The sequence below is a fragment of the Hylobates moloch genome, unplaced genomic scaffold (assembly GCF_009828535.3).
Source record: "Hylobates moloch isolate HMO894 unplaced genomic scaffold, HMol_V3 SCAFFOLD_13, whole genome shotgun sequence".
NCBI lineage: Eukaryota > Metazoa > Chordata > Mammalia > Primates > Hylobatidae > Hylobates > Hylobates moloch.
The window spans coordinates 75,599,151-75,743,329 of NW_026652288.1; the positions used below are offsets into that span (position 1 = coordinate 75,599,151).

Here is a 144,179-nt window from a genome sequence, read left to right on the forward strand (position 1 = left end):
AGATATTATCCAACTGCTAAGGAATGCTTTTAGTTCAACTATAATTTTTAACTACTTATTTCTTTTTGTTTTGAACTATGTTTGTGGGTCATGATGATAAATTAGGAACTATTAGGCAAAAATACTTACTAATTTATATGTTGTTTTAGAGGAAGAAGTATATTTCCTTTCCAACATCTGTACATGCTTGAGTGTTTTTTTTTCTTTTTGAATAAGTGATTCTGCTTTAATTATAATTTTAAAAGATTTCTACCACTATGTATATTTATCCAAATGTTTATGTAATCATCACATGTAGCCACACTATTTTAAATACGAATCAGATTATATCCTTCCTTTGTTTCCCGTTACGGCTGGAATAAATATATTCTCATATTTACAGCCCCAAATGCCTTACCTGAAATGGCTTATGCTTGCCTTAAACACACTGGCTTTTTCAGTACTAAACACCACATACTTGTTCTCATCTCAAGGCTTCCACTGTTCCAGGCTGCTCCAGGATTATTGCATGGTTACCTTCTTCCAGTTATTTATTTATTTCTTGGTTCAAATGCCCTATTGTCCTGATGGCTGGAATTGGATATAAACACCATGTTATCTTCCATTTTCTCCAACTCTTCATTGCCTATCTGTTCTTTTTCACCCAATAGCTAAGGAACAAAACATATTTGTTCAAGCAAGATTCCTGGGACCATGAGCTTGACATTTCAGGCTAAAATGGGGTATTTTACAACATAAAAAGGAAGAAAACAATGGACGAAACTTAAATTTTGATGAAAAGAGGAAAATTTAAAAATAATATGCAGTCACTAAACATGAAAATTTTAAGGAAACTGAAAAATAATTATCATATAGTAAATAAAATACAGAACACAATAGGTTGTTCATAGTTCCTGTGCACAAGATATAAAAAGAAAAACTCTATCTACATGTCATTTACCTATCATCTGTCTACAATTTGATTAAAATAAAAATATATTAAAAAATCGTGATTGTCTCCAGATGAAAGAATTATAGCAGCACCTACTTTTATCAATTTCTATTGTAATGAGCATGCAATACATTGAATATAAAAATTTTAGACTCCCAAAATATATTACAAATCAAAACAGTTTATGTATCTGTCAATCTGTCAAACAAATTTGCATATATATATATAGTTAAGTTAAATATTTAACTTTTCCTTCCAGAATTTTTTCATATGCATGAAATTCAATTGTTATATACATAATATTTGGAGTTTTTCTTCGCTTAAGGTCTCAAGATCTTTAAATATTACTTATATTTTTAAAAATGTTTATAACTCTTATTTAAGATTGATTTTATTTGTTCATATTCTCACAATGAATTCTCAGGAGTGGTATTGCTATGTCAAAGATTATGTAAAGTTTAAGGCCATCCATAAATGGATCTCAATTGGATATTTATCTTTCCCAATGACTTCATGCCCTCTTCCTACTTCAATTTCTACCCAGTTTTCACTTGTCATCAGGTTGATTAATATCTTAACAATCTCTTCTTTCTACAACATTGTGTAAGTACTCTCTTGTATGAAAAATTCAAAAGTTTCATTTATTAATTGAGAGATAGTATATGGTGTTTTGCTTCGTCCTTAACGCCATATTTTGTGTAGCATATCAATTACATTTTATTGAAATGTGTAGAGTTTCCTTGGAAAATGAATTTCTAGACAATATTTTTTAATATCTTCAAATTTATCCTATATTTTTACCCACCATCTTCAATTTATCATCTGTTAATTGTAACTGAAATGTATTAATTATTTTTATATTGCTTTCTGGTGACTATTCAAAATCAGTCTATTGTTTTTCTGCTTCATAATTTATATAAAAGGAATTTTTATATAAATTAACAATTGAGCTTGGAGAGTTCTGTACTTGATCGTTTCTTGGTTTGTATATATCCTTTAAATTTTTTTTTTTTGCTAAAATTATCAAAAGTTACTATCATACGTTAATAGATGCATTCCTTTGATGTTTAATGAATTTCTATGTGCCATTCACTGTTTGCTTTGACCTCATTATAGTCTTTATTTACTACTTGTTTCTACTTCAGTTTTTAATAGATATGGAATTGAACCTTTATTTTTCCTTTACATTTTCAGTTCACCTTCTTCCAGAATACTCAATTTTATTTCTCTTTTCTTTAGAAAATAATTATTATATCCTATGTGAATCTTTCCTTCTCTTTTTGTTTGTATTCAGGATACATAAACCATAATCACTATGTATTATGGTATTAGTGATACGGTATTATGCTATTATGGTAAGAGTATTAAACTTCTTATGTCAATCTATTTATAAATATTTATAAATGTCAACATTTTAGGACCCTCACAAACAATATATATTTCTTCTAGAAATAACAGTTTTAAACTTGTAGAAAAGTGAAGAATAGAATTTGTAAATATTTATAGATGAGTGTGTGAATTACTGCTTCCAAGGTAAATTAAAAATCCATTTATTTGGTAAATGTCCTCTAATATATAGTTCCTTATTATCATGATTTAGACTGTATCATGTCTATTCAATGCATTCATTTCTCAGAGGGCTAGTTCTTCAAACTCCAATTCCGAGTTTGAGGAACTAGGTATATAGAGATTAATGCAACCATATTCCATGTGTTTATAACCAGTTTCTAAACTCCTGGCTAGTTTTCTGCTTGTAATTTCAATATATATATACAAATTAGAAATAAAATTTAATCTTATACTCTTGCCCAGACATCCCATGAGGAGATCTACAAGGTCAGACCTTTTCCCATGGTCCACCTGTAAGTAATTTCAATAGCAGAGATGCTCATGTGCACAGAGAAACACATGAACTTTCTGAATATTAAACAATACACAGCTTTATGTGGCTATGGAACAGAATAGCTGGACCTGATTGTCCCTGAACAATGCTGTTATATTATAGAAAAAATAAAATATAAAGACCATGTATATTTTGTTTTCAGTAACAATATGGTCATATTTATCGACCAGTATTTTATTACCAAATCCCAAGGAATGTTTCAGTTTGTTAGAATATCTAAACTAATGTGACTCTATGATGTTGATAAATATTTTTTTTTGCTCAGTAACAAACATAACTTAAAAGTGCAATTTTATAAAGTACTTTAAATACTTTAAAATTATTTTATTAACATTTATTTATTTGTATATTTTTTTCTAAATTTAGAAAAAGTTGGTCATAGATGGAAGTAATATTAGCTTTTCCTAATGAGAGATTGAGGGTTGCTGGTTTGGAAATATGCTCCTTAGAAGAGAGAGAGGGAGAGGGAGAGAGAAAAGGTGGGAAAATAATCCATGGTTAAATTACCCTAGAAACAAACACACATTAGAGGTAGAGCTAGAAGACAGCACAATCAAACTTCTCTTTCAGAAATCCTGAAAATGTTTGAAAGTTTACTCTTTTAAAATAGATTCTTCCTTTGTTACAAAAGAAGCACTATTGGAAATATATGTGTATGCCCAGTGAATATGACTCTTCATATATATCATATTGTAACAAATTTCCAAAACAACATGCAGAGTCAGAGTGAAATTATTGTTTTTATTTCTCAGGGAATCATCTGAGTCTAACAGATGAAATGCATTATCTAATATTCAATGGTAATGAAGAATAATAGATTTTAATTCAAAATATATTAGTAGTTTGCTATGTAACTCAGAAATATGAAGGCTTAATCTTTTATTTTTAAAAATAGAAAGTAGTATATTTAATAAAATATGCTTATACTATATTGTGAAATAATTATTTCAATCATGATATAATTGTAGCCATAGAAAATCATAATTATAGGGTTTGTCATATATGACTGTGAAAATAATTTGGGTAATCTTGGAAATAAAATAAGATGTTTCAGAAAATGGGGTACCTTGCCTCCTGAAAAATGTATACAACTAAAATCTGAGAATAAGTAAAATTTAAGAAGGAGACTGTACCAATACTTTAATAATTATATTTTTTGAGACAATAGTTTCACTGAAGATGTTATAGAAAATAAATTTTATAAACAAACAAGTTTGGAAATCACTGTGTAAACTAATTTGTGTAGACTTCAATGTTTCAGAATTTCACAGTACATTTTGTATTAATTAAATTTTTAATCTTCATAAAGAGGTTTATACATAAAATTTCTTACATTTTTTGCAGGATCATCTCCTGAGATAAGTATTTTGACTAACCATTGTTTATAATTTTTGTAGCTATATTAGACTAGACAATTGTTCTTGTGTTTTAGGATCAAAAGTTAAAGAACTATCACATTTTATTACAGAATAAGAAAACAAAAAATGATCTTTTTGTCTTAAATATTTTAACAAATTAATTATATGTACCTAATTTAGTATTGTATAATATTTTATTGCAAATAAGAATGACATAAGCAATAATTAGAAATTACTTTTATTGTAAAACCTGATCATAGCAGATACACCCCAAAAGATAACAATTTTGATTCTGAATCATTTTCAATATTAATGACTAATCTAATTATTAGTGTTTTAACATAACATGGCAGTTCATTCAGTACTATTGAAATTTTATCATAAATATCTCTGTTCTATATTTCTTTTAAGCATTTGCCGTGTTAAGTACAAAATCAACTTTCTCAAACATTGCTAATATATGAATATTCACGATATTAATATAAATAAACATAAGCAAATTAATATTAGCAATATTAATCTAAAACAAATAGCCTAGTCCAAAAAGAAAATGAAGCTTTCTTCTGGACATTTCAGTTCCTTTTTTTCCTTTTCCTTCATTATAATTTCTTTACATTTTTCTCTTCTTCTGATGTAGATGAACATTACAGTACAAATGCTGTATTTATATTGAGATACATTAACTGCACAGAATGTAAAAGAAGGTGTTAACCATTAGGACTAGCTATAAAATAGGTCTAATTTGAAGTTAAGTTATTTATGCATTTTTGCAGGTCTCTTACTGTTAATGAAATTAAGTCATTTTTTGAATTTCTCTTGGCTTATTATGAACTTGATAAAGATGAGCAGAATGGTTTTGTATAGAAACTGCTCATGTGGAGTTTGAAAATGCTAATTCTCAGAGAAGCTGGTGATACAGTTTAGACTCTACTGAATCTTTTGGCTTTCAGTCCACTTTCTTCTCCACCTCATCATTTCATTATTGAAGTTGGATAAAATACTTGACTTTTCTATTTACTGTGCCTCTCTAATTTTTTTTTCCTCATTTCAACTTGTGATTGTTTACTCCCTTTGACTTTAGACAATGACTCTGTTTCTTCATATCATCTATAACGATCTCGAAAGGTCCTTCTATTCTCCCAAGTCCTAAATATTGAAGTTTCCAAGTTCTATTCTTAGATCATTGTTGTTCTATTCTATTCAGAGTTTGTTTCATTAACAAGTATAATTTTAACCAGTATCCTGGGTAAAAAGTTGGCTTTTAAGCCAAAAATAGCTGGGTTTGAATATTTAACTTCACTTCTAGCTATGTGACTGGACAAGATGCTTGATTACCTTCTACCTAATCCTCTCCTTCCTTGCATATCGATGAAAAAAATTAAAGGAAGCTTGCTAATTGTAGTAATTGTCTGCTAAACTATCTGTCCAGCAACTTCTCTTCTATATATGACATTTCCCCCCATTTCCCCACTTCATCATCTCAGTATCTCAGTTGAAAGTATCAACACCTTCCCAGTTACAAAAGTCATATAAGAAAATTACATGAGTATTTGTCTAGCCAGCTCTTCTCCAGACAGAACAAAGACTCCATTGCTGATCCCTCTGATGCGCGGCTTCTGGCAATTGATCATTGCTCTGCAATTCTTTACACTACTGAAACTCTCATTTCTGCAAAGCAAAAATGTAAGGCAACTATGTCAAAACAGTTTCTAAAAATTCAAAACATACAGATATTAATCTCAGAGCTAGCAGACTCTAATCTCAAGCATAATTACAAATTGTTTGATAGTTTATAGTGCTAAAATTTAAATGCAAATTTTTCAAATATTTAGTAAAGAGAAATATTCTTACGGTAATTCAGAGAAGTGAATATGTGTAGCCACAAGTTAGTGCTGCCTTTTTTAACTATCTAAGCTGCCCAACAGTCTCACAAGCTCAGAAAAATGATTTTTATCAAGTCAGCAAGAGCAGCTTTATCTTTCTCAGGCAATCTGAAAAGTAAGAGTTATAGCCTTCTTTAAATAATTCAAAGGAATTCCTTGAAATTCAAGTCAGAAGTGCAAATATAAAAATCTGAAATGAGATGTCATAAAGCTTTTCATTTGCATTCTTGGCTTGGACAATTCATGAACGACTAGGTTCGTCTATGGCATTGTAATTTACAACTTTGCAGTGGCACAAATTTTAATCATACACATGATGGAAGTCACATGGAGGGGAGGCATTTATTTGGGATGTGATCACAGCTTGCTACACAGCATCAAGAGTTCAGCGCAGTTTCCCTCAACTTCATTTGTGTCTGCTCCTTTAATAACGTTAATGTGGGTCTGAAAGAGCTCACCTAAATTTTTCATTTATAGTTTGTTTGTATAGAATTTGGAACTTGGAAACTCAGGAAGAGGCTTATAAATTTTCAGTTTCTAGAAAGATAAGAATTAAATAAACCTGTCTCCAAAAATAAACAAATATTCTAACCAGATCATTACAACACGATAATTTCAGATGAAGCTGTAGTGTGGTAACTCTTATAAATAGAAGACTATATATTGTTATATAATAATATTAGTTATAAAATATATAAGAAAAACAGAAATAAGGGTATAAAAGCTTTTGGAATATTTTTCTCTGGCCTTAGCACTGAAAATTAAATACTCTATCAAAAACAGTTTTTGGTGTTTCTCAATATATACAAATATTGAGATCTCCAGAATGGTGTTCATCAAATATAAATAACAGTCATTTCTAGGTGATGTAATTTTGGGTGACTTAAAATATTTTCCTTTTTATAATTATTTTATTTGATTTGAAAATGGCAATGCACTGTATTTTATTTAAATTATAGACAATTGCATATGAATTTGGTTCTAATATCTTTAAAGTATTATACTAGACATTCTAAAGATGATTAATTTTTATGATGTGTTTTTATCATACTCTAACCACAATAGCAAGCCCAGGTTTCAAGTCAATTACATTTAACAATGTTTCTTGACTGGGATTTGAGCAGGAAGAAAATGCCCTTCATGAATTATTTTTTTCTATTTCTATAACATCCCCTCTCAAGATATAGCTAGATTTATAATGTAATCACAGCCTTGCTTCACACCATGTATTTTATATCCAGTTTTCATCTTTTGATAGATAAATTAATGTATATAATCAGAAAATATTTATTAAGTTTAAATTTATCATTATTGTTGTTATTTCTATCTTTCTTTTCTTTTTTTTGTTTTTCAGAGGCAGGGTCATACTCTGTGGCCCAGGCTGGAGGGCAGTGACACGATCATGTTTCACTGCAGCCTTGAACTCTGGGACTCAAGTGATCCTTCTACTTCAGCCCCTCGAATAACTGGGGCTACAGGCACATGCCACCATGCCTGGCTAACTTTTTTTTTTTTTTAATTTTTTGCAGAGACAGTGTCTTGCTGTGTTGCCTAGGTTAGTCTCAAACACCTGGGCTTAAGTGATCCTCCTGCTTCAGCCTCCCATAATGCTAGGATTACAGGTATGAACCTCTGTGCCTGGCCTTATTATTTGTGATAATTATTCCTAATAATAACAGTGACTTCAATTTATTTATAATTTATGCACCAGCTTTGTATTACCTCACAGGTGTGTCTACATTTTATGACTGAGGAATGTAATGATTATAGGATTCAGTCATTTGGCAAACGTACTCAAATAATAAGTGTTATAATAATCAGGATTTAAGACAAGGCCTACTTGACTCTTGCATGTGTTACTATTTTAATAGTATCTTCTGAAATGGAAATGAAATAGTTAAGCTATGTTAATCTTTTTCTGTGTATTAGACTTTATTTCAGTGAATAATTTCCTTTAATCCATACAAATATACATGGTAGATAGTATTATTGTCAAGTTTTTACAGATAAAAGTCATTACATAATGTGCTGAAAGTCAAACAACTAGTATTTCCAATAAAGCTTGTTGATATCCAACTACCCACTCCTTCAGGGCTCTCACCACAAGACCATTAGGATGGAAAACACTTCCTTGATTTTCTTACCAAAGAGCTTCCATTAGAAGAGATTATGTTTTATACAGACTTGGAATAGAAATCGCTATTCTGTATAGAAAACTATGGGCAGGTGTATGGATGTATTCAGACATTAGACATAGAGTTTTGCTTGCAGTAATAGAGTCTTTTTCTGAAACAATTACAGACTTAATTCTAGATATATATTATTAGTGCTTCTCGTCTGAAATATTACATAAAATTTAAAAGTTCTGTATGCCAAAATGACAATAACAATCACCGCAAAAAAATTCTAAGTGTAATTTCAGGTTATACTTTAAAAATCAATGTATTCATTTTCTATTGATGCTGTAATAACATATCACAAACTTAATAGCTTAAAATGCCACAAATGTTATAGTTCTGAACATCGGAAGTCAGTAATGTCACACCAGTAAAATCCAGGTGTTGGTGGAGCTGCATTCTTTCTGGAGTGTCTATGGGAAATTTTTTTTTTTTTATTTTTCCAACTTCTAGAAGCTCCACATATTTTTTGACTTTTCCATTTTTCATCTTCAAAGCCAAAAATGGACACTTGCATTAATTTGATACAGACCGTCTTCTGCTTTCTACTTCCACTTATAAGAAACTCTGTGATTAGGACTTAAGACTTCATGGGTAATTCAAAATAATCTACTCTCCTCAAAGTCACTTGATTAGAAACTTTAATTTCATCTGTAACCTTAATTCTCCTTTGCTATGTAACTTAATATACTCATAGGTTCTAGGGATTAGGGTATTAACATCTTTAGAAGGCCATTATTCTGCCCAATACAATTGAATATTATAGTAGACCAAAGATTAATTAAGGTTTCAGATTAACAATCTTTAACTTGGGGACTATGACTACTGTGGTCTTGTGTTTGAGCAAATATACCCAATTTGTTTAGAGAAATAATGTATTTGCTGTAGTAGTTGTTGTGGTAGTAGTAATTGTGATGACAACTGTGTCAGTGTTTGGTATTTATTGGGATTTCAGTATTATTTTGAATACAGAATTAAGTATTCAGTTTCCAGAGTTTCACTTTTGCAACATAGTTTCTAACAAGGAAAATGTTGTCCTTTTAAGGAAAAGTCTATTTTAAAAGTTAACAATATTTGGAGATAAGACACATTCTGAATCCCATTTTAAAGCAATTTACACCTATTAGAATGTGTTGAACTGAAAAAGCGAGCATCCAAATTTGTAGTGCATCAAATGAAAATGTTTCCTGTATCTTGATATTTCAAAGCTGAAAATGCTGCTCTGATCAACTAAATTTTACCACATATATGGCTAATTAAATGCAGAAATCCATCAGTGGCAGGGTATCTAATACTGATTTCTGTTTCACCTGTAAGATACATCATTTAAACTAAATAGAAACTAGGAAATGGAGTGCCCCAAGAATGTCTATAAAATTAATAACCATTCTACTAAGGAAATTATTTTCTCTTCTGCCACTCCCAATCCATGCAAGCACATGTCTCGGCATGAGACGAGAGTACTTGTAGCCTAGTACTTGAGATTCTAATCTCTGCTCTGCCACTTTCTCATTGCCTGAATTTAACAGTCAGTTTCCTTATCTTTAAAATAGAGGTAAAAGTATGGACTTTCTGTCATCAGGCGAATTAAATTACATGAATTAATCATCACAAGTATGTATCGAGGGCTTACTCATTGATAGGTAATTCTTCTATGTGTGAAGGATACGGAAGTGAGCAAATAAAACAGATTCATTGTCTCAACAACCTTGAATTCTTAGAGTGGGAGATGGGTAACCTACCAATGTGTAATTAAAGTGTGTAGTGTATCTTATGGTAATATGTGCTAAGGAGGAACCATGGAAGGGGAATAGGGAGTGCAAAGGTGTGGTCAATGATTACCTCATTGAGAAGGAGACATGTGGCAAAGACCTGAAGAAAATGAGGGAGCTAAACATGCTGTCACCTGGAGAACAAGATGTGTTAAAGGGGAGTGAATATGCAAACATCTGAAGTGGAAAGAAGCATGTCATTTCTGAGAACACAAAGTAGACAAGCATAATTGAAGCAAGGAGAGGTAAAGGGAGAGTGGCAGAGGTAAATGTGAAGAAGTGGATTTGCACCAGGGCAGAAAGGCCCTGGGGCTCATATTAAAACATTCCTTTTGCCCTAAAAGCAAAGGGAAGCCATTGATAGGTAACCATGGTGGTGATATCATTGTATTTGTGTTTTTATTATAAAGCCCTTCAATTTATTTAAAGAGAATAGATGGAGAAGAAGCAAAAATTGAGGAAATTGAGGAAGACAGAATAATTTGTGGTCTTCTATTGTGATGCTCTAGATGAACCATAACAATGGCTCATACAATAATGATGGCAGAATAGATGAAGAATAGGAGATGAAGTCAAGAGAATTTAGGACCTAGAACCAACAAGATGTGGTGACACATTAGATCAGGACAAACTACTGTTGAAGCTAACCCCCAAAACTTTGTCATGAACTGCTGGGTGAATGGCAGTGTTATATTCCAAAATAAAAAGAAAGGGTGAGGAGCTAGTATGGCAATTAAAATTGAATTGGAAAGGTGAGCAAGATCGTGAGTTCAGTTTTTTTAATGTTTACATTTAAGGCACTTGTGAGACGTCCAAAGAATTCCTGTAAAAAAATGAGATGAATGCATGAGTGTGAAGACACAATAGGGATATGGGTTGGTGCTTAAACTTGTTGAAATTTAAGGTAACAGCACCCAGAGAATCAGTGTCATTGGGATTAACCAGGCTTCATCCTGGACGAAACATTTGAAAAGTTGAAGATCTGGGCATGTACTGACTGCAGAGCCAGAATGTTTTGTCTCAGATTAGGAGATGGAGAAATAAAGATCTGTTACAGGGAAAAGAATCAGAGAGCTTTTGGAAAATGTGAAATGCCTCTAAGTTCAAGTTACATATTTCTGCTCTCAACTATTCTGCATTGATTTCTGAGATAATCTTACTTCCAAATTCTTAGGATTTGGCTTATAACCTCTGAGTATTGCTAGTAAGTTTCACATCTTAACTAAATAAATGACATAAAATTTAAGGGTAAACATCATTAAATCTTATGCTTCTAAATCATTATTTTCCAAAAGAATTATCATATACTGTTATTGTGACATTTTTGCATATTTTATTATACTTGTGTATTTCAAGTGTAAATTTCACCTAAGTGAGCTATCATTTTTCCCTAACTTACTAATAAGAAATATAATAACAGTTGCATTTGCATTCTTGGTTTGGACAATTCATGAACGACTAAGTTGGTCTATGGCATCATAATTTACAACTTTGCGGTGGCACAAACTCTGCAGTGATAATGAGATTAAGTACAGTAATATATGTTTTATCTTATGGTTAATCTATTTTATTGTCTCATTTTTTAAAGTAAAATGATGCTAGCAAGTGGTTATTACATACTGTTAATATTCATATCAAAATAAAACCAATATTAATATCTATAATAAACAGAAAGTTACATCAAAGAATCTTACAATGTATTTTAATACTAAAGTGACATGAAAGATCATGAATAAAATATCATGTCATGGGTTAAAATCTTAACCAGACAGATGGCAGAAACATAAGTGACAAATAAAATTTGGAAAGCTCTAGGTGGTTAAGGGAATAATTATGAGATCAAAGAACTAATAATGTCAAGTTCTACATGATATGTCAAGTTAAAGGAAATGTATTACAGCTATCCAGAGAATTTTTAGTATTGTTGAAATACCTAAGAATGTGACAAAGAGATATGAGAACAGACACGTAAGAGAAGGAAAAAAAATTCATTAAAGAATATATTTTGGACAATTTCTCCAAATTTTAATTGGACCTGAAATATAAAGTACTATTTAATTTAAAAAATACACTTTGAAATAAAACAATAAACGTTAAGAAAAAAATGTGAACAAGCAACTGCAAACTGTAGTACTTGTTAAAGGTGAGATACTACCCATAATCTTAAGAGAGATTTTGAAACATTTCGTTTATTGATTACTTTGTCACTTCCTTCAGTCTCTAGGATCTCAGTTGTATCTAGAAAAATAAAGCACACAATGGGCTAATAAAGTATTTTATTTCCCTTATGGTTATACAACTTATAAGAAATTTGAAACTTATATTCATTAAAATTGTAATTGCCCAAAGAAAGAAGCACCTCACTCTGCTCTGTAAGCTTTCAGAATGCTAAAAAGATGACTCTCAACATTCCCCACCTTGTTGAACCAAAATATCTCCGAGAGAGAGTTCTTCTCTCACCCCTTTGATGTAAGTAAAAGATCATATCATCAGGTAGGCTAAGTTAGACGCATTTTATTCCTAGAAGAGACCACTAATTATACTAATTCGTTTGCCCCTCCCTTATTTTCAATTTCGCCTCACCTACCATGACATTTTCAAATCTGTGCAAAAAGGAAAAAAAAAGCAATTTTCTCATTATACTTATTATTTATTCTATTTTTTCTAAGATATTTCCCAGACAACCATTATTTATACTAATGTCAAATAAAAATTTGCCATTGGGATGACCTAACAACAGATTTAATTTCATAGTGTAAATGGGGAAAATTAGAGAAAACAGAAATGTGCACAATTTTTACATAGCTCAGGTTTAACTTCCACATAACTGCCCCTTTATTTTTATATTTTAATGTTGTTCTAATATATTTAACCTCAAATTATATGGATAGATGATTGATAGATACATAGAGCATAAATTAATTTTCCAAGAAATATCTTGCTTAATATATATAAGATGATTTTTCTAAATATGAGCCCGAGTGAAATTAGTACAGTGGAGGAAAGGAAGACCTTAAGTGCCAACAATGTGGCAAAAGACAGAAAGGTGAAGCCAAACGGAAAGAATATAAAACTCACAGGTCTTCCATTAATTTTCCCCTCCTTGTATGTGCCATTCCACCATGGAGAGAGTCTGTTCCTTCAACCCCATCTCCGTGAAATGATTAGTTTGTAACTGTTCTTCTAGTTGAATCATTTCTTGACTCTTGTAGCTCTGAGTTTCCACAGAAGAAGTCCAAGCAACTCAAAATGTAGAGCGAGAACATGAGGATAAAATCTAAGACAACAAATGTAAGTAAAGACAATCTATTTCCAGCCAATTCAGTCTTCAAATTGCTCCAGTGCCAACCTACATCTGACTGGCACCATATGACACATCCCCATGCAAGGTGATGGAACCATGGAAGATAAAATTGTTTTACACCACAAAGTCTGAGAATGAGATATTTTGATACAGGTATGCAATGTGAAATAACCACATCCAGGATAAATGGTGTATTCATCACCTGAAACATTTATCATTTGTGTTATAAACAATCAAATTCTACTCTATTAGTTATTTTCAAATATATAATAAATTATTATTGACAGTCATTCTGTTGTGCTATCAAATAGTAGATATTATCTATTTTTTCTAACTATTTATTTTTACTCATTAACTATCCCCACTTCCCCTCGACCACCCGCCTACCACCCTTCCCAGTCTTGGTAACCATGGTTTCTCTCTAGACTTCCAGAAGTTCAATCATTTTAATTTTCAGCTCCCCAAATAAGTGAAAATATGTGAAGTTTGTCCTTCTGTGCCTGGTGTATTTCACTTCATATAATGTTATTCAATTCCATCCGTGTTGTTTCAAATGATAGGATCTCATTCTTTTTTATGGCTAAGTAATACTCCATTATGTATGTGTACCACGTGTTCTGTATTTATTCATCTGTTGATGGACATATGGCTTGCTTCCAAATCTTGGCTACTGTGAATAGTGCTGCAATAAACATGGGAATGCAGATATGTCTTTGATTTGTTTTCTTTTGGGTATATACCTAGCAGTAGGATTGTTGAATTATACGAGAGTTCTATTTTTAGTTTTTTGAAGAAACTTTATATTGTTCTCCATACTGGCTGTACTAATTTACATTTACATGAATAGTGTAAGAAGGTTTCCCTTTTTTCACAACTTCACCAACATTTGTTATTTTCTGTCTTACTGGGATGAGATGATATCTCATTGTGGTTTGGATTTGCATTGCTTTGATGATCAGTGATGTTGAACACACTTTCATATGCCTGTTTGCCATTTGTATGCCTTCTGAGAAATGTCTATTCAGGTCTTTTACTCATTTTCATCAGATTATTAGATTTTTCCCTATTGTTTGAGATTCTTATACAACCTTGTTATTAATCCCTTGTCAAATGGATAGTGTGCAAATATTTTGTCCCATTCTATGAATTATCTCTTTGTTGATTGTTTGCTGTGCAGAATCTTTCTAACTTGACGTGGTCCCATTTGTCTATTTTTTATTTTGATTGCCTGTGATTGTGGGATATTGCTCAAGAAATCTATGCCCAAAGTCCTAGGGAATTTCCCCAATTTTTTCTTTTAGTAGTTTTATTATTTCAGGTATTAGATTTATGTCTGTAATTCAGTTTGATTCAATTTTTTATGAATGAGATTATGTCTTTTGCAGGAACATGGATGGAGCTAGAGGCTATTATACTTAGCAAACTAATGCAGGAACAGAAAATCTAGCACCACGTGTTCTCACTTATAAGTGGGAGCTAAATGATGAGAACTCATGAATACAAATAAGGGAATGACAGACACTGAGGCCATCTTGAGGGTGGAGGGTGGAAGGAGGGAGGAGATGAGAGAATGATAAAAAATAACTATTGGGTACTAAGCTTAATATCTGGATGATGAAATAATCTATTCAACAAACCCCCATGACATGAGGTTACCTATATAACAAACCTGCACATGTACCACTGAACCTAAAATGAAAGTTAAAAAAAGAAAATACGTTGAATGAGAATAAAGGCAAAATATAGAATTATGCTTATGGGAGTCTATTACAGCTATGATTAGAAGGAAATTGATACCTGTAAATATCTATATTATTTTTAAGAAAAGAAGAAATACTTTAAATAAATTATCTAACATTCCATCTTATTATGTTAAAAAAGGAGAGAAAAGCTAACCTCAAAGCATACCAAAATAAAGAGATAATAAAGAGTGGAATGTAAGTGGAATAAAGAGTAAGAATGGAGAAAAATGTTTTGAAAAAATTAAACAGCTGCTTCTTTGAAATTTCAAAAAGTTAACGAATCTATAGCTAGATTGACCAAGAAAGAAATAGAGAAGACTCAAATTGGTACCAGTGGAAGATATATGAGTTACTACAAGTTATTGGCGGCCTATCCTTTCAAATCCGTAACTTCAGTCTTGCCTCCGCAGAAGAAATAATTCAAGTGAGGGGCATAAAGCAGAAAAAGAGACTGAGGAAAGTTCCAGAGCAGAAATAGAAGTTTATTTTAAAAGGCCTTAGAACAGAAAAGAAAGAAAGGTGTGCTTGGAAGAGACCTAAGTTGGCACGTGAATGTTAAAGAGAGAAGGTCAAGTGCCCTGTTTAACTGTGATCCTAGGACTTTTATGAGCTCGCCTCTTTCCCATGATTCTTTCCTCAGGAGGGGCTTTCCGCATGCTTTGGAATTGAGCAAAGCCTTCCTTACCCTTTGGAACTGAGCATGTGCATCATGTTTAGAGAGTTATATAAATCCCCATCTGAGGCTTTCTTCCCTTTTCTGGTGAAGTGTGCCACCAGAAGATCATACTTTACTATTCTTGTCTCTTAACATGCGTGCCCAGGAAGTTGCTTCTTCCTGAGATCTGCATTCAATTAACATTTTGATGTTAACAGGTGTGGACCATCAGGAAATTGCCTCTCCCTGGCACTGCCAAATTATTTTCAGAGAGGTAATTTGATAATTGCCGAACCATCACCTGACATTCTAGTGGGTTGGGAGGGAGCTCTTTCCTGCCCTGCTCATGCCTGACTACCTGTAACAAAATTACTAAACTCAAGAAGGAAAAAGAGGGCATAACTACTGACAGTATAGCAAGAAAATAATTAAAAGGAAATACTAAGAACAACTATTTCTCCACTATTTGCCAACCTCTCGATAACCTAGATGAAACGGATAATTTTCTAGAAAGACAAAAGTGACAAAAGCTGACACAAAAAGAAAAAGAAAATCGGAGTAGACCTCATATTAGTACATTCTCATGCTGCTATTACAGACATAACTGAGATTGGGTAATTTACAAAGGAAAGAAATTTAATTGAGTCGCAGTTCAGCATGGCTTGGGAGGCCTCAGGAAACTTACAGTCATGGTGAAAGGGGATGCAAACACATCCTTCTTCACATGGTGGCAGAAAGAAATGCCAAGAAAAAGGGGAACAAGCCCCTTATAAAACCATCAAATCTCATGAGAACTCACTCACTATCATGTAGCAGCAGCATGGAAGTAACTGCTCCCATGATTCAATTACCTCTCACTGGGTCCATCCCATGACACATCGGGATTGTGGGAACTACAAGTCAAGATGAGATTTGGGTGGGTACACAGCCAAACCACAACAGACCTATAAGCTGTACCAAGTAAGAAGTAAGATAGTAATAAAAATGTTACCCTCAAAAAAAAGCTCAGGCCTAGATAGTTTCATTGGTGAGTTCTACCAAACATTTGAACAAATAATACCAAATCTGCTATCATTTGTGTATTTTTCCATTGCAAACTCATATTGCAATTTAATTCCCGATATAGCAGTATTGAAGTAGGACCTTTAAGAGGTGATTTGATCATGAAGGCAGAGCTCTCAGAATAGATTAACCTATTTATCGAGTAATGGATTAATGGGTTATCATGGGTGTGAGACTTGTGGCTTGGTAAGCAGAAGAGAGACAGGAGCTAGCATGCTTAGTCCTCTTCCCACGTGATGCTCTGTGCTACCTCAAAACTTCAGAGTCCCCACCAGAAAGGAGACTCTTAACAATATGCCACTCATTGATCTTGGAGTTGTCTGCCTCCACAAATGGAAGAAGTAAATTTATTTTCTTTATAAATTACATAGTTTTAGATATTCTGTTATAAACCATGACTAATTTGGGTTTCTCCCAGGAATACGATTGTTTAGCCTCCAATAAACAACCAATGTAGTACACCATATTAATAGAATAAAGAACAGAAACCATATGATAATCTGAGCAGATACAGAAAATGCACTCGAGAAAAATCTCTTAAACTTTTATGGAAAAATACTCAATAAATTAGGAAAAGAAGGGAAATTTGTCAACCTGATAAAGGGCATCTACAAAACAAAACAAATGCTAATAATTATCATACTTAATAATGAAAGTCTGAATATTTTTCCCTTCACAGGAGGAATAAGGCAATGATATATGTTCTTACCACTTCTATCAATATTGGAATGAAGTAAAATTATCTCTATTTGCCGATGTCATAATCTTTTTTGTAGAAAACTGTATTACTTCCAAGAAAACTGTTGTAACTAATAATATACAAAAGTCAATTGTATTCATATACACTAGCAGTACATAATCTGAAAATGAAATTAAAAGACAATTTATTTTACAGCAGTATTAAAGTGAATAAAATACCTTAGACTAAAATTAACAAAAATAAATTGAAGATTTATATACTGAAAACTACAAAACATTGTTGAAAGAAGTTTAACACTTTTAAATAAGTTGAAATCCATCTTACGTTTATGGACGGGAATGCCTAATATTGTTAAGATGGCAGTACTCCCGCTACTGAGCTAAAGATCAACACATATTCTATCAAATCCCACCTACTACTTTTATAGAATTTTACAAGTTGATTCTCAAATTCATAAAAAAATCAAGAGACACAGAATAGGCAAAACTGTTTTGAAAAAGACCAGAATTGGAGGACTTGTACTTGCTGATTTCAAAACTTAACCACAATGCCAGAGTAATCAAAATAATGTGGTACTATCATAAAGCTGGACATACTGTTCCATTGAATAGAATTGAGAGTTATTAAATAGACACATTAATTTATGGTCAATTGATATTTAAAATTGTGTTTATAATTCACACATAATAATTGTACATGTTTATGGAGTACAGAGAGATATTTCAATACATATATACGTTGTATAGTGATCCAATCAGGATAGTTAGCATGTTCATCACCTCAAACTTTTATTTCTTTGTGGTGGTAACTTTCAAGATCTTCTTTTCTAGCAACCTTGAAACATGCAGTTGATTATTATTGGCTGTATTCACTCTACTACCTGATAGCACACTAGAACTTATTCTTCCTATCTAACTGTAAGTTTGTACCTGTTGACCTATCTCCCTTCATACCCCCTTCATTTCTGTCATTCCTAGCCTCTGATACCCACTATGGTACTCTTCATTTTTATGAGATAAGCTTATTTTTGTATTCTCTTAATAAGTGAGATTATCGAGTATTTGTCTTTCTCTGCCTGGTTTATTTTACTTAACATTATGTCCTCCAGGTTCATTCATGTTTTCACAAATGACAGGATTTCATTCTTTTTCATAGCTGAATCATATTCAGTTGCATATATATACCATCTTTTCTTATCCATTCATCCATTATGGCCATATAGGTTGATTCATTCTCTTGGCTATTTTGAATAGTGATGCCATAAACAAAGGGGTACAGATATCTTTTCGACACACTGATTTCAATTTTTTTGGACAACCAGTAGTGAAATTGCCAAATCATTTTGTAGTTCTACTTTTAGTTTTTTAAGGACCTTCCACATTGTTTTCCATAACTGCTATACTAATTTATATTCCCACCAACAACGTAAAATGTCCCTTTATTCTGTATCCTTGCCAGGATTAGTTATTTTTTGTCTTTTTTGTAACAGGCATTCTAACTCAGGTGAGATGATATCTCCTTGTGGTTTTCATTTGCATTTTCCTGATGATTAGTAATGTTGGACATTTTGTGATATATCTGCTGGCCATTTGTATGTATTCTTTTAAGAAATGTGTATTCAGGCCTTTTGCTCATTTGTAAATTGGATTATTTGTTGTTTTGGTATTGAATTGTTGGAATTCCTTGTATATTTTGGATGTGGACCTATTGTCAGATGCATAGTTTGCAAATATTTTCCCTCATTTTAGGGAATATCTTTTCAGTTTACTGATTGCTTTCTCTGCTATAAAGATAATTTTTAGTTTGATATAATTATATTTGTCTCTTTTTGCTCCTGTTGGCTGTGCTTTGAAGGTTCTATCCAAAATTTCTCACTCAGACCAATGTCATAAAGTGTTTTTCCTATGTTTCCTTCAAGTAGTTTCATAGTTTAACTCTTTAAGTGTTTAATTATTTGGAGTTCATTTTTATGTATGCTGAGAGATATGAATCTGGTTTTATTCTTCTGCCTGTGGATAGCCAGTGTTCCCACCACTATTTATTGAAGAGACTGTCTTTTCCTCTATGTGTGTTCTTGGCACCTTTGCCAAAAATCAGTTGGCTCTAAATGCACAAATTTATTTCCACACTCTATTCTGGTCCATTGGTCTGTGTTTATTTTTTTTTTAATGTCAGTACCATGCTATTTTGGTTACTACAGCATTGTAGTATATTTTGAAGTCAGGTAGTGTAATGCCTCTAGCTTTATTCTTTTTGCACAAGATTGCTTTGGTTATTGTGGGTCAATTGTGGTTCAATACAATTTTTAGGAATGCTTTATCTATTTCTGTGAAGAAAGCTACTGGTATTTTGATAGAGATTGCATCAAATCTGTAGATCACTTTGGGTAGTATGAATATTTTAACTTATTTTTGTATTCAATTTATAAGCATGGGATATCTTTCCACTTATTTGTGCTTCCTCAATTTTTTTCATCAATGTTTTCTAGTGTTTCTTATACATATTTTCTCCTGCTTGAGCAAACTTATTCCCAGAGGTTTTTTGTTGTTGGTGGTGGTGTGATTTTTATGTGTGTGTGTGTGACTATTGTAAATGGGATTGTTTTCTTTTTTCAGATAGTTCACTATTGGCATATAGATATTCTACTAAATTTTGCATGTTGATTTTGTATCCTGCACCTTAGTGCTCTTATAAAAAGAGACATGAGAGAGTTTGCTTCCTGTCTCTCTGCCATATGAGGATACACAAAGATAATTGTCTGTAAGCCATAGAGACTGCCACCATCAGCACTGGATCTGCTAATGCCTTGATATCAGGCATCCCAGCTTTCAGAACTGTAATAAATAAATGTTTGCTGTTTAAGCCACCCAGTCTATGATAAATTGTTATAGCAGTGCAAGCTAAGACAATTTCCATTAGGAAAATAAAGACAAAATGCACATTTTATACACTTACATTTTTTATTCTCTTTTGCTAATTAAATGTACATACTAAGAAATAATTAAATCTTGAGATAATTGTTGTTACATATCTTAAATCTGCTAAACGTTGAGAAAAATATAGTATATAATTTATAATTATATAAAATTTTATTTAATTTAAAAATCACATGTTTAAATTATATCTTAGCTATTTACATACATGTTTAGTAACTAGTTTACAATTGTAGCTGATACTTAACGAGGATAAATAAGGCTATTCAAATTTTGTTAAATATGCCTTAAAATTGAATCCAAGTCACATTACTATAATAAAATTAGCATTATCATTGATGTACGCCATGAAATAGCTTTTCAATGTTATGAAAGCTATACTTTGTAGAGTACAAGAACCAAGTGAAGAGGGAAAGTTGTAAGTGCTGTGAAACTTAAATCCTGGTGTTTTTTCCCATTGACAACTAAAATTGATGGTGATCTTCATGACCAGTTGATTTCTATTGGTTCTTCTAGAGTAATATTGTGCATGGTCAGATCAATATCTAATATCTAAAAAAGTAAAATGATAATTAGTTGTTTAATCGGAACATTTTTCTTATTTTAATGAATGCTATTTCAAAAAAGTTTTCTAATAAATAGTATATACCTTTATTTTCTTTTATATCTTGAGAAATTTTTACTCTCAGAAAGTTTGCAACCATTTCAGCAACAATTTCACCCAACCTATCCATTTTACCTAAGGTTAAAATAAATCTCAGAAAGGTGAAGTTGCTGTCAAAAGATACTGAAAAACCCAAAACTCTCAGCCAATTTTATTGATTTCTATGACTTTACTCTTTTCACATAATGTCAAAATATCGAGTTATTTATAACTGCACTGCATGAATCTCAATGCATCCCTTTGTCAAGTATTATCCAGTCATTTTCAGCCAAAGTTTAGATTTAAAAGTGTTATTTTACCTCAATCAAAAAAGATTTTATGATGCTTCATTTATTGCCAATGATTCAATTTTGCATGTGTTACTTTATTTCACTGGAGATAATCTGAAGTAGACTCTAGAGAGATTATTATCTCTGTCATGGAGATTATTAAGTTGCTGTAGTCAAATGATCTTCTGTCGTAGTTTCACGATATGAGGATTTCAGGAGACTTTACCATTGCTGCTTTTTGTCCAATGAACTGACAAGATTTTCTGTGCTTTAGCTCAGAAAGTTTGGATTCAGTCATCAAATACGCAGAGAAGGGGAGGTGAATCCTTTACTGCCTACCACATACCAGGCCCTTTCATAAAGGCTTTATAAAATTTAATCTTCCTTAAAGCACAGCACATTTGGATTGATTTACCACATTTGATAAATTAATTTAAAAAGTAATAGTTAAATAATTGAGTATTCGTTAGACAGGTTTAAAACAGATCCATCTTATAACAAAACCTAAACTAGTTTTTTAACTTAAATGTAGAAAGCAAAAATACACCACATAGATTTTAATACTTTTTACAAAAGTTAGCTGGACATAATTGTTACTAGAAAAATGTTTTTACAATTATATTGCTAGAGCAATTAAATAATCTCTTGCATATATTAAAGGACAAGGAGGGTGGAGAAAGAAATTGACCATCTTCTCTTCCTTTCCTATGTGTCTATGAAGGCTTGGAAAACTAATTGCTCATAAATATTGAGTTTACTTAAATGCACTTAGAAGGAACTGCCCAGAGTTGTTAGTTAAAGTAAATGTATATTTCTTCATCACTGAGGTAATGAAACACTGTCAAATATTTGTTCTCAACACTTAAAATTCTTTGTGAATGTTTTTAAAGAGAACAGAAAAAAATGATTTTTAATGGTTTGTTTTTATGCCACATATTTGATAAAATCGACCTTGAAATAACACACCCAAATATTAAAATATCTTATTTGGCATTGTTTATTTACTTTATTTTTACCATAAAAGTTGTGAGCTTAATTTTCACCATTGTAATAGCAAATAAAAGACAAGATATTATTTAAGCCAAACCATCTTTTCTTTATCTGATTGAACATTGAACTGTGCAAAAAAAAATGATTTCTAATTGTGATTGATAACTATTGAGTAGTTATTCTGGGGAATTAATTTCCTTCTTTGGAGACCTAATTTCTTTGTCAGCTACATAAGACTACTGGACTAAATCAGGTATTCTGGAATTTTATAAACCAGTCAAATTTTAAAAATAAAAATATGAATGTAAGGCACTAAGATATTAACTTTTATTTTAGCGAGGAAGGACATTAAATATGTCAAAGTTGGGAAATTATATTTTATATTTCCCATCCTTGATATAGTTTTAAGAAAAATAGCAAGTTGTAGTGCAAAAGGAGTAGGGAAAGCATAGTTCCATATTAAAGGGAAACCCCACTTGTCAACAAAACAGCAGTAGCAGTAGGATATGGAAAGACAGTTCTGTTTAATCTGACATCCTCTTACACCAGGACCTAGCAGTGTCCAAATATATATATATATATATATATACACACAAATTTACACAGTTTTAGTAGTGCATAAGTAGGCTTAAACTTAAAATGATCACCTAAAACAGTTAGCCGTTTTCTAGAACATGTGTTTGAAATTCACCTTTGCAAGCCATAAATTCACAGAATGTAGAACTGGAAGGAGCTTAAGGGATTGATCATTTACTTGCATTTTTTTTATTCAATTGGATAGAATAATAGGCCTAAAATTTTTTGTTCAAAGTAAAGAGCTAAATACTGGCAGCAATGATGCTTTAACACAAGAGTCCTGACTCCTTGTGTAGTATCTGTATCATATGTATCACACTCCTGTATTAATGGGTGCTGACAGTTTTATTAAGTTTGCAAGAATTTTCAAATACATTTTCAAGACATAGTCAATGTGTAAATGCAGATATCTTATTTTTAAAAAGTATTTTCTGAGGCACTTTATCATACAGGGATAACAGTTATTTAAAGTTTTAATTTAATTTTGCTTTGATTGTATCATAATAAGAATAAAATAGATGTCATTAGATTGATTCGTATGACAGTTTACTAAGGATAATAATAAGGAAATAAATATGGAGGCCTAATGAAAAGGAATATATGAAGAATGTCATAATTGACTCATAATTATGTTTCTTACGGATGAGGGATATAAGAAGTCCATGTAGATGTTTTAAATACGTACGCTTTTGAAAAATATTTTCTTACATTACTTACCGTCTTGGTAGTTTCATTAAAAGGAAGCGAATTTTTATTTCCGTTATACGTTAGAGTAACTGCGTTGACAGTAGTATTTCCTTTCCCCCATACATGAACGTACCCAAGCCTCGTTTCACTTTTATTTATGTAACCTCTTTTCAATATAGTGCTTGTTAAGGTGGTCTATAAATAAAGAAAAAGGAATAACATAAACACTTTATTTGCAAAAGCAATTAAGTCTTTAAAAATATGTCTGTTAACCAAAAATGTATTTCATAGTACAATAAATTGTTTGTGTATTTGATATAAGGTATTTTATATAATAAACATGAATAAAACTTCAAATATTCTTCCTTTTTTCCTATGTATCTATTTATTGAGACAGGGTCTCCCTCTGCCACCCAGGCTCACAAAGTTTGGATTCAGTCATCAAATATGCAAGAGAAGGGGAGGCGAATCCGTTACTGCCAGGCTGGAGTGCAATGGTGCAGTCATGGCTCACTGCCATCTCGAACTCCTAGATTCCAGCAACCCTCTAGCCTCAGCCTCCTATGTAGCTGGGACTACAGTTGCATTCCACCATACCTGGCTAATGTTTTTATAGAGATAGGGTCCCATTATGTTGTCCAGACAGGTCTTGAACCCCTGGCCTCAAGCAATCCTCCCATGTCAGCCTCCCGATGAACTAGGATTACAGGCATGAGCCACCCCACCCAGCTGTGAACTTCAAATATTCCTTAACAGAATTGCATATAAATAATCTTACATACCTGATTTAAATTAAATTGTACAGATAAATATAGGTCTCTTTCATAGGTGTCTGTAGACCGAGAAAAAAATGTGATATATTTTTATTTCCAAAGAAGAACCATAGTAAATACCTGTATACTTTGCTTTTCTTTCCCAGTATAAAAAGTAGCAAATAGTATCAAGATGTACCTATTTTTTCTCTAAGCCTATTTAACTAATTCAGATACAATCCAAGGAGCCTTGGAAATGAAGGATGAGTCACCAGGTAAGGTCCTAAGAGGACAAGCTAGGTGGCGTATGTGTGTGTAGGGGTAATGATAAAGTAGTAACAGGTTGAAAATCATTTTCACACACAACACTGGGAAGGTGGCAAGAAGTGCACAAGTAGTGCAAGAATAAACAGAATTCAGTGATGATAGCAATCGACACTTACTTGCCACCTTAGTGACTGACAAAATAATATAAAGGAAAAAAGAACATGGTAGCAACACATTCTAGTGTCATTTGAAAAAACAAATTCAATAGTTAGAGATTGTTACAGGTCAACTAAAATTAAACTGGCAAAATATAGGTTTATAGCCACCTCTTTAAGGTATAATCATTATTTTTTAGTTTTTATTTTTTTGAGACAAAGTCTGGCTCTATTGTCCTGGCTGAAGTGCAGTGACACAATCATGGTTCACTACAGCCTGGACCTCCTGGGCTCAAGCAATCCTCCCACCTCAGCCTCCTGAGTGGCTGGGACTGAGGTCATGTGCTACCATGCCTGGCTTTTTAATTTTTTTATTTTTGTAGAGGCAAGTTCTCCCTATGTTTCCCAGGTTTGTCTTGAACTCCTAGACTCAAATGATCCTTCTGCCTTAGCCTTCCAAAGAACTGAGATTACAGTCATGAGCCACCATCACCAGTTTAAAGTATAATCTTGCCATATTTAAAACCCATTTTAATGATCATCCTAGAGGTAAAACTCGTTAAGTTCTTACTATTTGCCAAATTCTAAATACTTTATCACTTTACTCTAAAAGATATTTTATTATTATTCCCACTGTATAGAAGAGTAAAGTGAGTTTTAAAGCAGTTAAACAAATTGCCAAAAGTAAAAAAACAAAAAAGCTAATTACTGTCAAGGTCTGGAATCAAGCCCAGTTTTCCTTGACTTCTAACATTGTGTTTTTACATAAAAAAACAAATAAGCATACATAAGATAGAAAGAGCAAAGTAGAGACAAATAAAAGAAGTATTGGGGTAACATTGAAAAAGCAATATATTTTTATTCCCTTCTCTACTTATACATATCAGGGCTGTATTCATTAACCCACTAAAATTAATTTGCTATTGATTTTACCTATACTAAAATGGATATTCTGCCTAAGACTTTTTTGTGTATACTAATATGTATGGCTAATTTAATATGTATTACAAGACATATTAATGTCAGTATTCCTTAACCATTTTAGTTCTTATTTTCAAATATACAATTACAACTTAAGTTTTCATGAACAATCTTTTAAGTATAGAATTCTGAGTTAAAAAAGCAAAAGTGACAGCTGTTATGAAGATATGGGTAGCTTTGTTGTTTTTAATAAGAGGAAGAAAGATCTCACATATGATCTTGGTCAAGGACACATATATAACTATTTCATTAAGATAAGTAGAAAAATTAACATTTTACTAAGCTATAACTTTATTAATCAAGAATGGTTAAAATTTACTTAATGTTAACAAGTTTTAGGAGAAGTTCATTTTGATTTACCTTTAATTATTTCAAGATAATATGTTACCACATTATAATATATCACAAAATTTGAACATATTTGTTTAAAAGAAAGACATCATTTCAGATTGGATGCCCATCAACCAGATTGTTGTGTTTGCTGTGAGAGAAAACCTCTTTGGAGATTCTGATCTAACAAATCCAGAGAATAAGTTTTTGCTATATATGGTTTTTGCTGTTAACTCAGGAAATTTCAAGGGACTATTTAAAAATATCTATACTAAATTATACCAAATATACTGATATTGTGAAACATAACAAAATAAGTAGATCCAATTGGCAAAAAAACAATTTTTTATACTTGCATGAGGAGATCATAGAGAAATATTTGGATTACGCTCAGGCACTTTCCAGTGATTACAAAAAGTCTGCCATGAAACTTGCATAGGGTAAAGTCCACACCAAATGTTTTCATCGATGCTGTAGTTGGATAGGAGGAGCTGGAGAAAATTCTAAGAGAAGCTTTGTCTACCTAACTGATGAAATGAATTAACTTAATTTGTTAATTATGAGATTCAAAGATCCCAAGTTGCATACTTAAACTCTACACCCCTGGGAAATTGTAGGTAAATTTCCTGCTGGACACAAAGGGAAAGGCTGAAAACTTCATAGACCCTCAGTCATTGCGGTAATGAAGGTCAGAGCTCTAAAAGCAAAGGACTAACTTGTGTTGATATCTTCATTTTCTAAGTCACAAAATGTTAAAAAGATGGATTTATTTTTCCCAAGAGTCTTGCTCTCTAGCATATAATTCTTATATCAACTTTATTACACTTATTTACTAACGGATTATCTCTTACGGTTGCAGAATATTAACTATGATGTACCTTAAAGATAAAAGATGCATGTCTTTGCTATTAAAGAAAAAACTATTATCTTCGGATAAGTTATTTAAATTGCGGAGAACTGTCAACTTCACACAGATGTCAGTTTTTATGATTAAAAGTTTGTGTCAAGAAAACGTTGAGAACGCTCATCTAGTAGTACTGACACTATTAAATGGCAGTCAGTAAACCTATCCTCTATCAGTGTTTACATACAGTATAAAAATATCCTATGGGAGATTTCTGAGTTTCTCCTAAAATTAATGAAACTTGAATGAGTCCTATAATCTGCATTCTTAGCAAGCTGTCCCAGGTGTTTCTGATAACAATTGTTAATGGACTTCACATGGCTAGTTTAGAAGTTTAGTGTGGTCTTGAGGAACAGTTGTGAATGGAATAAGCCTAGATCTAAATTAAAATATATCTCCTCATGTAAAAAAAATGCTAAAAACTAATAACAAAAACAAGCAAACAAGCAAAAAGGGTAGATATAAAAACACAGAAACCAAATTTACTTGAGATTGGTTTCTGGACTACCTCCTTGTTGTAGAGGCACCACTTGTACATTTTGGGGGCTCAAAAAGTGATTTCTCAAAATAAAAGTCCCAGAAGCAACACTGGAAGCAAAGTTTCTCTCTGACCTCCTGCCCTCCTGTCTCTTGCTCCTTATTCTCTAGTTATAGAAACTAGAATTCCTTTTCCCAAAGGCGAGTCACAGAAACTAGAGCCCTTTTCCCCAAAAGCTAGCTATAAAGCCTAGAAATGTTACTCTCTTTTCCTGCTTTTCTGTGTAACAGCTGGCCATGAAGAAGTTAACAACCTCCTTCCAGAGGAGTCTTACCCCATACCTGAGAGGAAGAAATGCTACAATTAATAGGCCAACAAGAATCTGGACAGGCCTTGCTAGATTTCCTCACTCAATCTATTTCCATTAGCTTATACCCTTTTTGTCCAATCACATTTCTACATGGCAGTTCCTGTTTCATTGAACCTAGGAATAAAGCCTGAGAGCATTCTCTGTATCTTTGGGCCTTTATTCTGAAGGTTCCTGTTTTACATAAAACTATGATTACACATGTTTGTTATGCTTTTCTCTTGTTAACTTGTGTTTTGTTATAGAGGTGTTGGCTGTGACCCTTATGATAAATGAGGAAAAGTATCACCCCTTTTTGTCCCTATAGCATCAATATTTTGCACATATAAAAATGTGGTTATTCAGTTAAGTTAACTTTATATATATGCCAAGTGTCTATTATGTGAATAGCACTGTGCTAGCTTCTGGAAGTACAAAGATAATAGATACATAATTCTGCCCACACAAATTTCTTACCTAGACACTTACCATAGGCATTGACTATATTTAGGATAAGAGAAGTCTTTAAATGTTTTTGACATTGTTTATCTATTTAAGTTGATTCAGTGAATTTAGTAAAATCTTTTAGCCTTGAATAATATTAATAGCTTTGTACTCAGCTTCCAAAGAACAATAATAGATAACATAAAAGTAATGTGATAGAATATGTCATCAATTAAATTTATCTACTAAATCGAGCACTCACCTATACTCTCTCCATCATCCCAAAACAGAGAACCCTGTGCCATCTGATTATCATCTGCAGCAACAATGAGCTTCATGTATTTTTGTCGACTATAAGAAAGAAAGATATAATTTTACCCATGTCTGTAGAATAGCATATGTCTAGTTATGATATGACATCCACATAAGGATCTATAGGAACCCAAGCATTAAGGAGTGTGCAAACTGACTTAGACTAAGAAAATTAAAGCATTTCCATTTTTCTAAATTAGTTAACAGGAATGATATAAAACAATAAAATTCTTCATATTTAGGCCGGGCGTGGTGGCTCACACCTGTAATCCCAGCATTTTGGGAGGCCCAAGGCGGGTGGATCATGAGGTCAGGAGTTTGAGACCATCCTACCCAACATGGTGAAACTCCATCTCTACTAAAGTACCAAAAATTAGCCGGGCGTGGTGGCAGATACCTGTAGTCCCAGCCACTTGGGAGGCTAAGGCAGGGCAACTGCTTGAACCCGGGAGGTGGAGGTTCCAGTGAGCCAAGATTGCGCCACTGCACTCCAGCCTGGTGACAGAGCAAGACTCCATAAAAAAAAAAAAAAAAATTCTTCATATTTAATAGGAAATATCATGCATGTCTTTTGATCTCAAGATTTCATGTAATGTAACAAATCAGAAGTGGCCTCATTGAAAGTAATTAAAACCACATTAATTTTATTCATATATTTACTCATGCTTCTCTTGGGTAATCCTGTCATTAACCATTAAACATGAAACAATTTTAATAGCATTTTTAAATCTTTTATGACTTAAGCCTTCCTCACATTTCCACACATAAATCACGGAGTTATCACTGGTTATAATTAATAAGAATGTATAAAGTAGCCTCCAAGTTCTAAGTTCTATCTTTGTAATAGAGAATACCTTTCAATCATGTTCCTGCATAGGGCTATTTGTGAACTAAATGCTTGCTTCCATGTTAAATCTCCAGCAATCTTTGAGAAGCAACTTGATTTGGCAGCCTCATATTGTTTGAAATAATTTACCAGGCCAATTGTTTTAGCTGTCTGCCTTTTCTAATCACAAATGTTGAAGAATGTATAGCCATGGAAGTCTCCTAAAATTTCCAGAATCTCTAGAGTTCAAATCTCCACAGTAATTAGATATTTTCCAGTGAAATATATTAACATACCTTACCATGAATATGTATATGAATTTCAGTTCACAGTCACTGGGGTTTAAATATAATTTAGAGACATCAAAAATATGACTTAACCTGCAATTTCCCAACATATACTAAAACTTGTGATTAGAAAGAGTTTTACAACTCTTTCATGTCCTTTGCAGGGACATGGATGAAACTGGAAAACATCATTCTCAGTAAACTATCACAAGGACAAAAACCCAAACACTGCATGTTCTCACTCATAGGTGGGAATTGAACAATGAGAACTCATGGACACAGGAAGGGGAACATCACACTCCGGGGACTGTTGTGGGGTGGGCGGAGGGGAGAGGGACAGCATTAGGAGATATACCTAATGCGAAATGACGAGTTAATGGGTGCAGCACACCAACATGGCACATGGATACATATGTAACTAACCTGCACATTGTGCACATGTACCCTAAAACCTAAAGTATAATAATAAAATAAAATAAAATAAAATAAAATAACATAAAATAAAATAAAGAAAGAAATGAGATACAACCCAGGTATCTCATGGAGGAAACTTAAATGCATATAACTAAGTAAAAAATGTTAAATTGAATGTTACATACTATATGATTCCAACTATATGACATTCTGGAAAATACAATATTATAGAGATAGTAAAATATCAGTGGTTGCCATGGGTGGAAAGAGTGATGAATAGGTGGCACACAAAGGATGTTTAGGGCAGTAAAACAATTCTAAATGACACCAGTGGTGGATGCGGGTCATCATACATTTGTTTAAACCCAGAGAATCTACAACATCAATGGTGAACCCTAATGTAAACTGTGGTCTTTGGGTGATAAGTGTTAGTGTAGGTTCAATGATTGTAACAAATGTGCTACTCTTATGGGGGGTGTTGAAAATGAGAGAGGCTATGCATGTGTGGGAGAGCAGGGGATAAATGGGAAATCTCTGGACCTACTCAATTTTGCTGTATAAAACTGCTCTAAAAAATAAGTCTTTGAAAAACAGGTTCATAAATATTTCATGTTTTCATAAAGTGATCTTCATAATACTAGATCTTCCACACGTCAGAAGCGGAAAAGTAGGGTAAAAATCTTGTTGAGGCAGCCATTCAAAATATAAGACATTAATTTGTCATTACTTCTGCATATTATAGACAGAGATAATAAAGTTTTCGTTTATATTTTTATCTGGGAAGCTTTCTTACTTTAAGAGGGAATATCCTGTTGGAAGACAGTTTTCCATGGGTCTCTTGCATTTTTATACGTCATAGGGAGAGGCATTGACAGCCTGTCTTCTGAGCTGTCTTTTCAGGGATGTTTTAAAAATGAATTGAGTTCATGTCCTTTGTAGGGACATGGATGAAGCTGGAAACCATCATTCTCAGCAAACTATCACAAGGACAAAAAACCAAACACCGCATGTTCTCACTCATAGGTGGGAATTGAACAATGAGAACACCTGGACACAGGAAGGGGAACATCACACACCGGGGCCTGTTGTGGGGTGGGGGAGGGGGGAGGGATAGCATTAGGAGATATACCTAATGTTAAATGACGAGTTAATGGGTGCAGCACACCAACATGGAACATGTATACATATGTAACTAACCTGCACGTTGTGCACATGTACCCTAAAACTTAAAGTATAGTAAAAAAAAAAAAAAAAAATGAATAGCATTGGACGGCAGGGTTTTTAAAAAAAATTCCTAATATTTCTTTTTACTATCCAATATGAAAAAGATAATATCTTTTTTTGAAGCAAATAATGGATAGATTTGTTTGTAGTCTTATTAAAGACAGGGTTTTCCTAAACTTGGGGTTCCTTATTTGTGACACAGACCTCTTACGTGTGCAACGTCTGCCTGGGTTGCTCCATGTCATCCCCATGGGACTTGGTGGAAAAGAAAACCTGATGCTAAGATAAAGTTCCTGTTTCTTGCTATGCCATAAACCACAAACAGTTTTGTCTCTGACCTGGCATTCATGGTACTGAGGCAGGCTAATGTACTAGCTTGGCGATGGGTTAAAATTTCAAACCCTTTCTATTTCTTAACAATGATAGCATGATGTATCTCAAAATTTAACCTGAGCTTTGTAAACAGTTCATTTACCTGTAAAATGTGTTTTGAGCTGGCTCTTGACATGGTAGGATGTGACCACCACGGACATGTAGGTTTATTGTCTCATAAGGAGCACTAAATGTTTGAAATTGTCCTCTGACACCAATATCTATGCCCTGGAAATGAAAGGGATGGAAAGAAGAACAGGTAGAGCAAGAAGTGGAATCATCAGCAACATTGGTACTTGAGGATATACATTTAAAAAAATCAAATGATACATTTTTAAATTAAAAAATTAACATTTATTCAGAAAATCTTACTTTGTTTCACTATAGTAACCATTTTACTACATATATATGTAGTAAATATATATAATATATATATATCTCATAACATGATGTTGTATACCTTAAATACACACAGTGAAATTTATTTTTAAAAAAGCATATCTTTAGAATCTGGTTAAATATAAGTCTTTATAATAGCTTTGAAAATCATTTATAGCATTGTTTTTGTGGTGCTCACATGCCTAAAGTGTGTGGATTTTTGAAAGGTCACAAAAGCTCTGCTTGACTTGCCATGTATATTATTCTTGGAAGGACTGCACTACCTTTAATGATCATTTTACATATCCAATAAAAGACAATTATCTTTTTGTGTGTAATGTGTAATTACCATGTTTATTTGCTAAAATAAATCAATGACTACATAACAAACTGTAGCAGAAGAAATTAACTCTCTTTCACTGTGGATTAATTCAATTCAGGTATAATTTACTAGACATATGTTACTTTCCACTCTTTTTAAGTGGAAAGTAAATCCAACATACCATTAATGAAAAGGCTAGGGCCAATTACCCATTTCTGTTTAGTCAATTCCCCAGAATTCCTTAAATACTTACTGTATGGTAGTTAAACCAGCGAGCATTGGGGACATAGGCATTTACAGTTTGAACATACTGGAATGTAAATAAATAGCCATTAGTTGTATATAAACCAAAGAAAATTTTGTAAACAAAAATATGTGGTAGAACTTACAGGTTCTAGTACTGGGGTAACCATAAATGCTGGACCCCATAAGAACTGCTTGAATATATCCCAGGTTGGTTTTTCATCAAAGAACCTTGACAAAATGATCACAAATAATTAAATTAAAACAAATAACTTTCTTCTGAATACCATAAAATCATTATTCAAATCACATTTTGTAGTATAGACTTTTGTGGATTAAAATAAAAACAAAACTGTAAAAAAATTAAAAAATATATCAGTTGGAATGTAATAGTACAATGCTCAGCAGTATAATACCTTATGAGTAGGCCGGGCGCAGTGGCTCACGCTTGTAATCCCAGCACTTTGGGAGGCCGAGGCGGGTGGATCACGAGGTCAGGAGATCGAGACCACGGTGAAACCCCGTCTCTACTAAAAATACAAAAAATTAGCCGGGCGTGGTGGCGGGCGCCTGTAGTCCCAGCTACTCGGAGAGGCTGAGGCAGGAGAATGGCGTGAACCCGGGAGGCAGAGCTTGCAGTGAGCCGAGATTGCGCCACTGCACTCCAGCCTGGGCGACAGAGCGAGACTCCGTCTCAAAAAAAAAAAAATAATAATAATAATAATAATAATACCTTATGAGTAAATCTAGACTATGACTAAATTTCCTGAGAAAACAGAGAATTGTTATGGACATGTAACATCAACTAAATGAGCAATTACTTTGGAAGGGAACTAATAGAGGTACAAATATTAACTTTGCCTAGTATATGATCAACAAATTAAAAAACATATTAAAAACACTGGAAGAAAATTGTGAGACATACTGTAAGAATTTTAATTCATTAATTTTAAAAAGAGTTTGCTTATCTTACTTAATAAACTCTCTAAATAGTAGATTTACATGTTCCTAAAGGCTCTGTAACATGTTAATGGATTTCTGAATTTGAGGTATAAATGGCTAGGCAAAACAAAGTTGTTTTTTGTTTGTTTGTTTTTTAATGATTTAAGAGCCACTACTAAATGTTCACATTTCTTCTCCAATTGAAATGAAAAAGAAAAGCTGATTCTTAAAATTTGTTTGTTCTTTTGTTGTGGTTTTGTTTTGCCTTATTAAAAGCTGAGATTAATGATGAATTGGAAAGATGGGCTTACTCCTCCATAAACTCACGAAAGTAGAAACCCAGGTATTCTCAATAGAACAACAGTCTATATAGTTAATAATAATATTTCTGACTAGTGATTCAGCCCAGAGCTGATACTCCATTATCCTGGGAAGCAAATAGGAATAACAAAAAGGGGTAAAGTCTGTAAATAAAAAGGAGATCAATAAAATGTTATCAGAAATAAAGAAGGGATTATGGTAGATGATAAATTAATAAAGGAACCAGAACATAATTTGAATCCAGAAAGAATCTTTTGTTGTTGTTTTAGGAAAACTGGATTGCTTATCCTATCATCAAAAGAGAAGGCATACCAATTTACTTCTTATTTTGGTAAATTTACTTTGGGTATTGTTTTAATTTGGGTAAATACTTGCCTCTTTTAAATGGGCTTATCAATAGTGAAATCTAACAAATAATCTCATTCAATTCCTCTGGTAATATAGGGTGCTCAAAAAGCTAAATATACTGTGATTATTCAGAGATTTTTTGTTTTTATGTTTGATTGCATGCTTTGCTTTTTGTAATATCTACAATAAAAATTTGGTTGTAATCAACTTAATAAAATGGGTGAAAATTTTTGCAAATACGCTCCATGAAATAGAAATTTTAAGATTTGGTCATATATAAGTTTGAGCTTTCTTTAAGAGGTGAATCCGAAACAAATTTATAAGGATAATGTTGAAACTGTTCCTGTGTATCTTATTGGGATACATCAAGGAAAAGGTGGAATAGTCTCCAGTAAGACATCTGTATATAGTAGATTTACATAACAGCAGTAAACCTTGATTAATTAAATCATGAGGGGCATTACTTATCTCCCTAGAAATGTTGAGAATACTCAATGTAAGCACACATACAAAGCATGTAGAACAATACCTAGTATACAGTAATTATTCTGAAATAGAATCATTACTTTTTAATAACTAATTAATGTGGTTCATTCTTTAATGGCTTATGCTAGTCTATTTATTAATGGACATATTTGTGTAAATGCTTTATTAATAAAAAGTGTATGCTAATATAACAATGGAAAAATTGCCAATCTAAAATATTTTATATTGCACTATAAGAGATGATTGGGTAAATTAAGTGAAAAGTATCTCTCTGTGATAAGAGAAAACAAACTTTGTACTTACTCATGCAAAAGGGGTCGGATAACAGTGCCACCATGAGCATGAATTTCATGCAGTTGTGTGTAGAAATAGGGCAATAAGGTGTATCTAATATTTAGAATATTCCTTGACATTTCAGCAAAAGTTTCATTCCAGGAAGCGGGATCTTGTCTCTGAAACAAAGCAAAATAACATAGTTATAAGCTTTGGTCCTTGTTTAAGTCATAATATTCATATCCATATTTGAAGAACTAAAAAGTAAGAAATGATACTAACTGATTGTCATGTGCCATGTACTTTCTTCCCAAAATCTTACACAATAATATTTCTATCACATGATAAAGAGAAAACGTACACAATGTTTTAATAAGAGAAATTCAAATTAAATCCATGGCTTGATTTAGTTTAAGTGAACATACCCAAAGAAAAGTTCGCATTTTAATGGATGACAAATATATTTTCAATTAGGTGATAGTCAGTGTTAGAATGATAAGTATAGGAGATAAATGAAATGATAGGCTATCCAAAGTAGATTGAAATAAACCCAGAGAAGCAGAGCAAATGATGGTGACCATGCACATTGTGGGTCCTCAGGAGAAATGAACAGATTATGGTACTAAAGAATACTAAAGAATACTAAAGAATACATAGTACAGATAGAAGAGAAGGCATAAAGTTGAATGACAGGAAATAATGTGCCTGAGTGTGCTCTGGAATGCACACTCCAGCTCAAAAGACAAAATTTTTAGTCTAAAATTTAGAATGGATGATTTAAAGTCTACAAAAAAGTTCTTGCACATATTAGTTAAAAAATAATAGGCAAGAAAAATTATTACTATTTTATATTTTGATTTGCACCAGGGGAATAAGCAAGGCTACCACAAAGCTCGAGGTAACATTTAAATGTTTTTCGTTGACATCAGCATGACTGGGGCCCTTTATAGTTGTGTCATATCGATGATGATTCCAATTTTTCTGTATTTTAGGAGTAAGAAAGTTTGAATGAAAATTTAGTGTCACAGCTGTTATATGCAGTATTAGAATACAGGAAATCTTGAAAGTAAAAACGGTCCAAGAACTGTTAAGCTGTATGTAATCCTATTGCTGGTATTTCCAAAGTTAAATAAGAAGAAAAAAGGCAAAGATCATATCTGTTGCTTATTGACCTCATTAATATGATTTTAGTTTTAACATGTTGATACACAAGCATCTAATTCTAAACCATACAATTCGAGTAAAACATTTCAATAGTTCATTTGTACCAACTCATATTTAAACTTAAGTAGAGCTTTCTATCCTCTAGATTTTTATTTAGAAATACTTCCTCAGTGTTTTCCTCCTTCTGCATTTGAATTTTCCTTAAAAACTCCAACCACATTACAATCATTGGGTATTTTACTTTGTTGCTCCCATGTGGAATTCTCCATACATTTATATTGGTTACTGTTCCCCATACCCATCTCTGCTCTAGTATTCCTTCATTTAATACCTTTCTGAGCACTTTTCCTAAAGCAGAATCTCTATAAAACTCCATCACTTTAGCTTATTCTATTTTCCCTTATAGACATTTATTTGTATCTGACCTATTACATATACAATGGTCTATTATTTATATCATTTTTTAGAATATGTTAATCATTTGAGCAAGGACTTCACAAATATGAAATAGTATACTCTCAATAATGAATCTCTGTCCAAGCTTTCATTGATTCATGCTCTACTTTCCCAATATTACAGCTTTCTAAATTGCATTATTGACAGCAAATTTTCCTGTTGAGATATTACTGTTTCATCAAGTTATGTCTCTATTGTCCAACTTTCAAATTCTTTCAAAACACTGTTCCATTCTGCCTACAATCTTTGTATTTCAGCATTTTCTAAAATAAATCCTACTCTCTATTTCTACCCAAGTTTCCAGTAGGGGGGGCCATATAGATTTCACAGCACATCATGAGCTCTGCCATTTACTTACTATAGGCAGAATACATCTTTAAAAGACCAGCTCTGTCTTCAATCTTTCCATCATGTGCATTTTGCTAATTTATCATTTTTCTGTATTTCTTCACTGAAAGCATCATGAAATTTAGTGCTTATTTAGATATTGGCTCTAACTGTTCATACTCTTCCATAATTTTTAGTAATGTCTCCCCAGTTACTCAAAAAAAGTTCCTCCAGACAATTTCCTCACTACTCCAAAATTATATATAACATCAATAAATATGCCAGCTAACCAAGCCATGTACACTAAAGTATAATGAAGCGTAGCCCAAGTAAGAAAATATTGAAAGTAAATGTAGTAATTACATACCCTAGTATTTGCAATGTTGTGATTCCTTGAGTATGGATAAAATGCTCCAAGTTGCATCCAGCGGGTACAGAGATGATATTCTGAGTTGTTGAAAAAACCACAGATGTCTGCTCCAGTCTAAAATATATTGCTATATTTAGTTAAATTTGAATAGTTTATGAATATTTTAAATTATGAAGATAAAAGGAATAAAACTACTTACATATGATATTCCAAAGAGACTAAATTCCATCATACCTGAAAAAATTAGAAAAAATATCTTAGTAAGTTATTATTTCATGTATTTTAATATTGCTTTTATTTCTATTTATGAAGTTCTGTTTTTAATAACCTCCAAACATGAAACATTTTTCAGATTATTAATATAATTATCTCATAATGCTTCTCATAATGCTCACACATTTTGACTTTGTAGAATTTATGATATTTACAAAACCAAGATACTATAAGCTTCCTTGACACTTGCAAGGTAACATATTCAGAGAACAAATATATTATAAACACATTATAGTGTGAGAAGAAAGTGGTGTCCACAGTTTCATTTTTGAAAATAAAGATACTATTTCTGCAGTTATTTAACTATAGGTCTCATTGAACTATAGTTTCAATTTGTTTCAGACTATCATTTGAAACAACTTGAATCATTCTTATTAAACAAATCCTCTAAGGAGTAATCAATTCTATAAAATAGAATGAATGTGATTTCTGAGCTTTTATTTTAAAGGAATATTTCTAAGAATTAATTGTTTTCCTTGAATTTATTTATCCATGGTGAACAAATTTTAAGACTAAACATAGAGCACAAAAGTATTGCCCTATTAAAATGATAATGTCTTATTTAGCACTTATTCAACTATTGTCACAAATTTCTTTCCAAATTTGGTTCGAAATGTTTCTTTTTTTTTTTAGCATCTATCAGTGATTTATATTCCCTAGAATCTAGGATCTTTTAAATTTCAGTTTCAGAAGTACATTTGCAGGTGTATTGCTTAGGTAACTTGCTTGTCACAGGGGTTTTGTGTACAGATTATTTTGTCACCCAGATAATAAGCATAGTACTTGACAGGTTGTTACTCAATCCTCACCCTCCTCCCACACTACAACTTCATATAGGCCCTGGTGTCTGTTGTTCCTTTCTTTGTGTCCATGTGTACACAGTGTTTAGCTCCCAGTTATAGGTGAGAACATGTGGTATTTTGTTTTCTGTTTCTCTGTTAGTTTGCTTAAGATAATGGCCTCCAGCTCTATCCATGTCCCTTCAAAGGCCGTGATCTCATTTTTTATGGCTGTATATATTCCTTGGTGTATATGTACCACATTTTCTTTTCTTTTTTTTTTTTTTTTTGAGACGGAGTCTTGCTCTGTCGCCCAGGCTGGAGTGCAGTGGCGCGCTCTCGGCTCACTGCAAGCTCCGCCTCCCAGGTTCACGCCATTCTCCTGCCTCAGCCTCTCCGAGTAGCTGGGACTACAGGCGCCGGCCACTACGCCCGGCTAATTTTTTTGTATTTTTAGTAGAGACGGGGTTTCACCGTGGTCTCGATCTCCTGACCTCGTGATCCGCCCGCCTCGGCCTCCCAAAGTGCTGGGATTACAAGCGTGAGCCACCGCGCCCGGCCCACATTTTCTTTATTCAGTCTACCATTCATGGGCATTTAGGCTGATTCTATGTCTTTGGTGAATAGTGAATTGGTGAATTCCATGTCTTTGGCGAAGAGTGTCTTTTGTGAATAGTGTTGTAATGAACCTTCTTGTGCATGTCTTCATGGTAGGATAATTTCTATTCCTCTGGGTATATAACCACTAATGGGATTTTTGGGTTGAATGGTCATTCTGTTTTTAGCTCTTTGAGGAATCATCATACTGTTTTTCACAATGGTTTAATTAATTTACACTACCAACAACAGTATATGTGTCAACTTTTCTCAACAATCTTGAAAGCATCTGTTATTTTTTGACTTTTTAATAATAGCCATGAAATCTAGAATTTCTACTCATTTCTCTTTATTAGCTCTAGATGTTATCTTTGCCAGCTCCTGCCCTTTTCAGCAAGGAAACTCAGGCCAATAACAATGACACTATTTCCTCAAAATAAACTAGTTGCAGATGATTAGTTTCTACACAGCAGCTTCAATCCAGCTTCCTGCCCACTGTCTTTTTCTGATGCTATATGTCATAAAGTATGATGTGAAGAACAAAATTCTGAGGACTTATAAATTTTATGACCTAGCACCAGCAAAAGTGAGTATCTAATAGAAAACAAAAAATAATAATAAATATGGTGACTTTCACTTACCAATGATCGATTTGTCCATGTTGTCCCATCGTGCATAGTTGTCTCCAAGCCAGTGTCCTCCCCATCGTCCACTAGTAGGATACGTGGAACGAGAAATTACAATCCCTCTTTTTCCGGTTGTCTTCTGCAATGCACTAATACAGTAGAGAAGTATTTTTGAGTTTTTACGTGAGATATTTTCTCCAAATATATCTACTTATGACTACTTTTGTAAAAAAAAATAGTGATTTGTGGTGCTTATATTGTCTGTTATTACAACTGGCTCTTGATAAGTTTGTCTTCTCTCATTAAATTATAAAATCTTCAGAAGCATAAAGGACATCTTTTTCCCTTTCGACATTTACCAGAGTGACATGCAGATATTAAGAGGCCTTTATATATTCCTTCAATGAATACAAGTTAAATCAACTATTAATTGAATGAAATCAACAAATTCATCACATTGAGCTTTTTATTTTACTTTAATGTATTTTTAATAAAGGCTTATACTCTAACTATTCATTGCCCCAACGCCTCTCAACCATAACATATCAACACTTAATGTACATATTACTGTGCAGACAATGCCTACTATCCTACTCTTTGCTTTAAAGGTTTAATTTGAAGAGAGCAAAGTATTCTTGGGTCTTAAAACTAAAAAGAATTGCTCAATTTCAAGTGTAGAATCTATTGGAAGTAAGATCTCAACAGAATGGGTTGTGTAAATGAAATCATATGATTTATTTCCCTTCTCAGTCTTTGGAGAATGAATTTAATGACATGCATGTTAAAATATGTTCTAGTTTTAGAAAAAAAAATTTATTTTTATATCATCTTTATCTATTTTCCTCTATCTCCCTTTCTTTTCCCTCTATCTTTCTCTCTGACTGAACACAGATTACATTATAAGAGTATTAATAACATTTTACTCTAATATTAGTTGGAAATAAAAATTTTATTTTTATATTACTCAAATAATTTGAATATGAATAAGAGCTGCAGAACTATCTTAGAAGAAGATACCACAAATACATAATTAGGCAGACTTCACTGGGCACTAACACATTATCAACAGTATTGAATCATTTCCTTGTTACAGCTAGATCCTATGTTTGTGTGTATATAAAGCTCCTTCCATGACACCTTGAGATTCCTAAAATGAAGCGCTATACTTTAATCTTCCTTGCATCCCTTATATCTAATGCAATGCTTGGCATGTAATAGCAGCTCAAGAAAGTTCAGAATTAACAAATGTCTCAAGTCAAAAGTACAGGAAACTAAAAATGTATTAAACAGACATAATATATTGAACCATCGCTTGCTAATAAAGGCAATATTGTGTTAGTTAACTTAAAATTTTCTACTTCTAAATTGTCACTCTTTTAAAAAACCAGTAAAAGAAAATGATCTTCACTGCTTTATTTTTTCATAACAAATATAAAAGAGCCATTTAGGAGTATTAATCTTTTAAATATATGTTACATATATTTTGTGAAATTTAATAAGAAATAAATATATAAATATGAAGAGTAATAATTGGTGATAATTCTATAAATCGATATGAAAATGTATTTTTGGGGTTTAGTTCATTTGGAAACAAAATTAGTTTAGTTTAATATAAAAATTATTTGCAAGGACAGGGTTGTAAAAAATTCTTCATGTGTTCACATGCAAGAAAATTATGTTTCTGGAGGATTTTTTTTTCTCTATTATATATTTTACACTTCAAAAAATTCTTTACTGATGCTTTAAATTAATAGCTGAATATATGCTTATCAGGTTGATAAGGATTCTACATAAAGTAGTTTCACACAATGGGTACAAAGTTACAGTTAGATAGGAAGAATAAATTTAGCAAGATGACCATAGATAATATATTGTATATTTCAGAATAGCTAAAAGAAAGAATTTTAAATCTTCTCACTACAAATAAATGATAAACATCTGAGAAGATAAATAAGCTAATTAGCCTTATTTGATCATTTCACACTGCATAATGTATGAAAACATCACAATGTACTCCATATTTACTATTATTAATTGTAAATTAAAATAAAACTATAAAATAAATGAAGTATTTTCATAATAATTTTCTCTTAAGGGAATTCTAACCTCTTATATAAGAGGAATCTCCTCCATAAACCCTCACACAGAATATGTATTTGACGACACTAAAGATAGAAAGTTCAAACACGGTAAATATATTCTAATTATTTCCAACAGTGTTTCAATCTTACAAATTGTACAGTCACAATTAACTTAGTTTAAGTTATTCTTGAGAAACACCTTTAAGCCAGAAGAGTTTGTTCTTTGTTACCACTTGACATTGGAGAGTTCAGCTTATAGGAAAGAGATATTTTTGTTGTGTGTTTATTATTGCCTACATGAGCATTTTCTTGAAATATATTTTAAAAATTAGAATATATCTTCAATCATTATAAAAAAGTTTTTTATAGAAGTAAAACCAGAAACTCTACATGTATATTACAAAAATGAAATCTGTGAAGAGAATACTAAATTTAAAAATTTAAAACATTTTTAGCCTTCCTACAATAAATTAATATCTTTATTTTAGTCATAGTTTCTAAAAGAAAATGTTAAATTAATTAATGTGACTATTATATTTAATTACTGATGAAATCAATTTATAAACATTTTCCAAACACTTCTATCTCATGATTGGACGATGTTCTCATGATTGGATGGTGTTAAATTATTTTAGCATATGGACTGGTGTATAGTAGAGGAAAGAAAGTTATTACAGAATTGTTATCCTCAATTTTATGAAAACAACTCTTTGAAAAATCAAAGATATTTTACTGAATTATTTTTGAAGGCAATATATTTAGTATTATATATTTAGTATTTATTAGAAATATAAATTTTCCCAAGTCACATTTCAAGTAGTCACCATTAGATCAGAAAATGTAATATCTGTTTTAATTTTGAAATTGGATAACAAGTATTTTGTAGGCTAAAATATTTTAATTATGTTTTAGTATATAAAAAATTAATGAAATTTGAAATTTCCTTTAGCAAGAAGACGATGTGAAATACTATATCATGGAAAGAGTTTTATAGATTCATATCTCAAATTTTATATTTTGATATAACAACTGTATCAATGTTCTATTCATCTATATCATTCAGAATCTCATGTCTGGAAGACATGCATTTACTATCTGGTCTGGAGACGAACAGCTGATTAATAGAAAGTTACAGCTATAGCTTAAGTAACTTCTAAATTAGTGAATGAGGTGAGGTATACTGTGTTTGTTTTTTCATAGACTAGTTTTTGTTTATTTAAAAAAAAATACAAGAGACTACTTCCTATAGTTTACAATGCCCCCACTTCAAAAAGGCACTCTTATTTTTCCAGAAAGTTACATTAAATATAATTTTCCAAGTTGCAGATTATCCCAGTTTATAAGAATATCTGCAAAAATAATTTATAACTATTGACTTTTTCCATTCTATTCTATGATTACAAAACTCTTGGGCACTTATTTAAAAATTATATATTAAAACACAACCTAAGCATTCAGAGGGAGTCAAAGATGTTTAATTTTCTAAGTCCTCTCTAATGAATAGTATGTACTAATCCCTAACATCTTTAAAGCTTTTGGTAAAAATGAAAATATAATATATGTGTAGTTACATAATCCTTGAATATTTGTGTGAAATTTGAACCCATAATCTGAAGTAGATTTTTAAATGTATTTCTTTCTACATTTGAAGAATAGGCTTTATTTCAGTACAACATTGAATTTTAAATTACAAGAGATGAGAGCAATTGAAGACTCAAAATTTTTTGTGCGGGATTTCTAAATGAAGCTTTTTTTATTTGCCATTGGTGACCATGATTCTTTGTGTAAAACTATCTGCAATTTCTCAACATGATTAAATCCCATTTCTGAACCCATGCAAGCTATTCTTTTGTTGGGTTTCTTGTTTGTTTCATGTTAAGTGAAAGAGCACAGTAGCAAGAAACAGCTAAATGTCAAATATGTGGCAGTTTGTAAGACAGAAAATAAGTCACTAAAAAACAAAATGCTACGGTCTGTATAACTTGAGAAAAAAACGTGTGTTTATAATTTGTTCAGTTTTCCTCAATGATAAACAGAAAGACTTTACTCTTCATAATTTGCTTAAATGTAACATGTACCTTATTTATAGTGTTCTTTTACATTTGTCAAGGTCTTTATACATGTAATTAATTATTTAATCTCTAAAATTTTCCGAGTTCAACAATTTTTTGTAACTGAAAAAATTAAAATATTAAGAAAGTATCTGAAACATATGAAAAATCTAAGACTGTATAAATTAGGCTACTTAATACTTAATCCAATTAATCTACTCAATTTAAGTAATGTCGTTGAAACTTGCACTGAAAAGTTTTATGAACGAGAGCAAAATTAGCACTAATAAGTATATGTATATTGATTTCATTTTCAAGGATATTCCATGGAAGATTGTGCTGACTTCCTCCTCATAATTTTACTTAAAAGTGGAAATGGACCTTACATATGCTTAAATATCTCTGCATATGGACTATTTGGAAATTTACCTGTATCTACCTTGAACTTATCAAAACAACTTTGATACCTGTGATTATAACAGGATAATGATGAATTTATTTAAATTTACTAAGCATCCACAATGTGTCAAGAATCATGTTTGACTCTGTAATGTGCTTCAGAATTATACTTATTTCCTGTCTTCCGTGAAGAGGAATATTTTTTTTCAATTTTTGTTAAGCTACATAATTTCAACTCAAAGCACATAATTTTTGCCAATAAGATCATCAGCCAACTTTCAATATTTTTGTTCTTTTTAATGTCTACAGTTTTAGTTAAAGTAAATTTAGCTGTGGATAATTATGCCCCAATACTGTGTTCCAGAAGGGTTAATCAAAAGAAACATTTGCCCCAGTGAAAAGGCATTGTTCAATGCCAGTTTGTTCACTCTTAAAATTACTTAGTGTTTTATTTTTGGATTTGGTGAACAAGTGAGTTTTTGGTCATACATTCATCTATTCTCAGTTGATTAAGAGTTAATTGCTCGAAATAAGATAAGTAGGTTTTACTAAGTGAGAAATTTTATCCATGCTCTTTACTTCAAAATGCTTTTTATTCTTTTATCAACTTCAGTTATTTGTTAGAACCGAGGTTTTCAACCCTGTATGGTCATTAGAACTGCCTGGAAAATTTTTAAATAGTCAGATGCTTAGGCTATAAAAGAGACCAATTAAATAATAATATATTTAAAAATCACAAGCCTCATGGTAATTGCAAATGAAAAAACATACAACAGATATACAAAATATAAAAAGCAAGAAATCAAATAACACCAGAGAAAAGGGAAATAAGAAGAAATGAAAGAGGAATGAGAAGACCATTAAACAACCAGAAAACAAATAACAAATGGTGGGAGTAAGTCCTTACTTATCAGTAATGAAATTGAATATAATTGGATTAAACACTGCAATCAAAAGACACAGAGTGTCTGAACAGATTAAAAATCAAGACTCGATGAAACAGTCAACAAAGTGAAAAGACAAACCACAGAATGGGAGAAAATATTTGCAAAATAATCATTTGACAAGGGATTAATGACCAGAATATATAAGGAGCTCAAACAACTCTATAGGAAAAACTTCTAATAATCTGATTTTAAAATGGGCAAAATATTTGAATAGGCATTTCTTAAAAGAAGACATACAAATGGCAATCAGGCGTTTGAAAAGGTGCTCAACATCACTGATCATCAGAGAAATGCAAATCACAACTACAATGAGATATCATCTCACCCTAGTTAAAATGGCTTTTATCCAAAAGAAGCCTGTAACAAATGCTGTTGAAGCTGTGGAGAAAAGGGAATGCTCTTTCACTGTTGGTAACAATGTAAATTCATACAACCACTATGAAGAGCAGTTTGAAGTTTCCCCCAAAACCAAAACCAGAGCCACTATATGATCCAGCAGTCCTGCTGCTGAATATGCATCCAAAAGAAAGCTATATCAAAATGGTATCTGCCCTCCCATATTTATTACAGCACTGTTCACAATAGCCAAGTTTGGAAGCAACTTTAGTGTCCATCAACAGATGATTAGATAAAGTAAATATGGTACATATATACAATGGAGTCTTATGCAGCTATAAAAAAGAAAAAAATCCTGTCATTTGCAATGACATGTAGGAAACTGGAAGTCATTAAATGTTAAATGAATTAAGTAAGACACAGACAGACAAACTTCATATGTTCTCACTTATTGTGGGTGCTAAAAATTTTAAAAAAGCAAAACATTGAATTCATGTATATAGACAGGAGAAGGATGGTTACCAGAAGCTAGGAAGGGTTGTGTGGGGGTGAGAGGAAAGCAAGTGTTATGGTTTGGCTTTGTGATCCCACCCAAATCTCATCAGGGATTGCAATCCCCACCTGTCAAGGGAGCGACCTGGTGGGAGGTGATTGCATCATGGGGGTGGTTTCCCCTATACTGTTCTTGTAATAGTGAGTTAGTTCTCATGAGAGCTGATGGTTTTAAAGTATGGCAGTTCTCCCATCACTATCTCTGTCTCCTAAAGTCATGTAAGATGCACCTTGCTTCCCCTTCACATTCTGCCATGATTGTATGTTTCCTGAGGACTCTCCAGCCATGCAGAACTGTGAGTCAATTCAACCTCTTTAAATTGCCCAGTCTTTAAATAAACATCTTTAAATTACCCAGTCTCAGGTAGTATCTTTATGGAAGAGTGAAAATAGACTAATACAGCAGGGATGGTTAATGGGTGCTATATATATAGTTAGAAAGAATGAATAATATATACGATTTGATAGCACAACAGGATGATAGTCAACAATAGTCAATAAGAGTTTAATTGTATACTTTAAAAAAAACCCTAAAAGTGTAATTGTATTGTTTGTAACACAAAGGATAAATCTTGAGGGGATAAATACTTCTGTTTTCTATGACGTGATTACTGTGTATTGCATGCTTGTATCAAAGTACCTCACTTACCCAATATATATACCCACCTACTATGTGCACATGACACTTAAAAAAAATCTAAAACCTAAAAAGAAAATCTCCAAGTGATTATAATGTGTAGTCAAAAGCCAGGGATCTACAACTGCAGTGTCTAATATGGTAGCCACTAATTATCTATTATTTCATATTTAATTATTGTATATTACTTACTTAAAATTAAATAACTTTAAAATTCCACTCCTGAGTCACACCAGACACATTGTTCCATGGCCATATATGGCTGGTGAGTACCACATTGGCACCCAGAATTATAGACAATTTCTATGTATTTATTTATTTTTTCAGATAGGTTCTTGTTTTGTTGCCCAGGCTGGAATGCAGTGGTAGGAGCACAGCTCACTGCAGCCTCAACCTCCTGGGCCCAAGTGATCCTCCCATCTCAGCATGCCAAAGTGTTGAGATTACAAGTATAAGCTACTGTGCCTGGCCAGAAGATTTCAATCATTGCAAAACTTGTATTGGAAAGTGCTAATAAAGAATTGATTTTCAGTGAATGGTCTGTATTCCATCATCACTGGCCTTACATAAAAGTTTGTTAAAAATGCAGATAATTAGTATGATCAATAATATTTGAGAAGTTCATTAAAAGTGCTCTAATTTACTAATAATGAATTTATTTATTTTATGTTTTTATTTTTATTTCGAAACAGAGTCTCGCCCTGTTGCTAGGCTGGAGTGCAATGGCACAATCTTGGCTCACTGCAACCTCTGCCGCCCAGGTCCAAGCTATTCTTGTGCCTCAGCCTCTCGAGTAGCTGGGACCACAGCTCTGCACCACCTCTCCTGGCTAATTTTTTGTATTTTTAGTAGAGATGGGGTTTCGCCATTTTGGCCAGGCTGATCTTGAACTCCTGGTCTCAAGTGATCCGCCCGCCTCAGCCTCCCAAAGTGCTGGGATTACAGGCGTGAGCCACTGTGCCTGGCCTGACAATGAATTTAAATAACAGATTTAGCCAAATGTTTGATGCTTTATGTCTTAATGATATCAAATTATATGTTATTAATTCATTTATTAATATTAATCCAATATTATTTATTGAGCACCTACAATTGACCAGGCACTATGCTAGGCACATAGAAACAAAATAAAAATGGTCTAGGATTCATTTTGGAATAGTATAAAAATTAGAATAATAACAATAAAGATATTTAGATAAATTAGATAGAAAGAAACACATTTTTTCTAAATGCTATGAAGGATGAAGTTACAGAGAACAATTGGGAAGTAAAGAGACGCAAGAGAAGATTGTCAGGACTGTTAAAATGATAGCATTAAATGTAAGATCCAAAGAATAAAAGAGTCGGAGAGGATAATTCAGAACATTGCTTACTCATGAGTAGGTTTCATTTGTGACCATCCATAGAGATTGTGAACATCGTAATGCAAAACTGATGTTCCATCACTAAGAATCTGCTCAGCTTCCATGCAAATTGTTCTGAAATGTAATCCATCGGTTCTTTTTGTGAGTTCTGGAAAGAATCAATGAAAATATATTAATATATTATATAGTGCCCTACAATGAAACGTGTAACTCATAATTATGTATTCCTTGACAAAGAAATTAATCAGTGTTTTATAAAACCTATGTATATTTTAACCATTTGTATACTTTGTGTGAGTTATCAACTTAAAATGGCCTGAAATTGCAACTGAATTACATGAATTAATAAAAACCTGAAAAATAAGTACACTCCTCAATGTCTACTCTTTCTAGTGCATATAGATGGAAAACACTGATTAGGGTTTTATTAAAAATTCACTTGGTATCATAAAGCCCAGGGTTTAAGGGCTAGGCAAATGTTATAACACTGTCTTTTGATCCACATTTTCTCAGTTTAAGATTTTTTTCCAGAGTTTTGCCATCACTTTATATGCTAATAGTTTGTGACGTTTTCTGCCTGCATAAGAGAATGATGATGAATATGAAATATCACATTCATCTTCATTTCCTTCTATGTCAAAGGTAAACAGAGAAGTGTTCGTATTCTTTCCCTTATCCTTAGTAAAGAAACACTTGTAAAAACTTCCTTTCAAAATAATTTTATTTTTTCTCTTAAAGAGTATTTAATATTTTTTGAATCTGGGAAAATTATTAAGCAAACCAAAATAACAACTTCAAACAAATTTAGAATTGTGTTAATGTAGATAAAATATATTCCTTGATTTTTTTTCTCAAAATAGTGTTAAATAATATTGGTAATGGGTCAAGGTGTGGTCCAGTGTGTGGGTGGGTAGTGAAAATTGGGTATGTGAATCCTATTCCCTACATTCTATATATATCAAACTGATTATATATATATATATATTCTATATATAGCTAACGATATATATCAGTTTATGTTATATACCTATTAATATATAATAATAACATGATAATATCAAAGGCATACCAACAATATTGTACCTGGGAAATAAGGTGGATAATTTAGTGTCTGATTTCTGCATTCATTAGTAGTTGTTCCATTTACAAAACTTGATGGCTCATTCATATCCTTAAAAAAAGATGACAGAAAAAGGTAAACAAAAAATAAATTTACAACGTATATTCTGAAAAGAGTTAGTTCAAAAAGTAAGTAGGTTAACATATTTGAACAATGTTATATATACTCACTATTCTAAACAAACAAAATTGTGAAACATCTCAATGATATTAGTTTATCTCATTGTTTGCTTTTTTCAATCAGTTTCCTTTTGAAAAATAAAATGTTCTATTTTCTCTGTATTACGCATTATACCCATAAAAATTGTTTATTTTCATATCTTTAAGACATAGCATTATAATAATATGTGCCCTATCATCTCCTTCCCCTCTACTCCTGCCCTGAGCCTGATATCAATTGCTTTTATTGCTAAAAGTATAAGATATATTAATAGTTTACAAATGCAGATAATTTCAAGAAGTATCTCTGTTGAGTACATATCTCAGAATCTCAGTAGTCATATTTAAAAGAATCATGATCTAAATAAATAAGTCAGCTACCATTTAAAATGGATTGCCTCCACCTGAAAAAGATAATTTTCTCTGGATCCAGGTGTCATTCTCAGGAATATACTTAAGAGAATCCCTTATAGTATACCAATTGATACATCTAATAAACATAGATGTTCCATGAACTTTTTAACAAAATATATGCTTTATACAATCTTATATCTACAAAGTTTCCACATAGTGACAACTGTATAAAGCTTTCTTCAATTTAAAAAATAAGTAAATTAATGCTTTACACTGGAAAAGTCAACAAAGTAAAAAATTTCACCTCCGGAAATTGAAATATATTACATAAAATTTTCTGTATTAAGCATTTACTTGTAGCAAAGTAAATTATTTTTATGCTATCTCAAAAAATATATTATTAAATATCTTACTACTAACATTTTAAGGTTACATCAAAAAAGAAACTTTAAAAGGCAATGTTACCAAATTTAAGAAATTTTTATTTCTCATACAAAGGACTAATGGTTATTTAAGCCTGAGACTTATTCCTATATTAAATAAAAGTGAAGTAAATATTTACAAGGATTTATTAATATATAGAATATTTTGCTTTTTGAATTTTGCAAATTGAAAAAGTCCAGGAAATAGCATCCATACACAAATTTAATTTTTAAAACTTAACTTTAGCAGTCGTTTGCATAGGAAAGTTCTGTGGGAGAAAAAAGTGGACTAGCTTTCAAATAAAATATTTTGTTGACATTATTTGAGCCAAGTACTAATTTTGCATAATCACTGCACAATAAATAACTTAAAACATAGATTGTTCAAAGCTTACTTACAATCCACAAACCATCAAACTTCATCTTTTCATTGTAAAAGTCCACAATTTCTCTGGCCCACCACTCTGCTGTGGAAGTCCTGAAGAAATCTGGGAAAGCTACATGAGCTCTGGAAGCCTGTAAAACCAAAATTTAGGCTCACATGTGGAAAGTCTTAAGAGAGATTATATACATACAAATCTGAATGTATCTGACAGATTCACAAGTCATGTATGACTGATAATGAAGGAAACTGACATCAACCTTAATTACATAAATGTGTGTGGTTTCTTCCTCAACACTTTAATAAAGTAAAGAGGGACATCGGTGGAGATAATAGAGCCATCTTGGAATCCTATGTGAATTATAAAAGAACAGTTCAGAACCCACAAAAGCATTATTTTTAGTGCTTCCTAGAGTAATGGGGAAGCTTTTTTTCTCTGTTACTGCAGAGCCCATACTTCAGGTTTACCTTTGTGAAGCACAATGAAAGAGCAAAGGGCCGTAGTATAAAGCCTATTTTTATATAGCTTTCTCAATTCCCAGAACCATCTCACCACCCTAATCAACTGCTTCTTTTTTTGTCTCTCACATCTAACCCTTCCCATCCCAGCAGAGAAGAGGTGTTTTATTCCAATCTCTACTAAGAATATTCCCTACTTGCCAGTCGAAACAAAGTTCCAGTGTCAGAGTAACCGTGCGTTAGCAAAAGATTGACCTGCAGCTAAGTTAATTGGGTATGTCTCAAAAAAATGACATGACAACCTGGATGCTTTTTTGGCACATGTTAAGATTCTGTTGTAACTGCCTTAACAGTCTTCTCCATGAACAGGATATCGGAGGACATAAAGAAAATGCAGAGAGTAGGGAATACAGAGATTTACAAAATACGTATGATGGATTTTTTTTTTTTTTTTTTTTTTTTAAGATAGAGTTTTGCTCTTGTTGCCCAGGGTGGAGTGCAATGGCACGACCTTGGCTGACTGCAACCTCTGTCTCCCAGGCTCAATGGATTCTCCTGCCTCAGCCTCCAGAGTAGGTGGGATTACAGATGCCCGCCACCACGCCCGGCTAATTTTTTGTATTTTTAGTAGAGACGGGGTTTCACCATGTTGGTCAGGCTTGTCTCAAACTCCTGACCTCAGGTGATCCACACGCCTCGGTCTCCCAAAGTGCTGGGATCACAGGCATGAGCCACCGCGCCTGGCCTATGATGAATATCTTTAAGAGTAGAAAGGGACTTAATTTTATCATCTTACCCATTAATTACATTTTACTCATAAGGACAGAAGGCTTGGTGGGATTATACTGAATATTTTCTATGCAAGAATCTCCCGTATGATAATTAATAACAAATGGTAGCACCAGATCTTTTTTATTAATTTTCATTTCTGCTCTTTACATAATTCATTTTTTAGTTTAACTTATTCTACTACGTAGCTGCTTCTATCCCTTAAATAAAATCATTGATTATATCCAGAAAATCAATCAGGTACATGTAATCCAACACTGTTGATACCTTTTGTGGAAGAGAATCCCAAGGGATTCTGCATAAGCCATTCTACATAAATTGACACTGTCCTCCAACACCTATATAAAAATCCATGCTTTTCTCTCTAATGGTACACAGTATTTCTCAAGAATAGTGGGTGGAACTCAAGTTGAAATAACACTTTCTTCCTCAATGACATAGTTCAGTAGGTTCAATTATTTGACTCCGTTTTAGAAGTAGTTTTGGTAAGTTTTAAGCTCCCGAACTTTTCACACTTCCCTAAACTTGTATAATTTAATGATTATAAATTCATCTGGCTAAAAGAAGGATCACCAACTCTTAGTTTTGTTGATATTTTCTATTTATTTTGTATTTTTCTTTTAATTTTTACTCCTCTAATCTTTATTTTCTTCCCTCTACTAACTTTAAGTTTATTCTTTTTCTCATTCATTGAGAGGTAATGTTAGGTTATTTATTTGAGATTTTTATTATTTTTAATATGGGTGTTTCTTGTTATACACTTCTCTCTTAGTATGGCTTTTGCTGCATCCCCGAAGTTTTGCTATGTTGTATTTGTATTTTTGTTTGTCTAAAGAAATTTTCTAATTCTCTTTTGATCTTTTCATTGTTCCACTGGCTGTTCAAAAGTGTGTTGTTTAATTTCCATGTATTTGTGAATTTACTTATTTCCCCTCTTTTTCTGATTTCTAGTTTAATTTCATTGTGGCTGGAAAAGATAAACGGTGTGTTTTCTATCTTCTCACACTTTTTAAGACTTGTCTTGTGACTTAACACGTGATTGCTCTTAGAAAATGTTCTATGGGCACTTGAGAAGAATGTATATATGGCTGCTTTTGGGTGGAAAGTTCTACTTATGTCTGTTAAGTCCATCTGGCCTATAGTGTTGTTATAAACTGCTGTTTCTTCGTTGATTTGCTCTCTGGTTGTTCTATTTATTATTGAAAGTGTGGTAACAAAGTCTTCAAATATTATTGCACTGCTGCTTCTCATTTCAGTTCTGTTAATGTTTGCTTTAAATATTTAGGTGCTTTCATGTTGGGAGAAAATATTTATAATCATTGTGTCTTCTTAATGAATTGGCCCTTTTGTCATTATATAATGACTTCTTTTGTCTTTTGTGACAGTCATTGACTTAAAATTTATTTTCTCTGATATAACTATAGCCACTCCTGTTCCCTTCTGGTTATCATTTGCATTTAATATCTCATTCATTCCTTTTGCTTTCATGAATGAATGTTTAGGATGTTATACTGAGTGAAATAAACCAGTAACAGAAAGACGAATGACATTTGATTCAACTTACATGAAGTATCTAAAACAGTTAAACTCATAAAAGCATAGGGTAGAATGGTAGTTGCCCAGGACTGTAAGTGGAAGAAAATAAGGGCTTGCTAAGAAATAGGCACAAAATCTCAATTATGCAAGGTAAATAAATTCTAGCGATCTGCAGCACAACATTGTCCCTATAGTTTACAATGATTTATTATATGAATAAACATTTATTAAGACGGTAGATCTAATGTTAAATGTTATTACTGTAATAATTTTTTGTTGTTGTTGTTTTGTTTTGTTTGAGATGGAGTCTCGCTCTGTCGCCCAGGCTGGAGTGCAGTGGCACGATCTAGGCTCACTGCAAGTTCCACCTCCTGGGTTAACACCATTCTCCTGCCTCAGCCTTCCGAGTAGCTGGGACTACAGGCTCCCACCACCATGCCTGGTTAATTTCTTTGTATTTTTAGTAGAGATGGAGTTTCACCATGTTAGCCAGGATGGTCTCAATCTCCTGAGCTCGTGATCCACCCACCTTGGCCTCCCAAAGTGCTGGGATTACAGGCATGAGCCACCGTGCCAGGCCATAATTTTTTAAATAAAAGAATGATTGCTTGGATTAAATAAAGCAAAATACAAAATTGCTTAATAGGCTAACCGATACTTTGTTATTTAGGAAAATTAGGTAAATTTGATCTAAATATGGTCTGATATAGATAAAATGGTCATCTATTTTTAAAGAAAAGCATTCAAATTTAGTTACTGATTAAAATAATCAAGTCTAAGTTTTGAATTTCTTTTCATTGTTTAGTTAGCCCATGTAAAACTTACATTAACAGCTTCATCTTCAGTTAGAGTTTTATCTATTGTTATGTTGGGCAAATCTGGCCAAACCTACAAGAGACAAGACGAGGAAAAGCCGATCAAAACATAGTCAGCATGATATGATTGCTATGTAAATGAAGTGTAATGGAGTATTAGGGGCATATTATTAACTCAAAGTCTTCAGATCTGTAATCCCTTCAAATATCATTATTATTGACACACATATCATTTGCAAACTATTCCCATTTTCCATGTTAGTCTACTCTTTAATATGGCAAATACAAAATAGCATTGTCAACCTTTACAGTAGTTAGTGATTTTGAAAATAATACATATAACCAAAAGGTTCTGGTCAAAAACTAATATGAAAAATATAAGTTAAATTTAATTTAATATAGTATGTTAGAACTATTTCTAGAATGACTCCAGGGTTAAAAACTAAAAACAATAAATCTTTTTGTTTGAAAGGAAGAAAAGATCTGACTGAATAATGTCATGCTGAGTCAAACATCCCAATGATTTTCGGAATTAGTACTAAATCCTCCTCTGCCTTCATCCCACCACTATTCCCAGCCTGACCTCATTGCCTACCAACATTTTTTTTCCTTCTACTCTGACCAGAAACACACGAAACAGAGATGAAATTCAGTTTGCTGAAAGCTCTGGAAATTTGGATCTATATTGTAGAAGTTAGAAAGTCATATATAAAAATATAAATAATCCATTAAAAAGGAATTATTTACAAGGGATTAGCTGATGGTAGAGAATAGTGCTCTAAAAGAAGGGGAGAAATGGTAGAAATCTGACAAAATGTGTAGAAATACAAAATGAGGAGAAAGTAGGAAGTTAAAAAAAAAACCTTCTGGATTAAGATGCCTCTCAAGTAGCTGGGGCTACAGGCATGCACCACCATGCCTAGCTAATTTTTAAATTTTTTGTAGATACAAAATCTCCCTATGTTGCTCAGGGTGATCTAGACCTCCTGGGCTCAAGCAATCCTCCTACCTCAGCCACTCAAACTGCAAGCACTACATGCATGTGCCACTGTGCCCAGCTCTGTCTATATTCTTCACTCAGCTTTCTCTAATGTTAACATGCTATATAACAATAGTGAACTTATCAAAACCAGGAAATTAATGTTGATACAATACAATCAACATTTATTGAACATGTTTGCATTTTGCAGATTTAATCACTAATGTCTTAATTTTTGCCCAAGATTCAAAAAGCCTCTCACATTTCATTTAATTGTATCTCTCATCATAGATTTTTTTTTATTTTTTTATTTTTTTGAGATGGAGTCTCGCTCTGTCCCCCAAGCTGGAGTTCAGTGGCTCGATCTCGGCTCACTGCAAGCTCCGCCTCCCGGGTTCATTCCATTCTCCTGCCTTAGCCTCCCGAGTAGCTGGGACCACAGGCACCCGCCACCAGGCCCGTCTTATTTTTTTGTATTTTTAGTAGACACTGGGTTTCACCGCGTTAGCCAGGATGGTCTCGATCTCCTGACCTCATGATCCGCCCACCTTGGCCTCCCAAAGTGCTGGGATTACAGGCGTGAGCCACCGCACCCGGCCCTCATCATAGATTTTTTGGAGGGTTTTATCATTGTTCATTCTAGTTTTTACTTTGAGATTTTTTTCTTGATTGCTTTATATAAAAGCCAAATCAAAATATTTTTGTAATATATTAATATATCAGGTCTGAATATACTTGCTTATATAAAATACAGTGAATTATACTTCATGATCTAAGTTTTAACTGTAAGTATAGCTGTCAAAACATGTTGTTGCTACTATTAACAATATGTTTGTAGGAGAAGTGAACATTTAAATAACTTGCAGTACAGAATAATGAATAGCCATCTTACTAATGGTAGTTTTATAATAAATTACAAGTGGTACCAATAAATATAATAAAATATATCTTAAAGATGAAACAAATCATATTTGGACATGTGACTTATATGAATTCTTTCTTTGTGTCTAATAATTTGGATTGAACCAAAGACAATACATTATTTTATTAGTTATTAAATCATTACATTTCTGTATAGCTCTCCTGAACATTTTTAACTTTTACTAATTAAATGGAAACTTTCATTGAAATATAATTTTTGTATTTATTCTATTTCAAGATATCGATTTAGTACCTTTGCCCAACAAATGTCAGGAAACTTTCATTGAAATATAATTTTTGTATTTATTCTATTTCAAGCTATCGATTTAGTACCTTTGCCCAACAAATGTCATTGGTGTTTGGCCATTTGACGAAGACATCATTCTGCTGTCCTCTTTCAAATGCAGGGTAAGTCTTTGTTTCATTTCCTGAAATTGCTGGATCCTAAAATTAAAATGAAATATAAACAAGGTACACAGGAAAAAAGCATAACAACTTGGACAGTGATTATGAAGCATAAGTTTTCGTTACTACATTATCATAATAATGTGCTCTCACATGAAATGACAAATGATATAAACATCAGTGTTCTAGCTAGATTACCTTCCAAATTTCTTAGAAGGAAATTCTAAGGACTCTTGGAAATGCATCAGCTATCATTTCAAGCAAGATTAGTAGAGGTTTTTATTTTGTTTTTATTTCTATGGTGAGATATCTGGCTACCTAGCTTACTTCCTATAAGATAGTGATAAAAAAATTATCCTCACTGAATCACCAATCTGAAGGCAAATTTTTAAATATGAGAAACATCAGAAGCAATCCCAGAGAATGAACTAATAATTGTATAAAAATAGAAAATCTACCATTACATTTTGATAACTCCCATAAATAGAGGCCAATTTGTAGCTTGGATGATAACCAGAAAACAGCTTGCCTTTAACTCAGCTTTGGTTTTAAATCTCTAGGGATATACCTAAATACAAACGTAGCTGATCACAACCCATGCAAATAAAATGAACTGCTAAAGGAAGAGAGTTTTAGATTTGTATTACCCAAAATTATATACTTTCTATTTTGAAATATTCCCCCCCCCTTATTTTAGGTGAATTAATGGAAACAAGAAATAAGACTCAGATAAACTCCAAGTACCGACCAGGATAATAATGTATCTCATTCCTTCTCCTCTTATTTTGTCAACAAACTGAGGAAGGTCCTGGAATGCTTCACCAATTGTAAAGTCTAGCTGCCTTTCCATGTAGTCAATGTCTGTGTACTGAACATCCTGAAATATACAAAAAATCATCACAGTAGGGAAAAAATACAAAATAGTAAGTGTATCATATTTTATCATACTTATAAAAGTAACAGCCATATGAAAATTTGAGTTCCTCCTCACTAGATCCTAAAAAGAATTAAGTGGTTTAGTGTTCAAGGAATAAAAGTAGCATGTAAAGATGTAAAGTATTCTAAGAACAACTTTCCGTAAATGTTCTGTTTTGTCAACGGTTCAGTTAGTCATTTTGATTTAGAGGTAAAAACTGTTCTAAATTGGTATATATTATGTGATCCTCAAAGGAAACAGAAAAACACTGAGCAGTAGGATTTATGATACTATGAAATTAGGTTAAATGACAAATAGGACTTTTGTACAGTATATACAGAAAGAGATGTTGCTGTTTCTGGGAGCTATACAGCAAATATTGGATAATTTCAAATAATTCTAATATTGGCAAAAGGAGTATTACCAATTACATCAATTACTATAATCTTGTTCTTGTAATATCCATCAAAGTCATTTTTAGGATAGCAGCCCTGCTTATATAAGCAAGAATTGCTTTAAGATAGGTAATTGCAAGTATGTTTAAACCAACAAATATTTGAATTATATCATGGAATATTCAATTTAAGCCTAAATACAAAATTTGTTAATTATTTTCTATTTTTTGACATTATCTCAATTTCTTCTTCTATGTGTTATAGAAAGTATGGTCAATAATGTATACCTCCTTTTAAATAATAAATTTCCACTTGCATGTTTCTGTATTGTCAACATATATAATTAATTTCCTATACTAGTTATTCAGGAACCCAATATTGGACCCTACTATAAATACCAATGTCTTATAATGAGGTTTTTCTGATTTTTCTTAGAATAAACTGTTATATATCAAGCCTTCTATATTTTAATGTTTAGGTGTTATCAGCAGCATCCCTAGGATCCCTTAATTTTGCTCAGAAATGAGGAAATTCAGAGATTGATCATTTCTGGATACTTTGGAATATTTAGCTTCCTGAATATTGAGTGAATCTGTATTATATATTACAACTATTATCTATTCCAGGGCAAAAAAAATTAGTTCCACCTCCAACTTGTTCTCTGGTTGATGATACAGATTTCTTATCTTATTGACGATACATATTTCTGTGAACTTTAACATGAAGAGAACATAGTGACTGCCTGTACAACCCGGAGTTTCTGAGGGGAAATCAAGTGCACAGTGACTTGTTTAGCACAACACAGCATGATAGAATTAGGGAGGGAAAAGGAAAAGGAATGGTATTTCTTCCTCTCCTTTATCAGTCTGACAAAGACACTGTATATAAATCTCATATCCAATACATAGGTGCTAGTAAAAAAAACTATGCATTATAACCAAATGCTTAAATTAATTTTAAAGTACACATGTTTAATTATTTCATTCTACTTTTACATATTCCATATTTAACATTGTTTTAAAATTGATATACATACATAGGGGATGTTAGCAGCCACCATAGCGTCATATAATTCCTCAACCTCTGAAGTATTTGCATATCCATAACGACATAATTGGAATCCCAAAGCCCAATAAGCTGGCATGACTGGATGGCCAATTACCTTTAAAAAAAAATTCATGTGTGAACTAGAGGATTACTTTATGCTATAAAAATTTTTAATTTTTTTAAAAGAAATATGCAATCATACTTCATGGTATTGCTTTGTTGCAACTTCTGGAGTTGGGCCCAAAAACATATAAAAATCCAAGATTCCTCCAACTGTACGGTAAGTTAGAGCAGGAGTTGGCTGGAATGTAACATCTGGAAATCCAAAATAAGATGCCATTTTTATTTATGTATACTAGTTTATGAAAAAGTCACATAAATAAGAGACATTCAGCAAATGATTGTTTTACCCATTGCATTGCTGTTGAGTAAGAAAACACCATGAGCATTGCCCTCCTCTTCCAGAGCCATGTAATAGGGATGAAATCCATAGGAATTAAGTTTGTACTGAAACATGAAAATTAAACACAATATATTTTAAGTAACAATAGCATGTGAATTTAATCAATGTTATTTTAAAATTTATTATATAATCGAGACTTGATATTTAAATTTCCCTGTTTTCCAACCTTAAACTACGCTTCAGTTAAAATAAATGTGCCCCCCTGGAAAATAATTGTTTAAATTTTTCCTGCTTTCGTGTAGTTTACAAATATGTTTCTATAATATTTGTATATTAATAGAAATTAATATACAAATATGTACATATTTGTATTAACATACAAATATGTAACAACTACAAATGCTTGCACATTAAATGATATAGAATACTATTGCCATTAGAGTAGTTTGGTTTATTTCCAAAGGTTATATGTTTAACTTATCTATAAATTGGTATTTTTTCCATAGTTAAATGTCCTAGAAATGATAAAAGTGATGAATACAATTAAACTGTCCAGAAAATATCTTGTTTATATATTTTATATTTATAAAACATTTAAAGTTTTATATTTATAAAATATTTAATTCATTGTTTCATACTGTAATCATAGTCAGATTTTATTAGATTATATACTTTTGATTCTTAATATATATAAAATTACCAGTGAAATAGATTTTATAGTAATTTATTTCTAGTAATATACAAAATTATTAGTGAAAGTAATTTTAGATATCAAGAATCAAAAGCATATTAGTCTAATAATATCTGTACAAATGCTGAAGGGATTTTAAGAAATCAGTTTTGGTAAAACGTATTCTTTCAAGTTAGTGTTAATAGAAAACAGCCTTCAATAACCTAAGTTTGGAGTATTATGATATAAATGCAAGCTGTTTGAGCACCTAACAATAAAAAATGCTTACAACAGTTCACAGACTTATAGTATGGTACTGAGTATATCCTTTTAAGTACACATCACATGTGAAAAATACAAATAGAATAATTTTTATTAAAATATATTTTTATGATATGTTTGGAATATTATAGATAATATCATTTGTTGTACAGTACATTAAATATTCATAAAATGTGTTGCATTAACAAGGCAAATCTTTGGAAAAAGTGTCATGAGTATATAAAAACACATTGTAAAGATGTAATTAGCAGTTTGGCCACATAAAATTACACAACTGCATCTGTGGGTTATAAAGGGAAAAAAGATCAAATCAGTACCTGAGAAGTAAAAAACAATCAAGGAAAACTTTAGGCAGTTATTTTCTAAAAGCTGGAGTAAAGGTAAACTTGACAGGGAATACAGAATCAGCATATTCTTTGTATGCATTTGAAACAGTTAAGGTATTGAGTCAAAGCCTGGCTTCTCACAGTAGTCAAGCAAATTGTTATCCATCCACTCCTCTACTTCCATCTGTAATTTATGGTGACTTTTTGGGTTTGTTTCTCAGAAAATTGCTATAGCTGCTCTGGAGATCTCTAGCTAATGCCTTTGTCATTACTTCAATCCTAAAGCACAGGCCTATAAAGAAGTGGCTTGGATTCTACTCATGGTCTTAGTTGCCTCGTGGAGTGGTCACATGTTGGTACCTACACCAGGGGGTTGGTCTCTTGTAAACATTCCCCAAGTATTCCAGTTCAGATCTCGCTTAAATGCTGTATGTTCCACTTCCCCAAAACCATATATATATTCTGATGGCAGGCGAGTCGATATTTGAATGAACTGGTCATTAAAAGCAAATCCAGGCAGCCAAGAATCCCAGCTGAAAACAAAATAAAATAAAGCTATGTCTGTCAAAATATATGCAAAGTAGTATCACAAATAATAATGGTAATTCTTTCTTAGATTATCTAAAAATCAATATTTTTTCTATATTCCTAATTATACCCAGGTACCAAATGGAAATAGATGATTAATCTAATACATTTTTTATTTTAGCTAAGTTAAGGAATATGTAAAATATGTTTCATATACTTACAAGAGAATCATAATATAAATAATATAATTGTACATGTTTTTCTTTAGACAAGTATTCCTTTTAAAAATAAAATTAATATAAAATCATAAATGACTTAGTAACGTGTGACCTAGAAATTAAAAGTTCTCAATTTTCCTGCTCCCTTGAGATAATCACAATACATTTTTTTCTACATATGGAATAAAAATAAATCAATATTATAATGAATTTTAAGTTTAACGGATATTCAAATGTTGAACTCTCTCCAATTACTACTCCCAATTGTGTTTCTCTTCCTTTATTTTATGTTCATAAAAATAGCTGTGTATGAAGAAATGTGTTACAAGAAACATATTATTATTCAACTCATTTGCAAGAAGAACATAAAGAGGAAGGAAAGTAACATTGGCAAGGAGAGGAAGCATAAGTATTACAAGTAATCTGGGCATATTTTAACTTTTTATATTTATTATTTTGGAAAACTAATCGAGAATAATGCTCGTTAAATGACAATAAATAATGCCCTTGCACCAGGATATTTTTATAAAATAACTTAGCTTCCCATGTTTTTGAACAAAAATATTGTCATAACAACAAAATTATTAAAATAATCCAGATATAGTTTTAGGTATTATTTGTACATATCTTGACAATACCAGAAAACAACCTGATAACATCATCTAAGGAATGGCATGGCAAACTTAAATTACATAAAAGTATATTTTAATATATTGTAGTTTATAGATCTTTTGAATAAAATAAAGACTACAATTTTAAAATTAAATGTATTCATTGTAACATAAAAATATATCTGGACTTATGTGTTGTAACGTATTTTCACTAATACCTGGCAGATAAATTATTAATTCTATCAGATTCAAGCACCAATAAACTATTTCAACAGTTTTAATAAAACATTTACTTCACTTGTTTCCAAATACTTATTTTTATCAACACTCATCATGCTATTTAAAAGAGGTTTTGGTTTTGGTTCTCAACTTGATTAGAAGAAGAGTCTGATACTAATAGTGAAATTGAACACCTCCAAAGTGTAGATAAAATTGTGGGCCAATCCTTTAAAATAGTCCCATGGACTATGTTTAGCTAGAAATATTAAAATGAGCAAAGTTATTTAACACGACTTAATTTTTTTTGTGTGATGCTACTCTAGGACAGTGAAGGCTGTTAATCATTTTACTTTTCCCTTCCTAAGCTAAAATTAAAATATCCTTTATATCAAATAATTCAATTACTTACATGACCCTTCCACTGCTTCTCCGTCGAATCTGGATGCCAAAAGGATTTTCCTTGATTTCAACATCATAAAGTCTGTCTTCATAAGTACTTATTGGGGTGGTTGGAATGTTTAACGGTACTGGTACTTCATATCTCTTGTTTTGGGGATCGTAAATCTATTGAAGATAGGTAGGAAAAAAGTTTACTCTGCTGACATAGCATGTACATATCATGAACTAATTTAAATAATGGCTCAAACAAGAATATTTAGAATTTTTCTCCATATAATTTCTAATTCTACATTCATGGTCCATATAACCGTATCAATATAGAATTCCACATACACATTTATAATGGGTCCAAACTGAGTACTGCATTTTTGAACCTTTAAAAAATGTATTGTGATTTGTTTTCTATATAATAAGAAATCAAAACAAAAATTTTAGAGCTAAATATTCTATTGTATAGGTATACCAAAATTATTTCATGGTTAAAAACAGAAGTTGTTTCAATATTTTTTGTCATACATATGATTATACAATAAACCCTAATGCTAATTTATGTTTATTTATGATTTTATTTCTTCAGCACATTTCTTAAATACCACTAGGGTCTGAGTATACTTACCGTTTTAGGGTCTTTGATAACTATTGACAAACTGCTTTCCAGAATTTGTTTACTGATTAATATTCTCACCAAAATGTGTACTCTAATGCTAATTTATGTTAAATTAAAAGCATTCATTTTTTGTTGTTAATCATTTCATTTCTTACTTATGAGGTTTCATCTTTTTCTACATTATTATTCAGCATTTATGTTCCACTGTACTTTAAATTGCATTTTGCTCCTGGAATTTTTAATGAGTATAATTATGTTGATATTTTAGTTTCTTCTGTTAAATGTCTTCTTATGAGAGGTCTTGATATTTTTTCTTGATTAAATGAGTTGAAATTGCTTTCCCTACGTCACATCTTTATCAGATATTTACCCACTTTTGTCCTCTAATTGTTTATAGTGTTTTTTGATGTGAAAACATATTTTATTTTTATGTTAGAAAATGTGTAGATTTTTACCTATGTCACTTATGCCTTTTTATCTGTGGCTTGAAAGGCCTTTGCTAGCCAGATACAAAATAAATATGCAGCTAAATTTGTTTTAGGCTTATGTTTAGTTTTCACATGGAACTCATTCTAAATTTTATTTTATCATATGATTAAAAACAGACACTTTTCTATATAAATTATTAAATAACCTACCTCTTCATTATTAATTTGTGAACCTTTCTTCACACACACACATCTTCTATGCTTTTGTGCCATCACACACACACACACACACACACAATCTTCTATGCTTTTGTGCCATCACACACACACAATCTTCTATGCTTTTGTGCCATCACACACACACACACACACACACACACACACACACACACACACACAATCTTCCATGCTTTTGTGCCATCTTGTTTCAATAAACAATCAGGCAATGCTATCTCAAGTTCCACACTGTTTTAATTATATGAATTTTTATTCTTTACCCCTTGCTGAATTTTAACAATTGCAAGGTGTTTATTTTTTCAGACAAACTTAAAAGTTATTTTATGAAGTCTCAAAAGATATTTCACTAAGATTTATATGAAATACTTTAAAAGCAGCAACTGAGCTAAAGTGAATTAACATTTAAAATATCGTTTACACTTATTTATAATTTTAAAATAATATGAACATTTTTAATAGTTTTTCTCCTTATAGATAGTCCACTTAGTCCTATAGTTTTTGATGATTTATTATTTGACTTTTTCATTTGAGTTTGCTAATGAGATTTGTTGTCATTTCTGCTTCTAAATAGTGAGCAATAATGTACAAGAAAATATCCTTGGAAATATAATTTTACATCTAGTTATTTTGTTGATATTTTAAATTTCTAATACTATTCTTAATGGATTCCTTTGGATTCTTAAGTTAAAAAAAATGCTATCTCTAAAAGTTGAATGAAATTATTGCTTTGGTATGTCTTATTGCATTGGCCCGAAAATTAAGACCACAACTAATAATAGAAACAGTAGGGATCCGATTTTGTTTATTTTAATGACACTATTAGCATTGTTTGATAATAAATGACTTATGTGTTTTGCAAGAATTTAAATTTATTTTTAAAATCGTCTTTGTATTTATCACAAAGTTAGCAAGAATGAGCAGTTTCATTTATTGGGCACCTAGCTATGAGTTGTGTAGGAAAAAATATTTTTATGGAATCAAAATATTATCAAATATGTTAATAACCTTTAATATTATATTAAATATCAATCACAGGATTATTCAAAATCTCGTCTCAAGAGATGAGTTAAGCTTTTGGGTAGTTTATATCAAGCATACCTTAAACTGCAACATATCATTTTTGTGGTATTTCACCTCCACGCGAAGAGTTGAGATGGGGACAGAAGGTAACTTTATTCTGGCATTTGCAGTATTTAGTTGGAGGTCAGCTGTTATACCCATTGATGAATAGCGAGCTGAGTTGACTGAATAAGAGTTATCTTGTCTGGGAAAGTAACACTCAGGTGCTTTGGATAGAGAAGAACCCTGAAAACACAATTCACGTTCATTGCCAGAAATTACAAGCCTCGTAATATTTGACTCTTTAAAATTATACTGATGTTTAGTCACACATTGTATGGTTTACAAGTTTCATTAATACAAAAATGAAATAACAGTTATAACACAAAATATATTTTATGCGATTTAGGATCCCATGTACTAAAATTTTATACAAAATATTTACATTTACACTCTAGAGAAAGAACAGTGGAGCAGAAGGATCAAATGTCATACATTTTTTAACTCAAAAAATAGCATTAAATTGTGTTGTCTGCAAAAGCAAGTATATTACTAATAAATTTTGATTCCATGTTTGTTCTTACTCTTCATATTGATTGTTGATTATTGTGTACAAAATGGCATTATAACATGCCTCTGAAGGGCAAGTTCTAGAGTCCTTTTACTTATAATGAAACTCTCAATCCTTCTCTTTTTAACTTGTTCTTATACTGGTCAATTACATCCTAACCTGGATTTGAAATAAGAACCCTGGCCAAGAATCAGAGTTGATTGGTTTAACATAGAAGTGAGAGATAAAAGCTAAGAAAAAGAATTATAAACTGTGGCATTGATGGCTGGTTGCCTTACCACAATCCATTCTCCCTATCTTCCTTGTTTATTAAATTATTATATTTTGTAGAGAAATATTATATTTATTTACATTTCCAATTTCCTTTTAAAGAAGTTGTGTAAGTCCTCATAAAAGCTCTTTAAAAGAAAGGGGCCTAAGCGGACTAAATTGAGATACTCTGTTTGACTCATCTTCTTGAGGGTGTACAGTCTGGCTTCTATCTAAAGTGAAAAATTTCATCTGTGTACCCTATCCCAGGCCTCCTTACCTATAAAAATATTTCTCCCTCAATTCTCCACCCTCTGTCTTGCATCAATAATATTTCATTCATTATGTTATTTTTAACAGCATAAACTGATTTTATTTCTCTCATTTTTTTTAAAGTAAATGTTACCTCAGTAACTTCTCTGACTACTGTTCTATTTTTTCTGCTTTCTTTACAACAAAACGTAGAAGTGTTCATCATACTCACTATCTCTAATCTGTCCCTTGATTTTCTCTTGAACTCAGTCTAACCAGGCTTTCATCCCCAGTACTAAATCTAATGTTTGCATGTCAAATTTACCAAAGACATCCATGTTGCCAAATCCACATGTCAGTTTCCAGTCCTTATCTTACTGACAAACAATTTGCATAGTTGATCATTTCTTCCATTTTAAATGCTTTGCTCAATTGGCTTCCAGGACCCAGCATGTTATTTCCAACCCAATACTTGAGCTGTTCTTTCTAAGCCTCCTTTGTCATTTCCTCCTTGGCTAAAGTTTGTAATCGCCCAGGGTTTAGTCTTTGAACACTTCTCATCTATTCAAGCTTACTTCATTGATGATATCATCCTACCACATGGCCTTAAACACAGAAATGAAAGTCTCAGCAATAGAATCATACAGGCAGAGGAAAGAACTTCAGAACTTGAAGATGAGGTTTTTAAATTAACTGAATCCAATAAAGACAAAGAAAAAAGAAGAAGACAATATGAACACAGCCTGCAAGAAGTCTGGGATTATGTTAAATGACCAAACCTAAGAATAGCTAGTGTTCCTGAGGAAGAAGGGAAATCTAAAAATTTGGAAAACGTATTTGAGGGGATAATCAAGGAAAACTTGCCTGGCCTTGCTAGAGACCTAGACATCCAAATACAAGAGAGCTCAAAGAACACCTGGGATATTCATCGCAAAATGATCATTGCCTAGACACATTGTTGTCAGGTTATCTAAAGTTAAGACGAAGGAAAAAGTCTTAAGAGCTGTGAGGCAAAAGCACCAGGTAACCTATAAAAGAAAACAGCAGCTTTCTCAGCAGAAACCCTACAAGCTAGAAGGGATTGGGGCTCTATCTTCAGCCTCCTTAAACAAAGCAATTATGAGCCAAGACTTTTGTATCCAGAGAAACTAAGGTTCATAAATGAAGGAAAGATATAACCTTTTTCAGACAAACAAATGCTGAGAGAATTGTCCACTACCAGAATCAGTCCTACAGAAACTGCTAAAAGGAGCTATAAATCTTGAAACAAATCCTAGAAATACATCAAAACAGAACCTCTTTAAAGCATAAATCTCACAGGACCTATAAAACATAATAAAAATAACAAGGTATACAGGAAACAAATAGCACAATAAATGTAATGGTACCTTACATCTCAATACTGACATTGAAAGTAAATGGCCTAAAATGCTCCACTTTAAGGACACAGAATTACAGAATGGATAACTGTTCACCAATCAACTATCTGCTGCCTCCAAGAGACTCACCTAACACATAAGGACTCACATAAACTCAAGATAAAGGGGTAGAAAAAAACATTCCATGCAAATGAACACTGAAAGCCAGCAGGAGTAGCTATTTTTATATCAGACAAAACAAACTTTAAAGCAACAGCAGTTAAAATAGGCAAAGATGGACATTATACAATGATAAAAGGCCTTGTCCAACAGGAAAATATCACAATCCTAAATATATATGCACCTAACACTGGAGGTCCCAAATTTATAAAACAATTACTAATAGACCTAAGAATTGAGAGAGTCAGCAACACAGTAATAGTGGAGGACTTCAATACTCCACTGATAGTACTAGACAGATCATCAAGCTGGAAAGTCAACAAAGTAAAAATGGATTTAAACCATACCCCAGAAAAAATGGACTTAACAGATATTTACAGAACATTCTACCCAACAACCACAGAAGATACATTCTATTCATCAGAACATGGAACTTTCTCCAAGATAGACTGTATGATAGGGCACAATAAATTTAAGAAATTTGAAATTATATCAAGCACTCTCTGAGACCACAGTAAAATAAAACTGGAAATCAACTCTGAAAGGAACCTTCAAAACCATGCAAATACATGCAAATTAAATAATATGCTCCTGAATGACCATTGGGTCAAAAATAAAATCAAGATGAAAATTTAAAAAGTCTTCTAACTGAATGACAATAGTGACACAGCCTATCAAAACCTTGGGGATACAACATACACAGTACTAAGAAGAAAGTTCATAGCCCTGAATGCCTACACCAAAAAGTCTGAAAGAGCACACATAGACAATATAAGGTCACACTTCAAGGAACTAGAGAAACAAGAACAAACCAAACCAAAACTCAGAAGAAGAAAGGAAATAACGAAGATCGGAGCATAACTAAATGAAATTGAAACAAAAAAATACAAAGACAACTGAAACAAAAATCTAGTTCTTTAAAAATATAAATAAAATTGATAGATCATTAGCAAGATTGATCAAGAAAAGGAGAAATTCCAAAAAAGCTCAATTAGAAATGAAATGCAAGATACTACAACTGACACCACAGAAATACAAAAGATCATTCAAGGCTACTATGAACACCTTTACACACATAAATTAGATGACCTAGAAGAGATGGATAAATTCCTGGAATGACACAACCTTAAATCGGGAAGAATTAGATAACCTGAGCAGATCAATAACAAGAAGTGAGATTAAAATGGTAATAAAAATTACCAACAAAAAAAATGTCCAGGACCACATGGATTCATAGCAGAATTTTACCAGACATTCAAAGAATAATTGGTACCAATCTATTGACATTATTCCACAAGAAAGAGAAAGAGGGAATCCCCCCTAAATTGTTCTATGAAGCCAGTATCACCCTAATACCAAAACCAGGAAAGGACAACCAAAAAAGAAAACTACAGACCAATATCCCTGAGGAACACAGATGCAAGAATCCTTAACAAAATCCTGGCTAACCAAATTCAACAACATATCAAAAAGATAGCCCAACATGACCAAGTGGGTTTCATACTAGGCATACAAGGATGGTTTCACATATGCAAGTCAATAAATGTGATACACCACATAAACAGAATTAAAAACAAAAATCACGGGATCATCTCAATAGACACAGAAAAACATTTTAAACATCCAGCATTCAGCAAAATCGGCAAACAAGGGACATACTTCAATGTAATAAAAACCATCTATGACAAACCCACAGCCAACATAATACTGAATGGGGAAAAGTTGAAAGCATTCTCTCTGAGAACTGGAACAAGACAAAGATGGCCATTCTCACTTATTTTCAACATAGTACTGGAAGTCCTAGCCAGAGCAATCAGACAAGAGAAAGAAAGAAATGGCATCCAAATCAGTAAAGGGGAAGTCAAACTGTCGCTCTTTGCTGATGATATTATTGTTTACCTAGAAAACCCTAAAGACTCCTCCAAAAAGCTCCTAGAACTGATAAAATAGTTCAGCAAGTTTGTCGATACAAAATTAATGTACAGAAATCAGTAGCTCTTTTTTAAGCCAAAAACAAGCAAGCTGAGAATCAAATCAAAAACTCAACCTCTTTTACAATAACTGCAGAAAATAAAATAAACTAAAATACTTAGGAGTATACCTAACCAAAGATGTGAAAGACCTCTACAAGGAAAACTGCAAACACTACTGAAAGAAATCATAGATAACACAGATGGAAACACATCCCATGCTCATGGAGGGATAGAAAGAATATTGTGAAAATAACCATACTGCCAAAACAATATACAGATTCAATGCAATTCTCATCAAAACACCATCATTATTCTTCACCGAACTGGAAAAAAAATCCTAAAGTTCATATGAAACCAAAAAAGACCAAGCATAGCAAAAGTGAGAATAAGCAAAAAGAACAAATCTGGAGACATCATATTATTTAATTTCAAACTATACTATAAAGCCATAGTCACCAAAATAGCATGGTACTGTATAAAAATAATCACATAGACCAATGGAACAGAATAGAGAACCCAGAATTAAACCTTGATACTTAAAGCCACCTGATCTTCGATAAAGCAGACAAAAACATGAAGTGGGGAAAGGACATCCTATTCAACAAATGGTGCTACGATTATTGGCAAGCCACATGTAGGAGTATAAAACTAGATTCTCATCTCTCACCTTATACAAAATTCAACTCAAGGTGGATTAAGGACTTAAATCTAAGACCAGAAAATACAAAAATTCTAGAAGATAGCATTCTAGAAATTGGCTCAGGCAAGGATTTGATGACCAAAAAACAAACGCAAATCCAATAAAAACAAAGACAAACATCTGGGACTTAATTAAATTAAGAGCTTTTGCAGTACAAAAGGAAGAGTCAGCAGAGTAAACAGACAACCCACAGAGTGGGAGAAAATCTTCACCATCTATACATCTGACAAAGAACAAATATCCAGAATCTACAACAAACTCAAATAATTTAGCAGGAAAAAACAAACAATCCCTTCAAAAAGTGGACTAAAGGCATGAATAGACAAATCTCAAAAGAAAAGATGAACAAATGGCCAACAAACATATGAAAAAATGATCAGCGTCACTAATGACCAGGCAAATGTAAATTAAAACAACAGTGTGATACCACCTTACTCCTGCAAGAATGGCCATAACCAAAAAATTAAAAAAAAATAGATGTTGGCGTGGATTCAGTGAAAAGGGGACACTTCTACACTGATGATGGGAATGTAAACTAGTACAACCACTATGGAAAACAGTGTGGAGATTCCTTAAAGAATTAAAAGCAGAACTACTATTTGATCCAGCAATCCCACTACTGGGTATCTACTCAGAGGAAAATAAGTAATTATACAAAAAAGATACTTGCACGTGCATGTTTATAGCAGCACAATTGCAATTGCAAAAATGTGGAACCAAACCAAATGTTCACCAATGAGTGGATAAAAAAACTGTGGTGTATACATATACATATATATATACGTATATATGTAACATTAGCATTATATATAATGTTATATATATAATCATATATAAAACACTAAAATTATTTAATAGGAAAGATAAAATTTCACGTTTTCATGTTTAGAAGATATTTATTCTTTAGTAAAATGAATTGTTCCCACCTGTCCTTTATATTTGTTTTGATAAAGTTAGCATACTTTGAATGCAAAGGGGAATGGATGTGGATTTGGCTGAAAAGAGGCAACTTAAAGAGAAGGTTTAGAGAAGTGAACCTCACTATTTGACTTTTATTGATTTTAGAATCTTCTCCTCACTTTTTCTGTTCTTATATTCTTCCCTATTCTTCACTAGTGATACAGATTATGTTGCTTTAACAATTAATGGAGAGAAATTGAGATAATTTCTCTGGAGGCAGAGATTCTATGCATCTCTTTATACAAATGTAAATGTCTCTGGGAAATTGCTGACAAATATGTCTTGACTTGCCTCAATGATATAACAAATGCATTTAATTATTTGGTTATATTAAATAAACATATTTGTTCACAAAACTCAATGATGTAACGAAAAGCCCAGAATTTGAAAAACAGGCATAGCAAGAGGGAATGATTTACAATATCTTTCCTGTGACATTGGTAAAAACACCTGCCATCCTCAGCCATCATCATTTTGTTAAAATGAAAGCCAAAATAACTGGCCAGAGATTATCATCCTTAGTGGAAGAGAAGTAGCCCATTACTCAACATCATATGTCTTAATAACTTGAGACAATGCTTTCAAAATAGTGTCCACTACTGGCATATCTCACCCAAAGGAGCAAATCAGCTACAGTCAACACCAAGTAGAGTGTAACTCTCAGACAGAGTATTATTTTATTAAGTAAAGTTGCACTATCCAAAGTGCCTGGAAAGCAATTTACACATCAATTCAGCCTGGCATTTACTAAGATATGTCTTTGGATAACTAATTAAGATAAAAGTGAATTGCCTGTCAGAGATGCTAACTTCAAATTCCAAATGATTATCTACTTGAATTTAGTTTGTATGCTGCAGATTTAAAATTATAATATGTAAATTTGCATCAAAATGCTTATGTGAAAACCATATCATGAGTAATAATTAAAATTATTATTACCGTTCGCCATTCACAGCCACGTTCTCTGCATTTTTCTTCAGTCGCCAATTCTGCATCTGGATAACAATTAAATGTTTCATTTTCCGAGAAAATTTGATTCCATTCAACACTAAAGTTTCTTCCAAGATTAAGGCTGAGATCTGCAATTAGGAGAACCTTTGAAGACAAAAAAAAAAAAACACAAACAAACAAAAACATTAAACACTGTATCTGATCATTGGATGATTTAAAAAAATATTTTACATTTCACAAAAAGTGGCAACGATGGCAATTCTTCAAATTAAATCATTAATAGTTTTGATAAAATACTTGAAAAACCGAAAATATATATGCAATATATGTGTGTATTTATGTATATACATACATATGTGTACACATGTCACACACATAGAATTGTGTCTATAATTGGGATGTCAAAATTATGTGTGATTATTGCTTATATACCTTGGGAATAATGTGAGCAAGATTTATCCCACACCTAGATTTTCATCTGCATAGCTTACCTTTTGATACCCACCAAACATAGTTGCAAAACTTTAAGGAATGAAAATTCATATAAAGATCAATCTATGCACAGCAGAATTATGAAGGCATACACAGCAGAATTATGAAGATTATATATATAATATATATATTTATAAGCATAAAGTGGACATACAAATAGCCACAGATAGACCTTTATATTGCATACATAACAATACAATTATTTTTTGTTATTCTCTCTTTTCATCTCTATTAGAGTCATAAAGTTAAAATAAGCTTGTATTACTTAATTTATATCAATTTATTCTTATAGTGCTAGGAAATATAAATCATAATATGCCTATTAAATAAAAAATAATTGACCAGTACACATTTTCTGAAAATTAATAGTTGAAAAGCCCTGGGCCAGAGATCTATGAGTTGGACAAAAATATTATAAGACAATGTTCTATATCTTAAATAATTTAGAAATTATTTATGGTAATATTACTAATAATTTAGTATTATATAAATGGAGAAAAGGTAAATGACAAAAATAATTCCTTTCTTGTTTTTAAATATTACAGTCTCATTTTAATACATCAATCTACTACCCAAAGCAACATTATGATTGAAATATTACATTTTGCAAATGAGAAAGCTAAAATAATGAGAGATTTATTTAGTGTGTTTAGAAGCAGAGATCGCAGAGCTGGAATCTGTGCATCCAATAACAGTGCATCCAATTTTGTTATTCTTTTCCCCTTTATACTACAACTGTAAAAAGAGACAAAAATCACAACATAAGGAAGGCTTTCTACAGGAGAAGGCAAGTGTAAACACAAAATTAAAGTTAGAAAAGTACAAGATATATTTTGAGGACAGTGAGACCTCACTAAAAAAGAAACAGGAGAAAGACTAAAGAAATGAACTAAATCAATATGTTGAAGAGTCTAAAGCAGCTAAAACATTTGGGATTTTCTTTTGTGTGCAATAGGTAGGTTAGAGTTCAGATTTGAAGAATTTTTACGGAAAATATTAGAAAGGCCCATATAATTAGAATGCATGAGAAAATGAAATGTATAGAGAGAAACAGCAAGGAATTCCCTTCATGTTGATATCTAAATACAAATTGGATTGACATAAATCAGAATATTGTTCAGAAAAAGTGAAGAAAAAAATGAAGGGAGGAAGGAAGCAAGGAAGGGAAGAAAGGAAGACACATTGTGAGGAGAAATAGGATAAGTGCCTGAATGGTTATATAATGTTAAATGTGAGATTATATGATAGCTAAAATATTTCGAAAGATTGTAATTACCTGGTTAGAAGCATCGTAAGTGAAATTGGAGTGAGCGCTCATTGGTTGATTATTTTCCGCCACTCTAACTTCTGTAACAGTGTCTGTCAACCCAAGGATTTTTACAGTCTGAAATGCTAAGGTAGTTCCTTCCTGATATGATGAATGTGTGCACACAATATCTAATTTATTCTGGGAAAAAATAGTGTAAGATATTATGTATTAGGTCATCAGATACAAACCTGAAATAACAATACTGATATGAAATAGCAAAAAAAGGTCATCATCTATATCTCTATCCCCACCAGCTATCCTCATCCAAGTATCACATAGAAATATACTCATTAATAACTATTTTCATTTTTATGTATATGCCAGAAAATTTTATTTTCAGAGATAACCTTAATTATTCATAAGCAACACATATATACTCATTCTGATTCTAACCCTAACATTGATGAAGAATAATTTAGCTTTGCTAAAAAAGAACGTATGAAAAAACCCAATATCTATGAAAAAATCATTCCTATCAACTAATCAAAATTTAATAAACCAAAATCCACACCAATTATTACTGTGACTAATTCATTAAAACATTTTCAAATATGTTGAAATTGTTTTCCTAGGCCATGTTGCCTAAAAACAAACATAACATGTCAAGAAGTCAAAAGGTTTCTTTGCATCAATTACATGGCCTCAAACTTTATAAAATTTTAAGGTAACAATTTGTTTAGAATTTAGCAATTTAAATATAACAATTTAATTGAACAATTTATTTCATTACATTCCCTTAAAATCTATAGGCAATGTAAACACCTTTTCCAAAAAATTCATCATAAAAGAATAACCTAGGCATGAACAAATTATACATTTAACTATATGTACAAAGAGAGTGCTTACATTAGAAACTGAAAACGTATATAATATGTAGTTGTCATTTTGTATGGTATCTGAAATAAAAAATACCGTGATCAGTACAAAATGCAATTTTAAATTCTCTGCTCTGGTTTTACACTTATATAACACTTAAGAAATTTGAACAAATTAGATTCTGTTTATTAATGAAGCATCCCAAACAGATTTTCTTTTTAAATTTTTTAATTGTCTCTAAATAATATAATAATGGTATTTTATTTTCACAGCAAGTAGAGGTAATGAATACATATTTGCCTTGTTTACTTTTTCAAAGACTACCAAGATTTTTCTGGAAATTGAGAGAAAGCAAAACGTACAGTAAATAATATATAATTGAAAATGTATTATTTTGAATGATATTCTCTCCCTTGTAAACCTCATAACAGTAAATTTTTCTTCGGAAGACATGGCATACTATAACATATTTTGCATCTTTTTGTTTATTTTTTTCTATTATTTTTGTATTCAAGGAAAAAACTCTGGAGACATGTTGAAGATTGAAATAAACTTTAATCTGTAATTTAAATAAACTTTAATGAGGAAAATAGGTGAATACAATGATTCTGTACCATATAGGTAATGCAAGTTTTATTCAACATATCTCTTTAAAAGAAAAACTGAAGATAAGCACTGAAATGGTTTGTCATAAACAGTGTTAAAATATAAAGGGAATCCTAGGATTCATATAATATACTTTCCATAACATTAATTTGCTTAAAATTTTAGTCCTAGGAAACAAAATTATATTCAGAACCTGAACTGAAGATCACTTTACTGTCTCCATGTTTGCTTACAAATCCATTAATCAGAATTCTGGTTTTCTTTTACTTTTTAAATGCACATAGCTACATAGGTATCATATTAGATAACTGATTGAATTATATTATTCATATACTTAACTACTTATATGAAAGTAAGCGGCTGGGCATGGTGGCTCACGCCTGTAATCCCAGCACTTTGGGAGGCCGAGGCGGGCGGATCACGAGGTCAGGAGATCGAGACCATCCTGGCCAACATGGTGAAACCCCATCTCTACTAAAAATAGAAAAAATTAGCTGGGCGTGGTGGCAGGTGCCTGTAGTCCCAGCTACTCGGGAGGCTGAGGCAGGAGAATAGCGTGAACCCGGGAGGTGGAGCTTGCAGTGAGCCGAGACTGCGCCACTGCACTCCAGCCTGGGCGACAGAGCAAGACTCCGTCTCAAAAAAAAAAAAAAGAAAAAAAAGAAAAAAAAAAAGAAAGTAAGCTATTCATATGCATCTTTAGCAGTAGACAGTATGTTGTTGGAATGTTTATATAATTTGAATAATAAGAGTAATCTTATAATTGCACCACACATGCTATCGATGGAGGTGTTATCTCAACAACATTGTTTGATTGATGACTACAAATAATGTAAGTTCAGCTGAAATCCACTTTTACAAAACTTCTATGTAGTAAGTTTTGGCTTACTACATAAGCCAGAGAATAGGTTTGGAATCTAATCTCACAGGAGAGCTCACCCTAGTGTGCTTACACCGCAGGGTATTTAAGAAAGAGCAAGAAGGTTGGTGTGCTAAAATTGAATGAGAAATAGAAAGCAATACAGGATAATGTGTTTGTGTGTGTGTGTGTGCGTGCGTGTATGTGTGTGCGCGCATGCACGTGTGCACATGTTAAAGCACAAATAATAAGCTCTCTAGGTCTCAATAAAACTCTGTCTCCTAACTGAGTAAAATGGAGGATCATTAGAAGGTTTTGAGAAGAGATGCAATTACTGGAATCACCTTTTAAAATGATTACTCTACCTGCTGGATTGTAATAAAATTTAAAAAGGGGTTAAAAAGAGCTACAGGCCAGTTAGGAAGTTATTGCTCTTAATTAACATGAAAGATGGTGGTGACAGTGGGGGAACTGATGAGAGGCTGCAGATCAAAGTAGAACCAATGAAATCCTTAGGCTGTGAGAGAGAATAGCCCATTCCAAGGTGCTGGCATCTGTAGCAATGAAGTTACCATTAACTGAGAAAGGGAACACCATAGATGGAGCAGATATATGGTGGTAAGATCCAAGTTCTATCTTGGCAGATTATGTTTTAGATTTTTATTAGACAAACAAATAGAGAAGTACATAGAAGACTGGTTTGGAGATATAAATTTGAAAGTCAGGTAAATGGTATGAAAGACTACACTTATCAAGGAAAGGACTACCGGTAAAGAATAATAATAATTAAAAGACAGAATATTTATAATTAATAGCTGTTAATGATACAAGTAATTCATAGCTTGCTTTGAGAAAATCACCCAGAGAATAGATCTTTCCTTAGAATGAGTTTGATTGCTAATACATTGATATAATGCCATAAATAAATGTAATTTATTTAAATGAATGTTAACTGAGGGTGATTTAAGTTTTAGGAGAGAATTATAGAATCCTGTGGTAATTTTTAAATATACACATTTTCAAAAATAAATAAATAAATATTCACATGTTTCATATACACTTAAAGGCATTTAGGATAGTCTTTTTCTTCTTGTTGTCCTTCTTATATTTATCTGTAACTCTTTAAAATTTGTACAAGCATATTCCTTAATATACCTGAGAAGTAGTTAATTAAAATAGAAGATAAACTATAATTTTTTATACTCATATATAAAACACATACCTAACAGCCCTCTATTAGAAGAAACGAGATTTTTCTAAAAAGATTCTAAAAATGTATGAGGAAAATTGTAAGTGAATAGTTAAATACAAATAGACAAACTTACTATGGCATAAGAAATACCATAGCATAAAATTACTTTTAAACATTTTGTTTGGTATACTGAATTCCCAAGTTTGGAGCTCAAGAAATTCAATTAAAGATAATAACGAAAATAAATTGTAAACAATTGATACGATGACATTCTTACCTCAAGTAATTTGACATTAAATAACTAAATATTTAAATGTTGGTTTTATTTTCTGTTTACAGTAACAAAATTTTAGTTATAATCACTACCTTACTTTAAAACAGTTGAAAATATAATGCAATTTGTATATCTGAGAATGTATTGACTATTTTAATCTAAAAGATAAAGTTAGATTAAAAAGTCTTGCCAAAGACTTACAACAAACAAAAGCACAAAACTGGATATTTTAGTTAAATATAGATAAACCAAATAACAATGTTAAAAGTTTTAAAGTAGCCTAAAAGCCTGCAACAGATAAAACACATTAGGAATTAAAAATAAAAAATTGTGGTATTTTAAAAATGATACAACCTATATCAATAAAGCCAAAACTTCCCATTATCAAAATGAACATTCAAAGCATATCGCTTTCAGACTTACCTTTAGTTTCTCCATCATCCCAGAAAAAGTCTCCTTCAGCTGTGTTGTTTTCACCTAATGCGACTATAAGTCCTAGAGGATTCTTACGGCTGTTAAGAAAAATTAGGTGCATATATGATTAAAAATAAATCCATAATAATACAATATCCTATAAATAAGTCCACTTCCACCTGTCTGTTTTATGGGCCCTGAATTCAGTAAGGACATTGAAATCAATAAATTTGTATTTATATGTATTGCTAATTTACCGATATCAATGTTCTTATGTGAATACTGAAATAATTTATACATGTAGAAAATGAGTCAAAAGAATAAATGTAATAAATGCAATAATGGATTTTTTGAAGGCTGAGATACTTGCAAAATTGAAATAATGTAATATTTTAATTCAAACAAGAAAAATTAAATGTGTCCCATTAAGGCTTAGCTCAACCTGTATAACCCTAAATCTCAATGTATTAAGTCTACATCTTATGAGCAAGAAAATAAAAAATATGATTAAAATTAAAAAAATATTTAGTGGAATCTGTAAGAATCTTATAAATGAAATGATTATAACAGGAGAAATGAGATGTAGTCAAGAAATATGTTTTTTTTTTTTAGTTACATTTTACCAGGCATCTCCTGGACTGTATAGGATGTATTCCTTCCAGTATGCATTTACCAAAGTGTTTGTTGCTGTTGGTCATTACAGCTCTCGTGTATAACAATTTTTTGAGAACATACTCGTGAATCAGTTACATTATGATACTAGTCCATTCTAGAATGCCAAAACAGTTAAATTACTAATTACTAATGCATATCGCTAACATACTACATACAAGAAAAGAATAAAGAATATAATTTCAAATATTCTTAATGTTATGAAGAAAATACAGTAGGGTAAGGAATAAAGAGTAACTTCCTATTGGGTTGTGGCAGAATAGGGAAAGGTATGTGAATTCAATACGGCACTTTCTGTGCTCTTTGTACTCAGAATGAATATGTGAAATGGAGCACCAGCATTTTCAAGTTTCTTTTATTTTTAGAAAACATTTCTGAGATTTACACTTAGTGAGCAATTTAGTTTCTCTCTTGCTCTTTACCTAACATGAAATATACAGTTCATTTATGAACTTAAAACATTTTAGCAGAAAGAAATACATTGGGATTTATTTATGTATGGAAATTCAAATATGTAAAAATTAACAAATACTTTACTCAATTATATAACAAATATTCACATTTTGTATAGTTATTAAGAATCAAATATTATCTTTAATTATGCTAATGTGAGTAAATTTTTGATACAGGAAGTTAACTTCTAAGTAAATTAGAAATTTTGAAAATCAAGATATTTATCATAATATAAATAATTTCATTCTTTTTATAACTACGATGGTTATAGTTCAGTATTACCTCTGTATGTCAAATATCGTCCAGTGAAGAAACTAAATATTATCTCTAATTCTTAATGCAAATATGGAATATTAAAATTTGAATTTTATTTTAGATTTCAATTAATGATTTTTCATTTTACCTTGCTGTTGTTGTTACATCTGGTTCTTGAATGGGGATGATATAACCTCCTCTAAGATGTAATCCTATTTTGTCTGCTGGAAGATACATATCAACACGTTGTTTCCTCCATGGCCTTTTTGCACCCTAATAATTGGAAGATTAAAAACATTCTTAATATTATTGAAGACTTTAAACTCTATTTCACAAGAATTAAAAGGTATGCATGGAAGCAATTTTTATTACGAGCAATTTACGTCATCCAAATGAACACGAATATATTGTTTTCCAACTTTAGGATAATTTTTTTTTCAGTATGCTGAATAAAGCAGAGGAAAAATAAGTTCACTTTCTGAAAAATAAAAAAAATCAACAAAAAGAGACTCATTTTCTTTCTACAATAATTAACAGTACTTTAATGAGCTTTTATATTTCTTGTTTCGGTTTAAAGTTAACTATGCCTTTAGGAAGGATTTTCTTAAAATCATTATTTCTGCAAAAATAAAGGGTATGCTTAGCCAATATAAGTGATATGCAAAATAATATCATTTAAAATAAATATTGCCGGCCGGGCGCAGTGGCTCATGCCTGTAATTCCAGCACTTTGGGAGGCTGAGGTGGGCAGATCACAAGGTCAGGAGATCGAGACCATCCTGGCCAACATGGTGAAACTCCATCTCTACTAAAAAAAAATACAAAAAACAAAATAAAATAAAATAAAATAAAATAAATATTGCTCAAAAGGTCTTGTTCAATTGAAAACATGGATGGTGTATTTGAATGCTGTTATTTTGCCTTTTCAAGGTTGAAATAAAAGCCTTTTTCAAATATTTGAATATACCATATAAAAACAAATACATAAGATTAGCTCAGCACTCAAGTCTTCTGGCAATAGGATAAATATGTAAAATAGGGAAAAGCATTAAAATAAGTTGCCACTCCTTCCTAAATTACTGCTAACCTTTTATTTCCAAAATTTAAAAATAAATAATATATTTTTATGCTAAATAATATAACTTCATATTAGAGTCTAGCTCATGTGCAACAAAGGGTATACTTACACAAATTTTAACACATTTTTAAAGTTTGAAATTATTATTTTTTTTAGTAATAACAGAAATTCTAAAAATATGTATGCTATGTAGTTAAGTTTCTATGGAATTAAGTTTCTATGTAGAAATGTTTGAAAATATAATACTTGTGAGTCCATTAGTATGTTAAGGTTACTTACAGATTCATAATCATACCAAATAGCATCAGGGATGTAGGCACTCACAGTATCTGCTCCCTAAAATAAAGATAATATGTATTTTTTAATTTCAATTTTTAACAGAGAGGATCTTATCAAATATTAAGTTGGGTTTTCATAGTCAAGGGAAAAGAACTTTATGTTGTTACACTCCAATATTTCCTATAGATAATAATCAAAGGGCTATTTTATTAGCTTTAGATATCATATTGTAAAACTTACAAAAACAAAGAGGTAAATAAAAAAAGTAATTTAGATAGCAATTAAAATAATGTATGCATATATGTATATTGTTATAAACCACATGGTCATTGTGAATGTGAATATGTTTATTTCTGTATACCTCAATGGACACATACACCTTTTAAAAATAGGTAATAATTACCAACTCACTCCAGTGTTTCTCCAACATTTTCATCTGATCAGTGAGTTTTCCAGTTCCTCTTTATTTACAATTGAGCAAAATGTCAGTGTATATGTCTACTTAAATGAGAGCTCTTTGTTATTATGATTTGATTTTGATTTGATAATACAGTTTTTTTCAGAGCAATAACTTCATGTAATTTTCTTGTCCCCAGTTAGATATTACATATTTGGTAAGCATAGATCTACTTAATATTTCTATAACTTTTTGAAATTTGTTTCACATCGTAGAATTCCAACTTCATATTTATCAGCTTGAAACAGTCCACTGAGTAACATCTATTATTCAGATGTTTTGTAATGTAGGGTCGATTTAGTTATACAAAGTTTAAACAATAAGGTTATTAAACCTATAGAGCATACCTGTTTTAGAACAGGAGTAATCAGTAATGCGGGGCCCCACAAAAACTCAGTGTCCTCAATCCAGCTGTTTGTATCCTCATAAAACCTAAGAACAATGACAATGTTTAAAGTATAATAATGAAAAAATTAGTTTATCCAAATTACTGGTTCAGTTTATCCTTTCAGTTTTTTCCTGGGAATTGTTATTATCTTGAATTGTGCTTGTTTCAGATGACATTTTGAATCCATAGTTCTTACATCCTTTATTGTTCATCTGGCACTCAAGAAGGAAGGGAGGAAGGGAAGAAGGAAGAAGGGGGGAGTAGAAGAGGGGGAAAGGAAAAGGAAGAAATGAAGGAAAGAAGGAGGGGAGGGAGGATAGGAGGAAGGGTTGGGAACAGAGGGAAGGAAAGTAGAAAGTGGGTAGGGAAGGGAAGAAGGAAGGAAGAAAAGAGAGAAAGAAAATTAGTTCATCTCATACTCAGAAAAAATCTATCATAGATGACAAGGTTACTTTTTATTTATACAAAAACTCTTCTGTTTAATTATTTTCTCCTATAAGATAGGTTCATAAAGTATAGGAAATCTTTCATATTCTACTTTTTTCACTTAAAGCTTTTTTGTGGTAAACTCTAGTTTTTACCTGAATTTAAAAGGATCTTTAAGTCATCACAGAAAAGCCCTGATCTGGTCAAAGATATATGCAAAAGTAAGCACAATTTCCCTTTTTTGTAAGTATTATACTCTACTCTTGATCTATATTTAGTTTATTGTTTGAATATTTAGTTGTTGTATTTTTAATAATTCTATGCTTAATCTCTTTACTGATAAAATATCCTCACATATTTTATATATCTTTTCCTTGTAAGTTCTATTTAATTCTCTCATTTCTATCTAAACATTGTCCAATTAAATATATTTACTGGCATCATTATATAGCTCTTCAAATCATTTATACAAATGTAAAAACAAGCAGCAGAAATTTAATTGATATCTTGATTTATCTCCGTTAATCTTTTCTGTATAAGTTTGAACATACTTTAAAAGGTGTTATTAAATTATTGTACATAGTACTCACTCATGAAGAACTGGTCTTGCTACTGTTTCTCCAAACACATGGGCTTTATAAAACAGAGTGTAGAGGAAAGGTAATAAGGTGTAGCGAATAGTTAAATAGTGCCTTGATGAATTAACCAAAAGCGAATTCTGCCCAAAAAATGCAGGATCCTGATGCTGTAAGATAGAAAGAGAAATTAAAATAAGAAAGCTAAAATAAGAGTGAAAGTTAAAGTAGGAGCTTTTTAATCTGCTTTTTAAAGCAAACTACATAAATTTCAGCTTGTTTATGAGAAACTAAAATTATTCCTATTTCATCATCAAAGTGTCTGAATGACTATTTCTAGGTTTTGTTATATGTTTTAATTAAACTTAATTTTGAAGTGGACATTTCAACATAAAGTGTTGCCACAGAAAAATAATTTTTTTAACAAAATAGAATTTTTATCTTGTAAATCAATGTTTCATGCTTCCTCGCACCCACAGCCTTTATCATGGAATATTGTAATCCCTACCAGTGAAGGTAGAGCATACCTACCCACGCTTTGACGTGGCGTTCAGTCATGCAAACTACTCTGGCCAATACGATGTTATTATATGTGACACATTAAAGCAGAGGCTTGAAATGGGCTTGCTTAAGGACTTACTGTTTTATGCCATTGCTACTAGAATTATCACAGGTAGGTTGCTGGCTCAGGAACACAGGGAACAGAGTTACCTGGACAGCCTGTAGATCTACAATTTGAAGTGCAGCCTCTCTACTGAGCTCAGGGGAGATAAGTGGCTCCTTCACCCAAGTAACAGTGATATGGACAAGCCTGTTTAGACCTCTTGCTTTGGGTAACAATATTAACTGAAGACCTCAGCTACTGTCTCCCTGAATCCACTATTAAGTTGCACTGAAAACTATGTTTCCCAGTGCTGCTCCCAGCCTTGAATGAGCATAGTAAGAACACCATGCAGGCTCATTCCTGGGAGATTTGAGAAAGATCAATGGTCAACTTTCCCTGAAGGACTCCCCACTCACTTGACTGAAACTTGGTTAGAACTAGGCTGCAATTCGGGATTCTCCCTACCAAACCACCTTCCTTCCCTTCATCTTCATCAAGTTCAGACCTGAACAGTGGTCTGCAGGCTCTCCTCATTTTCTCATGCCCACTCCCTTTATCATTCACATTATTTCACCAATAAATTTCAAAATTTATTTCTGTCTTATCATCAGCATTTTGGAGAATACAAATGAACGTAGAGTGTTGTGTAATTTCTATCAAAATCTCCCATGGACACACATTTCCTGAAAGTATCATTTCGGTGTATTAGGAAGAAACTAATCTCCAATTGGTACCTTAATTATTTTCGATTATGCCTCCTTCCAGGCTGAGCTCAGTAGTTGTCCCTCTTCTCAAAAACAATATAAGCCCTGTATGCAACCAGTGTGTGAGCATTGAATGGTTTCTTAACCAACAGATACTTAACTGACTTAATGGTTTAACTGAATTTTACTATTCTCTCTGAAAAACATGCCTATGATCGTGAGCCCACAGTATGCTGAGTTCCCAGGGCTGGTAGACTAGATTTGTATTGTCTTGCACTTCTGCTTCTACCAGTCCAAAACTGTGTTTTAAAAGTGTTAGTTTTGTTTTTGTCTCTATGCCAGTTCTATTTATTATTGAAAGATGCTGGACTCTAATTGTTTTGTGCGTATCTTTAAATTTTTGTTTTACATGAACTAAACAAAAACTCAAAATCCATGACAGTATATTATAACTTTTCTTTGTATAAAAGTTACCTGGAACTTACATTGTTAGAATCCAATAATTCATACTCTAAAAGCTTTGGCTCTACTTTAAAATACTGGTAAATTAATATACTTGTACAGTGTATGCGTTAGTCTCAACTAAAATATTTGTACTGTGAATACATTTCATTTCATGACTTCCTTATTTGACCGTTTTTTAAAAAATGTAAAAATATACAAAATGTGTATAGGACTTGAGAGAGGGACTTCTAACAATGCTTTATAAATTATGCTACAATCTTTCAGACCATATACTCTGTAGATTTAAGAACATTAATAAAAATTATGATTGTGTTTTATCTCACAACACGGAGAACAAGAGGCACTTACTTCATATCCGTCAGAATTGTGGTTTCTGGAAAATGGATAAAATGCCCCAAGTTGCATCCATCTTCTGCAAAGTTCTTCCGTGGTTTCAGCCTCAAATCCACAGATATCTGCTCCAACCTAAATAACAAATATATTTACTATTTATAATGCTAAGATTCTCAAATTTGCCTAGAGCATCACACTGTATGCCTCAACTGATTAATGTGCGTTATATGCAATTTGTTTTACTCCTTTTATATACGCTTCCTTAAACCAATTTATTTTCCATTTTTGCTTCATCTTTGTCTCTAGTTGCATTATTTTACAGGTTCTTTCCTTCACTGGCCCTTTATGCATTTTCTTACCCTTTTGTATTTAAATTTTACTCATTTTTTATTTTGATGTTCTCATTAATTCATTGTAAAAGATGAAATTATTGTATGAAAATATGTTGCTTCTTAATCCCAAACTAAACTTCTTTGGTTTGATTTTTCTTATTTATAATATAATATGTAACTGTAGGAATAAAATAACAAACTGTGACCATGTGCTCATGTTGAGCTTTGAAATTAATTATTCCAAATAAAATTGAGCTTTGCCCAATGTGTACCCATATAAGACTGCATTATCCTTATTCAAGGACCCTCCAGAAAATACTATCCTGAATTTAGTACACATTTTCTCCACTTTTGAAATTTTAAACATTTTTTTCTGTTCTTATGGTTTATATTCTAAACAAAATATTATCTTTTAAAACTAAACTGATAATCTAGTATTTTAAATAGACTTAGACTTCTGACATTTATTTTTATAACCAATATATTTGAACTTTTCTTCACCATCCTATTTTTTCTTTATATATTTTATATAAGCTTTTCTATGCTGTTTATATTTGTTTTCCTCAATTATCTTGATTTCATTGAATTTTATTAGTTCTACATTCCCACTTTAATGGTTTGAAAATTATAGATACCATCTGTATTCTTATTTTCCTCATAAATTCCATAAAAATAAAAAACTGAATTATTTCTGTAATGTGCCTTTTGATCATTTTACTAAAATTCATAAGATTACATTAAAAATTAATGTAATTGTTGCTTTTATGAGTAACACTGTATGAAACTGTCTTACCAAAGGTATTCCAAACAAACCAAACTCCAGCATTCCAGTTATAGACCATTCCATTTGTTCCCATGAAGCAGTATTGTCTCCTAACCAATGTGCAGCATGTCTTCCAGATCCAGCAAATGTTGAGCGGGTAAGAATGAAGCTTCTCTTATTAGGAAAAACTTTTTCTACAGCTCTAAAAATACAACAAAATTAATAAATAAAATTTATTTTTAAAAATAAAGTTGGTATTTAAATTCTAAAATTTCGTAATTCCAAAGCCATGTGATATAGTTTGGCTGTGTCCCCACCCAAATCTCATCTTGAATTGTAACTTCCACAATTCCCACATGTTGTGGGAGACACCCGATGGGAGGTGATTGAATTATGGGGGCGGGTCTTTCCTTTTCTTGTGATAGTTAATGAGTCTCATGAAATCTGTTGGTTTTAAAGAAATGGGGGTTTCCCTGCACAAGCTCTCTCTTTGCCTGCTGCCATCCACCTAAGATGTTACTTGCTCCTCCTTGTTTTCCGCCATGATTGTGAGGCCCCCTCAGCCATTTGGAACTGTAAATCCAATAAACCTTCTTCTTTTGTAAATCGCCCAGTCTCAGGTATATCTTATCAGTAGCATGAAAATGGACTAATACACCATGCCATAATATTTATAATAATTATGTCAAAATTTTATATCAAGTTTGTATTTTGCTGTTAATATTTACTTACTTAAATATATTCTGGTAAAATACAGTGAAAGGGAATTTTTAGAAATCACTAAATTTTGAATGACTCCAATCATCCTTTACCAAATTAAATAAACATGTGCATTTGGTATCCACTCAACACTTGGTTTTGAAATATACTACTTAAAGTAATTGAATTCCCTTATAAATAGAAAATATTATACCTGAACTTGAACTCAATACACTTTTTGTAGCGTGGTGACTCCAATTATATATTCATTTCTACATTTTCAAATATTAGCAGGCAAGGTTGGGCTAAAACTTACGTATTTAAGAGAATTTATTTATTTTTTTTAGTTTCTAGAAGTTAACCACTGTCCACAACTACAAGCATCACTCATGTTACCCAACTATTATTGATAACATTTTCATAATTGGAAACAATTAGGAAATGTGTAACTATATTCTCAAGTGCTTTTCCATGTTATAATCTTTATTACATTGAAACATAGCCTGTTTTTTCTTTCCTAAGATATATTAACTTAAACACTGTTACATGTAATACTCTATTGAGTTTACAAAGTAAATTAAACTAACACCATGAAGACAGTGGTTAAGAGTTCTGGTATCAGTATGATTTAGGACCAGAAAAATACAAATTTGAATAAACAATCACAACTGTTTAATTATGAGAAAATCATAAGTATATTGAGAACAATATTTGGTTTATTGACTATTATATCACGGGACCATTAACAATGCTTGAAAATTAGCAGATAATGAACATATGATTGTTTTCTTCTTTTGTTTTATATCATATTTTATAAAAACATACTAGAAAATTACTTAGAAGGATATTAATTAGAAAACTATGTTTTAATTAAAATATTTCTTTTTGAAAAATAGTTAAAGACCTGTTCTTGGGGCAATATTTTCCCAGGCCAATTGTGAGATGCAAGCTGAAAACACAGTTATATTCAGAAATGGTAAAATTTTTAATGATAATTTAAATCTAGGAGTTAAAAAAAGGGTCTCAGTTAAATATATATATACATACACATTTATGTATATATTTATATATATAAAAAGGGTCTCAATTAAATATATATACATATAATTATATTATACGTATATAAATATATACATATTTTTATATATAATACGTATATATTTATATACATGTTTAAGTTAATATATCTTAAGAAAGAAAAAACAGGCTATGTTTCAATGTAATAAAGATTATAACATGGAAAAGCACTTGAGAATATTGTTACACATTTCCTAATGTTTCCAATTATGAAAATGTTATCAATAATAGTTGGGTAACATGAGTGATGCTTGTAGTTGTGGACAGTGGTTAACTTCTAGAAACTAAAAAAAAATAAATAAATTCTCTTAAATATGTAAGTTTTAGCCCAACATTGCCTGCTAATATTTGAAAATGTAGAAATGAATATATAATTGGAGTCACCACACTACAAAAAGTGTATTGAGGTATACGTATATATTATATGTATATATATTTATATACATATGTATATATATTTATATACATATGTATATATATTTATATATACATATGTATAAATATATATACATATAACATATATTATACATATATAAATATATATATAATATGTATATAAATATATACATATAATATATATTATACATATATAAATATATATACATATGTATATAAATATATATATACACACACATTTATATATATATATATAGAGAGAGAGAGAGAGAGAGAGAGAGAATCATTCTTTTTTTTTTTTTGGAGACTGAGTCTAGCTCTGTCGCCCAGGTTGGAGTGCAGTGGCACAATCTCGGCTCACTGCAACATCTGCCTCCTGGGTTCAAACTATTCATCTGCCTCAGCCTCCCAAGTAACTGGGATTACAGGTGCCTGCCACCTCGCCCAGATATATTTGTATTTTTAATAGAGACTGGGTTTCACCATGTTGGCCAGGCTGGTCTCAAACTCCTGACTTCAGGTGTTCTGCCTGCCTCGGCCTCCCAATGTGCTGGGGTTACATGTGTGAGCCACTGCACCCAGCCTACCATGTCATTCTTAATAAATGAGTCCCAAATTCATGAATATTAGTAACAGAACTGATATTTTGAATGCCATAACTTTTTAGCTGGCATAAAATGTTATCTTTCTTTTTTTAACTTTGCTATTTCCTAACTATTAATACATTGATAAATTATCAAAAACATTTTAAACAATAAATATGAAAGAAGTCTTTGAATGAAATTGCACTTACTGCTCTGTGGCTATAGCCATGCTGTACCCATAGAGGCTATGAACATCATACTCTTTCCCCCAGTTCTGCACAGCATCCATGCAAATTGTTTTGGAATACATGAGTTTGTCAAGAATATCTTTGAGAAAATACATAAGAAACATTTCTTACATTTTTCCATTATAAACGTTATAATATATATTTTCCATTATAAATGTTATATCCCTTTTCTTTTCTGCTACGAAATTCCATATTTGGTCAAAAATAATGAAAAAGGACAATTCAATTAAACCTAATTAGGTCCTCATCTTTCACTCCTGCTGAACTTGGATTAACTATTAGATTTATATTTACACTGGTAAATACTCTGTTTCCTAACTTCAATAACAAATAATTTAATTTTAAAAATAACCTTTAACAATATAGAAATATACCTATACCCAACTATATTGTACATTATATATTTATGGACCAATTTTAAAGCCTTATACTAGATTAGTCTATTTAAATATAATCCTAGGCAGAAAATATTTGGCTGAAGAAAAAATAAACAAATTGATTTTATGGTTTTAAAACTATACCAAAAATTGTAATTTAGAAATATATGTTAGAAATTACCAGTCAACTAGAAAATTATTCTCAGTTAAAACAGTAAATAGATAACCAAATAAATTTTACCAGGAGTAAAAGGTGGATAATTCAATTTGTTGACATTACATCCTTTTGTTGAACCTTGAATAAAGCTGGAAACTTCATTCATGTCCTGAATGGATACAAAATGAAGAATAGCAGATTTTACATAATTATAAATCCTATTAGCAGAAATTCTCTAGTTGTTGGAAAATGTTTTATATAAGATAACCATAATGCTCATTAATTCCTAGAAGATAAATATAAGCTACCAACCTAAAAATAAACAGAATGTCTATATCAGATAAGTATCTTAGATGGGATAAAGAGATTTTAAACAATCAAAATGTAGTTCATGTATCTAGTTTTGATTATATATATATATTACATTAATTATAAGTCTTAAGTCATTTCTAAATAGCTATTAGTCTTCTCTTTATGAGTCCATTAATATATACATTCCTTGCATATTCATTGATTCAACCTATTTTGTTTCATTTAATCTTTATCTAGTTTCTATGATGTGCTAAGCACATTGCTAGCAGCAAAATTTGCCTACCAACAGCTCCTATACACTCATAAAAGAATGAAAGTTTTAAAAAGGCAAATAGCCTTTAGTATTTTAATTAAAATAGTTATGGCTTCACAGAATCTCTGAAACATTCAGAGAACCCCAGGTAAGCACGATCACACTCTGAGAACCAAGACCTAAACCGCTCTTGAAGAAATAGTGGTGGGATATTACGTTCATGGATTTTATAGCCATTTTAACATAGGCCCCAATCTCGTCCCACTACCTACTAGCTATGTAACCATAACCCAGTTAAGTCTTTGCACTAAAAAAGATAAATTTTATAAAATCATGTATCACAGCACATATACTCAGGAAATATGCATTCCGTCTTCTCTGCAAACTGTGTCGAGGACTTCCATAAGCCTCATTTTTCACATCTCTGTAACAGTCTCCTTTCACATAAAGGCATCACATTTAGTCACATCCTTATCTATGTTACTTTTATTTCCCTCAGAAAAAGTAGATTTTCTTAATTACATTTCCTTTTCCCCATCCACATCATGCCCATATTTTAAGACTCACTGCTTTTCACCTTCTTGAATTCTTCCCCTCTTATTTCAGCTTTCAATCCTCCCTTTAACCTTAACAATGCTATATTAACTTTGCAATCATTAAACCTATCTTTCATACTGCTTTCTGAGACTTCCCAAATAGATAATATTTATAACATGTTAGAAAAGATCTGAGACTGATGGTGTCACTTAAAGACACTAATACAATAATTTTTAAAAAACATGTAATGGTGAATCATTTGTACTGTAGTCATTTGTTTCATAAAATTATAACTATAACTAGACATACTTATTTAGTTTGCAAAAGCTTCCCTAAATACTGAGTTCCTCTGACCCAAGCACATTCAATATGATTATTCATCTCTATTATTCTCAAAACATTCTCATGAAAGTTTCTAACTGTGGATATAAAAAGAAGCTAAGGAAATTTGATACATGGAATTGAAATGATAAATTAATGGTGCTCAAGGGAAAAATGAATAGATTTGTTATCATGACACATTTAATCAGTATATATTTCCACTTCCCAAATGTTTTCAGAGTAAGCAGAAATGAGAGAAATTAATATAGTTATTCCAAAGTACAAAAATATCTAAAGCTACATTGATTTATTTTTTTGAAATTGTCTGGAATGTTATATTCAATTTTGTTTCCTGTGTCCAGTAGAAATTAATAATGGTATACCATAGTTATACAGCAAATAAGTGTAGGTAAACTATGTTTTTCTTCATGATTCCACCAATAACATTAAATTTTTAAAAAACTGCTACTGAAATGTATAATTTGGGAATAGTGAGCTGCATTATTTTAAATTTTAAAAGCGTCTTTTTCTAAACAATTTTAACATCCAAGTATATAACATAGTTGAGGAATTGCAAGGGCAAAACACTCAACTATGATATTAATATCATTTCTATTTGAGTTAAATATGTGTAAATTTGCCATAAATTTCACAAAATCTTTCATCACTGAAAGTAAACATTATTATGTAATTTAAGGATGAACACATTTTTAGAAAAAAATTAATTGGTTTTACTGAAAATAATTTTAAAAATGTTTAAAAGTTTTATTGTACGACTATTTTACCATGATTGAATCAGAATGTGATTATTTTTCCAGCTCACAATAAAAGGGAAAATAGTTTTTTGAACCAAGAACATAAATTATTAACCTACTGAGGCAAAAATTTTTTTCATAATTTTAACCGTATTTTACATAAAACATGACATTTAATATTTTAGTAACCTTCCTTAAATATGTCTGAAGTATGTCTATATAGCAAGATTGTATTAAATTAAACTTACTACCTGTATTTTAAAAGAATTTATCTATTGTAGTGTTTTTTAAGTGGCATTTTGAAAATTATAAAAGCATTTTAATTCTCTAACTTATCCAAATGATTTAAGTGAAACTACAGTTATTTAATATCATATACCAGTGCATTAAATTAAGATTTTTAATATTACAACTAGTAGATTTGGAACATTGTAGTCATGAGGCAAAAGCCTCAGTGGATTGATCGTAATAAGAACATCTAAAGATATGTAGGTATCATTCAAATCATCTTAAGTCTATTAAAAACTATTTTTTGAGGCCGAGGTGGGTGGATCACTTGAGTCCAGGAGTTCCAGACCAGCCTGGCCAACAATGCAAAACCCCGTCTCTACTAAAAATACACAAATTAGCTGGGCGTGGTGAAGTGCACCTGTAATCCCAACTCCTCGGGAGGCTGAGGCAGGGAGAATCTTTTGAACCCGTGTGGCAGAGGTTGCACTGAGCCAAGATAGCGCCACTGCACTACAGCCTGGGTGACAGAGCAAGACAAGTCTCAAAAAAAAAAAAAAAAAGTCAACTTTGTTTCTGAGAATGTACCTCAAGCTTCTTTAAAATTCCTTAAAAATTGTGAGTGATCTGACGGCATTTTATACTCACATTTAAACTAAATCTAAATAAATACAGACCTGTTTTTAAAAGAATTTATGAAAGAATTTCATTTTTATAAGATTCCCATGAAATGTAGAAAGAATATAACCAATTAAGCTTCTAGTTATTTGGATATGTAAACTTATTTGGACATATCTTCTTAATAAAATTTATGTTTCCAAATACTATATATTAAACTATTCAGTTTTTTCATTGAATAATTTCGCTTATTAGATTTTTAAGAATAGAACTAAAATAACAACATGATATCAAAATATGTATATGTATTCAAAAATGGAAATGGCATTTTAATTTTTAACATATTGACTAACACTTTTGAAATCATAGCTTTAGTTTTAATTATACTAAGTACAGTAGACTTTTGTTTCTCAACTATTAGGGAATTATTTCACAAATGATGTAAAAAAGAGAATTCAAATTTATTATATTTTATACACAAAAACTATACTTCAATGACAATTAAGCTCACATCATTTCCCAAAGTGATTTTAATATTTAAACCTAAAATTCACAAATATTAGCATGGAAACTAAATTATAAATCTAGTAAATTATAAAACTATTTTTATACTTGACATAAATATAAAAGTTTATCAGTTGAATAACAACTTGTTTTAGCTGGATCAGAAACAATAATCTGAAGAAAGTGAAATAATTAGATAAACCACTTAGCAGTGTGATATGGCAAGTATTTAAATAATAGCTAAAAGTAGAATATCCACTGTTTATCCATGATATGCATTAGTTCACTGATGTTCACTGATCTTTGAAATTATACTGCGTTTTATGTTGTGTTTTTTGTTTGTTTGTTTAAGGTTTAGTTACAATGCTTCTGTAGCAGTGTTGGAAATACTCTGCCTTTCTCAAATAACCTATCCCACACTTTGGAGGTGAATTAGGAATTTCAGTTTTCAATGAATGCAAGAAATGCAATATTCTGTCTTTTTATAACACAATCAGGCTCTGTCTCACTATTCCTACAGTATTATTTATACTTGTAACCTTGCCATAATCAAAGTGGCTCCTAACTAGGAAAAAAATAAAAGACTAAAGAAACTTTCAATATAGGTTAAATAATATAAGAACTAGAATTTAAAATAAAGCTCAAGATCACAGTAAAATTTTTTTATTTCTACCAATTGCTAGTTATTAGTGGTGTGATATCACCGATTTTATGTTAAATAATGGAAGTCTTTTCATCTTCATTTTGTTACTGTCATCATAGGAATTCTGAAGATTATGCTAATCCTTTACGCAAATCCATGTTGTCAGCAGAAAACATAATTTTTCCATCTTTGTATTCCCAACAACATATCTGATAGATACATGGTGCAAAATAAATATTTGCTAACTAAATGGTTGATTGAGTTAATAAATAAGTGAATAATTAGAATAATGATTGAATCAATAGTGAGCACTTAAGGAAAATAGAGATGGTGTGGACCTAAAAACCAAAGAAAATATAGTCACCCCTAGTGTGTCCATTATGTATTTTTTTCCGAATTCTATGCAGTTGTAATTTAGTTTCCATCCCCAGCAGCAGGCCATCAATAACTACAGGTACACAACTTCATTTAAAGAAACTCTTAAACACTTGTATTTTTTTTTTCTTTTTTGAGACAGAGTTTCACCCTTGTTGCCCAGGCTAGAATGCAGTGGCACCATCTTGGCTCACTGCAACCTCCACCTCCCGGGTTCAAGCAATTCTTCTGCCTCAGTCTCCAGTGTAGATGGGATTACAGGCATGTGCCACCAAGCCTGGCTAATTTTTGTATTTTTAGCAGAGATGGGGTTTCACCATGTTGGTCAGGCTGGTCTCGAACTCCTGACCTCAAATGATTGGCTCACCTCAGCTCCCAAAGTGCTGGGATTACATGCATGAGCCACCACGCACGACTGTATTTTTCTTTAATGAGTTTATGAGCAAACTAGGATTCTGTTTGTTGCTTTTTTGAGATACAGTAATACTTAACCTATTGCCAATTTTTATTTGTTCTTTTCCATAGCTTACTAAAGAGAAGTCTCTAAAGGACAGGGGCTTATTCAGATCATATTGCTGCTGTTGCTTGACTGTGATAAACTTTAATAAATATTTTGTTAATTGCACTGCAATAGGCTTATCACCAAATCTTATTAACTAATTTTCAGGTAAATGATTAGTCATAAATGAACAAAACCTTGGATATGGAAATAAAATTTATTCTATAAAGTGTATTGCTAAAAACGAAAAACCTTGATTGGCATTTTTTGTTTTGTTTTTTTTTTCTTACTTATGCACATGATGGGTTATTTATACATTCTAGGAAAAAACATTATAGTAGCTTTAAATTTTATGTTGAATACATCAGAAAAAAATGTATCTTGTTGACTTAGTAATTTTTACAGATAAATAATTTTATGGTCTTTGACCAAAATCATTGGTTTAAAATAGCTACTTACAATCCAAAGTCCATCATATTGCACTTCTTGATGGAAAATACTGCATTCATTTGCCCACCAATCAATGCAGTTTGGATTAGTGAAATCAGGGTATACTGTTAATCCTGGCCATACCTAGAAGAATAGATCATTCACATATATACATAAAAAATAGAAAAATAAATAAATGGAATTTCAAATTAATGAAGTTAAGAATAGTAAAAAAATTAAAGTTATTCTGCTTCTTTAGGTGTATGTGACTCATATATAAATTTACAAGAATATCATGACTATTTAAAAGGCATTTAAAGAAGAGCAGTAAAAAAAAAAGGTGACATCATGAAGCATTTCGGAAGAGAAAAATTATCAGAACATGGTATAAGGCTGCTATTTTGACTGTAAATTTGTTTTTGAGCATCCTTGTAGGATAGCTTAATAAATACACAATAAATATTCTATATAGTATATTTTATATCCCATAAAAGAAAGCACATTAGCTTATTTCCAAAGGTTTATGCCTCCGAGCAATCTTAAAAAATGTCTTTTATGTTTATTTTTATGAATAAACATGAATATGATACATACTGGGCACTATTTCAAGTACTTTCATAATTACTAACATATAATCTTCATTAGAATTTTTGAAAGCAGGTACTATTTTTATCACCACTTAACAGATGAGGTAGGTACTGTAATTAAAGTCGTTTTGCAGATTAGAGAAGTAATGCCCAGAGAAGTTAAGTAAGTTGTTCAAAGTCAAACCACTAATAACAGGTACAGCAGCAATTTAAACCCAAACAGTCTTACAGCTGAGTCCATGCTGTTAAACACTGTGTGTATTATGCTGTCTTCTTCTGATTTAGGCTTCTTGAAATTATTTTACATTATTTGACTTATTACTTACAATAATCACATTAGGCAAGGAGAATTTAATTTCAGATAAATTGAGCTAAATTATATTTTTTGTATCCAAATATTTCAAATTGGCTGTCTGATCCATAAGGAACAAAGCTGATGTTAACATGTATTCTGTGAAATATTAATTAAGGGTAGGAAACTGTGTGGGCTTTCTTTTTTTTTTTACAAAAGGAGTTCATAATTATTTAAAAGACTTTCACCAGAAACTTTAAGTTGGATGAATGTGATAAGAATGAAACTTATGGCAGAGAGACAGAGCAAAATGGCTGAAAAGAAGCTTCCAGTGACCATTCCCCCCTGCAGAAGCATCAAATTGAACAACTACCCATACACAAAAAAAGCACCTTCCTAAGAACCAAATTCAGGTGAGTGATCACAGTACCTGATTTTAGCATCATATCAAGGGAAGAATCATTGAAAAGGGTAGCAAAGAGAGTCTTGGATTGCATATACCACCCCTCTCACATTCCCTAACAGTGCCCATGGTGCATGGAGAGAGAATCTGTGCACTTTGTGAAGGGAGAGCAAAGTGATTGTGGTCCTTTGCATTGGAACTCCGTGTTGGCCTGCCACAGCAGAAAGTACAAAGGGGCAGAAATCAGCCTACACCCATAGATGGAGCATTTAGAACAGCCCTAGCCATAGCCTATGAGTCTGCAAGAGCCATGGCATTATTGGGCTTGAGGTGCCTCCTAAAGCAGATATAGCTGCAGTTAACGAAGACTTAGATCACAGAACCCAAGTCCCTTAGAATACCTGGAAAGCCTATCAATAAGGATGGGCAAAAACAAGCCTAGACTGTGAAGACTACAATAAATACCTAACTCTTCAATGCCCAGACATTGACAAACATCCACAAGCATCAAGACCATCTAGGAAAACATGAACTCACAAAACGAACTAAGTAAGTTACCAGAGACCAATCCTGGAGTGACAGAGATATGCAAACTTTCAGACAGAAAATTTGAAATAGCTGTTTTGGGGAAATTCAGTGAAATCCAGGATAACATGGACGAGTTCAGGGTTCTATGAGATAAATTTAATGAAAAGATTGAAATAATTTAAAAGAATCAAGCAGAAACTCGAGCTGAAAACTGCAATGGACATACTGAAGAATGCATGAGAGTCTTTTGATAGTAGAATTGATCAAGCAGAAGAAAGAATTAGTGAGCTCGAAGACAAGCTATTTGAAAAAACACAAAGACAAAAGAAAAAAAGAATAAAAAACAATGAAGCATGGCTACAAGATGTAGCAAATAGTCTCAAAAGTGCAAATCTGAGTTATTGGCCTTAAAGAGGAAGTAGAGAGAGAGAGAGAGATATAGAAAGTATATTGAAAGGGAAAATGACAGGAAACATCCCAAACTTAGAGAAATATATCAATATTGAAGTACAAGAAAGATATAGAACACCAAGCAGATTTAACCCAAAAAAGACTACCTCAAGACATTTAATAATTAAATTCCCAAAGGTCAAGGATAAAGAAAGAATGAAAAAAGCAGCAGGATAAAGGAGACAAATAACATACAAAGGAGCTCCAATATATCTGACAGCAGACTTTTCAGTGTAACTTTACAGGCCAGGAGAGAGTGGCATGACATAATTAAAATGCTATACAGAAAAAAAAAAAAAAAAAAGAAAAAAAAAACTTTTATCTTAGTAGAGTATATCCAGTGAAAATATCCTTCAAACATGGAAAAGAAATATAGCCTTTCTCAAGCAAAAAAGCTGAGGGATTTCATCAACATCAGACAAGTCCTATAAGATATGCTAAAGAGAATTCTTTCTACAGCATTGTACAGATCATCCAGACAGACAGAAAATCAGCAAAGAAACATTGTCTTTAATCTTTATTATAAACTAAGTGGACCTCATAGATTTTTACAGAATATCGTATCCAATGGCTACAGACATTCTCCTCTTCAGCACATGAATTATTCTCAAGGGTAGACCAATGTCAGGCCAAAAAACAAGTCTTAAAATATATTTTTTTAAAAACTGAAATCATATCAAGTATTTTCTTCCACCACAATGGAATAAAATTAGAAATAAATAACAAGAATAACTTTGAAAGCTATATGAAAATATGAAAATTAAACAATATGCTCCTGAATGACCATTGGCTCAATGAATAAATTTAGGAAAAAATTGTACAAATGTTTTTAAAACAAATGATAATGGAAACACAACGTACCAAAATCTATGGGATAAAATGAAAGCAGTGCTAAGGGGAAAAATTATAGCAGTAAGTACCTATATCAAAAAAGTTGAAAAACTTTAAATAAACAACCTAGTCATACGTCTTAAAGAACTAGAAAAGTAAGAGCAAATCAAACCCTAAATTAGTAGAAGAAAAGAAAAAATGATCAGAGAAGAAATACATGAAATTGAAAAAAAAACCGTACAAAACAGCAACGAAATGAAAAGTTGATTTTTTGAAAATATAAACAAAATCAACTAACCTTTAGCTAGACTAAGAATAAAAGCAGGCCCAAATAAATAAAATCAGTGATTGAAAAGGAGACATTACAACAGATAACATAGAAATGCAAATAATTTTTAGAGGCTACTATGAGCAGCTATATGCCAATAAATTGGAAAACCCAGAAGAAATGCATAAATTCCTAAACACATACAATCTACTAAGATCAAACCATGAAGAAATTTATCTAGTATATCTTTACATTTTGCATGACTTCTTATAAGAACTGTTTTATAAATTCTTGGAATATTTTCTTTGTCTAATATCTTTCTCCACAATTAAAATATAAAATTCAGACTTCAAAGCAGACATACACACACACACACACACACACACACACACATGCACATCCACAGAAACTTTGTTTCAGAGAAGAAAATTTGAGCAGCACAATTTTAATAAACATCATATTTTACCTCTCCAATAATTGGTGTACTTCCATCTGACTCATTTACCCACACATGTTGTGCATTTCCCCTCTCATAGGTTGCATATGTTGTTCCATTGGCACGTCGACCTATGGAAATTGCAGGGTCCTAATAATAGAAAGAAGAAACTATGCAAAATCTATTAACTTACACATGTGTAAACACTAAAAATGTCTTAATGTATAATTGATTATTACCAAGATGATGACATATTTCTGTCCATTGTCATGCAAATCTTGCACAAATTGAGGGAGTCCGTTAAATGCAACTTCATCATAAGTAAAGTCTTTCTTGTCTTCCATGTAGTCAATATCAGTGACCTGTGTATCCTGAAAGTCAGAAGATTGTATTTCAATACATAGTACTGAAAGAGCTCTCTAATCAGGTCAATCTTTTATATTATAAACATAACCCTTAAAAAATAAATGAACGTCCATCCTTTCCATTTCACTAAAGAAGCAATTGTATTGTTTGTAAACTGGTTTTTCTAATTATTAAGTACAAAAGCATTAAGTGATTATTCATATTTGTCAGTGATAATGACTAGAATGCATTGTTTTTATATACGTGGATTTCAATGTACAAAAATCAAACTTATACATTTCAGAAAATTTTTTTAAAATATATAGATTCTAAAATTAAAGTCTATTTTAAAAACTATGATTCTGTTTACAGTGGAATATGTATTTTGTTCTAGTATAACTAACAATTGATTCTTCAAAAGCATACATTTGTAATTTCAGGGGGCAAGGGCATTACATATGAGATAAAATATACTTTACAATTAAAAGGCAGCCTCGTAATTATATTATATAATGTATACAGTAGATATTCCTGACAATTTCCTACAGTTATTATTATGTGACAATATTTAGCTTGATATATATTCCCACGAACCCTTCATTCTACTTACAAATGGTATGCCAGCTTCCCGGTTTCTCCTTACCACTTCTTTCACTACATCTAGTGACTTATAATTCCAGCGACTTAGTTGGAATCCAAGACTCCAATATGCTGGCATTGCTGGTAGTCCAACAAGCTTAAAGCAAATGAGCATGTAATTAGTTTGAATAGAAATAAATATATTTAGCATTAATAACCAAGGTTAGTGTGCCTCTTATTTTCTTATATATCTAAAATTCATTTAAGTTTATATAATTTAAACAAACATTTAGTGTTACCTGGATTCGAAAGAATTTTCTATTCTATTTGAATGTGTTATGAAATTTTTAACAAGTTTATGTCTTGTACTTCATGTTTTAGTTTGTGTTTAAAAATTAGAAAGTGCAGCATTATCAGAAAGTAGCATTTGCCAAGATATGTTTTGTCTATTGTAGAAAGTTAAATAATATAAGAAAAGCAACAAATAAATAGTAAAAGGGAAAATTTTCCACCACACTCCTATTTTCCATTACAAGTCACCATATAAGAAAAACAGGCCAGGCGTGGTGGCTCACGCCTGTAATCCCAGCACTTTGGGACGCCGAGGCGGGTGGATCACGAGGTCAGGAGATCACGACCACGGTGAAACCCCGTCTCTACTAAAAATCCAAAAAAAAACTAGCAGGGCGCTGTGGCGGGCGCCTGTAGTCCCACCTACTCCGGAGGCTGAGTCAGGAAAATGGCGTGAACCTGGGAGGCGGAGCTTGCAGTGAGCCCAGATCGCGCCACTGCACCCCAGCCTGGGCGACAGAGCAAGACTCCGTCTTAAAAATGAAAAAAAAAAAAAAAAAAAAGAAAAACAGAAAAGATGTTTAAAAGTACAGAATTTCTGTTTCCTTACATTTTGGCAGTTATCTATCTCCTGGTTTGCAAAAATGTTAATAAAATATATGTTCTGCAATGCTCCCACCCAGTTATCGCATAGGCTCTTTCTTATTCACATGCAGTGCCTCAGCTTCATTTCTTCCTCCTGGGGACAAGTGGATCGCCATCTCTTCCTATTTCTGTAATGGCCCAAGCAATCTCAGTGCAAGAGAATATCAGTGTCACATTACAACATAATTTTGCATAATTTTGCACATGGAAATTTGGATGTAACTGGTGTTATTTTTTTTCACTAAAAACTGAGTATTAGGTTATATATGATGCATAATCATACTTGACATAATAAATTTTCTTTGCTTTAGGCTTTTATATATTATATATATCTTATATATATATTATATATATCTTATATATATAATATATATATCCCATATATATATTATATATATATCCTATATATATATATATAGGATCCATGATTTCTCCATGATGTATATGTAAAAAGCTACTGGGTAACAATCAAAAAGAAATTAATTACTCATGTTGGGTTATTGTTTTGTATTCAAATGAAATACTAAACTTATTTCAAACTTGATATCAAATAAACCTGATATCAAATAAAGCTCTCAAGAATTAGTATGTTTTAAACTATACTCCTAAACACCATATGTTCCATAGAATTAAAGATTTAGACATGTGATTGAAATTTCTTCTCATATATGTGTGAAGAATCAACATATATGTTGACATAAATTTTTTCTCATATATATGTGAAGAATCAACATATATGTAACAATATTGTTTTTGAAATAGTTTGACATTCTGCTGACTTTACTTAACATGTGGGAAATAGCTATGCCAACTGATGTTTGACAATTGGAATGTCAAAGAGTATTGTTTCTCTCTCTTGTTCATGTGATAACCACACACAAAGTCTATATGTAGGCCAGCCTAGAACTGTAATTATGATTTTATGTTACAGATACTATAAATTTTGTGTGCTTCTTTTCTAAATTTTACATTTATAAACATAAATTTGAGAATGATTAGACAATGTAAATGATTAAACTGCAAAAAACCTTAGCTGCTCTAATTTCAGCTTTTTGGATCCTAATTTAAACTTTTTTTATAGTAATTCTCTTTTGAGATCATTTTTGCAAATGGGAATTTTATGTCAAAAGGTATATCAAGAAAATAAGATTTTTAAAATAGGCATAATCTTAAAATTTTATACCAATGAAAATAATTTTCTTTTCCATTATAGCACCAGGAATCATATATATCAACTGTTAGAAGAGAGAAATTACATGAAAGTTTTAGAATCATCTTCAGTGTAGGTCCTGGGTTCCCCACCTCTCTAAAGCCCATATTGGGCTCAGGTATACAATATGTTACTTAATATGTAAATAAGAGTTGCTTAGATAGTAACTTGAGATGTAAAGTTTCAGGCTAGGTTTCAAACTCAACTTTCTGAAGTCCCCAGGATAAGAGCCAATTTTCCTGGAGTTTACCTGCTATGAATTTTTAGCTAGATTCATTGGTCTTCTCACAACTCAGTTACCTCTAGGATTTTGACCAAAAGCATATATGACCTACACATTTATTGGCTATCCTCAATGTTAAATAAGATAGTTCCTTTTGCTTTATTCCATCAGATAAAGTCATGAAAAAGTAAATATTTAATATTCAACATCTCAGTGAAATCCAATTCTTGAACTCAGCTGCCTAGAAGTAAGAAATTTTGAATTCAGAAACATAGACACTTGAGTATATGTAGAGTTCATTGTATGGGGGAAAAATCATCTTAAATATGATAAGATTTTCGAAAACATTTAGCTAAGAGGCCCCTACTATGTAAAATAAAGTCATCTAAATATGTGGTCATGTTAGATGAAATAAAAGTATGCAGAAAAAATTTTATAAAATACACCTGAAACACACCTGTTGATACTGTTGAACTACTTGTTCTGGCGTATCTCCTAGAAAGATGTAAAAATCCAGAATGCCACCGGTAACTCGATATGTTACTATTGGAGTAGGCTGGATAAAAATCTCTGCAAAATAAAATTGGTAAACTTATATGTAAATAGTGAAAGGGATTATAGCAATTAATTGCAAAGTCCATTTAAATTAATTTGTATTAGCTACATTATTTTACAATATTTTTAAATAATTAAGAAATAATGAAATATTGAATGCAGGAATAACATGGGAAAAAAGTAAAACGCCAAAATGTCTGAGGCTTATAATAAAATATCCCAGCTATTTTCTTTCACAGATGGTGGCAAAAGCTCCCCTGGATATTGCGCTGCAAAGGGTTAGTTGCAAAGGATTAGTTCTCTGACGACCAAAAGATTTTTCTCTAAAACTTCATTTTTAATTAGTCATTTAAATTGAAGATTATCTGAAAGATCATATTATCACATATTAATTTCTAAAAGACAAAGTGTCAAAAGTTTTATTGTAAATTTTCTAAATGTAAGACAGAGTAACTGACTGGATAACCATGTAATAAACTGATCCTGGCTGAAATGTGATTAATTTCTTTAATTTTTTGTTATCACCAATTCACCTATTAGATATTACACTCATAATATTAAAAAGTAAAATACTACGTTATATGAATTATGATAAACTAAAAAAATACTCTTTTTTTCTATTTCCATAGACATCTTTTTTGTTTTCATTTGTAGTGGCATGTTTACTTATCTCGACAAATGAGATTGTGGGAATGAAAAGGCCCATTGGCATGGATATGTTTCAATATTCCTTTGAAAGGAAAATAGAGTGACTGAATGCCACAACATAGCATACTCTCCCCAAAATAGATGCACTGGCATGCAAAAATTGATTTTGTCTTTGATTTCAAAATCTTCTTATAATAATTTCACGTTAATATTAACTATAATAGAGTTTACTCTCACACACAATATGCATGATTGAAATAAAGAGAGCAGTTAAAACATTTCGAGTGAAATCTATAAATATATTATCAAATATATTATTCTTACCCATTGCATTGCTATTCATTAAAAAAACACCGAATGACTTTCCAGATGTATCTTCAATACACATAAAGAATGTTTGATGGCCATATAAATTATTATTATTCTATAAGGCAAGAATTTGAAAATATGATTTTCAAATATATTTAAAAAAAAAAGATTGTATATTTTACATGCTTTTCATGAATTAATTTGTTGCTATAATTTACTTCTCCTGTTTCCACACTAATTATCTTCACTATATGTACCAATGAAACATTATAGGTAAAACAAAAGACTTCAAACTTTTTAACATTATTAATATAGTAATGTATAAAATATATAACATATATTATACTATTAATATATTACTTAACTGTCCTGTTTTATTTTAATTACATTAATTTTAATAACTTATGCCCAGGTGGGTGGATCACGAGATCAGGAGATCGAAACCATCCTGGCTAACACGATGAAATTCTGTCTCTACTAAAAATACAAAAAATTAGCTGGGGGTGGTGACACACACCTGTAATCCCAGCTACTCAGGAGGCTCAGGCAGAAGCATCGCTTGAACCCAAGAGGCGGAGGTCGCAGTGAGTTGAGATAGCATCACTGCACCCCAGCCTAGGTGACAGAGCGAGACTCCATCTCAAAAATAAATAAATAAAATAAAAAATAAAAATAAGTAAAAATAATAACTTAGTCATGATAAGGTAATGGCATGTTTATCAATTAGGCCCATGTATGCCCAAGGTACTGCAGGAGCTTCCAAAATGATATGTACCCTCATAAAAATTTAGTAGCCTGTTTCTTGAGAGCTGATGAGGAGCTGACATGATACAGACAAACTGGAAATACACTGATTTGATGAAAGGAAAAAGACTTCCTGACTAATTGGATATGGACTTTTAAAGGAAAGGATGTATGGAAATTAGCTCTGACAGTCTCACTCTGGTGTTGATTATAGATAGTGATGCTGCGAACAGAGATTAGTAAAATTTATTAATAATTCTGTACCAAATGAAACTCTTTAAAACAACTACTCACTGGTTTATTTTTGATATAGAAATAGCATTGCCATTTAAAAAGCAATAACTGACAAACATTTGACCCAAATCAATCATGAATCAAAAATATTTTTTAAAGGTATGATGTTTGGTCTCAAAAAATCTCACATTTTTGAGCAACAAACATAGAAACAAACATATACAGGAATAATACCCTAATAGGATTATTATACTAAGTCAAGTATAAAGATAAAGACTAAGTCCTTATGGGAGAGTTTGGGAGAAGTTCTTATGAGATAAAATTTTCGTTGAGTGCTGAATGATATATGAGTGATAAAGAACATTAAGTTTCAGTACTTACCAAAAAAACAAACTGTGCAAAGATTTGAAGTTATGGAAAATGACCATATATTATAGAACAGTAAGAAGGCCAGAGATGCGTGAGATAATATCTGGTAGCTAGGCAGACATTGTATTATATGAAGACATGTAAAACAGTGTTTGGAATTATTCTAGTGCAATGGCTAGCCATTGATGGATATAAGTACAAGGTGAGTGAAAAAGGAATAATAAAATGCTATCATGAAAGTCAAAATAAAACATTTATAAACTGGAAATCCTGTGAAAACCTTAACGAAATCTGTTAGTCACTGAGTCAATTTAGAACCTATCTGTTGTCCCTCCCAAGCTAAACAAGCTTCTGTATTGGTATCAGTGACATTCAAACAGTGTAGTTGACCAGTTAAAATAAATGCTGTTTTCAAATATGCTAAGATTATCATCTGCTTTAATATAATGATTTTATTTATAACAAGAAAAATAATTTCTTACATCACCAGGAAGTTGGTCTCGAGTAAAAATTGGCCATGTTTTCCAGGATAAATCATGACGAAATCTCTTATGAACCTGTTCTCCAATACCATAAATATAATCACTTGGAAGACGAGTTGAGATCTGTAAGTACTGGTCAGAGTACACTAAGGGACCAATGCTGGTGTCAAACCTGCACCATAAAAGAAATAAAGAAATAATCTAATATATATACATATATATATACACATATATACACACATATATATACATATATATACATATATACATATATACACATATAACAAATTTCTTTTATGGAGTAATTTGTGTGTTTCTAAGAAGTGACCACTATACATATATACATATATATATGTATATATATATATAATGTTCTACCAGATACAGGTTTATGTTAACATCATCCAGAATATTTCATTTTAAACATGCCAGTGGTTAGCTTTGGTCACTTCTTAGAAACACACAAATTACTCCATAAAAGAAATTTGTTCACTGCATCAACACAATTTTTGCCAATATCTTTCACATCCATTTCTTCCTTTACTTTTCATCACAAGTTCAAAGCATAACTACCATTATCAATCACATTTCAAAGATGACACAAACTGGGATAATTAATTGATGTTTTTAGGGGTCACAAACTGGTAGGCAGGAGAGCCAAGTTTCAAACCCAATTCTGCTTGCTCTAGGTACTAGATTTTAAAATACAATATTTTACTGGCTTCCACACTTAAAAATTAAGTTTGAAAGCATTTTTCCCCCAAAAAGTTTTACGCTTTATGCAGATGGAATATGTACTATAAGAAATGCTAAATGATGTTTATGATTTGTATGCTTTTATTTTTATTGACAATCAGTCATTGTATATACAGTCAGCCCTCCATATCTGTGAGTTCTGAATTCATGGATTCAACCAACCAGGGATGGAAACTATTTGAGGGGAAAGAAAAGAATGGTGCGTCTATACTGAACATATAAAGACTTATTTTTCTTGTCATTCTGCACTAAACAATATAGTATAACAACTCTTTACACATAATTTACATTGTATTCATTATTATAAGTAATCTAGAAATTATTTAAGTATATAAGAGGATGTGCATAGTTTATATGCAAATACTACACAATTTTATATAAAGAACTTGACCTTCCATGGATTTTGGTGTACTCAGCGGGGGAGCGGGGGTTATCCTGAAAGCAGTCTCCCATGGATACTGAGGGAGGTCTGTATTAATTGGATACAATATGATGTTTTGAGGTACATTATTTGATGATAAAACTAATTAACATATCCACCACATCACACACTTTTTACCACAAACGTGTAGAATTTATAGTAGTCTCTTAGTACTTTTGCGATATACATTAAATTATTATTTTATTATTAACTATAGTCATCATGTTGATTGGTCTCAAAAACATGTTGTTTCTGTCTAATCCTTTGACCAACATCTCCCCCATTCTCCTCCACTCCCAGCCTCTGGAAACCATAGTTCTACTTTCTGCTTCTATGATTTCAACATGTTTTAGATTCAACATATAAGGGAGATCATACAGTATTTGTCTTTTTGTGCCTGGCTTATTTCACATGGCATTTAATATTTTTATGATTTAACACAAAGTCATTAACAAAAGTACTAAAATACATTTAATAAGAGTAATTGCTGAGATTTAATCATGACAATTGCTTTATTAACAATTCTTGGGGATACAAGAGCATTTATCTTGAAACCATTCATAGGAAATTACCAAATCTCTTGCACCTGCACCCCTCATACAATCATAATGAAGGTGTTCAGTCCATATTGGATTCTACATATATATAAATTATTTTAATATTAATATGGGAAATAACTCCTCTTTGGTCTTTGAATAGTAACTGTCTGATTCTACAAATTGTCAACAAAATACGATAAATATGAAGGGGAAAGACACAAGAGCTATTCTAGGTATGTACAAATATATGGAAGGCTAGCGTTGCATTAATGAAGCTCTCCACCTTCATCTTTGTTCAACCTTTATTTGTAGATTCTAATTTATGTTCCAGTATATTTCAGCCACAAGAAACCAAACTCCTTTATCACCATAATTTTTATAAACCTATCCACCTACCCTCTTTTGGGAGGAAATTTATTTCTACTGAAAATGTCATGAAATTAAGAATTTCCAATTCTATAATAATAAAATAAACTTATATAATTGTAAAATAATATACTTACAAAGTTTTACCATTGCTTTTCCTAATAACTTGGATGCTAAATGGGTTTTGGGTAACCGTCACATCATACAATGTATCAGAAACTGTGGGTCCAGTAAACTCTTTTACATACTGATGAGGAACTTCGTATCTTCTATTATTTGGATCAGTAATCTGTAAAGATTTAAGCAAGGTAGCATTACTTGATTCTAAACTATTAAATGCAAGTTCCAAATAAAAAATAACGTGGTGATTAGTTTCACAGAAGAGTATTAATCAATTCAGAACCTTAATTTTAACATTTTTGAATGGCTATGCACAGATAAAGTGTATAAATTTTAAAGAAATGCATAGAATTAGTTGGTTATGAAGTATTATGTATAAAATTAAGTACAGATTTTTATTGACTGATATAAAAATGACAGTATTACCAAATATTGATTACGGAATATTAGACTTCTGTGAATTTAATCAATCTCAATGCTTTTCAGTGTTTGGGTCCTTATATAACTATATAAAGATAAGAATCTTATCCATAAAGATAAGAAATTTTGTTTAAAAAATTTTGGAGAAACTAAAAAGAAGCACTGAAATAAAGCTGAATCACTGAAAAAAAGAAAAATTTAGTTCCAGTGAAATTATTGCTAAAAAGGTGATATACAAAGAATTTGGTGCTGTTTTTACTTCCAAATCCAAAATATTTATACTAGTAAACTACATGCTAAAAAAAAAAGAAGAATCATAGTTTTTAAAATCACGAATGAAGTTTATAATCAGTGAAAGTATTATGTTGCATGTATACAATACTAACACTTTTCTCAAATTAAATTTTACATTAATCTTCTATCATAGCCTGTAGTTTAAATAATAAAAATTTTCAAATGTTTCTTGAGAATGTTTATTTTCTTCAAGGCATTGAGCTAAATATTTTACATGAACGATATTATTTAAAGCCTCCAAAAATAAGTGCAGAGCACACTATTGTTATTCGTATGTTATATTTGCATAAACAATCTGAGAGAAGTGCAGTGTAATTAATCCTTTGCCTTGGAATAAATATTTCTCAAGGGAGAAAATGTATTTGTAGGATGAAAAGTGTGTTCATCAAATGTCTCACTGAAAGCCCCAACTCCCGGGTTCTCGCCATTCTCCTGCCTCAGCCTCCCGAGTAGCTGGGATTACAGGCGCCCGCCACCACGCCTGGCTAATTTTTCGTATTTTTAATAGAGACGGAGTTTCACCCTGTTAGCCAGGATGGTCTCCATCTCCTGACCTCGTGATCCGACCACTTCGGCTTCCCAAAGTGCTGGGATTACAGGCGTGAGCCATCGCGCCCAGCCCATCAAATGTCTTTTGGTATTAAATCTTCGGAAACCTTAAAAACCGAACCTTGAACCGGAAACGATTGGGTGTCTGATTTTGAGTTGTGAAGAGAACACTGTTGATGTCATTTCCAAATAGCGTAGGTGAAGGTATCCTGTTTAATCTGGCTTCAACTCCTTAAAGAATAAAAAAAGCTGCCATGAGTGACTTGATTTATAATGTTAACAATTATTAAATATATTTATGTTATTGTATTTACCACAAATGAGTACTATTTAAATTTGTTACAATCATGCAAAAATAAGGAATTTGAACATTCTCAGGAACATATTTCTTATTTGATTCTATTTAAGGTATTTTTCCACGTTTTCGCTCCAGTTAGAATATATCATATTGAATCATTATGACAGAGGACTTCTTACCAATACTTGTTGTTGTTATTCCTTGAACATTATAACCGTGATTATCAACGAAGAAGCACCAAGGAATAAGAGAGTCATTCCATGGCCTCCAGCAGCAGCCTCTCTGTGCACAAATTCCCTGATAAAATATTTTTAAAGGAATTATATCATTAGTACTATTATCAGATGTCCCAGTCTCTATTTTTCCAGTGAATGAATATTTTTAAATAATCTAATTTTTTCAAATGTATAATATGCCAAAATAGCATTTGCTCTTTTGTTTCTTTTACCTGGAAGAACTACAAGTATTTAATAAATTGAATTAATTACACTGTGTCAGAAATTTATGACCTGAGATGTGATTATTAAAATCACGTATCTATACAAATTTTTGTAAGCTCATGTATTTTAAAGGAACCTGATCTCTAAATAATTGTAATTTATTCTGTTGTCATGGTATTAACATGGAAGAACTGAAATATTTATTTTATACTAATTATGTATCAAGCTGAAACTTAGAGTACGAGGATGAAAATATGGCCCTGAATTTAAACCCACTTAAAATGTGTAAGGGATTTAATTCTACCTACTTACTAGTTCAATATTTAATTTTTTAAATGATTTTTACTAGTTTATGTGCCAGGTATCACAAGTAGTTGCTGCAATTGCATTCAATTAATAAAGCAAAATACTGAATTCTCAGTAATTTTATTAACCATATGGAAATACTATGTGAAGTGAAATAAAAATTATAAATGTTTATTTATAAATAGTTTAGCAAAATAGTGATGCTATGCATGAACAGCAGTATAATTATAAATCCATGTAAATTTAATAGTGTGACACATTTTCATAATTTAAAAAATTGTAGGATTTTCCCCTTTGCTTACTTTCCATGAAAATAAGTTTTTAAAAGCCTCCATTTTAATCAGCTGAAAGTGTGCACTAACCTTTCTCCTATTTTATCCTCAAATTAAAATGGTATCAGATACACACGCACAAGTAGATAATATATATAGTATATGTACTATATATTTATATATTTTATATAATATTTAAATAGATAAGTATATGTGATATATGTATATTTATTATATATAAAACATATTTTATATGTTTATTTATATATTAAAGTATATATTATATATAAAATATATATTATATAAAAATACACATATCTTTATTTTTATGTATAATAAATATACATATATGATTATATACATATATAATTATATATAATATATTTATTTATCATATATACAAAATATCTCTAAACACCATATTATATATATGTGTGTGTGTTTGGGCATACATTTATATATTTATACCCAAACACACATACACACATATACATTGCAAACTGGGGTACAATTGGATCTAATAACCTATTAGAGCCTAAAGTGTGTGCAACTTTTGATCTGGCAATTTTATCTCCAGTTATCTAAACTATAGAAATACTCCTAGCAATACAAAGAGACAATTCTACAAAAAAATATTATTTACAGCAGTCTCTATGAAAGATTTGTATATAAAAGTCTAAATACATTTATATAAATACTTCTATAAACACATAAAGGTGCTAAGTTTAAAAAATAAAATGAAAGAAATAAGCACACTATAATCACAATTTAAATAATTAAAAAATATATAGTAAAATAGGCTTAACGTTAATTTCCTGAAAATATGCCATATTAGTTTCCTATGTCTTTCATAACAACCATGGAAAAGGTGACTTAAAGCAACAGAAATTTACTCTCTCACCGTACTGAAGGTTATAAGTCCTAACTCAAGGTGTCAGCAGAGCCATGCTGCCTCCAAAGGCTTCACAAAGTAATTCTCCCTTGTCTCTCTCTAGCTTCTAGTGGCTCCTGGCAATCCTTGGCGTTCCTTGGCTTATAGGTGCATTTTTCCAATTTCTGCTTCCATTTCACATGGCTTTCTTCCCTGTCTATCTCTGTGTGTGGTTCCTTCCTCTTATAAGGACATTAGTCATTCGACACAGGGCCCAACTTAATTCACTACGACTACATCTTAACTAATTGCTTCTGGAAAACTATATTCCCAGATGAGGTCATATTCTGCGACTCCAAGTAGACACGAATTTTTGGAAAACATTATTTAACCTACTACATATACACACCAATATATTAATTAAAAATGTATATCCCTGTTGTTGCTTTCAAAATATTAGTAATTTTAGTTTATCTTGTGAAGATTTTGATGCTTGTTATTTATGTTTAGTTGTTCTTCCTATTTTTCAGGGTTTTAGGCATTTTCCTCCTTATTTTTAATTTCTCATCTAATTATTTTCCTTTTGCCTTCATTTGACACAAACTCTAGCAAATAAAAGTATAATAAATATATCATATTTTAACATATTTTATCATATATATGTATATACAATTAGAAGTGATTATATATATTAAATGTAATAATTTCATATGTAATAATATATAATGTGTATTCAATATATAGATATGTATATTCACTGTATTATGCCCCCAAAATTCATATGTTGAAGCTCTAACCCCCAATGTGAAGGTCTTTGGAGATAGGTCCTTTCAGGGGTTAATTAAGTTTAAATAAGCATATAAGGGTGGGGCCCTAATTCATTAGGACTGCTGTCCTTATAAGAATAGGAAAAGACAGCAAAGACCTCTTTCTCTCTGTGCACGAAGAAGAAATACTATGTGAGGACAAAATGAGAAGGCAGCTGTCTACAAGCGAGAAAGAGAGGTCTCATTAGAAACCAACCTTGATGACACCTTGATCTTGGACGTCTAGCCTCCAAGACTGTGAGAAAATAATTGATATTGTTTAAGCTACCCATTCTGTGGAATTTTGTTATGGCAGCCTGAGCTAATGCACTTTGCATGGAATTATGGCTGTTTCCTAGGTAACCATTTGATTATTCTGTATTTTGTCATCATTGTGCAATAAGTAAACATGCCCTTTCTAATATACAATAAACATGCCATTTCTAGTATACAATAATTTATACAGTAAGCTTAATATAACCAATTTTCCAATATTTAACAATCATGATCTATCCTCAGGTATATGAACACCTAAGATAAATCTTTTTTTTTAATTAAGGAAATTTTTAGAAAACCATGACTTTAACCGACTTCAATCTCTACCACTGCATTTGGAACAAATAATATGTAGTCAGATGGAATGCTTCTCGTATTTAAAAGAGTAAGTGTATATATTTAAGACGATAAATAATTGCTTTAGTTGATCCATTAAGATGGTGGAAAATTAACATTTGAAGTATTTTAAAGAACCTTTAAGGTATTTAATGAAAAGTATTATTAAAGATGCATAACTATAAATAAAAACAACAACAAAATAAAACCCTGAGTGACAGTTTGAATAAAAATCATATTTGAAAATTGCAACATCTCCTAAAGCAGAAAAAGGCAAATATTTAGGCCCATTTTCTAATTTCAGGTAGATTTAATTTTTCATTCCTTTATTATTTATTTTTTAAATCCATTTCCTATAACAGAAAAATACTACCTTGAAAATTCATCTACTTAGAAAACTATGACATGCTAGTTAAAGAACAGTGACTACCGAGTTTGTGAAACATGAGCTCACATTGAAATTTGCATACCACTGTTCTAATTCCAGTTTTGCCTGTAAACTAGCAAAGTGACACTGGAATATTAATTTAGCCTTGAAAAACAGTCTAAGCTTCCATATAAATCCAAAACTTTATGAATAAGATACCATTTAAATGATAATCTCTTTAAAATCATTTTGTTAAGTTGCACTTTTCCTAGTTAAAAATGTCAAGAAAACACTCAAATTCATTTGAGATATACTAAGTTAAACTTTTAAAACTGTAAGTTGTCTTTTTATAAATAACAAGCATAAATATATTGGCTGAAGTTTAACTTGCTTACTTCACAAATATAGTTTATTTCACACTGAAAACATTCTTCAGCAATCTAACAGTTTAGGTTGACACTAAAGACTAATATTAGGCAAGAAAACTGTAAACCATTGACTTTCAAATGTTGTTTCCCTATAAGATCTTCAAAACCCATATTGTTCCTAATAGAATTCAATGTTCAGCTTCAATCATTTCTCTCTCTCTCTCTTTCTCTCTCTCTCTCTCTTTCTCTTTCCCTCTCTCTCTCTCTTTCGAGACGGAGTCTCGCTCTGTCACCCAGGCTGGAGTACAGTGACACGATCTCGGCCCACTGCAAGCTCAGCCTAAGAAGATTAAGTAAAGAGAATGTCTGGCCACTTTCCTCAGTGTATCTCAGTAAATACTATGTTATTTAGCTCTTCTATCAGTAGGTAAGCTATAGGACCTATTATTTGTAATGTTACTCAAAGGAAAATCTCATCTCTTTCAAATTTTTTTCAAATTAATTAGAAAATTATATGCTTACTGTGATGTAGGGAAGACAGAATAGGGACAAAATAAATTTTATAGTTTATTCAGTTAATTTGTGTGTGGTAAGGTGGAGTGGAGAAGGTGAAATTTGTAATTGCATATCATATTTGCAAATACAAATATTTGCAAAACGTCAATATATAGAGTCAGCCCTCTGCATCTGTGGATACAGCAAACTGTGGATCAAAAATATTTCAAGGAACAAAAAATATCAACATGGTAATAAAAATAATGTAAATAAAAAACAATACATTGTAACAATTATTTGTATAGCATTTACATGGTATCAGAGTTATAAATACTCTACAGATGATTTAAAGTATACAGGAAAATGTGCATAAGTTATATGCAAATACTGCCATTTTATATAAGAGATTTCGACATCTGCAGATGTTGGTATCCTCAGAAGTCCTGAAACCAATTCCCCGAGGATACCCATGAAGGACTGTACATATACACCCACATACATTGACCTTTATTACCGCACAGGTTTGTGGGAAAAAAAAAGGAAGAGTGAACTTAGGTTACATGAATCCAATTGGTTACTCCTAATTTTCTCCATTTTCTCTTCCTCACTTCTAATTGCTAAATTAAAAACAATTAATAATTTTCATAAAATGAGTATCATTTTATTTTCCACAGATACTTCTTAATGCTATCATTACAAATACTCTATTGGAACATACATACTCTCTCTTAAATGTTCTATATTATCAAAGGTATACTTTCTTCAAGAAGTAGATTTGAGATGACAGAATTTCATGAAGATTTATAAAATTAATGATAACTTGTTAAATATGGATGAATATTAACTTGTTGATTTAAATTGAGCAGAGATAAAGGAAAGCAAGCTCAGTAACTTCTGTTATCTATCATTTTTAATAGGGAGCTATAATAAAATGATAAATGCAGCCTAATTTATGCCTAGATCTTTATTAAATAAGATTGATCCAATATTCAGCAATTATCTTAATATAATAATGTATATATTCATTAAAAATATTAAAGACTTTTGCTGCAGACCTCTGTTGGGAATTGTTCTGGAATGCAGTTTATTCTCACATTGACAGGATCATTTAACACATTTGGACATTTTTCTGAATCAGGATTTGTAGTCACACCAGTAGTAGCTGGAGTTGAAGTAGAATCACTAATTTCTGGGGGAGGAAAAAACTCAATAAAATAAAACATGACATTAAATTAATTTTCTCAGATTTTTCAAGTAATAAGTACGTTTGAAAGAATGCATAAATTCATATAAAATGAAAATTTTCAAATAAATGTTGCATTTAAAAATACCCACAAATTCAAGCACTAGTCATCAAAAGGAAAAGATCCAATCATACTTTTAAAATTGACAGTGTAGAATCCTATTCACTGTTTCTTTAGAAATACAAAATATATTTACAAAAGGACTTGGTGTAGATTCAAAAGGTAACAAAATATACATTCATACTGTATTTACAATTTGTATTTTATAGCTGAAGAAAGAAGGTGGAGCAATATGAGTTATGAAAAACTTATAGAGAAGGTGAGAAGAAATTAGAGAAGAGGAAAGTAGGTGAAAGTAAGTACTTGCAAGCAAATAATTTGATAGGTAAAGTAGAGAAAGCTAGAATAGCGAAGAATGGTGGATACCAACTCCATATAAATAACATTCCAGCAATGAGATATCATTAAAATATATTGCTTCATAATACAATAAGCTCTCAGTTTCTGGAAATAGGTAAAACAAAAGATTAATAGGAATAGGAAATGCTAACTATAGTCTAGAAGATAATGTGTAGCATCCTTTACAACGCTGATTTGCTCAACAGAGAATAATGAAGAAAGAGATTCAGCATTCCGTATGTACCAACTCTAAATTAGAATTAAAATATTCAGAAAAAGATAATTAAACTATCCAAGTCTTTTTTCAACTTTCCTCTACCTGCCTTTCTCATACAACCTCTCTCTCTCCATAAAATAAAATCTAACCAGAACAAAGAATATTTGCTAAAATCCTTATTTCCTTTGCAAGTGTGTGAAGGCTGGAGCAAAAACCCAGGTTTTCACACTAATGAGATGATGCTCACGCCAGTAGGCGATTATTCCACCTTATATTAACGATTTGATCCCTTTGCCTCTTTGCTCTTTGTCAAGTAGCTAGGGAAGGCAATTAATGTCAAAGCACATGGATTCCTTAATTACAATAGCTCATCATTGAAATAAATGGAATATAATGCATAGAAAAAGTTGAAGTAATTGTGTAACTTACCCTGGATTTTTCTATGAGTGTTTCATCTTACACGGATTATTTTTTAAAACCTATAACTATTGTGGAGTAACTTCCTCCTAACTTCACGATAATGTAGACATGCTTTTAATGTACTACTTACCATCAACGGCAGATGTCTTAGTTGCTAAAACAACAACTAAGGCGATAGCTATTATAGTAACTATGACAAAGAGGACAATCAGAGAGATTTCTAATCCACTAAATTTCTTTCTTGCCATCTGAAAACAGAAAAGGATATATATTTAAAATGTAAAATATATAAATATAATAAACCACCAACAATTCTCGTGAAATTACATACATTCTTTTTTTTACTAGGTACAATGCAGAGTTGCAGACAGCACTTACATAATATCCTAAATTAAGCACTTAATAATATATTAAGCATATACTTAATAGCCTGAAACTTATACTGATATAAAATGTAAGCAACACATGCAATTTAAAGTAAAAGGAATGAATTACTGATGCACATTACAGTAGTAGTACACTAAGATGAAAATACAGATGAAAAAATTATCTTCAAGTAGGTGTGTCTTGCCTTCTCATTTAGCGCATTTTGCAAGGCAAAGGCTTCCACTTGCACTGTTTCTCAATTCTCACAACAATTCTATGAAGAAAATAGTTATTCACATTTTACTAATTAGGAACTTTAAGCTTAAGAGAGAATAAGTTATATTTCAAAGTTAAAACTTCAGTTTTTTTCTTGAACTCTCATCTCTCTAATTCCAACACTGCTTTCCACAATAATATTGTCAAAAGAACACAAATACATATATTCGATAGAATAGTATATATTTGGGAGTTGCTACTCTGTTTAAAAATCTTTTGAATTTTCACCAAGTTCCTCCATCAAACAGCAGCAAATGAGATATACAAAACTCTCATATCAAAAATACATATTTATTATTAGATGACATTACACTTTTGAGGTAGCATATAGAAGATACCCAAATGTACACTGGAAAGAACACATCTCCAATAATTATCTGAAAGCATATTTGTTTGATTTTGACCACATATATCTTATTTTTCTTAGTTCTCAAGTTTCCATGGATTATCTGTATTCTATAATTTTAGTATAAATCTTAATTCAAAGACATATACCAAAGTAGAACTTAGAATTTCTACAGTAAATGCTTTAATGAATTACTGGGTTTAAAATCTTTTTTTTTTTTTGGTCTCACAATGGTCCCTGTTCTGTAACTAAGTCAACTCACGTACCAAGTTGTCCCAACCTAATCACCTTTTTTCCCTTCTTGCATATGTTTTACAACATTCAATCATTCAATAAATCCATTTGACTTTATCTTCAAAGTATTTTTAGAATTATGCCTTCATTTTATCCCCAGCACCACAGCCTAATTTTTAGATAACGCATTGCCTTCATACCTGCTGTTCAATTTCAATCCCTCCCCATCCACTCTTCTAGGTGAATTCTAAATTCTGCTCAATTCAAATGCCATGGTGAGTTCCTTACTACTCTGAGGCACAGTTAATCTAGCCTTTCTTCGTTTACCACAGCATATTAAATGTCCATTGCAATTATTTATGTATATGTCAATTTCCTCAATTAGATCGTTACATTCTTGTTAGCAAAAATTATAAAAGTAGTCAGAGACTAATATTAAGTAAGCAAAAACTTAATTTTTTAGTATAGCTTATAAATGAATATCTGCAGATTAGGATTTATTCTTAGTATATAATTTTCTGTTACAGATATCTAAGCTGTTTATTGCATCAGTAATCTTCAAACAAAATGAATGTAATCTAAACAGAGCAACAGGTAACATACAAAGCTGTTCGAAAAATGAAGCCCAGTTGCATGATGTTATGTTGAGAAATGACAAAGTTACATTTAGTATTCAACTTTAAATAAGTGTAAATCTCATTTGAAGTGATAACCTACTTTGCTACCAAGAAGTCAATAATGAGAACTGTGCTTTCCTTTTTGATAAGGGAAGTCTTAAAAAATGCATTTTTGTCATGAAACAAACTCTCCTTTGTCTAGAAAAATTAAAACAAAATTTAAAACAATTGCTTAAAATTACTGTGTTAAAAAATATGATCCCTGTAATTTTGGATTACAGTAATTTTAAGCAACTCTTCTTGGAAAATATATATTGATACCCTTTCTCTGCATATTTATTATGAAGATGAATAATACTTTATTGTATAACAACTTGATGAATGATCTTTAAAAGGTCAGCTAAGAAACAGTAATGTTGTATAAATGTAGCATTCTATTCTATATAGATTTTCTTAAAATATATTTAAGCATACTTTATTAGAGTATTCATCTATTTTTCAAAATCTTAATCAATACTTATTTTCTTTCATATAGAGTCATTAAACAAAACTTGCTATGATTCCACCTAAGTCTTACAAAAGTTATAATGAAGAGTTGGGCCAAAAAAAATCCTGTATTAAAAAAATTAGAAATATTTTTCCTGTTTAATACAAGGTACTACATATTTTAAACGGCAACTTAAAATATATGATATTGCTATCTTAACCCAGTGCAGATAGACGGGAATACTGCTAACACAAATTAAGAAAAAATATAATTAGTTGAAAACATAAAAATAACAAAAAACATATGAGCCATAGACTTACCTTATTTCATAGCCTGTTCTGTTTGTACCAGACTTGGATAAGGCTGCCAAAATAACGATCAAGGAAAGTTGCTTAGGTATATATTGACCTACTCATAAAGTTTTATTCCACCCTCACCAGCCTATCAGTATTTAATAATCTTCTGCTCAACATGCAATTGTTAAAAGCCTTAACCCTGAAAGTAGTTTACATAAATGTTTCTCTCTGGGAATCTAAGTTAATTAGTAATTGTACTGTCAGATAGTCTTTGATTTCTCAAAGCTGTGAACTATTAATATCTTAAGAACATAAAAGTAGTTCTTTCTGTTTTTTTCTCTTTTCAAAATTATATTTATTTTATATTTGGATTTTGTTATAATAACTATTTTGTCTCGTGTGCAATTTAGATCCTCACTGGAAAGTAGAAACATATTTGAAAGACAAGATCTGTAAAAAATTTTCAGGATATAACAATTAGAAGATAATATTTCATAAAAAGCAATAATTAAATAAAAATTATTCCCTGTATCTTGTCTTCGATCTTAAGGTTGAAAAAGAGAACAAATCCTTAAGTATAAAACATAAAGTAGAGGTGTACAGATCACTAATTTAGAGATAAAATCAACATTTTTATCTATTCATTTACCATAGATAGCACTCATTGAATTATAAAAAATCATATTGTAAACCTTCTCATTTCATGTAGTAAAATGTATACAATTAATTACACTACTGGTTTAAGCTAGCATAATGTTTAAAAGCAATGGATTTGATATAATAAATTTGGATATAAATGCTGGCTGTACTATGCTTACCTGAGAAATTGTGGGCAAAATACTACCTATAAAATCACTAAGAGAATTATATGAGCTAATATTGCTTAATTATTATTGACCCCAATTTGGCTCTGAAATTGTCAGAGTCTAAGCCTTGCATACCATCTGGACACTACCATTTCAACAAAATATATATTAAAATAATGCATTTGCATAAAGTACAGCAATTAGTTTTTGAAGCAAACTAAATATGAGTCTAAAAAGAAAATTTTAAAAAATTATGCATAAGCAAAATGATCCCCAAATTGAGTTGGATAGTCAGTAGGCAGGATAAGTTGTGAACACCAAAAGTGAATCATAACTGGGGATTGACACCTAGTGTAACTAGAACAGATTAATGTTCAACTACTCTCTTTATGGAGTATTATGTACTTTGTCTCTGAAACGTGCATGTCAGAATTTCAAACATATGGTAGTTAAATCATGGACGTCTAAAGTAGTTAAATCATGGACGTCAAATATGCACTTTAGGTTAAAAGTTACATGGTTTAATATACCAGTTTCATATGTTACTTGCCACCAGGATGCAACAAGAAGACAAAACTCGAATTTTCACAGTGATAATGCAGAGATACTTCAAAATATTAAATAATAAAAAATGTTCTGCTTCTTTTAGAGGCTTGTGAAAAAACTAGAAAGAAAACAGCCACATGACAAGAGAAGAAGGAATGGAAGAAGGCTCCAGGAGGTGTTGAATTTGTTTGAGTTCTTTCTCCTAGAAGACAGAAGCAGGTGCAATAGAACACAAACATAAAAAGGGAAGCCAAGGTTCCTGCCTGGGTCATAAAAAATATTGGATACAAAAGATTTTAGAAGAAGAAGGAGAAGGCAAAGTCAGGGGCAGGATATCAGAACCATCAGAAAGACCAAAAGATGGAGAGTTACGTGAAGAGCTTCCAGAAAATAGGACATACACAAGTGCTGGTATTCCAGTCTTACACACAGATGCATAGATAAATAAATAATAGCACACATTTACTAATAAATAGCACAGATGACTTTATAGATATATCTGTAGATGTAACAATTCTTAGAAGCTTCATACCCAAATTTCCAGGTATCTTCAACAGTCTAAAGTAGAACTCTTTATCAGTTCCATCAAGACCATTCTTTATCTAGCTCTATCTCAATTGATATCTCTACATCTCCCCAAGCAATGTGAGCTCAAGACTTTTAATTCCTTTTTGTTAAGCGTTATACATTGACACTTAATTCTGCAAGTGCTCTTCCTCAATGTTTCATACGTAATTCTATTTACTTACTGCTACTGGTATAACAATTACATTACTGTAATTGTTTCCTAACTGGTCTCCCAAACTCCAGTTATTCAACTTTTCTCTTTTCTCTAAAATAAATCCACCCACCTCTCACCATAAAATAATTCAACTCATTATATTCCCAGTGCAGTAGTCCAATGATACTTAATGCCTAGAGGTGGAGAACCAAATTTCTTAACCTTATATTTGAAACCCTATACCTTTCATATTTGCCATTTCATCTCCCCTGCTTTTCCCTTCATAACAATGTGTTTCACGCTTGTAGTATAGTGCTGTCTTAGCTGGTATCATATTAAAGCTATCCATAATTGCTTCAATTGGTCATGTGAGACTGGAAATGCAGAGAGAGCCAGGACAATGCTTTCCTTGCCTTTACTTAATTCAAAATGCTTTTCAGGATGTTTTATATGGAGTAGAATATAGCAGTGACTGCCACTTGTATATCCATATCAATTCTCCCTTATCAAAGCTCACCAGTCAAAGTCTATCCAGAACACAAATGTGGTCAAACAAGGAAGAGCAGGGTGTCTTAGTAACAGGAAGTTGGAAGAGGCTTATTATAGGATTTAGACTTGTGTTGTATGGCTATAGAGGCTAGGGAAAGGAAGGCTAGCTTTGAATCAAATAATGTCCAGAAGTAAGAGCAATTCAGTAACATAGTTGCCAGGTATCATAATCTTTGTTCAGGACATTGGAGGAACAAAATCATGCTAGGGATATATCATTGGTAATAAAACAGCAACATACTGAAAAGTCAATTTTTGCAGCTACAATATGGCCTTGATAAAAACATGGTTTATTATAATCTGACCATTAACAGAGCTAATTTTTCATTTTCTCTCTTTTCTTTCTTTTAGTGATAGAACCACCTAAATTTAATCGGGTATGTGGCTGTCCAGACTGTGCTATAAAACCGTTCATGCTGCTAATTTTGTGTATGCAGATAAATTCTAGTCAATGGGATGAAACCTGATTTCATGCATGTGACTTCCATAGTACATTTTTTTAAAAGAAGAAACAGCTTTCTCTCCCTCATGCTTTACTTCATTCTATGAACCAAACACATATGTATTTCTGTAAGTCAGCTTTGACCATGTATTTCCTAGGAGATAGTGGAGTAAAAAGTTAGAAGGCTCATAAGATTCCATGACAACTTTGTGGAACATAGCTACCTGTCTACCCTAGATCGTTCACCTTCATCTGAATAGTAAATGAAAAAGAAATAATCTATCTTCTTTTACCCAGTGAACATTGAATCTTTTCATTAGAGTAGCTTGTTTCACACTCATCTAATAACATATGACAAGATATTGGCCATTGAATTATGAATTCTAACAATAAAATGTTAAGTACCTCTACTATGGATCTAGAGGTTCTTAGTTGGATTATGTGCATTATCTATTGCCTTCTTTGGCCTTCCATTATGTAACTTGCCAAGTATTTTTATGAATCAGGAATCTATTTGCGTAGATACACTGCATAAACATGTAAGACTAAGAAGAAATAATACAAACCAAAAACCTTAAAAGGATTATAATATCATTATAGATAATTGTAAAATGAAAAGGAGTTTCACTCATGCTTTGCTGTTTGATGACAAAAGTTTTATTTGTGTTGTCAAATCTGCATTTTTGAAATGTGAACTGTGGACTTGGATGGTGCTATGGTCTGAAGGTTTACCTCCCCTCCAAATTCATATGCTGAAATTCCAACCCTAAAGATGATGCTATTAGGAATTGGGGCTTTGGGGAGGTGATTAGGTCATTGAGATGGAGCTCTTCTGAATGAAAATAGTGCTTTTCTATAAAAAGGCCCCAAAAAGAACCTATGCCCCTTCCACCTTGTGAAGTCACAACATGAACACACCATCTATAAACCAAGGATATGGGTCCTTACCAGATATCAAATCTGGCAGCATATTGATCTTGGATTTCTCAATACCCATAATTGCGGGAATTAAATTTCTATTGTTTACAAACCATCAAGTTTATGGTATTTTGTTACAGAAACCCAGACAGACTAAGATAGATGGAGAAGAGCTGGTTCATTTCAAATATAAGTTCTTGGAGAACTTCCTTCGAGTTATATTTAAAAACTGTTCTTTAATCTTCACTGAAGCAAATTGACAAAACAAATTGCTACCTAGTAAATTTCAGTCATTTGATATGTAAAAAAATTTTTTCTGTATAATATTATCCATGCTATGAAATACACAAAAATTAACAACTAATAAAAATGAATGTCTGAGAATATTTATAATTATCACTATAAATATTATAAATATAATTGAAAATACATTTCTTTCCTGAAATATTCCAGTCCTAAAATATTCAACTTGTTAATAATTTTCTTTTTCCTACTTCCATATTTTATTCTAGGAAATTTATTACATAAAATATCACTTTTGGAATATGAAATATTTGTTCACATATTGGAAACAGCTATTCTAAAAAGACTAGGGACAAGAAATTTAAACAGGACATGATTTCTCTGTAATGGTTATTAACTTATACATTCCTGAAATAGAAGTTTCACAAATAACAGTAAACATAAGTAAAAATAAAGTGAGGCAACTCTAAAATTAATCCGCTCTCCTTAGAGCACTGTGAGGCTTACCTACTTTTAATTAAGTATTTGACAGAAACTTATGGCCATATTTCTTTGGCAAATAAATTGAGAATCCTAAAACCAGCTTAGAAACTTGTTTTTTCTTCAAATTTCTCTAAGGTTATTGCTATACTATTAAAGTTAATTGGTAAAACTTCATAGACCTGAGTGTTCACCAGACTCTCTCAAACTGATTTTTAATTTTTAAAAACTAATTTTAATTTAATGAAGGTTTTAACAATGATAGTAAGTTATTGATGAAACAGGGGTTAAACATTTACTTTCTCTTTTCTTCACACATAAAACCTAATTGGAATAATATTTGTTAATTAACTAGCAGTTACTAAGAGTACATTTGAAATCAATTCAAGTATAAATTTTTTGAAAGTAATGAAGCAGTCTCTATGAATAAGCATCTCCAAGACGTGGACCTTTCTAAGTCTTCAATCAAGATTACAGCAATCATCTTCCAAAACTCCTTTTTGTATTCATCCATATAATCAATTATTTCTAGAAACATAAGTTTTTGGGCACAAAATATGAGTTCAATTGCTCATTTGACTCAAATGTTTTCTAAGCCAATGGCCACCAACATAATCAAGTAATGCTGTTCAGCTCTAATATTCACATTTACCACATGGTGAGATTTTTATGACCATTCTAACCTATCAGTATGTTATGTAATGCCATTATCTGTGTTAGGGAGAATAAATGAAAGAATAATATTCCCTTTTGACAACCACTGCCTCATAAACAGTGTGTGCACTTCTAGTGGGTGCAAAAGTTTCAATTTATTAAACTCTTTATGAAAAAATTGGAAAACTGTTCAATTAAAATGAGAGAATAAGCCATAATGAAGACATTTTATGTTGTTAAAAAACTTCTTTGATGTTGTCAGAATATATAAGACAAATGTTACAATACTAGCATTGTAATTATTTTCTCCAGAATATTCAAAGTTCTATTGCTACAATATGACATCAGACTAATAATTGGGGTTCATTTTAGGTTTACCCTGTAGTACTCAAATTATATTAAAAGAAATCCTGGCTAGGCTTGGTGATTCATCCCTGTAATCCCAGCACATTAGGAGGCCGAGGTGGGAGGATCACTTGAGTTCAGGAGTTCGAGACCAGCCGAGTCAACATGGTGAAACCATGTCTCTACTAAAAGTACAGAAATTAGCAGGGCATGGTGGTGCACACCTTTAATCCCAGCTACTTGGGAGGCTGAGGCAGGAGAATTGCTTGAACCCAGGAAGCAGAGGTTGCAGTGAGCTGAGATTGTACCACTGCACTCCAGCCTGGGGCAACAAAGCGAGACTCCATCTCAAAAAAAAAACAAATCATAATTGAGAAAAAAATCCATGTTACATGTCACCCATAATACATGAACCTAATGAATTGTTTCACTCTTACCCAACAAAAGATCCTAGAAACATCTAATGCTGTGCTTTGGATAGGAACTAGGTTGCTGGCACAAAACTGAAAACACCACATCAAGACATGCTTTAATGAGAATAATATGTCAGCATCTTTCACAAATACAGAATTGTTAGGACTTTCTACTTTTTTGTTAGGTTAATTTGGCAACAGGATTTTTCAGAAAGTAGTTTATTTATGCTTCAAAATGTCTAGATTCTGCCTTCTGCACAGAATTTAGAAAGCTGGAAAAGTCATAAGGCTACCACATTTATTTGAATACTCTTCAAAATACAACTTTTCTTGAACCCATTTGGCAGTTGGAGTTACAGTAAAACTATTAACTCAGAATCTAAATAAATCCAGAAGAACTCAAAGAGCTACAGGATATTAGCTCTTGTGTTCTTGAAGCAGATGGGCATTAATGCCATGCAAGCGAGTAAGGAGAATGCCACTGAATCTGTAATGAATTGCTAAAGCTGAGTGTGGGCAATCATGAGAGTGTGGAAACTCTGGCAGCCAAAGGCACAGGGGAATTTGCACCCACTCACAAGTTCTCATGCATAGAACTGCAGACTGGCTGGAGAGTTTTGTGAATCCCTCCCTTGTGAGAGTTTCAGTGGAAATATATGACTGCTGTGGCAAGAAAAGTACAATATCCCACGTGCTCCCCCACAGAGCAAAGGCCTTAGGATGCTGGGAAAAGGTAACAAATCTGGTGTCCTTAGGACACAGGTGAAGACCTGAAGCTAGGGGAATGAAATAGAAACAAACAAACAAATACACACAAAAACAAAACAAAACCAAAAAACTGTCTTGGAGAATGGGTAGAAACATGTTTTGGACCTGGACCACCAGGAGGGTCTCCCCCCCCACGCACTTGAGACCCAGGGTCACAGCACCTGCTATAATGGAGGCCAAACTAGAACAGAGAATGACACCCCTATCATACCAGATAAAGAGCATTGAGAAACAGAGAACAGTAGTCTACTGTTAAGGGAATGGTCAAGAGCATGGAAAGAGATATTCTCTGAGGCACAGAGGAAAATATATGACCTAAAGCCAAGGGTCAGCAGATATCGAGAAAAACACACTCTGCAAGCCAACCATCCTTACAACCACCCCTGCTTCAATCTTAAGGGGATTCCATAGATATTTGAACCTTATAGTTCAATTAGGGTACTCATAGCAACAACAATATCCAAACCCAGTTTAGCTCCTAACTAGATTGACACAACATTCCACAATAAAGGCCTAGCAAAGGCAAAAATGTAACCATTTCCAGGCCTAAGTATTATACTATTTACCTCAGGCTCCACTGTCCTACAAAAGACATCCCAGTTTAATTTTACTATCAGATTTATATTAATTATCCAACCATGCTAAATAATGTGTGCCCATAAAAACATGGATGGTATAGTATCCTCCTTTATTTACCTTATTCAGTAAACAAAATAGTGATGGCACATTAGCTGATTAAAATGTACTGAGGCAAATTTTTGGTGATGCAATGAGATACGTACATTCTATGAAGTTTTAATGCCAGAAGGTATACTACAGGATAAATGCTAATCCATGCTTATTTATGTATATATGTAGGAATTACAATTCTTCATGCAAACTATTTTTACTTAAGACAATAAAAAACTCATATGTATGTAAAATTAAAATAAAAAATAAAGGGCCAGGAACAGTGGCTCACACCTGTAATCCCAGCGCTTTGGAAGGCTGAGGAAGGTGGATCACCTGAGGTCAGGAGTTCAAGACTCCCCTGGAGAATATGGCAAAACCTTGTCTCTACTAAAAATACCAAAATTAGTTGGGCGTGGTGGCACATGCCTGTAATCCCAGCTACTCTGGAAGCTGAGGCAGAAGAATCCATTGAACTCAGGAGGCTAAGGTTGCAGTGAGCCCAGATCATGCCACTGCCCTCCAGCCTGGGTGACAAGAGCAAAACTCCATCTCAAAAAATAAATAAATAGGCCAGATGTGGTGGCTCACACCTGGAATCCCAGCACTTTAGGCGGCCGAGGAGGACGGGTCACGAGGTAAGGAGTTCGAGACCAGCCTGGCTAATATGGTGAAACCCCGTCTCTACTAAAAACACAAAAATTAGCTAGGCGTGGTGGTGTACTCCTGTAGTCCCAGGTACTCAGGAGGCTGAGGCAGGAGAATTGCTTGAACCTGGGAGGCGGAGGTTGCAGTGAGCCGAGATTGTGCCACTGCACTCCAGCCTGGGCGACAGAGTGAAGACTCTGTCTCAATAAATAAATAAATAAATAATAAATACATTTAAAAAATAAAACAACATGGGTCAAATTGCTGATAGCATTAAAATTCAGAATTTAGAACCTGAACTGAATATAAACATTTTAAATGGTTTTTTAAACTTTTTAACATGGTCTACCAATTTTTGACTAAATTATTTAGAAAAATGTATTAAGAAAATGGACAAATATTCCTATACATGAATACTAAGAACTAAACTTTAACTATGATTGGGATTCAGGTTGTATTGCTATTTACTATAATATCGATATTGTTTTGAGAATTAAATTTTAGCTAACATTATCAAGCTCAAAACAATATTTTTGACCATCAACTTAGAAATGAGACCTTTGACCCACATTCAAATGAACTTTTTCACCTCCCAAATTTGCTGTCTTGGTTTTAACTTTTTTTTTTTTTTTTTTTTTTTATACTTTAGGTTTTAGGGTACATGTGCACAATGTGCAGGTTTGTTACATATGTATCCATGTGCCATGTTGATTTCCTGCAACCATTAGCTCGTCATTTAGCATTAGGTATATCTCCTAATGCTGTCCCCGCCCCCCCCACCCCCCACCCCACAACAGTACCCGGAATGTGATGTTCCCCTTCCTGTGTCCATGAGTTCTCATTGTTCAATTCCCACCTATGAGTGAGAACATGCGGTGTTTGGTTTTTTGTCCTTGCGATAGTTTACTGAGAATGATGTTTTCCAGTTTCATCCATGTCCCTACAAAGGACATGAGCTCATCATTTTTTATGGCTGCATAGTATTCCATGGTGTATATGTGCCACATTTTCTTAATCCAGTCTATCGTTGTTGGACATTTGGGTTGGTTCCAAGTCTTTGCTATTGTGAATAGTGCCGCAATAAACATACGTGTGCATGTGTCTTTATAGCAGCATGATTTATACTCCTGTGGGTATATACCCAGTAATGGGATGGCTGGGTCAAATGGCATTTCTAGTTCTAGATCCCTGAGGAATCGCCACACTGACTTCCACAATGGTTGAACTAGTTTACAGTCCCACCAACAGTGTAAAAGTGTTCCTATTTCTCCACATCCTCTCCAGCACCTGTTGTTTCCTGATTTTTTAATGATGGCCATTCTAACTGGTGTGAGATGGTATCTCACTGTGGTTTTGATTTGCATTTCTCTGATGGCCAGTGATGATGAGCATTTCTTCATGTGTTTTCTGGCTGCATAAATGTCTTCTTTTGAGAAGTGTCTGTTCATGTCCTTTGCCCACTTTTTGATGGGGTTGTTTGTTTTTTTCTTGTAAATTTGTTTGAGTTCATTGTAGATTCTGGATATTAGCCCTTTGTCAGATGAGTAGGTTGCAAAAATTTTCTCCCATTCTGTAGGTTGCCTGTTCACTCTGATGGTAGTTTCTTTTGCTGTGCAGAAGCTCTTTAGTTTTAACTTTTTACGGCCTTTTCTTTTTTTTTTTTTTTAATTAAGTTGGTATATTCATCTTCTTTGAAGAATACTGTTATGGCTGTCTTTAGTTTTCATACTGGCAAATTTAAATCAGGAGATACAAAAGAAAAACAGAGATGTCCTTCTAGAATTCAGAAGGAGGTGATAAAGATATAAAACTAACGAGAAAGCAAATATTAGATAGAAACAGGAGAGATTAAACTATTGGTTTATAAGTAAAAATAAAGATGTTGGGAGAGAGGGTTAAGAAGTCACGACCCAAATGCCTCACTGAGGTGACATTTATGTTATGACCAGAATGACTTCAGAGAGCCAACCCTATACAATTCTGGAAACAGTGTCAAGGAGAAGCCACCCCTGTTGCAGACACTCACAACTGGAAGTGAATCTGCCAGAAGTGAATAAGGGGCCAGTGTGGCTGTAGAGATTCTGAGGGTGGGGAGCAGGAGCAGAGAGAGGAAGGATCCTGGGCCCTGGGAGATGAGGTTAGCGATCTGCTCTTCTTTGACAACATCACCCCAAAGCTTAGCATTTTAAACAATTACTTAATATTTCACAATTTGTATGGACCAGAATCTGAGCACCGCTTAGCTAGGTGCCTTTCCTCAGGGTCTCTGATGAGGCTGGGACTGTGGTCTCAAATGAACCTGGATTGGACGAGCTTCAGTTCATGTGGGTATTCCAGGATTCAGGGTGGACTGAATTGCTCTCTGCCTGAGTTCCTCCCTGTCTGTTGGCCTAGGCACTCTCTCTGTTCTCTGGCATGTAAGCATCTACACAGGGCACCTTATAACATTGGAGCTCACGTCCTCATTTGAAAAATACAACAGAGAGGCACAGAGAGAAACAAGAGAGAGAGAGACAGAGACAAACACAGAGATTGAGGAATTTTAACCTTCAATGTAATGGTATTAGGAGATGGGAGTTAATTAGGACCTGAGGGTAGAGCCTTTATAATTAGTATTACTGCGTTTATTTAAAAAAAAAAAAAAGAGAGAGAGAGAGAGAGAGAACCCCCCCACCACCGTCTCTGCCAGTGAGCATACAATCTGAAGTCTGCGGTCTGCAACTCAGAAGACAGTCCTCACCAGAGCCTGACCGTGCTGCCACCGTGATCTCTAACTTCCAGCCTCTAGAACTGTGAGAAACAAAATTGTGTTGTTTACTAAAATATACATATATATTGTTTTATATGTAAAAATTTTAAACTTAAATGAAAGGAACTTTTCAACCACTGATGTACACTTATAATGAGGCCACAAAGAAAAACGTACATATAAGTATACATAATTACATATGTGACATATGCATTCAATGTAATGTTATTGTATAATACAGAATATATGTAATAATTATAATAATCATATGTGTTATATATAATCAGTTGTATAATTTAAAATACATAATATGTAACTAATATACTTATGTATGTAGTTATATAAATTTATGCATTTAAAACAGATTTACATAGCTGACTATATTTTGATTATATATACTATCAATGTGATTATACAGCTTATATAAAATATATAATGTGATTATATAATGTATACATAATTATACAAAATTTTGTATATTTATTATATATTTAATTTGCAAAGACCATGTGAAATTTTCATTTCATGTAACATAGTTTTAATTTTCTTAATTTTTTAAAGTTTAACTTTTTTTGTAGTTGTTGGTTCATTGCCTCAGTGTCATATTTACAAAGTCTTTGACTAACCCATGGCGACTTATTTTTTATTAACTGTGTAAAATCTGGGAAGATTTATTTTTTGCATATGGATGTACAGTTTTTCCAGTGCCATTCATTAGAAACCAATCTATTCTTTCTCGATTGAATAACTTTCACACCTATATTTAAAATATATTGCCTATATAAGTGTGGGTCCATTTCTAGACTCTATTCTGTTCCAAAGATCTATGTCTAGCATTTCTCAAATACTACACTATTTACTGTTTTAGAGTAATTCTTGAAAACTGGTAGAGTTCATCCTCTAGCTTTGTTCTTTTTCAAAATTGCTTTACTTATTTGAATTCTATATATATATACATTTTAGAATCAGTTTGGACATTTCTACCAAAAATTTCTGCTGAGATTTTACTTGTGATAGCCTTGATTTTATAGATCAGTTTCGAGATATTACATCATAACAGTATTGAGTCTTTCAATCCATCAACATGGCATAGGTTCCCATATATTTAGGCTCTCTGGTTTCTTCATTTAGAAGTTTTCAGCATGCAGATCTTGTTTATATTTTTTTAAAAGTTACACCTTAATGTTTCTATGTTTTATGGTGCTAGTGTAAAAAATTTCTTATATTAAATTTTAAGTGTTAATTATAGAAATATGAATGATTTTTGTATGTTGATCTTGTATCTTGCAATTTTGCTAAACTCACAGAGTTCTTGTACCATTATTGATAATCATTGAGACTTTTACAGCAATGACCACGTTGTCTGCTTATAGAGTAAGTTTTATTTCTTCTTTAAAAAATGCTTGCATCGTTTATTTCTTTTCCTTGTTTTATTGCACTGAGACCTCAAAAACAATGTTAAATAGGGGTGATGTGACTAATCATTTTTGCCTTGTTCCTGATTGCAGAGGAATCCTACAATCATTCACTATTTTAAATAATGTTATTTATAGGGTTTTTCTTTGTAGATACTCTTGATCAGGTTGAAAAAGTTACCTTTCTTGTTTGCCTAAATGGATGCTAATTTTTACTTAAAGCTTTTCAGCTTGTATTAAGATGATCAAATTGCTTTTCTTTCTGTTAAACTGGTGAATTTCCTTGATTAGTTTATAATGTTAGAAAAAGTCTTGCATTTATAGAATAAATTCTACATGATCATATGTATTACATGTATTATTATATATTTATCATAATCATATGTATTATTATACGTGGTTCGTATGTATTATTATTACACATATGGTTGGTTTTATTTTCTAGTATTTTCTTGGGCTTTCATGTGTCTCTGTTCATGAGGATACTGGTCTCTAATTACGTAGTCTGGTTTGATATCTGTGTAAAGCCGACCTCATACAATAAACAAGGAAGTGCTTCCTCCTCTTCTAAAATCTTCCTCCTCTTCAGTATTTATAAAGCATTGGCATTATTTCTTTCTTAAATGTTTGTTAGAATTTATCAGTGAAATAATCTGATCATGGGGGCTTCTTTTCAGCTATATATTTACCTATAAATTATTTTTTCATAGATATTATAGTCTAGTAGCTTATTTAGAATGTAAGATCAGACGTCATCATCCAACATAATGTAAAAGAGAAGAAATTTGAATTCACTAAATTCTGAGTGGAATTTTTTTTTCATCAATGTGATTTAGACTCATTAAAGACTGCATTCACATCTGAGCAACTAGAGTAGTAGTAACAAATTTACCAAGTGTTTGATTAAGTAAATTGATCATCACAATTTAAAGTAAAACTGCATAAGTTAATTAAATTATACATAGAGATACTGAAAAGATATTTAATAAGACTATAAAAACATTACTTTTTAATTTTCCACATAAATGAAAGTTATTCAAAATCAAAATTATTGCTTTATTGTATATATATATATATATATATTCAATTTTATGGATGTAAATTTACATAGCTTTGTTTTTCCTGGGCAACTACCATTTATTGTGGGGTGAAAGGTACCTAAAATGTAAAACGTAAAAAAGGTTAACCATAAGTTAAATATTTTCTGTTAAAAAAAGGAAAAGTCAAATAAATACTAGGCAGGTAATTCAGTTCAGGTAAATAGAGTAGGTTAATAATACCACTATCAATGCAGTTAAAATATTTTGGTAGATCAGTTTTGCTTCAAGATAAAACAGAAGCACCTTGATTTCAGCCCTGGAGTCTGATTTTATAAAGAGTCATAAAATAAGTAGAGAGGCAACTTCTAGAAATTATTTTTTAAATCACACTTTTCTTTCTTTACAATTTGTCACATATTTGTCATATTAATGACACCACAAAGCCCCTCAAAACCGGCAACTATATCTTAAATGCATCCCTTATTTCTCTAAATTAGAATAAATATTTAATTAAGTAAATTGAAGTGAGAAAGAAAATCAAATTTTTTTTTAGTTTTCAAATACTTTATAGAGTAAGTGCAATTTTTGTCACAAATACATTATGATTTTCAAGAGACCTTCAGTTCTGAAAGCTAATTGCTATGAGATAGATTTTGTACTTTAAATGTATGTATTTATTTTTTTTAAATGTATTTATTCATCAGTATTTAGCAACTTTTTATCAGATATTGTTTTAGGCACAAAGGATAAATAGCAAAAATGACAATACTTTGCTTTACACAATTAAGTGCAGAAGACAGTGAAACAAAGAGTGGATAAAATACAGTAATATTTAACTCTAATATCCCAAAGACTTAGTACATAAACATCTCAAATCCAATTCTTTCCACCTCTCACTGTGCTTTGTTTATGTTATTTTCATTTTATTTTGTTTTTGGTTACAGCCTTTAATAAGTACGAAGGAATTTGTCAGAAACCAAAAGAGCTTGCATCCTCATTTCTTTTTATTTTCTATTCTGGGATCCCTTTTATTTATACTTTAAGTTCTGGGGTATACATGCAGAATGTGTCGTTTTGTTACATAGGTATACACGTGCCATGGTGGTTTGCTGAACCCATCAACCTGTCACCTACATTAGGTATTTCTACTAATGCTATCCCTACCCTAGCCCCTTACCCCCCAGTAGGCCCTGGTGTGTCATGTTCCCCTCCCTGTGTCCATGTGTTCTCATTGTTCAACTCCCACTTATGAGTGAGAACATGTGGTGTTTGGTTTTCTATTCTTGTGTTAGTTTGCTGAGAATGATGGTTTCCAGCTTCATCCATGTCCCTGCAAAGGACATGAACTCATCCTTTTTTATGGCTGCATAGTATTTTATGGTGTATATGTGCCACATTTTCTTTATCCAGTCTATCATTTTTGAACATTTGGGTTGGTTCCAAGTCTTTGCTATTGTGAATAGTGCTTCAATTTGACCCAGCAATCTCATTACTGGGTATATACCCAAAGGATTATAAATCATCCTACCATAAAGACACATGTATACGTATGTTTATTACATCCTCACTTCTAATACTAAAAATAAATCAACATAAATATTGTATGTTTATTTAAATTTTATCTTTGTGTAAATAGTTCATTGAGTTTAAACCACAAATTCAGTTCTTCCTATCCTGAGATTATGTTTTCTTGTCTTTTGATACATTTGATAATGTATTTAAATATAACACATTTGATAACGTATTTTAAAAAGTAAAGTGCATTAAGATCAAATAAGATTGGGTCTGATTATCACTGGTAGTCACAGTGCTTTCCAGAATGAAAGTCTTTGCTTTTGCAGATGGTTATTGATTTTTGCATTGATTTTTTATTTTGATACTTTATCCTCTTAATTTCTGAGATCTGATGCTCTGTACGAATAAGTAAGAAAAAATGGATGCTTCTTATTTTCTCCTTATTTTATACTTGTACAATAATTGTAACAGAATAAGATCACGGGGTTTTGTGTTTGAAGTTTGGCCTGTGTTTGTTTTTTTTCTATAAGTTCATATTTTATTCACTTAAGTTATTGTAATTGAAGTATTTCTTTAAGATAATAAACATGAAATAGCCTGTAATTCACTATATGATTTTTTATGTTTTTAATTTTTTATCATGTTTTCATTTTTCATAGTGAATGACATGCCTGACACATGTAAGGTGGTAAATGTTAGACAGAGTTACTTAGTAAACTTGAACAAAACAAACCTTCCTAAAATCTGCTGATGTTAGGAAGGTTACCCTATCAAATCAGTGAGGGGAAATTTATTTCTCTTACTTAGCTTAAAATATTTGGACAGGCTGCTCTTATAAGAAATGTAAATTTAAAATTTTAGAAGTAATTTCACTTGAAACTTCAATAGATATACAGGAATTATATTTCATACAGCACAGCACTGATATTTAAAGTCTGAACTCCTTAAAGATCAAGTCTAATGCCCTAACTATAATGAAGACTTTTTTAACTCCTCCACCCCACTTGATTTACCCTAGCTAACAGCAATTTTATCTCTGAAACCCCATTATGGTATATTAGACTCCTCTTATCTCCCTTTTCCTGTTTTATAAATATTTGTGTATATTTGCCAACCATCTTAATAACACTCTTTCAGTGTTCCAAACATCACTCAATGTGTTAGCAAGTAATCCTTCTTGTTTACATATGATTACCTCAGTGAATAACAAAAAGAACTTATAGTTTGCTTAAATATAAACAACATCATAAAATAGATTAACATTTGAAATGAGTGTATGAGAAAAGCAGGAGAGAGAGAAAAGAAGAAAGATGATAGAAAACATGAAATATGATTAGAAGAAACCAGAATTGATGATAACACAAATATTGATGATGTAATTTCCTCAATATTCAAACAGATCATAACAAATTTTGTTTTATGCTCTCTGGTCTCTGCCAAATGAGTCAGACTTAGTTACGTAATTTCCAGTGTTCATAAAATCAAACCAGTTGTCCACAAAGCTCACATCAGTTTCTTATACTGAGAGTGTCAATATATTTATCTCATGGGTCTTGGTGTATAGGGTACAGGAAAGTAAAGGATATCACCTCACCTTGTTACAGTGTCTAAGGTAGTAAGTTTCATCCATTTGTCCTCTCAGTATAGGCCCAGACAAAAATGGGTCAGATATGGTTGGCTGTGTCCCCACCCAAACCTCACATTTAATTATGATAATGCCCATGTATCAAGGTCAGGGCCTGGTGGAGATGATTGAATCATGGAGGTGGTTTCTACCATACTGTTCTCATGGTAGTGAATAAGTCTCATGAGATCTGATGGTTTGATAAATGGAATTTCCCCTGCACAAGCTCTCTTTCTGTCACCACATAAGACGTGACTATGCTCCTCATTTGCCTTCTGCCATGATTGTGAGGCCTCCCCAGCCATGTGGAACTGTGAGCCATTAAACCTCTTACCTTTATAAATTACTGTGTCTCAGGGTATGTCTCTATTAGCAGTGTGAGGACAGACTAATAAAGGGTCTATTCAGGGAGGTAGTTCAGTATAATCAATTTTACGGTCAAAGCCATGGCATTCTATGATTAAATTTCTGCTTATCTTGCTTAATCCAAGTATAGATAGTAGAATGCGTAACCTTCCCGTTTTCAATTTTTTATTCTCCTATACGTTCTCCTGTATACTGGCACCACAAACTACCTTCATATTCCAATCTAGACTTCTAGACATCAGCAGATGAAAAAATATTCTAAGCAATTACAAATTGAGCAACTCAATGCTACCTAACAACTGTGGAGTAATCTTTGTGAAACTACTATATTTGAATATTTTCTTGAATTTTTCTCATACTTTTAAAATGGAAAATAAAGCACAAGTTTTAATATCAGTGATCACAAAGTAGAGGTTTCATATAGTTAGGACATTTAATTGGGATAGTGCAATTAGGACTATTGGGGAAAAAAAAAGATATCCTTAGATGTGATTAAAGCTGAAAAAATTTTCCTCAATCTAAGGCTCAATGAATTTAAGTAAACTAATAACGATTTGAAATGTGAAAAAAATATGCATGAAATCCCAGAAATACATATTATAGTATTAAAAAAGAAAGATACAATTTGGGATCATTTAATATGTTTTATATCTCTGCAAACATAAAAGGTTTAATCCAGAAGATTAACTGTATTATTCACTATCAGGACTACATTGTGTTTGTTGCTCTCTGGCCTCCAAAGTGAAAGATGAATAAATTTGAGTAGCAACAATTCAACTGTATACCCAAGGAGGTTCAGTGTGTGTGTGTGTGTGTGTGTGTGTGTGTGTGTGTGTGTGTGCGCGCGTGCGCGCATATGCGCAAGTACTTGAGATATAAATGTAAATATGATCCATTACCCTTTTAGTCTTATTTTCTCCTTCCTTAAAAAAGGTATTTTTGAAAAACAGAAAAAAGAATACTAGAAAAGAAATTTATGAGAATGTATATATTAAGTTTATGAGATGAGGAAAATTATTAAAATAATATATTAAGACAAGTATCTTCAATATCAGAAAAAGTAATATTGAGAATTTGGATTACACTTGAAAGTAGTTAAAGATATTAAGAGACATGGTATAACTAAAATAATAATAATAAATGATGAGTCCATCCTAGCTTTTTGGTGGTTTAAAATATATTTAGGTGTACAGCATAAACGTAAAATTATTTGTGCAATTTTAGAGCAAAAATTACTAGTGAATAAAGCATTTGATTATATCGATCCTTATAATATTTACATCTTGAATGCACAACTTGTCTTAAAGAGAAAGCATCTGATATGACTATCTCTAATCATAATCGATTGCTGATTAATAATCTGTAAGAAAATGAAATCATTTGCATCAGATAAAACTTTCTGTCATGAACTGGCAATAAAAAATTTATAAATATATTTTCTTTTTCTTGTCTTTCTTTTTTTTTATTTTTGAGACGGAGTCACGCTCTGTCGCCCAGGATGGAGTGCAGTGGTGTGATCTCAGCTTGTTCCGCCTCCTGGGTTCACGCCATTCTCCTGCCTCAGTCTCCTGAGTAGCTGGGACTACAGGCGCCCGCCACCAAGAGCGGTTAATTTTTTATATTTTTAGTAGAGACGGGGTTTCACCGTGTTAACCAGGATGGTCTCGATCTCCTGACCTCGTGATCCGCCCGCCTCTGCCTCCCAAAGTGCTAGGATTACAGGTGTGAGCCACCGCGCCCGGCCTATAAATATATTTTCAGTTATAACTTAAGGTGATGAAAAACATTACATTTTCTTTTATCTACAATTTATCTTTACTTTTGTTTTTTACTTTATATTTTTTACTTTACCCAGGATATTTTTAGAAAGTGTACATTACCAGAAAATAAAGATACTTTACTGCTTCTCGAGGATTGGTTATACCAAATGGATAAAGTATTTGGGAAAGAAAAATTCCATTAGAAAAGATGTAGCCAGCTGATTCATAAATGAAGTATTTCTTTTTACCAGTATATTAGCTAAAATGAAATTAGATTTATATTTGTGTTTTTCAGATAGGATTTCATGGAAACAACATTTGCCTTTTAAAAGTGGAATCTTTTATCATAATTATGAAGGGAATATTGAGTATGTCTTAAAAGAACAGCAAAAATAACACGGTTTATTGAATTTAAAATTACTTTAGACCTCTGTATTTTCTTAAAATCCTACCCCTCAGAGAATTTTTTCTTTAATTGTTGTATGCATGCTGAAAACTACTACATTTGTTTTTCTAATTTTTCTTCTTATCAAAACTACTATGTCCCAAACTTTCTATTGTACTTTTTTGTCTAGTATCATCTTCTTACCTAAACTACAATATGCTTAACAAAATGCCACACATTTTTACTTGAATGTGCTTCTATGTTTCAAAGTCGACAGTTCTGAAACCAAATTCAGTATTCTTTTCCTCAACTTGCTCCTAAAATGTTTCAAGACCTTTTTGGTGCCACTATTTCTAAAGTAACCATCCTCAATAGCTATCTAACATCTTTTATTAGATAGGTGAATTCATGTCAGATCTGATCATCTGAGTTCTTAAGTTTCTCCCCTTCTCAGAATTTCCATAGAATTTTAAAAATACATTTAATACTAGGTAATTTTGTTTTGTTTTGTTCCGTAATGGTTTCATGTATGTGGACTTAGCTATGAACATTATGTGCTAAATGTCTTACCTAAATAACTTTTAATCTTAACAAAATTGTTAAGTATAACCCATAATTCCCATTTTACAGACAGTTTGATGAGATTGAGAATAATAATATGCCTATTTCAAAGTTACACAGAACTTTTGGTTTAATTCTACTCTGATGTATAATTTGTAAAATTTTCTATAATCATATTTTCTCCTAATATATCATGGAATGTTTTATTTTTCCTGAAAATAAAGCAGATAATGAATGGCTGTTGGTAGATTAGTAAAGAAAATCAGTCTTGCAAAAAAGAAGCTATTCCTTTTTATTGCTGTTGTTGTTTGTTTTGTTTTGTTGTTGTTGCTGTTTGAGACAGAGCGTTGCTCTATCACCCAGGCTGGAGTGCAGTGGCACGATATCAGCTCACTGCAACCTCTGCCTCCCGGGTTCAAGTGATTCTCCTCACCCTCCCGAGTAGCTGGGATTACAGGTGCCCACCACCATGCCCAGCTAATATTTGTATTTTTACTAGAGATGAGGTTTCTCCATGTTGGCCAGGCTGGTCTCAAACTCCTGATCGCAAACAGTCCACCCGCTTCTGTCTCCCAAAGTGCTAGGATTACAGGTATAAGCCACCATGCCTGACCCTTGAAACTATTCTATTTGATGATAAATAAAGCAACACCATTCTGAGGGAATAATAAAATCATTGTCTATATTGGAATATATTCTAGGTTATTTATAGACACAATTAAAACCCACTGAATCATAGACAATAAACACAAAGTAACAAAACATGAAATCAAAAGGCTGACTGCCAAATGTCACCATAAGAAAAGATAAGACAAAATATTTAAAGTGTTAAAAAGGACATCTTTGATTAGTTTTAAATTTTGTATAATGCCTCTTGTATATTATTACTAGTTAATGTCGTTATTGTAGTGAAGCATCAAGCTCAGAAAACACTGAAGTTTGTTCAAGATATTCTCTTTTATCTTCAATAGAGATTGGCTAAATGAAAATCATAGTTATAAAATCTCAAAAATCTTTCCTATTAATGGAAAGATCCCAGACATGGGAAACAAGGACTGTCTCTCATGATAAAAGGGAGCATAGAGTCTTTTTCCTTGCTCTCAGCAGCAACATTAACTGCCAGAGATAATTCACTGGGAAGCAGCGAAGTTGTGGGTCCAGCAGTGCTGATAGACTCCTAAGAAGATCATTCTCAGGGCATTATCATAGCTGTGTCTGGCACTACCTAGCATCTTTTGGTTTCTACCCACTTTCTGAATGTTTTGTTGATACTAAGAGATGAAGTCTGGTCCCTGGTTAAAAAAAAAAAGCCATGCAAAAATTAGGTTTATGATCTCAGTGAGCATCCATATCTCCTGAACATAAACAATAAAGGAAACAAAGAATTACTGGAACACCTCCTCAAAATATTGCAGAATGAAAAATTATTCAGTTCACATAATGATGTTCAGAACACACTCCAATTTCTGAGTCTCTTTAGAATTTTAAAATGTCATACAATTTGTTTATCATGTAACAATACGTATTTATTTTAAATTAGTGATATCCACATAGAGAAACAGTCCTTTACACAACATGTAGTTAAACAGAACATTCTGTCCTTGGCAATTTCCAGTGACGGCCTCCAGTCACCTGGGCAACCATGGTGTCTAATAGCTCACTTAGAGCAATTAAGCCACAATCCAGATGAAGGGGCATGAAAAGGTTTAGCTTTTAACCTCCCAGTTCATCAGAAACTCAGAGCAGCATCAGTGAACACAAATATACCTCCATTGAGGAGGAAGCTTACAAATAAGAAATTCTATACACCTGTATCGATCAGCAGTTCAGGGGGATTAGCAGTTCCATAAACAGCTCATTTCACATTATTGCCATGTCCCTTCAGTCTACTTCTCAATCCCCTCCCTCACTTCATTTTTTCCACTTCTACTTGTTAGTCAAGGTGTTTATTTAAAAAAAAAAAATTGATATAAAGCTTATTTTCCTTAACCTTGGAATATAGACAGAAATTTAAAAGTTTGTCTCTGGAGCTGCATCACAGTTTTATTTGAGAAGAACTATAGACTAATGTGACCTAATTATCTTTGTGGTTCTAAAGTGCCTGTACTTCATAAGCAATTAAAGGAAGAATGCTAAAATCATGCAACTTTAAAACTGAGTCTATTGATAAGAATTGTATTTCCTAACATTCCATAATTAAGTTGAAGTTGAAGAAATATAATAATTAAAATGTAAGATAACAGCATGCTAACAATTATGACACTGTGAAATAATGATCAGTTTATTTGGTTGTATCTGCAATTACAATCTAGTTGTTTATTTACCTAATTTTTAATCAGTTAGGATCTATATGTGAGCATGGGACATGTGTGTGTGTAGCTTAGTATCTGTGCTACTCCTCAATAACAGAGATCATTATATAAAAACTTTTAAATTGATGAAATTCTTATTCAACAGGACTATCACATTCATAAACGTGCAAATTTGAAAGTGTTTAATGTGAAAATTCAATTGAACTTTTTCTTTAGATATAAAGGAAAACAAAATCTAAAATCAAAAAATTTTTGAAAATGTCTTTTTATATTAATTTTGTCAGCCTACGAAAACAACTTTTTCATTCTGCTTTATTGGTATGATAATGATATTTTGAGAAGTCTGCGACTCCATGTACATAATAGAAGGAATAATGGTCTACTATTTGTTATACCTCACTTGATTTTGAACTATTATTCAGTAGTTTTATTTCATTCCTGAAAATTAAAACAATTTTCTGTTTCAGTCTTGCTAAATGAGAAAAAATAAAAAGGTAGAACAAAAGAGAAAAAGCAAAACAAACAAAAGTAAAGAGAAAGAAAGGAAAGAAAAGAAAATGAAGAAAAATAGACAATATATTTAGATGTGTCTTCTTATCTAATTAAATGATGCTCCCATCAAATTATTTAAACCAATGAAATATTCAAATAATTATCTATCTCTCCCCCAAATCCTTAAGGGATAATACTCTTCATATTTAAAGTATGAAGCTCTCTATTGCTCTCCAATTGCAGATAATTAATTGACTGAAATTGTATTCAATTACCTACTACAACTTTCTTCTGAAAACACTCTGCTTGAAAAGCAAGCATCTGATTTTGATCAGCTGTAATTATCATCTTATAAGAGGAGTAAGATTAATGAATGACTATACAGTCTTTTATGTCATTAACTTGTTGATTCCATGGAGGATATTTCAGAGAATATGATTCAATATTATTGGGAATTTCTCATAAACATAATTTTTACATAGAAATCAAAAGCTATTAATGAAGAAGAAAATGAGAAGATAAAAAGAGTGATTGCAAGGACAAGTCTCACTGAACTTAAAGTTTACAAAGTGCATATTCAAATGATAGAAATAAAGGGTAAAAACAAAAACACATAGATGAGTCACATGAGTTTTTAAGATAACTATGTGGACTCATAATACTCTAAATTAGAAGTTTGTGAAAATTACTGAGACCCATAAACTACATTGGGACTGAAAAATGAATAAAGTATTGTTCTTTTTGACTAATGGTAAAATAATATTATATGTAATATTATATGACAGACATTACTTTATTCCTTTTGTAGGGGATTATCTTCTCTGGTAAATAAAATAACTTTCTCACTAAAATAGTACAGTGGAAGAATAAATCTCAAGATAGCTGAAGATATACAAGAGTGTCTGGCTTCTATAGTATGGGATTAAATCTCATGTTCTAGATTAGCTGTCCCTCAGATTACTTCAAAATTATAGAAAAAAAATTGCTAATTTCTCATTGTAGAAAGATAAAGAGATGGAGCTATCAAAATGAGTAAATATTTCTTCTTTCAAAGAAAGAACTAAAACTGAGTCTGTGAATCAAATACTATTGACTTTGCATATTGATCCAGCTTGAAATTTTGTGACTGTTTAGGAGCATTTCAGTGATTCTTTGTTCAAACTGATTTAATGAGGAAAAAATCTGGAATATATTATTTTGAGAATATTAAAATAATTTGTGATAATTTGATGTCAGAAAAGTATCTTTGTTGGGTTCATCAAGCCATTTATGAATAACATCAATTCCTTTTAAACAATGTTTTTAAGTGAGTTGAGTGAGAGAATCAGAAAGAATTCAAGTATCCACATATAAGCAATTAAAAATGTATCTGGCAATAATTTTATGGGCAATATGAAAGGTATAATATGTGACAATAAAATTAGGGATTCCATAACCATTAGAAGAGCTATACTTAAAGTGAGTGAGTTTCTAAGCTCACGCCAGCCTGAAAGTTACTATAATGAAATTTATAAATAACATGAAATTGTGATTCATAAATACATTTTATATAAAATGATCCAAATAAGAATTGTGTACTTCAGACAGAAAGTGTAATAAAATTTGATAATATCTTCTGTATCTATTCTGCTTTTTGCACTAAATCCCTTTTATCCTTTTTGTTTCACCCAGATATGCATCACTTCCTACCTGCATTCTTACAGGCTCATAACTGGTCTCTCTGATCTTGTAAGCTGACTCCTCTCCATTTCCCTTGATACTGAAATTATTTTCCAAGATTTACTACAGCAAATAAGCACACGAAAAGATGCTTGACATCAGTGGTCATTAAAAAGCTGCAAATTAAAGCTACCATGAGATACTAACACAAACCTTTTAGAATGTGTAAAATGAAAAAAAGCTCACCATAACTGGTGATAGTAAGGACGTGGAAGAATTGAACTCTGTACAATCACTTGGGGAAATAGTTTAGAATTTTTTAAAAATTTAAACATACAAGTACCATGTTACCAAGCCATTCTACTCCTAGATATTTACCCAAAGGAAATGAAAGCACAGATCTCTATAAATACTTGTAAGTAAATGTTTGTACCAGTTTTGTTTGTAGTGGCTAAATACTAGAAACAACCTAAATATTCATCAACAAGTGAATTGATAACACATTGTGTTATATCCATACAATGGAATACATCTTAATGAAAAAAGAAGAAGAAAAAACTGAATGAACTCTGAATTGACTTGTAAGGATCAAAATACACCATGCTAAAATATGCCATGTTGGCATAACAATTATTTTAAGCTGGAGGCAAATGAGAATCAGCAGATACAGAAAACAGTTTTCTCAGAGCTTCTCTTATCTGACTAAAATTAGAAACTTCTGAAAAATGAGGACTGCCGTAAATATCCTATCTCAGGGAAGTTCTATGGCCATACAGCAGAAAGTCAGTGCCCTATGGACCTTAACAGATAATCTAATTAATTTCCATTCCATCTCCCCATATATTACTATTTACCATCCCACAGTTTATTGCCCTTGAAATCATAAACTTCCTTTTCCCTAAAAACTTACCATTCTTTTGTTAAGTTGGTATGTAAGGCCAAGTTCCAGCCAATCCTTTCAATTACTTATCTTTTAATGCTACCATAATGCATGTTAATATTTTTTTTGTTTTTCTCCTGTCAATCTGCCCTTTCTTAATCTAATTTACAGGTCCCCCAGTGAAGAACTTAAAAATGAATAGAGAGAACAGAATTTTTCCTTCCCAATACATTCACAGCATGGATTAAATAAAAATGAATATATACAGTATGGTTCAATTTATATAAAATACTAGAAAATGAAAACTAATCTTTAGTGACAGAAAGTAGATCATTTTTTGCTAGAGCAAAGGGTGCTGAGGAGAAGAGTAGGAGAAAGTGTGAAAGATTATAGAAGTATATAAGGAAGTTTTGGGGTGATAAGAGTATTCTTTTTTTGGCTGTGGTGATATATTCATGGGTATATGTATGCATCAAAACTTATTAAATTGTATAATAAATATATTATCTGTTACATGTAAGTTATATCTACATAAGTCTGCTAAAAGTAAAATAAAAAGAAGAAACAGTAATAAAAGCCAGCCCTCTAAATTGCAAATCCATGGGAAATTTGAGACTTTCAACATGTTGTTACAAAAAACCAAAATAAAAATTATCCAGGACATTATCACCACAGTTAAACACTGTTAATTAGGCCTACTAATGTAAGCACTTAGATAGAAGAAAGAAAAGTTATTAGCGTGAGAAAAGAGTCTACTGAGATGTTAACTGTAGATAAAATGAATATATACATGAAAAATACAAGGAAAACATATAGAAACAAAAAAATAATAGTGATAGTTGACTACAATGCTAATAAAATATTAATAGTAATTTTAGAAAATATAATGGGAATATAAATTCCTATAAATATTTAGAAAAGATTCTTCATTATAAAACCAAATTCAAAATAAAGTGAAGTAGCTTGTAGGACCTGACTTAA

The 144,179-nt window shown here is 31.8% G+C and overlaps 1 protein-coding gene and 1 long non-coding RNA gene across 2 annotated transcripts; one reads left to right on the plus strand and one right to left on the minus strand.

The window, feature by feature from the left end:
• Positions 1–20,827: 20,827 nt before the first annotated feature.
• Positions 20,828–115,864, minus strand: SI (sucrase-isomaltase). Its single transcript, XM_032172262.2, has 47 exons — positions 115,747–115,864; positions 114,392–114,525; positions 108,979–109,096; positions 108,623–108,732; positions 107,256–107,407; positions 105,037–105,208; positions 103,223–103,322; positions 102,153–102,265; positions 99,358–99,483; positions 98,642–98,773; positions 98,433–98,552; positions 94,638–94,751; positions 89,218–89,302; positions 88,561–88,678; positions 85,626–85,797; positions 84,516–84,632; positions 82,410–82,564; positions 81,353–81,437; positions 80,549–80,605; positions 79,340–79,464; positions 77,821–77,909; positions 74,497–74,546; positions 73,618–73,788; positions 71,838–71,993; positions 64,695–64,901; positions 62,335–62,489; positions 60,714–60,882; positions 59,079–59,175; positions 58,871–58,983; positions 58,658–58,783; positions 57,059–57,187; positions 56,239–56,349; positions 54,016–54,078; positions 50,424–50,540; positions 49,054–49,141; positions 47,980–48,118; positions 39,619–39,752; positions 37,528–37,562; positions 37,326–37,442; positions 35,042–35,190; positions 32,788–32,872; positions 32,652–32,708; positions 31,802–31,926; positions 28,526–28,614; positions 24,389–24,438; positions 23,637–23,801; positions 20,828–20,972 (listed from the first exon to the last, which is right to left on the minus strand). Exons 1-47 carry the CDS (start codon positions 115,862–115,864, stop codon positions 20,904–20,906), a joined length of 5,478 nt encoding a protein of 1,825 aa, XP_032028153.1. The 3' UTR covers positions 20,828–20,903.
• LOC131380989 (uncharacterized) lies at positions 113,123–120,063 on the plus strand. Its single transcript, XR_009209358.1, has 4 exons — positions 113,123–113,268; positions 114,850–114,935; positions 117,366–117,432; positions 119,694–120,063. It is a non-coding gene; the product is annotated as an uncharacterized LOC131380989 (long non-coding RNA).
• Positions 120,064–144,179: the final 24,116 nt, after the last annotated feature.

Coding starts and splice junctions, on each gene's coding strand:
- SI (XM_032172262.2), bottom strand. CDS start 115,864: ATGGCAAGAAAGAAATTTAGTGGATTAGAAATCTCTCTGATTGTCCTC. Junction 59,176..60,713: donor CAAGAGACCAACCCCCTGGT/GTAGGTACCAAC, acceptor TTCATGTTTCAG/TACAAACTTAATTCCTATGG. Junction 32,873..35,041: donor ATCCGACCCCTTTTGCATGA/GTAAGTACAAAG, acceptor CATTTTGTCAAG/GTTCTTTGATGAAAAACCAA.